Source organism: Carcharhinus amblyrhynchos, chromosome 18, assembly GCF_965287045.1.
Source record: "Carcharhinus amblyrhynchos chromosome 18, sCarAmb.v2.hapA, whole genome shotgun sequence".
In the NCBI taxonomy this organism is placed as follows: Eukaryota; Metazoa; Chordata; class Chondrichthyes; order Carcharhiniformes; family Carcharhinidae; genus Carcharhinus; species Carcharhinus amblyrhynchos.
In genome coordinates this window covers 43,061,789-43,188,524 of record NC_137341.1, presented here as the reverse complement: position 1 = coordinate 43,188,524, position 126,736 = coordinate 43,061,789, and the positions used below count along the sequence as shown (strand labels likewise).

Here is a 126,736-nt window from a genome sequence, read left to right as displayed (position 1 = left end):
GTAGTCGTATATCTGCAGACACACATATACACTGAATTATACACACACACAAACTCACTCATGTACATAACAGTATAGTAACACCAGGTCAAAGTCCAACAGGTTTATTTGGTGGTAAATGCCACTAGCTTTCAGGGCTCTACCCCTTCGTCAGATGAGTGGGAAGTTCTGATGGCAAACAGGGTATATAAAGGCGCGCACAGTTTACAGAATACTGATTCAAATGCCGGTCTTTGCAGCTAATCTATTCAAATGTTAAAGGTGCAGACAACGTAAGACTTGAATAGCAGATATTGTAATCAATATTCTGTAAACTGTGTGTGTCTCCATATGCACTGTTTGTGAGCAGAACTCTCCACTCACCTGATGAAAGCTAGTGGCGTTTACTACCAAATAAACCTGTTGGACTTTAACCTGGTTTAGCCCAGTCCAACGCTGGTATCTCCACATCACAATAATATATCCGTGATGTGGAGATGCTGGCGTTGGACTGGGGTGGGCACAGTAAGAAGTCTCACAACACTAGGTTAAAGTCCAACAGGTAGCGGCATTATAGCACAGCAGTTAGCACTGCTGCCTCATAGCTCTAGGGACCTGGGTTTGATTCCCGGTTTGCGTCACTGGTGGAGGGTGGAGTTTGCACATTCTCCTCGTGTCTGTGTGGGTTTCCTCCAGGTGCTCCAGTTTCCTCCCACGATCCAAAGATGTGCGGGTTAGGTTGATTGGCTATGCTAAAAAAATTGCCCTTAGTGTCCTGAGACACGTAGGTTAGAGGGATTAATGGTAAATATATAGGGATATGGCGGTTAGGCCTGGCCCTGGTGTTGTTCCATGAATATTGGGCATCGCCCTGGGCTAGGGAAAACCTTGCAGGAACCCTAGAGGATAGTGGCATCCTCAACACTGAGCTCATTCTTCTTGGTCAAACTGTGTTTCATTTCATCCTCTGAACCCTCCATGTCATATATGTTTTAATTTCAACAGGACTGGGTCCTTTTGCATTCAGGCCTTGATTTGTCTTGTAGACATTGGCAAAGTGTCCAAAAAACTGAGGGTCATCGGGACCTCTTCCACAGCAGATAACAAAGTCAGGTTTATGGGCAGCGGCAGGTGACTCAGCGCATCGGCATTAGCTATCTAGGTCCCAGGTCGGTGCTCAAGGAGGTATTCATAAGCTGACAGTAACAATGCCCAACACTGCGTCCAAGCAGAAGCAGTGGGGGTGGGGGTGACAGTGGTATTGCCTTGTCTTCTTTAAAAGGTCCCAGCAATGGTTGTAAACATATTGATGGAATTTTTTTAATGCCTAAGACAACCCCTCTCTCTCGATCTGGGAGTACCTTTGTTCAGTGTCTGAGAGGGTCCTAGTTGCATATGCGATAGATTTCTCTCTTCCATCTCTCAGTTGCCAATTTGCTAGTACTGCCACAACCCCATAAGGGAAGGCATCGCATGGCTGTAAATCTCCTCTGTAACCTGTCTAATTCAACTGCATCCTTTCTGTAACAAGGTGACCAAAACTGATCTACCCTTGTTTCTTCTCATCTATTCCTGACCTCATCCCTCACCAATTCTGATGCAAGGTTCTGAAACATTAACTCTTGTTTCTTTCTTCAGAGACATTGTCAGACCTACTGAATATTTCCAGCATTTTTATATGCTGTTTATTGATCCAATCTGATGAACAACAAATTGTTCAGAAACAGCGATGTCAAGGATAGATGAATTTACTTGCTTGTAATGGCAGTCTTGTTTCCTGTGTTTTACCGGGTTACGCTGCGGTCAGTGACTGCAATCTGTTAGTTAAGTGTTAAGATTCATTATGAAGTATGTCCCCCTGTTAAATTAAATCTGGAGGGACTCAGTCCAATGTTTACATGAAAATATTCAGGGTGGCGATGGCTTAGTGGTATTATTGCTAGACCATTAATCCAGAAACTCAGCTAATGTTCTGTGGACCTGGGTTCGAATCCCACCACGGCAGATGGTGGAATTTGAATTCAATAAAATATATCTGGAATTAAGAATGACCACGGAACCATTGTCAATTGTTGGAAAAACCCATCTGGTTCACTAATGTCCTTGTGGAGAAGGAAATCTGCTGTCCTTCCCTGGTCTGGCCTACGTGTGACCCCAGAGCCACAGCAAAGTGGTTGACTCTCAACTGCCTCTGAAATGGCCTGGCAAGCCATTCAGTTCAAAGGCGACCAGGGGTGGGCAATAAATGTTGGCTGGCCAGCCATGTCTCATGAATGAATGAAAGAAATAAGAGGGCTTCGATGCAAAAGTACATTCTCATAACATTAACATGAGGAAAGGTACAAAAAAAACACAATTCTTTTTCAGAGCAAAGGTAAAGCATTTTTTGTAAAACCTAGTTCAGGTTCATATTCTAGTAATATCAAAAATCCATTGTTAAATACATGGTCAGTTTTTGCCTGTGCTACCCCTTCCCAAGCTCACAATTACATTGGAATATTCTATGTCATAGAAAGGAGTACATTTTACAGTGGTGATGATCACTTTCAAGATGTTAATACATCCAACAGCATCCACACTCCACACACAATTGTGGCACAGTGGATCGATTCCGAGGCAGCACGGCGGCACAACAGTTAGCACTGTTGCCTCACAGCGCTAGGGACCCAGGTTTGATTCCCGACCTCAGGTGACTATCTGTGTGGAGTTTGCATGTTCTCCCCATGTCTGCGCGGTGCTCCAGTTTCCTCCCAGTCCAAAGACGTGCTGGTTAGGTACATTGGCCATACTAAATTCTCCCTCAGTGTATCCGAACAGGCGCTGGAGTGTGGCAACTAGGGGATTTTCACAGTAACTTCATTGCACTGTTAATGTAAGCCTACTTGTGACTAATAAATAGACTTTTATCTGAACTTCCATTCCCCAGCAATTATGCCCTTTACCACAATAACTGCCAGTGATTAAAACAACCAGGAAATCTGTTATAAAGTTTATTTATTAATAAGAACATAAGAACCTAAGAAATAGGAGCAGGAGTAGGCCATCTAACCCTCGAGCCTGCCCCACCATTCAATAAGGTCATGGCTGATCTGTCGTGTCTCAGTTCCACATTCCCGCCCTCTCCCCATAACCCTTAATCCCCTTGCCTATCAAAAACCTATCAACCCACGTCTTAAAAATATTTAGCGAGGCAGCCTGCACCACTTCAACGGGCAGAGAATTCCAGAGATTCACCACCCTTTGAGTGAAGAAGTTCCTCCTCAACTCCGTTCTAAATCGCCCCCCCTTTATCTTGAGGCTGTGCCCCCTAGTCCTACTGTCCTTTCTGAGCGGGAAGAGTCTCTCCACCTCTATCCCATCCATCCCATTCATCATCTTATACGTCTCAATGAGATCTCCCCTCATTCTTCTAAACTCTAATGAGTACAAGCCTATTGGTCACAAATAGGCTTACATTAAGACTGCAATGAAGTTACCGTGAAAATCCGCTCGTCGCCACACTCCTGCACCTGTTCGGTTACACTGAGGGAGAATTTAGCATGGCCAATGAACCTAACCAGTACCTCTTTCGGAGTGTGGGAGGAAACCCATGCAGACACAAGGAGGACGTGCAAATTCCACACAGACAGTGATCCAAGACCGGAATCGAACCGGGGTCCCTGGTGTTGTGAGACAGCAGTGCTGACCACTTTGCCACCATGCCACCCATGGAAAGCTTGCTAAAAAGAGAAGCTGTATCGACAAGTGAATAACAGGACCTGTTATTACTTGATTTATTGTTTGGAGCCCATTATGGCATTTGCAGTTTATTGGTTGGTTAGCATTTGCCGTTGTTAACGGAGTCACTGATTTCACATAATTATATGTCAAATTCTGCATCAGGGCAAAAATGAAGAAGTCATTTACTGACAAACAATTTGTGCTGTTTGACCTCTGTAAGAAGGATCACTCCTTCATTGCAGCAAAAAAATGATTGACTTGCATAACTACTACATAATCATTTCTTCACAGTCCAAAAACAATACTTTTGGCCCAGCAATTTATATTGACATTTATGCTCTGTCCGAGCTTCATCTCAATCAATAATGTTAAGCAATGTTTCAACCTATTTTTTGGGGTTCAGCAGATTCTCAGCAAGACGTGAATTATATACTGGACAATTGATTTTGCTGAAAAATAATACTTAATCAGGCGTGAATGTGTTCAAAATATAAAATAACACTACTTTTCGTTCATTAAAGAAGTGAGCTTATGGTAATTTTGGACTTGAAAACATACGTGTTTTGTGACACATGTATCACAAGTAACATCAAGACTCATCAATTTCAGCAACTCCCTACTCAATGTTGACGCAGTGAACATTGTTTCACTTTAACACTGCGAGGTTCAATGTGATGTAATTTGTCACAGATATTCTGTTCTGTGGCCTGCATGAGGACATGATGTTTTCTATAGTTTTTGCCTCTATTCTCTGCATCCACTCCCCCCCACCACCACCCCCCCCCCCCCCCCCCCCCCCACACTCTGGCAACTATTTCCACCCTATACTCTTATATTTTAAGTCCACAGCGTCTTACTACCACTGACTGGGATTTTCTTCACTTTCCCCTCACTCCTGTTCCCATATTGCATGCACGGTGACACAGTGGTTAGCGCTGCTGTCTCACAGTAAGTGCCAGGGACCCGGGTTTAATTCCAGCCTTGAGAGATTCTCCCCACGTCTGCATGTGTTTCCTCCGAGTGCTCTGGTTTCCTCCCACAGTTCAAAGGTGTGCAGGTTAGGTGATGGTAAATGCAAAGCCATGGTAAATGCACAGAGCGACAGGGATGGGGATGATTGGGGTGATTGATTGAGGGATTGGGGGGGATTGGGTAAGTTGCTCATTTGGAGTGTCAGTGCAGATTCAATGGGCCCAAGTGCCACTTCTGAATTCTGTGACTTCTTCAATTACTACTGGCAGTGACCAACATCTGCCACTAGATGGCGCCTGGTCATCCAAAATTGAAAGTTATTCCCATTTATTAACAATTCTGTACATTTTTCTTTCATATCATGATTTATTTTGCTTTGCAATTTGTTTCAGCTAGGAATATACAATGCCGCACACGAATAGTATCAGAAAGAACCTAACTCCAGCTTTAACATTGATTCTTATGGGAACCCATGATTCACCTATAGTCGTTTCATTTTAAATCACAATTTTCAGGAGTGCAACTTCAACTTATATGTGGTGTCTTGAATAAGGCCCATGAACAAAACGGGAAAGCAATCGCCAGATGGAGACTGAACGCAGCTAAAGTCAGTAAAATAATGCATTTTTTCTGAAGTAATGTACTGTCCAATTTAAAAAAGTAACTTATTCATCTGATTAATAACACATACCCTTTGTTGGGAAACATGTCATCATCAGGCAAGGGAAGGGCTGATTCTGCAAAGATGCCCGCAATAATAATTCAACTGTCCATTGCCATTCACTCCTGGGACCCCATATTAAGAAAGGTCACTTTGGCTAATTACCAAAAACCTGCTGTAGCCTGTGGAATTGTCCTCCAAGGCAAAATGCAGTTCCATAACTGCAGTGGCACCTGTTTGTCCAAAAGCATGGTCTTTGGAAATAACAAAATATGACAAAAGGTGAAATCCAGGAAACCGCCCATCAGTCCTGGAACCAGCATCCTAAATCTAAAAAACAAAGGGAACTACAAGAGAAATGCAAAATACTGTGGCTGCTGGAATCTGTTCTGACGAAGGGTCATCCAGACTCGAAACATCGGCTCATAGAAACATTGAAGGAGCAGGAGGAGGCCTTCTGGCCCTTCAATTCATCATGATCATGTCTGATCATCCAACTCAATAGCCTAATCCTGCTTTCTCCCCATAACCTTTGATCCCATTCGCCCCAAGTGCTATATCCAGTTACCTCTTGAATACATTCAATGTTTTGGCATCAACTGCTTCCTGCGGGAATGAATTCCACAGGCTCACCACTCTTTGGGTGAAGAAATGTCTCCTTATCTCCATCCTAAATGGTCTACCCTGAATTCTCAGACTGTGACCTCTGGTTCTGGACACTCCCACCATCGAGAACTTCCTCCCTGTATCTACCCTGTTTATCCCCGCTAGAATTTTATAAATCTCCGAGAACCCCCTTATTCATCTGAACTCCAGCAAAAACAATCCTAACCTAGTCAATCTCTCCTCACATATCAGTGCTGCCAACCCCAGAATCCGCCTGATAAACCTTAGTTGCACTCCCTCGAAAGCAAGAACATCCTTCCTCAGAAAAGGAGACCAAAACCGCACACGATACTCTCCACAGATGCTGTCAGACCTGCTGAGATTTTTCAGCATTTTCTGTTTTTGTGTATGAAGGTATGAGGCTCAAGTTGGCTAGGACAAACGGTGGGCAGGGAAGGGGGAACTTTATTAAAAAGCATGGTGGTGACTAAACAATGGCTGATGTTTAAGGAACAAATGTATGTATTGCAACGGTTATGCATTCCTTTCTGGTGCAAAAAACACAAGAGGAACAGCCCAACCTACAAAAGAAATTAAGGACAGTATTAGAAGGAAAAAGTGAGTCAGATAAAGTTGCGAGAAAAAATGGCAAGCCTAAGGATTGGGAGAAGTTCAGGATTCAGCAAAGGTGGAGAAAGATTGATCAAGAGGGTAAAAATAGATGAGATCAAACATGCAAGTGACATAGAAGTGGACCATAAAAGCTTCCATGTACAAAAAAAACTGAAGACAAATATAGTTACAGTCCAAAATGGAAGAATTTATAATAGAGAGCATGGTAAATAACTATTTTAGTTCTGCCTTCAAATAAGGAAGATGCAAATAACTTCCCAGAAATTCTAAGGAATCAGGTGTTGAGTGAGAAGTACAAATTGAAGGGGAATTATGAAAAAAACTCACTGGAGAAATTAATGGGACTGAAAGCCAATAAATCCTCAGGGGCTGATGACCCATAACCATAGGTACTAAAGGAGGTGGCCATGGAAATAATGGATGTGTTGGTTATCATCTTCCAGAGTTGTGTAGATTTTGGAATAGCACTAGCAGATTGGAAAGTGGCAAACGTAACCCCACTATTTAAGTAACCCCGCTATTTAAAAAAGGATCGAAGAAGAAAACAGGGAATTACCGACCAGTTCGTCTAACATCATAGAACATAGAACATAGAACATTACAGCGCGGAACAGGCCCTTCGGCCCACAATGTTGCGCCGACCAGTCTTATTTTTAAAAAAAAACATTGACCCACTAATCTAAACCAATCCCTTTTCGTCCATCAGTAGTTGGGAAAACGTTAGAGTCCATTATAAAAGATGCTATAGCAGAACACTAAGAAAATATCAATAGGATTGGACAGTCAACATAATTTTATGAAAGGAATATCATGTTTGACAAACCTACTAGAGTTTTTTGAGGTTGGAAGTAGTAGAATAGATAAAGGTGAACCAGTGGATGTGGTGCATTTGGATTTTTGGAAGTGTCACGTAAGAGGTTAGTGTGCAAAATTAAAGTGCATTGGATAAAAGGTAATATTTTGGAATGGACCGAGAATTGGTAAGCAGATAGGGAACAGCAGGAATAAATGGGTCCTTTTCAAAGTGGCAGGCAGTGACTAGTGGGATCCTCCAAGGATCAGTGCTTTGGCCCAACTATTCACAATATACATCAGTGATTTAGATGAAGAAATCAAAAGTAATATTTCCAAATTTGTGATGACACAAAACTTGGTGGGAATGAGAGTGGTAAGGAGGATGCTAGAAGAGGCTTCAAGGTGATTCACACAAGTTGAGGAGTGGGCAAAAATGAAATTATCAACTTTGGATGGAGAAACAGAATGGTAGAGTATTATTTAAATGTTGGATTGGAAAATGTTGATGGACAAAGGGACCTTGGTGTCCAAGTGCAGCAGTCACTGAAAGCAAGAATGCAGCTACGGCAAGCAGTTAGGAAGGCAAATGGTATGTTGGCCTTCATTGCGAGAGGACTGGAGTACAGGAGCAAGGATATACAGGGCCTTGGTGGGGCCACATTTAGAGAAGTGTGCAGTTCTGGTCTCTTTATCTAAGAAAGTATATACTTGTCATGGAAGGGGTGCAGTGAAGGTTCACCAGACTGATTCCTGGGATGGCAGGAAATATCATATGAGAGATTGCGTTGATGGGGCCTGTATTCACTGGAATTTAGAGGTATGAGAGGTGATGTCATTAAAATGTATAAAATTCTGACAAACTGGACAGACTGGATGCAGAGATGTGTCTTCTGGCTGAGGTAGCAGAACAAGGGTCAAAGTTTCAATATGTAGGGTAAGCTATTTAAACTGAGATAAAGAGAAACTTCTTCACTCAGAGGGTGGTGAACCTGTGCAATTCTCTACACCAGAAGGAGGTGGGTGTCAAATCACTGATGATTCAGGCTCATCTGAACATAAAGAGTCAAACTATATAAAGCTATCCAGAATTAATGTAAAATTTAGTCTTAGGAAAATGTGAAAACACATTAAATGGGCCTTAATGTCCAAACTCTAAGGTGCCATATTGGAATGGGGGCCACCCTAAAGACGCACTCAGGAAGTCCCCTTCTTACGTTCAAAGATAAGGTTTGCTCAGAAGTACATTCTTCCTCTGGGCAATTACCCTGCATTGGAAACCAACCTCATGATGTTGGGTGACACGATGGCTAGCACTGCTGCCTCATAGCGCCAGGGACCCAGTTTTGATTCCTGGCTTGGGTCACTGTGTGGAGTTTGCATATCCTCTCCGTGTCTGCATGAGTCTCCTCCAGGTGCTCTGGTTTCCTCCCACAGTCCAAAGATGTGCAAGTTAGGTGGATTAGCTATGCTAAATTACCCTAGAGCTGGGGGACTAGCTAGGATAAATGCATGTAGTTATGGCCTGGGTGGGATTGTGGTCAGTGCAAACTCTGAGCTGAATGCCTTCAATGGCATTGTAGGATTCTAGGATTCTATGGTACTCTTTCCGGTCCACCCCTTCCAAACCTCCTAGGATTCCTTGGCTGGGGAATCTTTCCCTGCCCCCCCGACCCCCCATTCCACTGCATACCTTACCCCCAAAGGATTAGCCCCCCCCCATCCCCCCAAGACAGGAATACCTTAGCCCACCAACCCACCCCATTAGGAATGTTGCCACCCCTCCTCCCCCACAGCAGCGAGGCCTGACTCTCCCCATGCTCGACCCGTCAGTCTCACCCATTCTCTGAAGCAGTCTAACAAGCCTCTGATTCAAAAAGGCCCATGTGCACTTTCTCAGGGAAAAGATCAGTGATGAATGCAAGGTTTGCTAGCAACATCCACATCCTGAGAATGAAAACGGAAAAGGGAAAAATCTTCAAATCCAGTGTTTTTCCCCCCTCAAATACTTAACTCAGTGGTTGAGCCAGCAAGCTATGGATGGGATGGATGAACAGAAAATGTGTTCTGCTGCAATTACTATATGCCAAACATAAATGTAAACCTGACATTTTTGCTTTCTTTAAAATGAAGTCAGTCAATGGCCCGTCATCAATCCTTTCTGCAACTTCTCCATAGCACTACAAATATTTTTCTTCCATGTAGCAGGGCAAAGAAGTTTCATATGTATTTTGGGATGGGAAATGCACACAAGACAAATGGTTAATTTCCAACAGCAGAATGATCAAGATCATGATCTGCACAGATACAGAAGGTTCAGCATACACAGAAGTCACTTTATTTTTTTTCTTTATTGTCCAAGTACCTTTTAAAAGATAATTGTACAAGTCAGCACACTGAAAGATGACTGAAACCAGGTAACTAAATCTTTTGACGTGCTGCTACTTGAAGACATCATCTTTAGAAAATGTACATATTTACAATGGAAACCCTTAGAAAAAAGGGAAATGCAAAACCCGTGAATGCAGGGCCACATAAAAATCCCGCTGGACACCAAATGCAGGAGGAGAAACCATACTGCAGATCCCTGGATGAGGAGAGCTAGTCCTCAGTCATGGGGGTCACATAGCGTCGGACAGGTAACAGCATTGAATATAAAAGGCACTCTGTGATGTACTTTTATTTACACAATACCTTTCAGAAACGTATGTTTTAGGCTGTTCCTTGGACTGCCGGATTTGGGGAAAATTTGTAACTAATTATCCTTTGTGTAACAGACTGAAGACCCGTTATTTAGTTTTAAACCCAGCTTCTACACATTTAGGCAGCCGAATGGCAGTAAACAAAACTGTGGGGAGGAACAATGCCTTCAGAACAGAGGTCGGATGGGTGGTGATGGGGCAGCGACATGATAGTTCGTTTACATTAATAAACTGGCAGAGTGATGAAAGCCCAGCTTGCAGTGTGAAGTTTTACAACTCAAATCAATGCCCTTTTGACATCAGGGACACCTATTATAAATAAACCAGCACACAATGAAATTTGACAGATAAAAACATCTGCCAATTTCCAGTCTCAATACCTTGATTAAAATCATATCAACAGTAACTTTTACTGTATAGGCCTTTTCACCCCCATGAGAAAGTTTGTCGTAGGAAGTGAATTTATTGATGCAGTTTTTACTTACGCACCATTAAAATTGAAGTGGACTACCAATAATTGTAGCAGATTGATTTATAAAAAAATGCTTGAATACAAAATGTAATAAAATGACAGTGAATACTAAGCATTTACGAGGAGTAGTTTGGGCAGCAGAGGATTTGTTAACGTTACCAAGAGCAGTTAAATTTTGGCTGAATGCAGTTTCAGTCCTGCAACAGTGGAACACCAGTTTAGTCTGACAGAATGCACAATTTTAAAGATGTTGCTAGTCCAAAGACTGCAAAGATGTTCTCAACACGGTTATTTATGATTCATTAAACTAGTTGTGAAATGTGTACCCCAAGAATGAACTGGAGGGCAAATGTGACTGAAAAGGTTTTTTGGTCTCCTTGTTAGACCTGCAGCAAATTTAGAAAAATATTCTAATTTATGATCACTCCTAAACTAATTAGGGGCCATTAAACTGAAGTAAACCTGGACAAAACTTCAGTTTGCAGGAAAATGGATAAGGATTTGTGTCTAATACAGGTCAACTTTAACGCTGCATGCACCAATATATTAGTTTGACAATGGTAACAGAAGGGCCGCGTATCACTCACGTTGTAAGTTATACTCAGTGGATTTTGTTTCCAAAAAATCAAGTGTTGTTGGCTGCCATGCGGTGATATCAGCTTTAAGCTAGACACAATGCTTGGAAATCAAGTGTAAAATATTGTAACCTATTTGATTTTGAATCAGATTGTGTGATGTTGACCGACAAAACTGTTACGCAAGCTTTGGGAGTAGGTAGAGTTAGCAAGCTGCTTCAACAGTAGCAGCACAGTATAGACCACTGTAAAATGGCAATATAACTCATCTAAGTTTTTCAATGGTTTGGGATTAATCAGCTAGGATTCATCAGTTTTGGTTTTCAAACTGGAGCTGTGTGCCGTGCAGAATGTGCAGGAATTGGAAAGCAGCATATTAAGTGCTAGGTACCAACAAAACATTGGTAGGAGTTGGGGAATTGAGACCAGTCAATCACTCCTCAACACACGCATTCCTATGAAATTGGATCTTGTGAAACTGTGCAACTTTTTCATACGAAAAGGCCTATACAGCAGTATTTGCAAGGGTGGCCTATGTAAACTTTCTTGGTAGACATTTTGTCCTGATAAGACAATGGAATCTGTCATAATTATCCATTCTACAAGTGGAAAAACAACTATCAATGGTTTGAAATAGGGACCAAATAGTTATTATTACAGATGGCTGTACACATTTGGTGAGCTCAAGTACCTGTATGTATGTTTAAAATAACATAAGAGCACTGTTACATTAAAAATGCTATTTTCCTCAGATTACATTATATCAAAAATATGCAGCTTTAGTAAACAGTTTCATATTACAATTTCTAATACAATTTTACAATGCTACATTACACTTAGTGTTTGAAATATACTGATAAAGAGAAGATAATGCTGCAAACATTCCCATCAAAGGACTGCAATGGCAGACCTTGGTGTTGAAAGCACCATTTTTTCTGCTGTAACGAGCAGTTGTAAAATATCCCTGTGGAGAGTTGGAAGCCTTAATATGTCAGCATGATGCATTTTCCACAGTTAACTACCGTGACCCCCAGTATTGTCATCCGAAGTACGCCAAGCAGCTCAAACTTCTCTTGTACCATTACATACTCCTCTTCATGGCCGTCTTGCATTTAGTCAATTTTTTCTACTTTTCCAATAATTTTCTCCTCAAAAATTGGCAGAATTGCTTCCTCATCACGCACCTCTTCAAAAACCACCCCACAGTCAAACTCATCACTTACTTTCTTGAAATAATACCTGCAAAACAAAAAAGATAAGTTTTCACAGTATATCATTAACTGTCATTGCTAGCTAGCTAATTTCTATGCCAACAATTTTAAAATCAAAACCTTTTACACAAATTAGTAACGAAAAGATAGTGTTTTATTCAGAGGGTTCAATAATGTTTTGGAATTATTCCTTTAATTCATGTGTTTATGTTCCGTGCATTATATCCAGATAGAAAACGGGTAAATAGCACGCCTGTGCGATTACCTAATAGTAAAGCGGATCAGGAGCACATTGTTTGGAAATTGCGGACACTGTAAAAGTTCTTACTTCCCTCATCCAGTTTGTTAAAACTCTGGAACAGACTTCCCATTTCTAACAAATTGAGTCAAATTAGATCAACCAACCGATGCAAGCCAAGCTTCAGACTGATTCATGCACCACTTCATAGCTGATTTAATCCATCCTGTGAGTTGTACCTATGTACACTACAGTTTATCTTAGTGAAATCTTTGAATGCTGAAGCCAATTAAGTGATTACCATTTTTGGGGATTCGCTCTTATGCATCGCAAACTTTTATACTTCTTTTGATGTTACAAAATTATTACAGTTTAGCACCCACAAGAACACTAAGGTTTACAAATTCAAATCTGCGGCAATTAATTATGAGTATAGAACATACTGGGTATTTTGTTAATGCAGCGATACCAATTATCTTACACTGTAATAATATTAATAAATCAGGAATAGCTAAACGTTTTGTCTTCCAAGACCACTTTGGCCATTGCACAGCCTAATGGACAGATTCAAAGTAATGCTATCATTGCTATAAATGAACACATTTTTGATTTTTTATTCAAAGTTTATCTATGAATAAGGTGTTAAAATCAACCTTTTCAAAATATCTGGTGCATGAAATGCAAACACTATATACCAGCAAGAAAGAAATACAGGGACAAATAGAACAGAGCTGCGCAGACTTTAAAGGCTGAATGACCATGACTCCTGAGCTGCACCTGACCCTTACATTTGGGAAGTCCAGCATTAAATTGTAACTTTGGTATCATTTCAATTGAATAAAAAGACCTATAACATATGGATCATTCTGAAGAATGTTCAAAACAACCAAGCTTTTTTTAGGCTGAATTTTATGCAGCCCATCACAGTGGAAACCACAGTGGCCGAGCTCATTTAATTGTGGGAGATTCCTTTTACAGTCTCCCAGGCATAGGAAAACCTCCCCAGTTAAATCAAACGGCATACAGGACTGATACAGTATTCCCGGTTGGCAACGGTGACAAGATAACAATTATGCTCATTAGTGAGCCAATTGAAATCCATTATGACCTGGCCTACCGTAGTTTATCAGGTCAGGGATTAACTGGAATGGTCTCCTAGAAAAGGTGTCCCTTGCTATTGAGGCACTCAGGATCAGGCAGAGGGTGGGTGCTGAAAGCCAAGGCCCATCCCTTGTCTGACCCCTCTCACCATCTTTCTCCCTCAATGTCTGCTCTGCAACCCTCACCCCACTTTTACTCATCTGTGACTTGTCCATTATTCCTTAGTCCATTATTCCTGCTGACAGCAATGACTAGCCCTGGCCTGATTGTCTAGTACCTTTCAGCAGGCAAGGCTACTACCATCAGGAGCCTCAATCAGAATGGGAGGCCTGCCGCTGCTCAATTAAGCACTGAAGGGCACTTGATACCTCCAGACCCCTCCTTGCAATCCCTGAAGTTTTATTTTTATTATTGATCTTCACCACAGCAGAAATCTTAAGTTTGGATATGCATACCTGTAATTCCCTTTCTTAGTCAACAGCTCCTTGAACTGTCCCAATGTGACGACACGCCCTTTAACAGATGTTCTGTATGGAATTGGCTCCCCACAGAAGTAGTAGGCCACCACAATATTATCACCAGGTTGAGAGACACCATTTGCTGACTTCTTTTGAGGTTTATGCCTATAATGGAAAGGAGATTATGATGAGCTTCCTTTTACTAAATCATATGACTAAATATTGGTAAAATGCCTGCAGAAAAAAGGCTGAATTGAGGAAATGAATCATCTTTTGTTTGTTTGTTTTTGCTAAAGAAACAAAAAAAGTGTAAATAAAGCCAATTCATAAGGATATAGCTGGGATTTTCTGTCTTTGCCACGGAGAGCTTCCCTGCGGTTGATGCACAGCCATTCAAATTTCCGCTGACGTTTGCAGGATCAGAGATCCCGCTGCTGGGAGGGGCTGTAAAATCCTGTACAATGACTGACACTCAAACAATGTTAACAAAAATCACTGATTCTATCAAAATACCTGGTTTCTAACACCTCTCAAATTCAGTTTCTTTTGGATTTTTTAAACAAATGGAACTTTTCACAAGTGTACATCATCCTTTCACAGGGGCCATGATAATCTTCTCTGTAGCTTTCCAATTTTAGTATACATGCCGCCAAACCAGTTTTTTTTGGATTCAAGAATTAAGTAACTAAAGTTGATAAAGACAATCTCACTCACGGGAGTATTTTAACTCAATCACGTCATACGTTATTACATTTAGTTTCAAAATTTGAATTGCTACAAAATGATTTTGGGCAGCAAAATAACCAGTTTGTGAATACCAGGATGTATTTTCACAATTAAACCAGCACATGCCATCAATAAGTAAACTGTTTTATGAAAACATCATATATTAAAGGTGGCAATTTGAATTTCTCAACCAATAATGAAAGGACAGAGGTATTACTATAAAGTTTAAATAATCAACATCCCTTTTTAAAGCAGGTTAATCGCCACTAAAAACTTACTTCACTGCAACAGGCCCGAAGAACCAAAACATTCTCCTTCGGTGCTATAAGATTCTATGATTTAATAAGGTCCTCGAGCATTAATCCTCACATAAATTGTCAGATTAAGGATCTTAATCTTACTTTAGTAAACATAATCATAGTGCTTAGTGTACTGTCATCTCTCATTTTTGTTCATCAACATTAAACCTTTCGTTCAATGTTGATGAACATCCTCTTCCATCATGACTCTTTCAACAGCCAAGCTGCACTTGGCTGCTCCACCACTCCCTAAATACAGCAACTTGGCATTCAGAAAATATCTGCTATTCCAAACTGCACACCAATCAAATGCACTGTACACCTGCAAACGTTTTATCAGTTATTGGTGACTGAGTTAATGAAAACTATTAAATCTTCATTAACGACATTTCAATTCCACTTGTTCTGAACTGTAACCATTATTTCCAAATGGTAGCTAAATTTTATTAAACTCAATAGTAACCAGCAGCACAAAAGCATAAAAGTAAGAGGAAAAAATATTTTTCCTCTCAGCAGCAAAGGTCCTGTGAGGGAAAAAAAATTATTTTGTCTTACTAAGCATCCCTCGTGAACTGATGTTCAGCAGTTTTAAAGTGGGTACAGAAGATGAAAGCAAAGTTTAAATGGTCAAATTAAAATATCTGAAATTACTAAAATACCTACATAAACCATTTTAATGATACAAGACTTTTGTGAACATTCAAAAACATTATTATATTTTTAACATAAGATTGAAACTTCTGTTATTAGATCTGAGGGATTAATCAAGAAACTGAAAGCATTAAGTAAAATTTGTGGAAAGTAAGGGCTTAAAATGACAAGTTTAAATGATTTTTAATTTAAAATGTGGATAAAAAATGCCTACATCACAAGGAAGCTCTTGACAACAACCATATAACTGTATGACCATCTGACATTAAGATATTGCACAAGTGTTTGCTACTACTTCCAGTAAACAGCTGATGTAATAGTTGTGCATAATATTTAATGCTACGCATCTTAAAACCTTATTTAAAAAGCCCAGACACTGCCAGCAAATGAAAATATCACGTATCAGTGACCAAAAAAAACTATGAATATAGTTTGCTCCATGCTTCTAAAATATTTATGAAAATTAGTGTTTGCAAGAGATGGAATTTCCAGCATAGGAAATACCTCACATACTTACCTTCTTTGATCTTATTTAGCTCTTTTTTAGTTGCTCTCAAGCTCTAGTTCAAAATCCTGCTTTTCCTTTAATCATTATCATTAAATTTAATATGCCAGTACCTTCCCACTGCCTTAGCAAACTTAGTTCACTGGTTAAGGTGTGATACTAATCTGTTTTGATAAGATGAGAATACAAACAAAACAGGTTGCGTAAACTGCACTGCAGAGGGAAACTACACCCAAGACAAATCTCATTCAATTCCCTCAAAGCAGCTGGAAGATCCAGGGATAATAGCTCCTGATGGCATTTTACAGCAATAAATCCAATGTCAGTCCAATGCACATGGAGTTAGTACAAAATGTGTTAAAACAAATTGCAATAAAATCAAGAACAAAAATTAAGTGTTAATATGAAAAATATATTTATATTTAACTAAAATTCAGTGCAATTAATACATAAGGCCTATGTACAAACTAATATCTAAACCTAGGATGACAGAGAATGCATCAACTGCAGCGGGACGTACTCTGACTCAGAGAGATCCATGTCGGAGACGGCTGGTACCACATTCAGCACTGGAATACATGCAGGCCTGATAGAAGTGCGACCCCGTTGGATAACCTCTTGCACATACCTGCAGTGTCATGGAGAATAATCCTCGGAATTAGAATGCTCCACTCCAGCTACCTGACTGCTATCTTCTCTCTCAAAAACAGCCAATCATGGTGCATACATTGCCCATCTGCAACCTTACTCAGAGGAGCACTCGTTTAATTTTAAGTTATGAACTATCTTCTTGTCTATATTATACTACTTTTTGGCTGTGTAGATTCCAAAATTTCTACTTAGAGTCATCAGACTGGATACTTGGAGGTCTAAGAGAACAGCAAGGGCCAACTCATTAATCATTTCCATGGATTGTTAACCTTGTGCAAGGAACCATCATTAGACATCCCCAATTTCTGTAGATCAATAAAAAATCATTACACTTATACAAAGCAATCATAAATTAGAACTGAAAAGTTAAAAACTTAATAACCTAATGGAAATACGATATTTAATGAACACGGTCACTAATATTTAAAATTAAATATTTTTTGGGTCATTAAATTTGGTGCGATAGTAGGTATTAACTTACAAAGAATATATTTTACTGAACTGAAATTTCTAAATTCTGCCATAAACCCCCCCCCAACTTCATTTGGTACCTGATCAAAATGACAGGAATTATACAAATTTAAATATTTATCTAAAAATGAAACAAGTACAAAAACAATTAGAATTGAAATAACTTTGAATTAGCAATTAATTTTTCTTTTTTAAAGAATGGCTTTGATGAATCAAGAGGTTTGTGCCAGTGATATTTCATCACATGGTGGGTTTTAAATTTCAGTGATGCCATCAAGGGGAAGCTGACTGTTTTGAGGATTAGGCTGCTTACACAATTCAATTGAATATTGCTATGTTTGTGCATCTTTAAGAATTTTTTAAAATCACGTTCTCTGCAGTCGTAAGCAGCCTTTTGGGTTCATTGTTGTTGAGTTGTCTGCTGGAAGTCTTTTTACTGCTGCTTCAATAACTTAAATGGAGTTTTGTTTATTTTTACTCAGGATCTCAGGTATTTTCTGGGATTTTGTTTTAGGACCCTGCATTGTGAGGGGGAGGATTGACTGACAAGTCAAAGTCGGGTGGTTCCTCCCCAGAAGAATCCAAAGATTCATTTACAGTTTTAGTTTAGAGTCAGAGGCTGTTCTAGTTGTCAAGTGGCTGGCATGTTTTCTCTCCCTGAATTGTAAATTCTGCTGGCTAGCTTGAAGCAAGTCTCCTGGCCTTTTGGTGGCGGTAGTTTGCTTATTAGTTCTTAGAGTTCCCCCCTATCTCCCTGGTGCTTTGGGAAGCTGTTTTAACTTCAAGCTTGTCTGTATGTGGTATCAAGAGAACTCCAGCATTCAACCAAAGGACTAAGTGACCATTTGTACTTTTTGTGCTAGACATGTGGTAAAGATTTTGTTTATGGGATTGTTTGGTTGGAATGGAATGTAGCTGTTAAGGTTTATACAATATCATGGTTGTTTTTTTTTCTTGTTTGTAATTGGTAAAAGCTATTGCTGTTTTCTTTCTATACACATTAACTGTATAGAACACATTAACTAAACATTGTTTGATAAAAGATCCCTAGTGGTCAGCTGAATCATACCAGAAGTGAAACATCTATGCTTACCCTAGCCAAATTTAAGCATTTTATCTGATATAATGGAGAATATAATTGAAACACATTATGACTGAAGCTAGGCACAATAGTGCACGGCCCAAAACAAATAAAAATGGCAAATTTTGGTAATCGCGTTATGAAGGTGTTGCAAAATTCACTTTGTAGTTTGCAGCATATTAGAAGTTTCAGTTTTCTGGATTCTCTTCCATTGGCAAAGAATCAATGGTAGAACAGAGTGTTGAGAGTTCACAAACTCAATCACCTAAGAAATTTTCAGTACAAACCTTATCCTAACTTAGATTATGGAGTTTTAGGAAGAATATTTTCTAGAAGGCAACTCATGAATTTCCCAGCAAAACCCAGAAGGAAACAATATTTGGACTTCATGAGTTGAGTCAACATGAACTACTCATGTGACTGTGCTGGAAACAATGGACCCACAATTTTAAGAGGAAATCGAGTTGTCTTATTTAATAAAAATGCTGTTTCCTGAATGTAACTAACAATGCTTTTCAGCATTCAAGTCTAAACGAGTCATTAGATCAAACGTGTACTATGTTTTAACACTGTAGTATTTGTAAATATAGAGAAAATAACCTGTTTTTTTAATGGATGCAAGTAATGTCTAGGTCATCTGTAAACTGCCAACTTTTACACCATTGTGAAGCTTACGTATATTAAACATATAATTGATAAAGATTGAATTTTAGATGTTCTTTCAATTTTTCAAATGCACCATCACTGACAAATCAAAAGTGGAATAGTTAATTCTTCTCACCTTTGCTTGGACTGTAGTTTGCCACTCTTCTTTTCCTCTTCTTCGAGCCGTCTGCGTGCCTCTTCCAATTGAGTCAGAGGGTTGGGTGCTGGGTTGGGTGGCATGGTTGGATCCTGAATGAATGGGTGCGACGGTTGGACAGGATTTCGCAGCTGTGCACTGACCCATGGATGAACAGCTCCTGGCCTCTCAATTGAGCTTGGCCTAGAAGTATCGTGACTAGGTTGTTTCTTAGTCCCCATCAAACTGTTACAATAAGGAATGTGTATAATTAGTAAATCTTCGCAAAAAATTTTTATTGACACAATCAGAAACTGGACATTACATACTTAGGAGAATATAATGATCATTAATAGTGGCTTTGCTGATTTACCAACAGATTGTGGATTCATTTTTGTGACGTTTGAGCGCCTATTGATTGGTGTGGGCTTAAGGATAAGGCCTTCTTAAAAAGTAAAAATGTTTAAATCGTGATGAGTCCAAAATGCTAGTCAGTTTTGTTCTTCTGGGGTGGGCTCATGTTTGAGGTGTGGCTTACACATGTAAATTAAATATTCTTCTATAGAATGACAAGCATGTGTCTATCAATAAGTTATTTTATAATAATAAATAATAAAAGCAAAATACAGCAGATGCTGGAAATCTGAAACAAAAGCAGGAAATGCAGGAAAAACTCAACCAATCTGGTAGCATCTCTGGACAGAGAAACAGAGAGTTAACATTTCAACTCTATATGACATCTTCAGAGCTCTGATCATGTAGATCTGACAAGCTAACTGTTTCTCTCTCCACAGATGCTGCTAGACCTGTTGTGTTTTTCCAGAATTTCCTATTTTATAATATCTGGGTGTTTTAGACATGAAATAGTGCTACACATTTATAAATCAAGTTATCATAATTGTTACTTTTGTTACAATGTGGGGAAAAAAACTTATTTATGTTCCTTTGGAGGTCTCTTCTTCTATGGAAACTTTGAAAGGACGTTGGGGAAATTGCAAATTTTGACATATTATATTGACATATAATAAACTGCAACACAATATTAGGCAATCAATAATATTACGATTTCAAATATAAATTATAAAACAGCATACATAGGTGCAACAATTCAAATCAAAATAGGTTATCTTACTTGTGTGGAGCCTTTTTGTGTCTGTGAATCTCCTTCTCCCCTTCAATTATCCATTGCATAATCTTCTGATTCCGCTCCATGTCTTCTGGAGGAGCAGGGCTTTCATAGCTCCCAGCATCTGCTTTTCCCTGCTCATTCTTCTTAGTATTTCGTTTTGACAGTGTGTTGACTTTACCACTGCACCATAATATTCAAATCAGTCAGTATTCTAAAAGCTTCTATGATATCACAACTATTGAACACTAGAAAATTCAAGTTCAGATATCAGGTGATTCTCTACTCAAAAGGTTGTTGCAGCTATTTTATGCCATTTTGACAGATTTCAGTTGACCAATTTCAATTTTTTGATTTCCAGCATACATTTATCATCAACGATATCTTCAAAATAGTGTTAATTATACTAAGTAATTCAGTGGTTCAGACATTAGTTGTGTTTCGCTCTGCCTGGGCCCACCTTGATTAAATGCAAGGAACGAATATGAGACAACTTGGAATAGTTTCAATCTAGCAACACAAAACTGTCCCTAATTTAGTGCTAATTGGCAATTTCAGAGAGTCCAATGTGTGAGATACAAGAACTGTAAAATGTGTCACACTGGTGCAGTAGTGGGTATTCTATAGGTTGGTTCTGAAGGACTTTCACTGTGCTTCAACTGGCTAGAGTGTGCATATGACCAATGTAACTACTAAATAGGCAGAGTTTTATTTCTTTAATACTCATCAGGCATTTTGTTACCCAATGTCAAATATCAACGAATTAGAGCACTCAAGTACAATTCTTACATATTTTAATAAACAATTGGCCTGGAGATATAGGGGAACTCAAGTTTAAAGCTTATTTATTATTGTCACGAATAGGCTTACATTAATACTGCAATGAGATTAGTGTGAAAGTCCCCTAGTCGCCACATTCTGGTGCCTGTTCGGGTACGCTGAGGGAGAATTTAGCATGGCCAATGCACTGAACCAGCAGGTCTTTCAGACTGTGGGATGAAACCCACAGACATGAGGAAAATGTGCAGACTCTGCACAGACAGTGACTCAAGCCAGGAATGGAGCCTGGGTCCCTGGTGCTGTGAGGCTACAGTGCTAATTACCACACCGCCGTGTTGACAAGTCTGATGGATTTCCCACTTTTAGTTGGCCACAGATGGGTACTTTCTCCTTGAACTGTTTCAGTTGTCTCTCTTCTTCAGTATTGTTCCACACGTTTTCAAAACTATCATCATTCTCTCCTGAAAAAAACATTTCCAGCCCCAGAGCCCTCTTAGCTACTGCCCTAGCCAAGTCTCCTTCAGAGTCCTTGAACTTGTCGGTGATTGTTTTTTCTTTACCAGATACATAAATTCTTTAAGGGCTTCCCAAGAATTTATGTATCTGGTGAAGTATTTCTACTCTGACAAAATCATGCCGCCACGTTTGCTAGAAATCTTAGTGGCATTTCATTACTTTCCATTAGCTGGATTTGACTTTAATTGTTAACTCCCATTGTTTTCCTAACAAGGTCATTAACACAGCTTAGACCAAGCATCAAACCCAGGTCATCTACACAGCTTCTGATCCATCAGGAAAAAGATACAAAGATCTGAGGACAAGTATCAACCAACTCAAGAACAGCTTTTTCCCTGCTGCCATCAGACTTTTGAAGGGACCTAACTCATTAAGTTGATCTTTCTCTACACCCTAGCTATGACTAACATTACATTCTATCCTTTCCTTCTTTATGAATGATATGCTTTGTCTGTATTGTGCGCAAGAAACAATATTTTTCACTGTATACTAATACATGTGATAATACTAGATCAAATCAAATCACACTGCATAATGCAATAATTTACTGAATCATTAGACAAGCTTTCATTGCTTTTCCTGTGGGTAGTGGCATTTTGTCACTAATATTACACTAAAAATCTGTTCATGATACCCACTTACCCATAATTCAAAGACTCCACTGGATTAGGTGCCATACCCATGCTTTCAGCATAATTCCGTGACTTTGTTGCATAGTGGTGTGAATCAGCATTCCAGAAGTTACTCTGGACCCTCTGTGTGGCTTCTGCCTCAATTTGTTCTTTTGGTTTCATCCCATTGTGATGATGGATATGGTGATAAACATGTTTATGATGGTACATGTTGGGAGCTTCCACTTTCACACCTGTCTTGGACATATGTTTATGCCCTGAAGGCAGCACTGCCCCCATTAAACCTGTTGCCTTCCCACTAGATAAGCCATCAGGAGAGCGGGACTTTGGAGAGTGCCTTCCAGGTCCAGGAGACTGGCAACCAGGAGTCTTCATCACACGCTGTACATGCTCATCAAGGATAGATTCTGGATTCTCCTCGTGAGCATCACGCACTTGTAATCCACCACAGCCTATCTCTGAATAACGAGAGTTGAAGTGGTGCATAGCCTGGGCCGGGGGCATTTTGTGACTAACTACAGAAGGACCTGATGAAACATCCGCATCCTCACCTTCTTCCTCCTGTAAGAGAAATACAAGGAATAGTTTAAATAATTTGCAAGTCCATGCTCATTAGCATTAAATGGCTGCTCCAACAGTTGGGTCCATCTATTGCAGTTGCCTCCCAGCAGAAATCTAGTATTTCCCAATAATACAATTCTTTTGATCGGTCTTGAAAATCTAAGTTTGATGATTCCAAACTACCATAGAAAATGTGCAATTCAAAGTGAAGTGCTCAATACAACAACTGCTTTGCTAACTCTGAGCAACAAGAAAGTTTAAAAGATTTGCATATTATATAAAGTTTCCAAAATGTGGATTGTGGATAAACGCTAAACCCTACATGTGCATAAAATTTCAAATTCATCATTCCTACTCACTGCATTTACATCAGAATCCTGATACAAATACAAAAATGTTTCCAAAATCTAATTGCGGAACTTGCACTCCAATTTTGAATTAGCTTGATTTCTTAGAGTATTTATTATTTTGTGCTCAGTTGTCATTTTTTACAGTTTTTTTTAAAACTAGTATTGGACTTCATTACTACCTGAACACTCCAAATTGTAGAAAATTAAATTTTATTTTAAAAGATTAAGATCATGAAACAATTAGTTAAAATGTTGAAGAACTAAAAGTGCTACGTTTTTAGTTGGAATAGGGGATTGTTATTTTAACTGCTGTAAATCATAGTGGCTTTGTAGACTTCTGTTTTTTCTTCTTTTCAAATTTACCTCCTTAGTTTCATCTTTGTGATTTCTTTGACAACCATCCTGACTTGGAAATATATCACTGTCGCAAGGTCAAAATCTTGGAATCCCACCCAAACAGCATTGTGGATGTGCCTCCACCACATGGCCTGCAGCAGGTTCAAAGAGGAAGATCACCACCACTTTCTCAAGGACAATTAGGGATGGATAATGAATGCTGGTCTTGCCAGTGAAGCCCACATCCCACAAACGAATAACACGCTGAGTAATTCATTACTAAAAGTTAAAGTGGTAACATTACTATAGTCTACTTTGGAAGTATAAAACAACCATGCACAAAATAACCTATGATTTATTTGAATGTAATGATCTAAATAATGTCTTAGTTTCAACAAAACCATTTTCCCCATGTTGATTTTAACTGAATTTTCTTGCAACATTGGGTACAGATGTGTAATCTACTGTCCACCTCTATTTTAAACATTTAAATACTGCAACAGTGTTGCCCCATTTGACATCTGAAGTCTTTCTTAAAATAAAATTTACTCAGTTAAATGAATAATAAACAATCTATCTGGTTGAGTAAGTTGAACTAAATTGTTATTGGCCTGCAGGTGGCACTATTGAATCAGTTTACAATTAACATGCTTTAGCATCTTTTAGCAAAAAAATGCAACGAATGAGAAAAAGAGGGCGAACAATACAGCCTAATTAATGACGACATCTGTTGCTATTTTGTAAATAAGTTATAAAATATATGCATGTGAACAATCTTGTACTTCTCCAGCTAAAAAATTAAAATCAATTATAGATTACTATCGCAGGATATATCTAAATAATTACAGTAAATGTTATGATATCCGACACGTGAATTTCTGTTGGGTCCATTTTTGACTGGGAGTGTCTCTCAACCTTCAGAAGCTGGCTGTAACATCTTGTTCCCCATCAGTCGCACACTCATACAATTACTAAAAATTGTCACACTCATGGGTAGTTGTTATTGGCGGCCTGCCCTCAGTCTGGTATCAGTCTCCCATTCTTCTGCAATATCACTCCTTTGGTGTCACCCACTAGATTTGCTTACTCCCTCACCTCTTGCGCGAGCGCAACACCTGCATCACTTAGGAGCTTTTGATTAGTTGAAAATGCAGAACTGAGATAACCAGTATTTTTGACTAACCAGCACCACTCATTTCTTGTATGCGCTGATAATAGGAATTTTATTTATTTCTCAAATGTGTTGTGCACTAGACAAAACTGTGCAGCCACAAATGGCTTTAAAAATGTTAGTGAAGAATTGCCATAAGGCATTTTTGCTTCACATCTTCCTCCTTCTACTCACTGACTGACAATTAATGCCTAATCCATAATACAGACGGTGTTATCATCGATAGCTTCTTGCTTTATTATTAGAAACATTATGCATTTGGTTCAAGCAACATTTTTTCTTTAAAGAATATTTCTTTGTATGTTAAAATGAGGTTATATTAGACTGGAAGAGATAAAGCACCTGCAGACTACCAAATAAAAGTTTTAAAAACACAGTAATTTGAAAATGGGCACAGCAAGGGTTAGTGATATCACTAGGCTTGCACTTGAGGAACATAGCTTGGCTGCCAGGAACACTCAACTTGTGCCAGTAATTTTAGACCAGTTGTTCAAGAGACAATCTCTTGATCAGAAGACAAAACACAACGAGCTTGCTTTCTTTTCAGAGGTATGTACATATCTATCAGGATAGAATGATATGTGGTGTACAGAGCAACTTACAGGTTAATCTGCCCATTCTACAGCCTTCACTAAAGGAAGCCAACTACAAAAAGGGCATGAACTGAATAAGGCAGAAAAAACATCAAATAGACACAGTAAAGCAACTTACTACAGTATAAAAATCATAGAATCCCAAAGTGCAGGAGGCCATTCAGCCCATCGAGTCTGCACCGACCACAATCCCAGCCAGGCCCTATCCCCATAAGCCCATGCGTTTACCGTAGTTAGTCCCCCTGATATTAAGGGGCAATTCAGCAAGGCCAATCCACCTAGCCTGACATCTTTGGCGAAAATGCAGAGGTTAGTGGTAGTTATAATTTCATAACACAAACATAAAACTGAAAATTGGATTCTGTAAACTTAAGATTGAATGCATAGAATCTTAAAATAGATCCACACATTCAAGAGCTGGCTGTTGAACTTCCCTGAGAAGCCAATGTTATGCATTGAAAAAGATGCTAAAGCTACTTCAACTGCTGAAATAGCAGCGTGCAAGGCTACTTCAAGCAGGGTCTCTTGGTTGTACCACTCTTGGTTATTTTTGGTTTTGAACTGCCTTTGTTGCCACTTTTCAGAAGAAAAAAATGCAACAAATGAGAGGGGGAGGGAAAGCAATTCACAGTTAAAAGGTAAATAATTTAGGATGTATTCACGATCTACATTATCACATGTAACTTACCGCTCTCACACGTTTAAGCCTTTCTTCCAACTTCTCTTCTGCCTCTCGTTCCCGCAGCACACTCTCGAGCCGACTAATAAGTTCTGCAGCAAACTTTTCTGGTTCAACATGGATATCCTTTGGCATCCGATACGTGCGCTAGGTGGATCAAGAGATTACATGTCAAAAAAGTACAATCTGTGTCAATGTCAATACAGATTTCTAAAGTAATTGCTTTCTGTTCTCTCAACAAATCACCATAATATTAAAGTAATCCGATACTACTTCAAACACAATTTTGGAAAAGCATGAATCACAAAAGTTATAAAAGCACCAGTTTTTCTTTATCTATCATCAAAAAATATTTTATCATTTGGAAGTTTCAAGCAATAGTGAGCAATGGGAATCTCAGACTGAAGTGGTATCAAGCCAGGAGGATCATCTGGAAGATGTAAATTAGAAATTACAGAATAAATTAAGACACAAAAAAGATAGATTGAATTTAATATAGAACAAATGTTAAGTATTGCACATAAAGAAAAAAACATGACAAGAAAAGCCAGGAGCTCCACAACTACTGGATAATGAAGATTGTAGGAACATGTCAACAAAATCGATAGAATGCTAATATAGTAAAAGGAATAGAATATAAATCAAAAGAAAATTGTAATAAAACTGCTGTCAAATGGTCAGATTGTACTTGGGTGCTGCATCCAACTTTAATTATCAAGAGGTACGGAAGACAATCAAATGCGGCAGACAGCATAAAAAAATTGATATCTGGTGTCAGAGATACACAAAAAGACTGGCAAAACTTTACAGAAACCGCAGCAGCAATTTACCTAGTGCCAATCCCCTGCCTTCGTCCAGCAGCATTGCTTATTCTCCCATTTCACATTATTCCCTCTTGAATACCTCAATTAAACCTGCCTCCACCACACTCAGGCACCATATTCCAGATTTTAACCACTCCCTGCTCGAAAATGTCCCTCATATTGTCATTGCCTCTTCTGCCTATTACTTTAAATGTGTGCTCTCCTGTTCTTGATCCTTCTACCAATGGCAACAGTTTTCCCCCATCTGCTCTGTCTAGACCCTGCTATACAAGTTGAAAACAACTTCCTTGCTTCTATACTCTACGCCCTATTAATAATGTCTGAGATGTTGCATGCTTCATTAACTGCTCTCTCAATGTGTCTTGTCAGCTTCAATGATTTACGTACCTATACATCTATGTTCTTATACTCCTGCATTCCCTTTAGAATGTACCCTTCATTTTATATCATCTCTTTGTACATTCCTCCTACCAAAATGAATCACTTCACATTTCTCTGCACAGAATTACATCAGCCACATGTCTGTCCAGTCCGCTGAAGTGCCTATATCTTTTTAAAGTTCGACACTATCCTCCTTTCAGTTCACAATACTTCCAAGTTTTCTATCATCTGAAATTGTGCCTTGTACACCAAGATCTAGATTAAGGAAGAGCAGAAACCTCAACATAGACCCTTGGGGAACTCCAGTACAAGCGTTCCTCCAGTCCGAAAGTTTCTTGTCACACAGCCAATTTCTATCCATGCTGCCACTGTCCCTTTAATTCCGTAAACTTAATGACTCAACTCATGTTTGAGACTTGATCTTGTTTGGTTTCTATGATTGCAAAAGCAATGGAGTAGATTAGCCTCAACTTTACTTAAAATTATGTAGCTAGCGGGACAGAAATATAGATTTAAACTAGTAAATTTAGGACCAGCAAAAAAAATGAAATGGAGCGGTCTGCAGATCTAGGGGGGGATGAATTAATATGGATTTCCTCATTTGTAATTATCTTGTAATCTGTGAATGTTGAACCGCATAGTGGCACAGCGGTCAGCACTGCTACCTTACAGTGCCAGGGACCTGGGTTCAATTCAGGCCTCAGGTCACTGTCTCGGTGGAGTTTGCATGTTCTGCCCGTTGCCAAGGGACAGGGCCATTGGGCTGCATGGCCATGTCCCTCCCCGCTAAGTACCATATTTACCTTTGTGTCCCCTGGGGGGAATGCCCATGCCTGGTTGAACTTGTTGTAAACTGTGTCCACATGACATAACATTGGTGTGGTTTAAAAAATATGGAGACGACAGTATCAATATCTGGGGAGGGGTTATGTTAATATTAAAATGTATATAAATCAGACTCATGCTTGTCATGAGCATAAGCCGGATGATGATGTTGGAGAGGGGTGGGGAAGATCCAAAATCGCAATCTCACTGGCGAGATCTAAGACTGATGTGGGTATGCCGGCGTTGGACTGGCGTAAACTAGTGAGCTAGTAAACTAGTAAGTATATTATCAAATAAATAGGTTGGACTAAAACCTGGTGTTGTCAGACTTTTTACCGAGATCTAAGACTTCCAGATTTTGAATCCCTGCAGGCAATGGGAGTAGCCTCATGATCACCCCACCTGGAAACAATACTGTTTAATAGTATTATGAAATTAAATTTTGGTCCTTTCAAAGACTAAAAAAATTCTTCAAATATTTTCAACTGTTAAATAACTTAAGACATTGTGGAAAAGTCTTAAAATGTGCCATTTTTCAGACTTCACTCTTTTAATCTAACACTTGCATTTGAACTTTCCAACTGTAATGCCGTGAACCATCATAGAATCTCCGGTGCAGAAGGCGGCCATTTGGCCCATCAAGGCTGCACTGACCACAGTCCCATCCAGGCCCTACTCCCATGACCCCTCATACTTATCCTGCTAATCACCCTGACACTAGGGTTAATTTAGCATGGCCAGTCAACCTAACCCACACATCTTTGGACTGTGGGAGGAAACCCATACAGACATGGGGAGAATGTGCAAACTTCACACAGACAGTGACCCAAGGCCAGAATTGAACCCGGGTTCCAGGCACTGTGAGGCAGGAGTGATATGTGCCACCGTGTAATTTGCGTTTTCAAACATAAACTATCTTTGTAACTAGATTGGACTAGACTAAATTAGAGCAGTGCGGTGGCACAGTGATTAGCACTGCTGCATCACAGCACCAGGGACCCGGATTCGATTCCCAGGTTGGATCATTGTGCAGACTCCGCAAAGACATTCTCCCTGTGCGGGTTTCCTCTGGGTGCTTCGATTTCCTCCTACATTCCAAGGCTGTGCCAGTTAGGTGGATTGGCCATGCTAAATTATTGCTTAATGTCAGAGGGAATGCTAGGGTAAATATATGGGAACGTGGGGATTGGGGCTGGATGGGATTGATTTGGTGCAGACACGATGGGCTGAATGGCCTCCTCCTGCACTGTAGGATTGTATGATTCCAGATTTGTGCCATGCTCAAAATGGTCAGAGGGATTTTCATTTATGTTCTAAATAAAAGCTAAAGGAATCAAGGAGTATGGAGAGAAAGTAGGAGTGGGATACTGAAGGTGCATGATCAGCCATGATCACATTGAATGATGGTGCAGGCTTCAAGGGTTGAATGGCTTAGTCTTGCACTTATTTTCTATGTAACTCAAAACAACATTAAAAATAATATAATTTCAACTCTGCAGCGAAATGCCTGATCTACCATGAATGTATTTTAACTATGTGCATTTTTATAACTACTAATTTAATTATACCTGCCATAAATCCAGTAACAAGGTGATTAAGCATGAAAATATAGTCAAACCAATTTCAAAGCTATGCCCAAGAATCTGATTTGTTTTGTAACTGCACTATGTGGCTGCTAAATTTTAAACATGCTTTCACAAAGAATAGGCGTGCATTAATTTGTGTGAATTGTAACACCAGCCTTTTAGATAAAGCTCTTTGCTGTAGGATGACATCAGTTGAATTACAAGATTTAAAGTTAACAGATGAGACTCCAGATGTAGCTTTGAATGAAAAAAAATTAATCCACTCAGGAAGACTAGTTAAAAACACGCCGGGAGAACTACATAAATATTTTTGGAAAATTCAGCTGCATTAAAATGGAGAAGATTGCTGCAGCAACTTTGAGATCTGTTGTGGACTCATTCAATAAAATCTGTGCACTGGTTAGCAGCTGCATCTGAGGCAAATTGAACTGGGCAGCAGAATTCCTTTTTTTCCAAACATATTAATGTTAATTTTAACAATCCCATCCAGCAGGAAAATGATAGAATGACTGGCATTGAATTAAGTGAACTCAAAGATCCACTGCCTGAAGTCAAGGCAAAGTGAGATTAGATGGGCATAAAGCAAGCTTCCGATCCAGTCCAGTCAGTTTCCTGGAGGATGGGTTAGATTAAACTCGCGCACATTACTACCTAAATTCTTATACATGCACTTTCAAATCAGAGAATGACAATAATTGCCGCTGAAGATGATTTTCTGAGCATTATGTAAAAAAATCATAATGCCATATTTTATAAATTCCATTCCCCCACCCCCCTCAACCATTTTACTTTGATGCTGAAAGCTTTTTTCATTGTTAGGTGTTTATTCTTCACTTACATTGACCTACACTATTTGAAAGGGAGAACTTAATTGCAAGGATAAAAGCCAGGAATTTAATACTATGCTGTGTCCTTCTTTTCAAAACTGGCATTTATTTTTTCTTTCTCCAAGTTCACATTGCTACACTTAAAATACTAACAGATTTGCATCTCAAATGATTCATCCTTTGAAGTTAGATTAAGAGCATCACTGATTTGGTATAAATTGCAATATTTTATTGTAAAACTGTAAAAGACAAGCTAAGGTAACTGACTCAGATACAACTTATATTCCACATCTAACTTGTGGCAAAGCCAACCAAATTTCCCCTATTCAGTTTCATCTTTTTAGAAGTGATGAATGAAACAGAATCACATCCGGATAAGGCTCATCAGTCAAGGCTTCTCTACAGCAACCACGCGGTGAAAACAGCAATGTGAATGAACAGAGTGCTGCGCAGCTGGGAATAGCCTCTGTCCAATCGTTCAGCTATTCACAACCAAATGATCAAAGCTAAAGACTAGGTCTTCTGCAGCTTAAGGATGAAAATAATCTAATTTAAAGCCGAAGCCAACTGAACTCCCTTAATAAGATTAGTTTGATGGTGGATTTGCTTTTGCCATATTGAATGTGAACAAACAGAATGGAGACTGTGAGAATCCAAGCTGTTCTGGTGAAGAATCTCTAACTGTACTGACGGAATTAAACCCAATCTGATTACCCTGATGCAAGGCTATTCTAAGTCAGAACAGTTAGAAACCAGGTCTCTATTATGCCATTAGCAGAGATTTCTTATTTTGGCAAAGAACTGGTGCAGTGACACTTGACATATTTAAGAGCACAAGAAACAAGTTTTTGGTTATCTCTACACATTATTGCAAATAGTGTCACATGCTACTCAATTTGTCTTAACAGCTGAGCCACAAAGTTGCATACATTAAATTAAAAGGTGAACCAACAGCACCAACAATGCAGTACAACCATAAATACATTTTTTCCCACTTTGATGACAAATACACAATAGAATAGAAATAGTTCATGGTTTAGTACATTTGCAGCAGACAGCAACAATTTGCATATCATGGGATCTGCTCCGAACTTAGCTCCAGAACTGGAACTTCACATTGTAACATAAATGGGAAATGCAAATTGTTTTTTTTTGCAGCTTCTGCAAAACAAAGGCTCAGTGGATTGGCAATGTCGAACTGTTCAGGATAAACTAAAATGTGGCATGTCTAAACTTTCAATTGAATTTTTCGCAGGAATGTTGTAGAAATGAGTAGAACTTGCCAGTAAATCACTTGCTCATAACTGAAAAGTTGTACCATCCGTGTAAACTGATAATGATTACTAGTACCATTATTTCCGCAAGTTTCCCTGTTTTTAATTACAGCACATGGCTCAAATATGGAGATGATGTGGTAGTGTTAGATATGAAATCACATAAAATATTGAACTGATTGCTAAACTAAAGAAAATAAAATATTGAGGGGGCAGGATATTGTAATTATTTGAGTCATAGTTTAAATACAGTGAGTTTAATATCTGCTCTGAATTGTCTCTTTGCCTCAGCATAAATAAAAGTTATATGACTCTGCTTTGAGCTTAAAGGCACAAACAACTTTGATCTGAAAGAGATGACCTCACTGTGGTTCATATTGATTACCAATCTACAAAGCAAATAATGGGAATGACTTTCATTAATTGGTAAATAACGCATGCCAGAATTATTTCAAAAGTATTTCTTTGAATTCTCCTTGCTTTGTGCATTAAATATTTTAATAAACATGTTATTTTCTGGTAAAAGACCCTTTCCAGTATCTTGCACAAGTTAAATCATTTTAATCTGAGTGGAACATTCTTAGTTGAAAATATAAATGAGAACATTTACAATACAAGTTTGAGTATTCAGTGTCTCATTTATAAAGCTGACATGCAGCTAATATTATGCACATGCATAAACACCACGTTTGGTGTTAATTTTTCACATTACTGGGGCTTATTGTAAGCTAGTTGCAATTATATCACAGTATAAGGTTCATTTTTTTCACAGCAAGTGCATGTTCAAACAATTTTCCCAGCTGCATAATTGGACATCACCCTCTACTTTTGAACTTCTCTTGATTAAATTTCCCAAGTTTAAACATAGTCTGCTATTTAAGGGCCAAGTAACATACATTTTTAGAAGGCTCATCAGCATTTTAATTCTGGTAGTTAGTTGAGAAACACCAACTATATCAATATTTTCCCCCATCTCAGTCCTTTATTTTTTTTCACACACCTAATAGCTCCATGAAAAAGCATTCGCTCCTGTTCCAGGAATGAAAAAGAATTTGGGGAGTGTTATTCCAACCTTCCTTGCACTGAAATTGGTTTACATCCTAGCTAAAGGACTAAAGCATTTGAAGAGATTCATTGCAACACTAATTTAAGGGCATATAAGAACTGAGTTAAATCAAGTTGGCAAAAAACAGGTTAAAGGAATACTTTGGAATAAGCCCTGACCAAAAAACATTTAATATTTCTGCAAAGTGTATATCATTGTATTTAATTAACTTTGTTTTAGGTTGGATGTTACATTTACCAAACATTATTGGCAGCATTTAGCAACAGCATACTACTCTTATTGCTATGTTAAAATCAATAAGAGACTCAAGGCTTAAGATAAAAGTTTCAGTGGTCGACTCTTCAATGGCAAAAAGATGGCTCAAATCAGAAGAATCACCACAGCATGCAGTTTTCTTTTTGCTTTACTGAATTTGGGGAGGGGGGGGTGGCATTGTCTATAAATACTGCAAATGCAAGGCATCATCCTCACGTTATCATTCAATTTAACAAACTTTTGTCAGAACAGGAAGATACATCCAATAGAAACACAATTTACAACAGCAGAAAGCTCAATAACTAATGTGTAACAAGGGATAATATGCAAGGAATTTTATAGCAACATAACCCTGAAGCAAAACAGTTTGACAAATGGTTCCACCAAATATATCTTGATTCTTTTTATTGATGCTACCTAACTCGATGAGTGTTTTAGCACTGGTTTCATATTTTCAACATCTGCAGGTTTTCTTTTGCTTTTTTACAAACAAAACCGTTTTACTGAATTGCACAGTGCACTGGAGATGTGTATATAAAAAAGTGTAATCTATATATTTGAATGCATTTCACAATGTTAGCTGATGCTCCAAGTCAGCCACCATCTGAACAGTTTTAAAAGATTTTGATAATACCAAGACAACAGAAGAAATGACAAAGAACAAAGAAATGCATAAGGCTTAGCGAAAATCCACTTATCTGTTAAAGGTTTTAAAATGTCACTATAGAAACTGTCTTTTGCTCATCTGTAGAAAGTAAATTTGTAAAAGTAATACTTACAGGAATGTGAGGTAGTGGCACTCGTCCATTCGCTTTGGCACTTTCATGCATCTCCCGCCGATGTTGCTTTCGAAATCTGTAAGGTGGAATTCCATCTCTGTCCAGAAAATGAGGCAGTTTCAATAAATTATAGCGGAATATAGCATTACTAGGCCCAATTATTGTGCCATTTTGTCAACTACATCACTGAGCAAAGCAATATTTTACCCAAATGTGCAGCTTAAATAGAAATGAATATACGCTGCATGAAGGCAAACGTGGTAAAACTATAGGAGAAAATTTACGTAGATGAATGTTTAATCAATCTACATTGTGTTATCGCACTTCTCATAATATTCAACTTAAAGCAAGGTAGAAAGTAAAGGAAAAAACAGAAAACTTAAAAATCTAAATGTGGCTCATGCAACAAATGGTTACAGCTCCCAGAAGCAAACACTGGGGATCTTTTTTTCCCAGTGCATAGACATATAAACTGCAGCAAAACTAATGACACTTGTGGAAATAGAATGAAGATCACACAATTGTCTCTAATTTTTCCAAGCTGCTATGAACATTCATCGGCACAATATAGAACTTGCACTACAAAAGCTGTTCATTTAAATCACTGGGCCTCACAGTAACACATCACACCAGAAACAGCTGCCTAGAAGTAAATTTGTAACAACCACCCTTAAAAATGGTGATTATGTGAATAATAGAAACAATCCAATTAATAAATTCACGGCTGCCTAAAACACACAAGTTAAATGGCTGACACTATTCATACTTATTTTCCGTAAATCTCTCCAAACTAGATCATATTCTCTATATGGCATTGCCCAAATATTGCGAAAAGAACAGGTGGTTGAAGTTAAATCTGGAAGAAACTACAACATTTTGAATACATATGAACTTGGATGTTTATTCATTGGCATTACCTAGCTGAAAACATTTGCCACTTTTTCATCTATTGAAGCTTAGTAGGGTATCAAAACTGTGGCACGTTTATGTTTTCTTTATCCCATTTTAGAAGGCAATCACTGCAAAAGGAAGGTTCATATTTTAAATGTGGTCTTTATTAATGTGCACTGTCTGGCTACACAGTAAAAAGGGAAGGCAGATTTTTAAAAAAATCCTGCAGGGAGTTGACCCACAGAAATGACCAACTTTGACAGAGGGCAAAAAAAAATAAACTGTGATATTTTGGCAATATTTATCTTGTGGACAGTCACAAATATTCCACAAGCATAGATATTTATTTTACAGACTCTTCGAAATTCTGTGTTTGTACAATATACTCAATCAACAATTAGGTATAAACTTCAAACACTGGATCAAGCTAAAAAGTGTTTTTAGGTCATTGGAAACTTGCCTTATACTTCAAAAAAATGATCAAAGTCATTTAAAAAGGAAATTAGACTTAGGAATTTGGTAGTAATTTTTAATACTCCCTCAGAATTTGTGTCATTGGAAAGAGTACCTAATTATACAGGTATTGTTAGTTCAGTGATAAGGTAAGTCATTGGCAGCAGAACGTTGATTCATATTACCCATAGGTATATAGAGTTCCGGTTCCCAGATAGGGTGCTGGGAAGTAGCTTTTTCACATTTCACTAACCCCATCCTGAAGGAGAGAACACGCATTTGCTCACTACATCGTGGCAAACAACTGATAATGGCCTCTAATCTATCCAGTTTCAAACACATGTTCTATCCTGCTGTGCTGGCTTTGATGTTCTCTTGGCTTGATTCCCTCATGCCACCTCTGAACTTGAAAGGTTTGACTGTTTTAACACTATTTGCCAACTCATCCATTAGCAGCAGGTTCAAACAAAGCCACATTCTGATTCATTAATTTTATCTTGCCCCTCCTCCTTCAACAAAGAACACCACAATGGATGCGAACATTTCAGTCTTAAAGACTCAGGGTCGCACCTATGCTTGGTGAAAGAAGTGTCATGTGCGGACATTTCTTTCAAAATGCATATACATACTAATTTTTGTGGTAACAAAATTATGGGGTTCAAAACTATTGTGTAATCATTTTTTAAAATACATTTACCAATTCCCCTTCAGCAAAATAATTGTTTTCTAAGCAATTTTAGAACTACTGCAGCCAAAAGATCAATTGACAAAGCAAAAATGTACTAAAATACACACCAATATACATAGCATTGCGTGCATATTCCAAAAAACTGGAGAATTGTGTTCTTTAACATGACTGCAGCAACTTTAAATAATTAATCCCCTCAATATGTTTTGAAGCAGTAAAACAAATTTAAAATATTCTGAAAACAGAACACAGTTAACACAATTAAATGATTCCTTTACAGGATGCAAGCCTTGCAGAATGGCTGAAATTAATAGTGTCACTGTGTTGTACTGCCGTCTTGCTTGCATTACACATTTATCAGGAGGCAATTACTGATTTAGTTTACAGTTTAAATCTAAAAATGGGAAATTTTATCAACACAAAAATAACTCTTTAGTGACAGATTTCATACTAGATTGCCTAAATTATTGATGAAATGAAATTGCAGTACGTGTATTCAGCTTGAGGCACAGTACAGCAAGATGGTGATGCTATTTCAGTGTACATTACTTCCACCACACCTGCATTTGCTTTGGCCATTATTCTGGTACTGGTTAATAAAAGTATTAATAAAAATCCAAGATTCCCCAAGTCATGTTAACTGATCTAGGTGGGGAGGGAGAGGAGGAGATGCTCAAAATAGTTTTCATTCCTGCTCTTCGATCAGTGACTGCTGCTTGAGATTGCTTGCCTTTAGCAGTTTTATTTGAGGAGAGAGAACTGATTTTTTGACGTTTGGGAAGGCAGGGCAGGGTTTGTGTGTGGTGGTTGCGGCGGGGGGGGGAAAGGAGGGTTAAAAATCACTCCAAAATCCTTTTAGGACGAGTCACTGGAATCACTGAACACAGCACTGCTGGTGGTAGTGTTTTGGCATTCTGGGAAATTAGTCTATAGCCACCAGGAGGAGCTGCTGTAAAAGGCTGGGAGAAAGATAAGCTGTGATATCTGTATATTAAAGATTTATCAAAAGGTTCACATTTAGTTGGGAGAAAGTGTAAGAAAGCTTGTGGAAGATTAAAAAAAGGAAAGTCATCAATATTAAAATTGCAACTGAAAAGTTAACAAAGCAAAGTATCCTCAGAGAAAGCAGCCGTTTGGGGGAAAATTATGACAAGCATTTTTAAAATGGCTGGACAGGAACAGCAATTAGCTTATAAATTGTTAAATTTTCTTTTTAGGTATAGATATTAGAAATTTTAGTTATAGTATATAATGGCATCAGAAAGAAAATTATATGTTGTTGATAAAATTTGAAAATAAGTCATGTTCAGAGATTATAATTCAGAAAATCAAACTGGCTTTTCAAGTTACATTCAAGGTCAGGCATCTCTACATGACAGACTTCTAATTAAATAATTTATTAGTCCAAAATTCACTGAGAATTTACAATTTTTCACATCGAGTTCCTGCAAACTTCTATCTCATTTTCCCACAATGATCGAGTCTTGCACTAACATTTACTGTACTATTGCGAGTTCGAGAAAACATATACATCAGCCTTTTAAATAATCATGGTGTAAAACGCTGACTTGGCAAAATGTAATTTTTAGATGAAATATTACAAGTACAACATTCACTGCATCAAATGAAGAGCAGGTGTCCTCCCAGTGTTCCAACCAACATTCCTCCTCTATTTGATTTGATTGTCACATTTATTAGTTTATAGTGAAAAGTATTATCTCTTGTGTGCTGTACAGGCAAAGGATACCACACATAGAGAAGGCAAGGAAAGAGTGCAGAATGTAGTGTTACAGTTATAGCTCGGTATAGAGAACATAAACTTAATGCGAGGTAGGCCCATTCCAAAGTCTGATGGCAGCAGGGAAGAAGCTGTTCTTGAGTGGGTTGGTACGTGCCCTCAGACTTTTGTATCTTGTTCTGGAAGGAAGAAGGTGGAAAATGGTATCTCAGGGATGTGTGAGGTCCTTATTATGCTGGCTGTTTTTCCGAGGTGCAGACGGTGTCAACGGGTGGGAGGCTGGTTTGAGCAATGGACTGGGCTTTGTTCATGACCCTTTGTAATTTCTTGCGGTCTTGGATAGAGCAGGAGCCATACCAAGTAAAGAATGCTTTCTATGGTGCATCTGTAAAGTTGGAGAGAGTCACAGTGGACATGTCAAATTTTCTTAGTCTTCTGAGAAAGCAGATGCTCTGGTAGGTTTTCTTAAGTATCGCATCGGCATGGAGGGACCAGGACAGATTGTTGGTGATCTGGACACCTAAAAACTTGGAGCTCTCGATGATTTCTACTTCGGTCCCATTGATGTAGACGTGGCTATACCCTCCACTATACTTCCTGAAGTCGATAACTATCTCCTTCATTCTGTTGACATTGGGGGAGAGATTGTCATCGCACCAATCCACCAGGTTCTCTATCTGTTTCGTGTACTCTGTCTCATTATTGTTTGAGATCTGAGCCACTATGGTGTTGCCGTCAGCAAACTTGAAAATCAAGCTGGAAGGGAATTTGGTCACACAGTCAAAAGTGTATAAGGACTATAGTAAGGGGCTGAGGACACAGCCTTGTGGGACACTGGTGTTGAGGACGATAATCAAAGCCAAAGACAATTAGATTGGTCAATGATCTCAATAGCTGTTTGTGGGACGTTGACTTGCACACAGTCGCCACCATGTTTGCCCACATAACAGTGATTGCACTTTGAAGTCATTAGGTATGCAACATTTTGAGACCCTGATGATGTAACAAGATGCTATAAATACACATCTGTACACTCTTCGTTCAAACTATTACAGCCAATCCCGCAAGACCAAGATGGTTTGAAAGGCCTCGTCAGAGATTTTAAACTACTTTCCTCTTATACATGCTGATCAACTGGCTGTGCATTTCCAGCATTTTCCATATTTATTTCAGATAGCAACCATTAGCATTGCTTCTTTTTCCCACTGGCAGATGGAAAAAAAGGGAAAATTACTATTCAGAGGATTTCATAAAGAGGGAATGGAAGACATACGATCAGTGCTGTAATGGCTGTCTTTATTCAGTCTGCATGATTTTCAGGTTCAGTGTCCCCCAAATCCAAATAATTACAACTCAATGCACTTCAGAATTTGCATGCTTTTATGTAACTGTTCTTAAATTTTTTAAAAACACCTTCCTATTTGGGTTTAAACAACGACAGAAAATCCTTTGTAAACAAAGATTCTCCAAGAAAAAAACCAAGAATATACTGATTCAGCGACATTTAGATTTGTATCATTTCCATTAGAGAATGGACCGCATGATGGAATTCGCTCTTGCCACTGGGGAGATGTGAAAATATCAGAATTTTAATTCACCTCTCCTGTACTAAATTATCAAAATATGTTTTCCCACAAAACTAGTTCTGGAGATCTCTTTGGACAATATATTTAAGAACCCAATGGACATCACAGCTTCAAACACAAACTGCATATCAATTTTTAATTTACTGCAATAGGATTTTAAGGAAGACTACTTCTTTACTAGTAGCAGTTTTTGATTCTGAAGATTTTAGTGCACTTACTTTTGCTGAAATGATCATACGAATGGGTTTGCTGTAGTCATATACCCTGGCACCGAAATCACTTTCATGTCACTCAATGCCTTGCCAGCCAGCCAGCAGCTCTCCCAGGAAACCCTCGAACTACAGATAAGCTTCTTCAAAGTGTTTTACAGTTCACTGAATGAGCACAACGAAGAAACATCAAAATTCCTTTTTTTGGGTGTAAACCTCTACCCAGAATGCTAAGAGCCATGAGTAATGAATCTCTTTCCATCTCTTGCTTTTATCTGCTCATTACATAGGCCCTGCTCCCCTTAATCTCCATATAAAAAAGAACCAAAGCTCCCCGCAGATCCAGACATGCTGAGCCCTGGTCTGTGAAGAATCCAAATCTAATTTTATGCTGAGTTCTGCTTGTAACGTTAACCCTACACTGTCAATAGCAAAAATGGTTGTATCTTGAAATGTGTCAAAAATTAACTGAATAATAAAATTCAAAAATATGATTTAGAAATTCAAAATTTTTTGTACATTTACAATTTATACTCGTATTAACATAGTAATACCAGATGTTTAATATATAGAAGTAGCAGGTTTCCTGTAGCATTGTCAACGATAAATCTTTTTAAAGGTCTGAAATTTTTCAGTAAGATGATGAAGCTATCACCATTATGATGATGCAAAGCTGACAGCAATAAGAGGTGCTGTTGAGTTAGACTGTTCCTCCACAATGTTGCTTTTATACTATCACTTCAAGAAACTCAGTAATCAAATACATGCAAGTGTGTGAATTTGTGGTACTGGCACATGAAACATGCATTCAAAAGTGATTGTTTAAAACAATGCGATAAGTCTTAATTACTGCTAAACAAACTCTCTGGCACTGAAAATTAGCTTGTGTGTGGTATCTCATTTCTTCAGCTTTAATTTGTGATTTAAGAAATGATTTGAAAAAGTACTTTTCTCTCTTTTATATTTCTCAACTGGATCCATCTTGCTTTCCATTTCTATTTCACTTTCTGCACATGATTTTATATTGAACATTTAGACACTGGCTAAACTTTCAATTGTCAGCAGGAATAAGTTTGGATGTGAGCAGGCCCAGAAAACAATGCACTCAGAGGGTGTCACTGGTTCCCAAAACTTCAGTGACCCACTTAGATTTTTGAAGGGAGGGGGAGCTGATAATGTCCACATTTCTAATTAATCACGTGTTGTAATCGTTGTAGAGCTGGTTAGGGATATGGAAGCAATGCATAGACATTTTTAAACAGTCAGCATAGGGAAATATGGAGTGTCGGGAAACTCATCTGAGTACAGCTGTTTGAACACAGCAGAGAACCAATAGTGCTCAAGACTGCAGTGTGAAAATGTTATGCAAAAGGGGACAGGAAAGTTGCTCTTTTCGTGGCACAGAGCTGCTAGCAATGAAGCTGAGAGGCTTGGCTTTGTGGAGTGTTTGGACTCTTAACAGGAGAAAATGAGGCTGCTTGGATCTCCGTGACAGCCTTTACCATGCTTTCTTGGTCCAGTAGCTCTTTCTCCAAATGATAGAATACAGCACTTTTGACCACATGGTCTCAGAGTTTCAAGGGAGATATCAGAAAAACGTGGGACCACCCAGGATATCTGTTTTAAACACTGCTGGCCACCTGCTCACCCATTTGCAAAGGTAACAGTAAGACCAATTATGGCTTTCATTTAACTTTTAAATTATTCTTCCCTCCATGCTTACCTCACGACTCCTACCTACACTCAACACTCCTGATTGGGTGCCAAACTTACCTCCAGGACAACTCCTGGCTGCAGCTTTAAATATTGCATTATGTCATTGCCATTGAACGTTCCATGCATTGGATTTCTGATCTCGGGATGGAAATTCACCTGCACTTACTGCACGAAAGATTATTTAATCTGATTAGTCACACAAGCCCCATATTCTCTATAGAGGGCAGTGCACTGCATCAGACACACAAAACGGAATCTTTCCAAAAATATTCGAAGTGTCATAAAAGTCTGAAAACAGAGACTAAGTACGGTGGGGAAGCCAGCTGCAGAGCACTGCTCTCCTACTGAATTGGGAGACCACTTCCCACCCCCACACCACATATACATAGGACGCCTCTTTCTGACATCATCAATGGCATTGTCACCCGCCCCCCCACCCCCACAAGTTGCCAGCATCAGAACCATCCCGAAAGGTTCCCTGGCAGACCCCCAACATGCCCACCCCGCATAATTCCCCCCTTGCATAAGCCCCTCCACCATCGTGCATATCCCTGCCCCACTCAGGCCCCACCCCCCTTTGCACTGTCGCAGCATAAGTATGATGCCCAACCAGGCACTGGCCAGCTTCTCCCCAACTACCTGGGGACTTCAATGACTTCCAATCTCCCCCACTGCTGCAGAGTAACACCGATTCTTGCCGGTGAAGAGGAAGATTCTGGGGAGGCCAAAAGAAGTCATGGAGGAGGTGGTTTTAACTCATCTCAGCATTATGTTATTTGCACCCTTTCTGGGCACGAAACCATTCTCACTGGAAAACAGGGCTGTGAGGACACAAAACCAATGCATCCCCGCATGAATCTTCACCCACAATCTTCCATGCCCCCAATAACTAAGCAGCTGTTCAAAAGTCCACTAGATATTTGCGGGCAATGTAAGCATAATGAACAGCGAGTAAGTTTTTTCACTACTGACTGCAAAATCCAGACTATTACATATTTAATGCACAAGCATTATTCTGCTACTATGGTGTAGCTTCATCTATGCTCACCTGTGCCTTCAAAGCTCAAAACATTAATTGCCAGAAACTTTAATTATTAAGTACACATAGTCTACGATTATGTAGTTTAACTGTTGCTTGACTGAATGTTGTCTTGGAATGTTGAGCCAGTTGCTTATGCTTATGGGTTTTCTGCTCCACATAAATCACATTAAGATTATTTTGCATTCTCAGTGAGATGTTTGTGCATACCTATATACTGTTATATTACAAATAGATCCTCCATGACAGCCTTTGTGCCAAATCAGTCGATGTGTGGTTTATGGGGTCAGGAACGTTTTTACCTATTGCAGTTGAAATATTGTTAGTGGAAAGCAAATGTGTACACACTAATTTTGAATTTTTCATATAGTGTTTATTTGTGTAGGGTATGTTTATATTATTACCAACTTCATCTTTCTGTGCAAAAGTTGCCATTTGCTTTAATCCATATATTTGGGCATTAAGATGTTTGTTAAATTGAAGGAGATGAAGAGTTTTCCAGCTGATAAATCCAAATAAATGCATATTCATCTCATGCAACATCTCCAATACAGCTATCCCTTGCGCCTTAATCCATCTCAATTCCCAAGGGCTTCCTCTTATTTCTCAGAACAGCAAAAGTTGTGACCCAGTCACTAGCTTCCAAATATCTGAAAGCACAGCTATTGCTTATCTGGATAGGTGGATGGACTGAAACCTTGAAGCTAACTCTTCATGACCAAACTTAATCTGGATACAAAACATTATACAACAAAATGATAACTTGTTTCAAAATATGCAGATAACGTAAATCCAGAATAAAAACATAACACTGCAAATGCAATAGTTGATTTTTTTTTAGATGTTATGTATCTTTAACATTTTCTGTTTTCATTGGAAAACATTATACCACATCCTGAATCTACATGAACCATGAAATTTTCAGTTGGTCCTTCCAAGGTTAGATATTCAAAATCCTTAATTTAGAATGGATCCCAATTTATTTAACTTTGAGACAATGAAACAAGAAAACAATCCTGAATTCAAAAGAAAGAACCCTTTGATTCTTTGCTTTGAATCCTGTAAAGATTATGGAAGTGTACAGAGTAACATTCCCTATCAATCAATATCTCTTAACTGGCTACCTGACATGCTGTAACACCTTGATGTCTAACAATAACTGACTATCAGCTGAAGGCACTTTTAGGATTAGCATGCTCTGAGAAATAATTTCTCAGGAGCAGCTGGAGGTAGTGGGAACTTTCAAGAAACAATAAGGCAACTTCAACACATTTCCAAACATGAAGTCTTTGATGGCTAAAATCAAATTGCATGGGATAGTCTTCACCATTTGAGAAAGTCAAGAGAAAAACTTCATACTCAGGTTCAACAAGACTAGGTTGAGAACATCCAGTCCGAGAAAATTAAATGTTTTCAATGACATCAAAATCATAAATTGCACTAAGTGATTCATTACATAATTCAACAGACCATCAGTGGACTAAAGAGAATTATCAGTTAATTGGCTTAAAGTCTTTACCATTACTCTGACCCAGACTTTTAACTCTGGTTGAATGTTTGATCGTGAGCCATTTGCCTACACCTTTGCATTTACTTTATAAGTGTTGGGTCCTTTGTAGCTGAGCGTCTGTTTCCCTTAAATAGTATAGAAGCTTTAGAAGGATGTTTAGAAGAATGAGGGTGGACTTAATTGAAACTTACATAATACTGAGACGCTTAGATAAAGTGGATGTGGAGAGGATGTTTCCACTAGTGGAAGAGACCAGAACTTGAGGGCACAACCTCAGAGTAAAGAGACACTCCTTTAAACCTGAGATAAGGAGGAATTTCTTCAGCAAGAGGATGGTGAATCTGTGGAACTCAATGCCACAGAGGGCGGGAGGCCAGGTCATTGAGTGTCTTTAAGGCAGAGAGATAGGTTCTTGATCAATAAGGGGATCAAAGATTATGGGTTATTTCAAAAGGTTATCTCTATAAAGGGGGACAAGTACTATTGAGGAAGCAGAGGAGCTGCAGAAGGACAGGTTAGGAGAATAAGAACATAAGAACATAAGAAATAGGAGCAGGAGTAGGCCATCTAGCCCTTCGAGCCTGCCCCGCCATTCAATAAGATCATGGCTGATCTGTCGTGGCTCAGTTCCACTTTCCCGCCCTCTCCCCATAACCCTTAATCCCTTCTCTTATCAAAAACCCATCAACCCGCTTCTTAAAAATATTTAGCGAGGCAGCCTCCACCACTTCAACGGGCAGAGAACTCCAGAGATTCACCACCCTTTGAGTGAAGAAGTTCCTCCTCAACTCCGTTCTAAACCGCCTCCCCTTTATCTTGAGGCTGTGCCCCCTAGTCCTACTGTCTTTTTTGAGCGGGAAGAGTCTCTCCACCTCTATCCTATCCATCCCATTCATCATCTTATACGTCTCAATGAGATCTCCCCTCATTCTTCTAAACTCTAACGAGTACAAGCCTAGTTTATTCAGCCTCTCCTCATAGCTCAATCCCCTCAACTCCGGTATCAGCCTAGTAAACCTCCTCTGCACTCCCTCCAGGGCCAAAATATCCTTGCGCAGGTGCGGCGCCCAAAACTGCACACAGTACTCCAATGGGCAAAGAAGTGGCAGATGGAATATAATTGTGGAAAAGTTTGAGGTTATGCACTTTGTCAGGAAGAATAGAGGCATAGACTATTCTCTAAATGGGAAAATGCACAGGAAATCAGAAACACAAAGGGACTTGGGAGTCATTGTTCAAGATTCTCTCAAGGTTAATGTGCAGGTTCAGTCAGCAGTTAGGAAGGCAAATGCAATGCGAGCATTTATGTCGCAGGGGCTGGAATACAAGAGTATGGATGTACTTCTGAGGCTGTATAAGGCTCTGGTTAGACCCCATTTGGAGTACTGTGAACATTTTTAGACCCCATATCTAAGGAAAGATGTGCTGGCCTTGGAAAGGGTCTAGAGAAGGTTCACAAAAATGATCCCTGGAATGAAGAGCTCGTCATATGAGGAATGATTGGGGACTCTGGATCTGCACTTGTTGGAATTTAGAAGGATGAGGGGGGATCTTATTGAAAATTACAGGACACTGCGAGGCCTGAATAGAGTGGATGTGGAGAGGATGTTTCCACTAGTAGGAAAAACTAGAACCAGAGGGGACAACCTCAGGCTAAAGGGACGATCCTTTAAAACAGTGATGAGGAGGGATTTCTTCAGCCAGAGGGTGATGAATCTGTGGAACTCTTTGCAGCAGAAGGCTGTGGAGGCCAGGCCATTGAGTATCGTTAAGACAGAGATAGATAGGTTCTTGATTAATAAGGGGGTCAGGGGTCATGGGGGAAAAAAGGTAGGAAAATGGGGATGAGAAACAAAAATCAGCCATGATTGAATGGTTCAGCAGATTGGATCAGCCGAGTGGCCTAATTCTGCTCCTACGTTTTATGGTCTAAGGTAAACAAATACAAAATTCAATCTATCTTTTAAAAACATTGGTAGAAAGAGCCATTGAAATGCAAATTAAACTACATGTTTTGTTGATTATACTAAAACATTTGATAAAATCAAAAACAATCATCTCATAAAAATGCTGGAAGACATCAACAGGACAGTAAAAGTTAGCAAGAGTATTTTTGAAGCGCCATAACAAGGAAGTGGGTAAATTCCACTTCTGGAATTCTGGCACCAATACAGTGGCATGACCATTTCCCAGAGGACCACAATGCACAATCCTCATATCCCTTTGAAAATATTATTTGAATAATCAGCTTTTGAAAACATGGAAATGAGTCTCAACTGTATTGGGTCCCTGCTTGGTTAGATGGAGCCTGCACCTGAAGATTTTTGCAAATTTCATTTCTGAAGATTTTATTTGTCAAGCTTTATACAAAAAACAGGCCTTGCAGCTGAAATAAAGTCAACAATTCCTGTAAAAATTCCACAGGTCAAGAAGCACTTGTGGAGAGAAACTGGGTTAATGTTTCAGGTCAACGATCTGTCATCAGACAGATCGGGTAAGTATTTCCAGTACTTTTTGTTTTTATTTCAGGTTTCAATACCTACAATATTTTGCTCTTGCAGTTGAGCTTGGAGCACAGGTTGTGTATAAAAGTTGAAAAATTAGGCTACATTGAGAATGAGTGAATGTTGGTCACTTGGAAGTATCCAGAATAAGATTTGCAAATCTTGAAAGCACGTATGGGCAATGAAAAGTGACATTTGTGTTATAACTGGCCAATTGAGAATGTAGAAACAAAACACATCAATTGGAACTCTAATGCTACTGCCTGCAAAGCTGAAATTTTCACCTACTTTTAAACAATTTAACTGTCAATAAAATTTTGCAAATAGAGGTGAACAAAGGGCCATGAGAATTATATGAATAAAATTGCAGCACAAAATAGACTCCTCCTGCGTTGTGCACAAAACAATAAACCACTGAGAAAAGGATGGCCTTTTTCAAAGCGAGTATGGTCTCTATTCACATTCTGGATGGGAAGCATCATCACAAAATACTGTTCAACAACATTTTTATAGTGTGAACAGTATGAAATCATAGCAAATATTCACAAACAAACGTAAGCTCAGACTAATAGCTTTCCTCCAGCAAGTCTCCTTAACATGCCCTTTCCAAAGTAACTGGCATAAAACCACAGAATTCCACCCCAAAATAGGATTTCTTGATTCTCAGGTAATTATAGAATAGAATTTAACTTATTTATTCATTTTAAACCAGTAACTTTGGTCATTTTGCATCCAAATCAAAAAGCGGACTTGAAATCTGCTGTCTGATCTTTTTACACAATCTGATCACTAGGTGGTGTCCCAGTGACTGAAGAATGGAGTCTTGATTTCCCTGTAGAAAAATCTCCCAATCAGTCTTTAAACAGTACTACATCAAGCAAAAATAATCTCCATTGACACAAGCAAATATGATAAAACTGATCCTTGAGTTTGTTACCTTCCCTTTGGAAGTCAAATCTTCAATTATTTCAGCTAAATGTCTATTTGCAAGTCACTCAAAAATGATAAGTTGAAATTAGAACTAGGCAAATGAAATTTCACATGGAACTACTTTAAATTTTTTTATTTTCAGAAATAGAATATCTTGCAAGAATATTTCTATATAAAGACTATTTCAACTAATTTTTCACTATGTTAAATATGTATTGTTCTTCATTACTTGGAGCCATATTGCATATCATCCCCCACTTGATTCCAACTCTTTGTAGGGAAAGGAAGAAAACACATTGCCCATGATTTAATCGACAATGTTACTTCTGGAGTCTCCCAAGGATACATTCTTGGCCTCAACTGTCCACCTGCCCCCTTCGTGACATCATCCAAAGATAGTGATCCAGCTTCCATAGGTACGCTGACTGCAGAAATTCTAACTGCCCACCATACCTCTCAACCCTTCACTGACTCTGCTGTCAGACCATTTGTCTGACACCCAGTCTTCTTAACACACTGAAAAGACTGAAGTGGTCATCTCCAGCTCTGCAACAAATATAGATATCATACTGCTGCCATGGATTCTATTCCTTTACCTGGCCACTGTACTTTGCTTCAGTCTTCACAAAGGAAGACTTGAATAATGTACCAGAAATTCAAAGAGAAACAAGTTTTAGTGAGGAGTTGAAGGAAATCAGCATTGGAGAAATATTTTGGGGAAATTGGTAGAACTGAAGGTAGACTATGAAGAGAGACTAAATAGACTGGGTCTGTACTCGTTGGAGTTTAGAAGGATGAGGGGAGAATCTTATAGAGACGTAGAAGATAATGAAGGGGATGGATAAGGTAGAGGTAGAGAGATTCTTCCTGCTCAGAAAGGACAGCAGGACTCGAGGGCACAGCCTCAAGATAAGGGGCGGGGGGGCAGTTTAGAACAGAGTTGAGGAGGAACTTCTTCGCTCAAAGGGTGGTGAATCTCTGGAATTCTCTGCCCGTTGAAGTGGTGGAGGCTACCTCGCTAAATATATTTAAGTCACTGGTAGATAGGTTTTCTGTAGGCAAGGGAATTAAGGGTTATGGGGAGAAAGCGGGAAAGTGGAACTGAGCCACTTCAGATCAGCCATGATCTTATTGAATGGCAGGGCAGGCTCGAAGGGCTAGATGGCCTACTCCTGCTCCTACTTCTTATGTTCTTGTAGATCTCCAGGTCCTGATAATCTTTATCCCAGTTACTTAGGAAGGGGCCCTGGAAATAGTAGATCCATTGGTGGTTATTTTCCAAAATTGTGTGGATTCAGGACTGGTTCTTACAGACTGGAGGATAGCTAATGTAAGCCCATTATTCAAAAATGGAGGTAAAGAGAAAATTGGAAAAAGAAAATGTTGTCGAGGAGAATACTGAGATACAGGCTATTAGACTAGATAGGATTGAGGTTCATAAGGGTGAGGTATTAGCAATTCTGGGAAGTATGAAAATAGATAAGCCTCCTGGGCCGAATGGAATTTATCTTTGGACTCTCTGGGAGGCTAGGCAGGAGATTGCAGAGCCTTTGGCTTTGATCTTTAGGTTGCCATTGTCTACAGGGATAGTGCCAGAAGACTGGAGGATAGCAAGTGTTGTCCCCTTGTTGAAGAAGGGGAGTAGAAACAACCCTAGTAATTATAGACCAGTGAGCCGTACATCTGTTGTGGGCAAAGTTTTGGAAAGGATTATAAATGCTATCTCTTATAATCATTTAGAAAGGAATAATTTGATTAGGGATAGTCAGCACGGTTTTGCTTAGGGTAGGTCGTGCCTCACAGACCATAGAGTTCTTTGAGAAGGTGATCAAAGAGATGGATGAGGGTAAAGCAGTTGATGTGGTATACATGGATTTCAGTAAAGCGTTTGATAAGGTTCCCCACGGTAAGTTATTGCAGATGATACGGACGCATGGGATTAAGGATGATTTAGCGGTTTGGATCAGAAATTGGCTAACTGCAAGAAGACAGAGGTGGTGGTTGATGGGAAACGTTCATCCTGGAGTTTAGTTACTAGTGGTGTACCGCAAGGATCTGTTTTTGGGGCTGTTCCTGTTTGTTGTTTTTATAAATGACCTGGACGAGGGCGTAGAAGGATGGTTAGTAAACTTGCGGATGATACTGAAGTCGGTGGAGCTGTGGACAGTGTGGAAGAATGTTGCAGGTTATGGAGGGACATAGATAAGCTGCAGAGCTGGGCTGAGAGGTGGCAAAGTAATGTGGAAAAGTAAGAAGTAATTCACTTTGGAAGGAGTAACAGGAATACAGAGTATTGGGCTAATGGTAAGTTACTTGGTAGTGTGATTGAGCAGAGATCTCGGTGTCCATGCGCAAAGATCCCCCAAAGTTGGCACCCAGGTTGATAGGGTTGTTAAGGTGGCATATGGTGTGTTAGCTTTTATTGATAGAGGGATTGCGTTTAGGAGCCATGAGGTCATATTGCAGCTGTACAAAATTCTGATGCGATCTCCTCCCTAGGATTGGAAAGGCTGCAGAGAAGATTTACCAGGATGTTGCCTGAAAGGTCTTATGAGGAAAGACTGAGGGACTTGAGCTGTTTTTGTTAGAAAGAAGATGATTGAGAGGTGACTTTAATAGAGGCATATAAAATGATAAGAGGACTAGATAGGGTGGACAGTGTGAACCTTTTTCCTCCGATGGAGATGGCTCGCATGAGGGGACACAGCTTTAAATTGAGGGGTGATAGATATAGGACAGATGTCAGAGGTAAGTTCTTTACTCAGAGAATAGTAAGGGCATGGAATGCCCTGCCTACAACAGTAGTGGAATCGCTAACATTAAGGGCATTTAAATGGTCATTGGATAAACATACGGATAATATTGTAATAGTATAGGTTAGATGGGCTTTAGATTGGTTTCACAGATGAGTGCAACAAGAGGACCGAAGGACCTGTACTGCGCTGTAATGTTCTATGTTCTATAGACTAGCGAAGCTAACATCAGGGACGGTGAAGTTGCTAGAGTCCATTTTCAAGAATTTTTCAACTCAGCATTTGGAAAGTAGTTGTGTAATCAGATAAAGTCAACATGGATTTACAAAAGGGAAATCATGCTTCATGAATCTATTGGAACTCTTTGAGGATGTAGCTTTGTAGAGTTGACCAAGGAGAACCAGTGGATGTGGTTTATTTAGACTTTCAAAAGGCTTTCGACAAGGTCTCACATAGTACACTACTACATAAAGTTAAAGTGCCTGCAATGGCAGGTAATGTCTTGAGCTGGACAGAAAGCTGCTTGATGGATAGGCGGCAAAGAGTTGGCATAAATGTGTCATTTTACGATTGGCAGGCATTGACTTGTGGGGTATCTAGTTCACATTATATATTAATGATTTGGAAGAAGGAGCTAAATGTATTATCTCCAAATTTACAAGTTATACAAAGTTGGGTGGGAGGGTAAGCTGAGAGGAGAATGCAAAGATGCTTCAGCATGATTTGTACAGGCTGAGTGTGTGGGTATATACATAGCAGATGCAGTACAAAGTGGATAAATGTGAGGTTATCTACTTTGACAGCACTGATAGGAAGGCGGATGATTATTTGAATGCATGTAAATTGGGAAGTGGATACTCAGCGAGATCTTAGTGTCCTCATGCATCAGTCACTGAAAGTAAGCGCACAGGTACAGCAGGCAGCAAAGAAGCCAAATTATATATTAACCTTCATAGTGAGAGGATTTGAGCATAGGAATACAGATGTTTTACTCGAATGGTTTAGGGCATTGGTGAGGTCACACCTGCAGCATTGTGTGCAGTTTTGACATCCTTATCTAAGGAAGGATATCCTTGCCATAGAAGGAGTATAGTGCAGGTTTACCAGACTGATTCTTGGGATGGCAGGTCTATCATGAGGAAAGACCAAGTCGGTTAGGATTATATATTGTAGGAGTTTAGAAGAGTTATAAAATTCTAATAAGGTTAGACAGGATAAATATGGAAAGAATGTTCCCACTGGTATGGGAGTCCTAAGCTGGAGGTCATAGTTTGAGGATATGCAGTAAAACTTTTACGACTGAGGTGGGTTGAAATCTTTTCACTCAGTGATGAATGTGTGAAATTCACTACCATAGAAAGTAGTTGAGGCCAAAACATTGTCCGATTTCAAGAAGAAATTAGATATTGCTTTAGAGACTAAAGGGATCAAGGGATATGGGGCACGAGGGGGAGGGAAATCAGAATGTTGAATTTGATGATCAGCCATGAGCATAATGAATGGCGGAGCAGGCTCAAAGGGCCGAATGGTCTACTCCTGCTTCTGATTTCAATGTTTCTATATCTCAAGTTATCTGAAAATGGCTCTTTATTTGATGCTCAACTGATTCCGACTCCACATTCTCTCAAAATCCATTTATTTCCAGTTCCGCTACAGCACCTACATGCTACTGAAATCTTTATCTCCAAATTGAACAATCCTAATATTCTCCCAAACAATTGTCAACAATTTTAGAACTTAACATTTTCTCTGCCAGTTCAAAAAGTATAAACCTGATTTTCAATAAGTACACAACCATACCTAAAATCACTAGAAAAAAATGCTCACAGAAGAACCCATCAAAACTCAACTGGGGGACAAATGAAACAAACTAATGTGGAACCTTAAATTCTAAAAGTTAATAGCTACCATGTAGAAAAATTAAAAGCCATGTGTTAAAGAGTAAAGATTACTTGGGCCAGTACACAACTCACATCTCAAAACTATTAATCATAGTCATCCACTTTAGTTGATTTACACATTAATTTGTCTTGGGCAATTTAGCTAGCAGTGTTCTTCAAGATAGACTTGCAATAACATTAATCAATTATGATATAATGTAATCTTTGTTCTTATGACCAGGGTTGTAAAGAGACACACACACACACAGAGGTCATTTCAGCATATTTCAAGAACCACTATATATTTTCAGTGCAAGTCTGCTATCCTCTATGATCACCTTCTGCAAGTATTCAGCAGATGGTCTCTTAAACCACCCCCTGCTATTAGAAGCTTTGTGCCCTACTTCAAAGAAAACCACAATGCCTTCAAGCTAAGTGGGATGCTGAAATGATTAAATTGTAAGAACGGGGCCCAACTAACTAAATTTGCCAGTGCATTAGAGTGTCACTGTACTTAACAGATGGGGTGCAATCTGCAGCTCTCTCAATGTGGCAATTCTGATGGCACACTGCCTAAACACATTCTATAATACTCTGCTGTTTCTTATCTACAGCAACTGAAAATACACCAGTATTCAAGGTTAACGCTTCAGCAGAGGAAAGGGGATTTCTACTAAAACCATAATTTTTGTTTTTTATTCCCACCACATTTCTGCTATTAACTCGAAATACGGAATCGTCTGTGAAGGAAGAATTTTCCACATACACTGATCTGAGAAAGAGTGAAATCCATTTATGCATCTCCCTAGTCTTTCATGCCGTCTACCATTTTTAAGACTCAGCTCTTGCTTGGTCCCCAAGAATAAATACCTTTTGAGTGCAACCTGTTTCTCCTCTCAAAGAGAAGAATTTGAAAACTCAGAGTGAAAGTGCAGCTGGGAATTATCCGTCTTTCATTATTCTGAGGTGCAGCACTTTTAAGCAAATGTCTCAAGATTGATTGTGCCAAGCTCACATCAGGACACAATTGAGAAAAATCAAAAACACATGACTAAAATCACAAACATCCAAATTATCAAGAATTGAGCTGAATTATACTGAGTCTAATAATCCATCTAAATTACAAAACTGCCCAAAGTGACAAAATAAATAAGACAACATGCATACCTCCGAAGACAGGGAGAACTGCCTGGCAAAACTGTTTTGATTCTGCCTCAAAAGATGAAGTGCAATTACAGGGCATCACTAGCTTTCCATCAGGGCTGCCACTTGGATTTTGGAAGCCAGGCAGGCCAACATTAAAGTCACAAATACAACTTTAGGGCAACTGTCTGCATGGTTCTTCTGATGTGGCTGTTCATCTCTGCAGCATTCATGAGGTAAATTTAGAACACAGAGCCACATATTGGGGGAAAATCAATTCCATCAGAAGCTTTAGTGCAATATCAACAAGGTGCAAGACTCTATTTAGCACTTCAGTTTCAGAGTCAATATCATCATGTGTTGAGGTTAACTGTGGCAGAATGGTATGAAGTGCAATTCAGAATTCATGCTAATGTTCAATTGCAGTTCTGACAAGCACTTGAGTATGATTTTCGCAATTCTTAAATTTCTCACTTTATTTTAGGTTCGCATTTGCTACTTTCATGCTTGCTTGATTATGACTTTTTTCTTTAATTCTCTCTCTTGCCTTTCAGTAATGTTGCATTCCTTCCTGTCTGCAAGTACCTGGCTTCCACTGGACAACTGCCTGCACAAGTATGAATGAAATTAGCTGTAAGCAGTTGCAAGTGCAGAGAAACAACCACTCCATGGTAGAGCACATCACTCCTATAATTTTGTGCATCCATACACCATGTTGCTAAACTCAGCCCATTAATTGTTAAAGTAGTCAAGAAAGAAACTGGTATATCAGTTACTTCATTACTGCATCTACAACTGTCCAGTCTGCCTTCCTTTTCTTTTATATTCTGGCATGCTGCACTGGTGCCAAGGCCAGGCACCTAGGTTTCATTATTTTGCAAGGTAAGTAGAATTCATTCAAATTTAGGATAAGCATCTATACACTCTTACAAATTTGACAATTAAATGCTCCTTAGGGCATGTCATAGCACCAGCAAGGATTACATTATTATTATATTGTACAGATTGGGGCACTTAAGGAAAGCACAATTAAATGTTTTATTTGCTCAATTAGAACTAACATGAGCATCTTAAATGTTCATATTAAGCAACAGCTTTATGGTGCCAGTAGAATTTTTTTTTTGAGTTAAGCAAAGGCAAACAGTTACTGCTCCAAGAAAGCGCATTGTCTAAAGACAGCATAACAGGACTAAGACTTCAAACTACATTTTGATTAAAAAAATCATGGCTAATTTCTTGAAGCCACACTTGACAGTGACTTTCAAACAAAAGGAGCTAATCTGACAGGATCAAAGAACCTTGTACCTCGTCATCACTACAGATACGTAAACAACCTCTGTGGGTTGCAGAGACCAATTTCAAAGGAATTATACAAAGGTCATCTACATTCCATAAGCCTGTCCACCGGAGTCTACTAGTCTGCCAGGACAAAGGATCCTGCAACCTCCTTTTCAAATTATTAAAGGTTGGAACATTAACAATCTCAGAAGCCCAGATAAATGAATACATACCCTCTGTCAAAGCTGTACAAGATGGGAGCAATGTAACATGACCCCTACTTGAGACAACCAGTTATATAGCCAGAAAAGGGATTGTGTCCAACTTTAAATGCCTGTCCCAGCTACAGTTTTTTTTGGACCTTCTGAACTTCTATACCATTGTGTAGAAACCCAATCATTTCCAGCTTGTCACTCTCATCATGGAAGAAATCTGTATGGGAAAAGTGAATTATCTCAGCACCAGTTTTCCACCTGCTGACTTGTGTGAATAAACACATCTTTAACTCTGGACTCACACGAAACAATATTTTCTGTGATTTTCACCCTGGAAATCTTTCTCTATCACCATCCTTTGATGTACAAGTGAAAAGGAGACTATATTGCGACCCTTCTCTCGCATTTGAGCGTATGCAAACAAATTAACCCTCAAAGATTACCCTATCTAGATTTTGCTGAGATTATTAATAGAAATTGGATCACACCAAAACTGATGGGTTGGGAAACATGCCACCATTTATAAACAGGAAATTAAAATCAAAGCATCCTTCTGTTTATAGTCGGGTGGAGAGGGGAAAACTCAAGGCTGTTTTAAATAAACTCCCTCCCGCCCATAACAAAAGGGACAACCTTGGTTAAAGAATGAAACCAGAAGCCTTCCATATCAAAGACTCAATTTATTTATAACCTCCAAAAGGCTTCCTTTCTAAGGAACATGTTCAATTTTAGTGTAAAAATAAATAATGTGTCCTAATAATTTTTACACCAAAATATCTAAATGCTCACTTCTATGCCGTGAAAGGTATACAAAGCTAAGTAACTCAATTAAATAAAGAAATAATAAGCAAAGCAGAATCCATAACACCATATATCAGGGTACAATAAAACCAAAATACAATTCCAGTTCTAAAGGGCTTCATGCCACATAATCTGATAAATGAACAACTGTAAGAGAGACTCTTCAAAGTCTTCAAAAGTCTAAAATTGTTATAATACTGCTACTTTTGCATCATAGGCTGCTACAATGTATGAATATACAGAATAGTATTTATACTTAGGTAACTTTAAATTATTCCTTATGAATAAGAGGGACATTGAACTATGCTTCTCCCCCGGATTAGTAGGATAATTGATCTTTATGATCTTGTAATAAGGCAGACAATCCCAATCACCTGACCTTAAACATGGATTTGTTTCTTCATAACTTATCATAGGAAATGGAGACATGAACCTTCAATCTTTAGTTTCTTGCCCAGTGATTAGTCAGAAGATTTATCAAAATCCTTCCTTCTGCCACTTGCTAATAGTGGATGTTTTGTAAACATCCCATGCTGCACTCTAATAAACAGGATTATTCCAACACTGATTGGAATTGTGAATCGAGATAGCTAATTATTGCCATCAATTGTTGTGAACAGTCTGGTTTTCAAAATTCCAGCAAATAGCTTTACAGGAATGTTTAAACTCGCTTTAAAATGCATGATCTAAATACAGTTCATTCAAAATCACTAGCACCTTCTCAAGGACAACTAGGAATGGGAAAAATGTTATTCTTGATAGTGACACCCATCAGGATACAAGAACAAAAAAGACCTGAGGGTGAGTTTAAGGGGGTGGGTATGATGGTGGTCTTTGAAGATCGCTGGATAATTTGAAAAGGCATGATGGATCCTTGACTTTATAAATAGAGGCACAGAGAGCCAAAGTGAGGGAGTTACAGTAAACAGGCCATACATGAAATAGTGGTCAATTCTAGACACCACATTTCAGGACTGACATTAAGGTGGCAGAGAAGTGCAGAGGAAATTTTTTATAATTATACCAAGAATGAGGGACTTCAGTTAATATGGAAAGACTGGATAAGCCAAGTTATTTTCCTTAAAGCAGAGAAGGTGATGGGAGATAGGTGTCCAAAACATTGAAGGTTGGTAACTTTTTTAAAAAAAATTCATTCTTAGGACAGGGATATCGCAGGGAGGCCAGCATTTATTGCCCATTCCTAGTTGCCTGAGGACTGTTGTTTTATTTGTTAATGTTTCTTTATTTATTACTCACAAGTAAGGCTTACTTTAACGCTGCAATGACGTTATTGTGAAATTCCCCTTATCCCTATATTCTGGCAGCACCTGTTCGGGTCAATTAACCTAACCAGCATGTCTTTCAGACAGAGGGAAACCGGACCACCCAGAGGAAATGCATGCAGACATGCGAGAACCTGCAACCTCCGCACAGTGACCCAAGACGGGTGCTGTGAGACAGCAATGCTGACCTCAACCACATTGCTGTGGCTCTGGAGTCACATGTAGGCCACACCATTAATGAAGTAGATGGATTTTGCCAACAATCGACAATGGTTTCATGGTCATTAGTAGATTCTTAATTCCTGATTTTTTAAAAAAAAAATCAGATTCAAATTTCATCATCTGCTGTGGCTGGATTTGAAATTGGGTCCCCAAAACATGAGCTGAGTTTCTGAATTAACAATTAAGTGATAATACCATTAGGCTATCGCCACCCCCATAACAGTAAGAAACTGTTTCCAGTGGCAGAAAGTTCAGTAACCAAAAGGGGCAGATTTAAGTAAATTGGCAAAGAATCACAGAATCCCTACATTGCAGAAGGTGGCCAAGTGACCCATCAAATCTGCATCAACTTGCCGACAGAACATCCCACCTCCTGCCCTATTCCAATAGCCCTACACATTTATCATGCTGATTGGCCTACCTAAACATCTTGGGGAAACTAAGGGGCAATTTAGCATGGCCAATCCACCTAACCTGCACATTTTTGGACTGTGGGAGGAAACCAGAGCACCCAAAGGAAACCATGCAAGAACATGCAAACTCCACACACTCACTCAAGGCTGGAATTCAACTCAGGTCCCTGGCGCAGTGAGGCAGTAGTGCTAATCACTGTACCCAGGAGCTACGTGAGAAAAAAAACTGGCCCAAAAGTTCTGATGATCTGGAGTGCACTGTCTGAAAGAGTGGTGGAAGCAGATTCATAATTACTTTCAATGGAGAATTGGATAAATACTTGAAAAGAGGAAAAACGATAGGTTAAGGAAAGAACAGAGGAGTGGGATTAATTGAAAAGTTTTTTCAAAGAGCTGGAACAATCATACGACCTCCTTCTGTGCTGCAAACTCTTTGTGAAACAAACCAAAATGAAACTGAGCATAATACTCATTTCTTTCTGAACAGCCCAAGCTGAAATGCAACCAGCTCAGTCTTAACTTTTAGTCTAGAACAAAGCAAGCATCTCAAAGCCAACTTTAACCAACTACAATTATTTGGGTCTTTTTTGAGACATTCATTTGGGATGGTAAATTGGCAGTTTGCTCTGATTCGGTGTCCAGAAATTGGTCTGTAGGGCTGCCACATCAAGAGCCATCGTACACCTACTAATGATTCCAACTGGACAGCCCTGTGCTGTGCACAAAACACGGTTCCTCCCACCACGCATGAATGTCTATTGAAAATGCTGAAATTAAAGCTGGATTAGTGCCTAGATTCCTCATTGAGACGCAATACAAGTTTAAAAGGAGTTGGAGACTTGGGAATTTTAGTACCTGGTTCTTCAATCTTTCTTCTACACATCCAACATCCATCTAAAAGAAATCAGGTGTAATCTATGTGCATGATACTAAATAGGGTGAAGTAAACTGAAACTGAGCTTTAAGTATCTATCATTGAGTCCAAACAACTTTTTCCTCTTGCTAGATGGATGTTCACTAAGTTAAAGAACTACATAAATTAAAGTCGTTGTTATTGTTGTTGAGAAGGATCTATGATATTCAATCCAAATCTTATACTGTAACTAGGAGCCAGTGTCACCAGAAGCATACAGGAACTAACTAGAGCCAATCAAAACAAAAGAACCCTCAGTGGTCCATTACAGAACACTATTGTGTAATAAAGGCAGCAACAAGCAAAGACAACAGCCCACTATAAATGACACTAATTTACAAATGGAGAAAACACCAATGAATAAAAACATTTATCTTAGTATGTTCAGGCCACAGATAAACTGTTGCCAATGACTGGACAAAAACATACTATGAATGTAATTTAGAAAGAGGCATTATGCAGAACTCAAAAACAAGCATAACAAAAGGACAATGCACTCTGCAAAATGTCTTGTGGAATTACTAATTCCAATTTGTACGTGGAAGGCGAATAAGAAGATCCGCTTTTAGCTACCACTCCCATGTTTCATTGAAACCTAAAGAATGACATGAAGCTAAAACAAATCATGCTTAAAGCAAAATAAGTTGAATAAATTACAATTTCATTAACTAGGTGAGCCTTCCACTGATGTTTGCAGTGTCGTTATATTGGACAATTTGGTTCAGAAGCAGCCCAGGCTGGACACCTTCGCATTATTCAATTTCATAGCTTGAAACAAAGGAGCTGATCTAAATAATTACTTCCAACAATTCAAGAGCCCTCATAATTCGCTGAGCAAAGCCACCTCAATTTTTTAAATACGCTCACTCCCTGCTTATGATTTGAAAATAGCAAGAAAGAAAAATCAGACCATAATTATTAAAACAAAAATTCCCCAAAGATACAAATAAGTTTTGTCATGTTATGTTTTACAAGTAGCTTACTTTGGCTATTTCACTGTTACGCAACATAAAAACTAATTGCTATAAAAAATTTTGCCACATGCAAATACTTACACACTACTGTCTGTCAATGACATAGTATCCGCGTCACTTGACATGCTCTGCTGCTCACTGTCGTTAGCGCTCGTTGCTGGTGCCAATGCATACCCTGTGTTGACATAGTAAGGATTGACAGGTTCCCGCCATGACCCATGTCTGGATAAAAGAATAAAAACACATTATGCAAAATCATATTAAAATCAGAAACAATTGCTTACTCATTTTGGAAAACTAAGTATCATTATTAACTGAGAAACTATCACTTATTGAATTCAATCAATCCACAAATGAATATATCAAAACATCTGGTTATTTTTTCCAATAGTAAAGAAATTATGACATTCACAAGTTCAAAAACACTGAGCAAACAAAATAAATTAACTTGATTAATCTCTTACAATAATTGAGTGTTGGATAACCATGATTTTATAACTATCAAGTGACTAGAACTAAACTAAACTGTCCCAGAGGCAAATACCGCAAATGCCCCACAACCATACTCAACTTGCAAAAAATCTAGGCTTTAACTACTTAATTCAAACATATTTTCAGTTTTTCTTATTGGACATTGAGACCAGAAGACATGTATACTGTGTCAAATTGTGTTGATAGAGATTCAGTAGTATTTGTTCTCACCAATCACAAAATCAGAAAGTACTACTGCAGGATCAATTTTAGTAGAACCAATGAGATCTTTTAAGAAATAGTGTAACAGCAAATTATATCTTTGAAATAACACATGTTACAAGCAAATAAAAAAAATTCATGCAATTGGGGCATTGCTTGGACTGCACAGATGTGATTAGTAAACCCTGCAACTGTGCTAGGAAAAGTACTGCGTGGAAGAAGCAAATTTTTGAGAGGTTGCTGCCTCAAAAGCAAAATCTCTAACTGTAAACCTTAACTTAAAAGCCTTAAGGTGTTATGAAATATGTATTTTCCATGTTAAATTACATTCTGGCCGACACACTTTAAAAGAAATGTGAAACCCCTTGAAAGTGCAGAGAAGTTTTACCAGCATATTACAAGGTTAGGGTGGAAAGGCTGTAGTTAACCTCCTTGGAGCAAAGGAAACTGAGGGAGGTCTGACAGAGGTATACAAAATTATGACAAGCTTAAATAAGGTACTGAAGAAAAAGCTTTTCATCAGCTGATGGCACAAGGACTAAGGGGCACAGATTTAAGATTTTGACAAAAGGTAAGGAAAAACCTTTTTATGCAGTGAGTGGTGATAACCTGGAACTTGCTGCCCATGAGGGTGGTGGAAATGGAAACAATCATTGATTTCAAACAGAAATTGAATGAGTACATGAAGGAAATAAATTTGCAGGGCTACAAGTATCACGCAGGGAATGTGACTGACTGTATTACTCATTGGGTAGCTAGCACACACTTTTTTTCCGATAAAAATGACTGACTAAAACATCATTGGAAATTTCAGTCAAGAAATTCTTTTGTATTGATTTATGTGATTTGAATCACTGACAAATCATAGAATCCCTACAGTGCAGAAGAAGCCATTCGGCCCATCGTGTCTGCACCAACTCTCCAAAAGAGGACCGTACCTGAGCCCAATAATCCACCCTAACCCTGTACATTGATGAGCCAATAATCCACCTTAACCCTGTACATTGATCATAGCCAATCCACTTAACCTACAAATCATGGCCATAAAGGGGCAATTTAGCATGGCCATAAAGGGGCAATTTAGCATGGCCAGTCTACTTAACCTGCATACCTTTGGATTGAGGGGGGAAACCAGAGCACCCGGGGGAAATCCACACTGACACAGAGAGAACGTCTGCATGAGTTTGCAGTCACCCAAGACTGGAATCGAACCTGGCTCCCTGGCATTGTGAGGCAGCAATAGAAACATAGAAACAAGCCATTTGGCCCTTCAAGCCTGCTCTGCCATTCATTTTGATCACGCTGATCATCAAATTCAATATCCTCATTTTCCCTTCCCCCTATTATCCCTTGATCCTTTTAGCCTCTTGAACTATATCTATTTCCTTCGTGAAATCAGACGACGTTTTGGCCTCAACCACATTCTGTGGTAGTGAATTCCACACACTCACCACTCTCTGGGTGAAGAAATTTCTCCTCACCTCAGTTTTAAAAGGTTTACCTCTTATCCTCAAATTATGACCCCTAATTCTGAACTTCCCCACCACTGGGAACGTTCTTCCTGAATCTAGCCTGTCTAACTTTTTATAAGTTTATAAGTTTTCACAAGATCCCCTCTCACTCCTCTAAACTCCTCCAAATATAATCCTAACCAATTTAGTCTCTCCTATATGACAGACCTGCCACCCCAGGAATCGGCCTCGTAAACCTGCGCTGTATTTCCACTATAGCAAGGGCATCCTTCCTCGGATAAAAACATAGAACATAGAACATAGAACATAGAACATTACAGCGCAGAACAGGCCCTTCGGCCCACGATGTTGCGCCGACCAGTTACAAAAACAATGACCCACTAGCCTATACCAATCCCTTTTCGTCCATAAACCTATCCAGAGATCTCTTAAACGCCCCCAAACTAGACGCATCTACAACTGCAGCAGGCAGGGCATTCCAAACCCTCACCACCCGCTGGGTAAAGAACCTACCCCTGACATCCGTCCTGTAGCTACCCCCCCTTAATTTAAAGTCATGCCCCCTCGTGCTAGCTTTCTCCATCCGAGGAAAAAGGCTATCACTATCCACCCTATCTAAACCCCTAATCATCTTATATGTTTCAATAAGATCCCCTCTTAGCCGCCTTCTTCCCAACGAAAACAACCCTAGATCCCTCAGTCTCTCCTCATAGGACCTCCCCACCATACCAGGCAACATCCTAGTAAACCTCCTCTGCACCCTCTCCAACGCCTCCACATCCTTCTTGTAATGCGGGGACCAGAACTGCACACAGTACTCCAAGTGCGGCCGCACTAGAGTAGTGTACAGTTGCAACATTACACTGCGACTCCTAAATTCAATCCCCCTACCAATAAACGCCAAGACACCGTACGCCTTCTTGACAACCTTATCTACTTGATTCCCAACTTTCAGGGATCTATGTACACACACACCTAGATCCCTCTGTTCATCCACACTATTCAAAGTCCTCCCGTTAGCCCTATACTCGACACATCTGTTGCTCCTACCAAAGTGAATTACCTCACACTTCTCCGCATTAAATTCCATCCGCCACCTCTCAGCCCAGCTCTGCAACCTATCTAAGTCTCCCTGCAGACTATGACACCCTTCCTCACAATCTACCACACCTCCAACTTTGGTGTCATCAGCAAATTTACTAATCCACCCAACTATACCCTCATCCAGATCATTAATAAAAATTACAAACAACAGTGGCCCCAAAACAGATCCCTGAGGCACACCACTCGTAACTGCACTCCATGATGAATATTTACCATCCACCACCACCCTCTGTCTCCTATCTGATAGCCAATTCCTGATCCAACTTCCTAGATTACCCACAATCCCATACATCTGCATTTTCTGCAGAAGCCTACCATGGTGAACCTTATCGAACGCCTTACTAAAATCCATGTATACCACGTCAACTGCCTTACCCCCATCCACCTCTTTGGTCACCTTCTCAAAAAACTCAATAAGGTTAGTAAGGCACGACCTACCTGCTACAAAACCATGCTGACTATTTCTAATCAATTCATTACACTCCAAATAACTATAAATCCTATCCCTAATAATTTTTTCTAAAACCTTGCCCACAACAGAAGTAAGACTCACCGGTCTATAATTCCCGGCAAAGTCTCTGTTCCCCTTCTTAAACAATGGGACAACATTCGCTATCCTCCAATCCTCCGGGACTACACCAGAGACCAATGACGACCTGAAGATCTGAGCCAGAGGCTCTGCAATCACCTCTCTAGCCTCCCAGAGAATCCTAGGGTAGATCCCATCCGGACCAGGGGACTTATCTAAGGACACCAAAACTGCACACAATACTCCAGGTGTATGCTAACCATCATTTCACCCCATGGTTCGCTAGCCTTTTATGACATCTACACTGACAAACTCCAAACGATTAATTTGAATGCACTTAATTGGAATACATTGATGCATCATGCAGTCAGCTAAAAGATTTTTTTATATCAGATTATGATCAAGGCTGATACACAAACATACATAAAAACATTTGGCCCTCTCAGCCTGCCTTGCCATTCATTCTGATCATGGCTGATCAAATTCAAAACCTTCTCCTCATACCCCTTGAGATCCATGAACTACATAGAATTCCTTCTTGAAATCACACATTGTTTTGGCCTCAACTACTTGCTGTGGTAATGAATTCCACAGATTCACCACACTCTGAGTGAAGAAATTTCTCCTCACTTCAATCCTAAAAGATTTATCTCTTATCCTCAAACTATGACTCCTAGCTCTGGACTGTCCTACCATTGGGAACATTCTTTTCTGAATCTATTCTGTCTAATCCAATTAGAATTTTATAAATTTCTGAGAAGCCCCCTTCTTCTAAACTCCAATGAATAGAATCCTAACTAACTTAGTCTTCCCTCATATGACAGACCTGCCATCCCAGGAATCAACCTGGTAAACCTTAAATAGATTTCCTCTATAGCAAGAGCATCCTTCCGTGGGTAAGGAAACCCAAACTGCACACAATACTGCAACTGTGGCCTCATTAACGCCCTAGACAACTGCAGAAAAACATCCCTATTACTATACTCAAATTCTCTCACTATGAAGGCCAACATACAATTTGCCTTCTTTACTGCCTGCTGCACTTACGTGCTTACTTTCAGCAACTGATGCATGAAGACACCAAGTCTCACTGAGTTTCCATCTCTCTCAATTTGCACCCAAATAATAGCCTGCCTTCCAATTTTTGGTTCCGAAGTGGATAACCTCACATTTATCCACATTCAACTGCACGTGACATGCACACACCCATTCACTCAGCCTGTCTAAATCACGCTGAAGCATCTCTGCATCCTTCTCTCAGCTCACCTTTCCACACAACTTTGTATCATCTGAAAATTGGGAGATAATACATTTAGTTCCCTTGTCAAAATCAGTGACAATGTAACTGTCAGGATCCTAGCACAGATTCCTGTGGTACCCCACTAGTCACTGCCTGCCAATTGGAAAAAGACCCATTTGTTCCAACTCTCTGCTTCCTGTCTGCTAACCAGTTTTTTTATCCATCTCAAGACACTACCTGCAATCCCATGTGCTTTGACTTTACATAGTAATCTGTTAGGTGATTACATATTGATTATATTTAATTACAGATACATTTCAGAGAATGTGTTACAGAAAGTGTGCAATGGCACAACTGCTTAATTTCATATCAAGAGGTCAATCACGATACTGCCTTTGTGCTCTATACCTCTTCATCTATCAGATCAAGGTGCAAGAGACATGCTAGAGCAGTGTGGTCAGCGCTTTGGTTTTGCCATCAACATATTGAATACTTGAGGCAAAAATTTCTGTGTATAGAAAAATGATTGAGTGTGTGAGTACATGAACGAAAAAGTGTACACTGTTTTGTGATTGACTTCTAATTGGACTTCTAATTCGCATGCTCTCACAGAACTGCAAGAAAATGCAAACATTCAAATTACTACCGACAAAGAATAAGAGAGCTTTCAAAATTCAATGGATTTGTTTATTTTAAACTAAAATTAATGATGACTAATGGTGATTTCAAAAAGCATGTTAAACTGAGACAGATGTGGCATTTTCTCATTTCGCTAGAGTTCATTTTTCCAAATAATTGAACTTGCAGGCAGGCATGTTCTAATTATCACTTCTGTATCTGTTTTATGGTCATAGTGAGAAAATTAAAACCCAAACTATAGATTGAAGACATGGAGTAATAACTGCAGGCAGGATCATAAACGATATATTAATGCTAACTAATTTAATTTCAAAAGCTGTTCTAGTTAATAATTATGGAAAATAGAATTTTTGACATGAGATGCTGAACACAGAAGCTCTAGAAATCTCTAACAATGCATCAAGGCTAGCTTGCTAATTGTAGTTTCTGGAGAATCTGCTCAGCATATAGATTGTTCAGATGTCAAAATGCTATTTGCATGCAACTAGCAGTCTAACTATAATCTCTTATAAAACTATAATCACTTCTTCCATGAAGGCTGCAACTTTAAAAACTAATGTAAATAAAGTTTACAGGGGCAGCACGATGACACAGCGGTTAGCACTGCTGTCTCACAGTGCCAGAGACCTGGATTCAATTCTGGCCTCGGGCCACTGTCTGTGTGGAGTTTGCACAATCTCCCAGTGTCAGCGTGGGTTTCCTCCGGATGCTCCACAGTTCAAAGATGTGTGGGTTAGGTTGATTGGCCATGCTAAATTAACTCCAGTCTCAGGGGGATTAGCAAAGTAAATATGAAGGGTTCTGGGACTAGGGCCTGGGTGGGGTTGTGGTAAGTGCAGACTCAATGGGCCAAACAGCCTCTTTCTACACTGTAGGTATTATAGCATTTATAGAATCCCTAACTTCCTCATATTTAAGAGGGCTGAGTTATTCATTTTCTTACAATATATTTTATAATCACAGAACCATATAGCACCAAAGAAGCCCTTCGGTCCAGAGTCTCCAATGACACATTAGAAACACGTGAACTCCCACCTAATCCCATCTGCCAGCACCTGGCCCATAGCCCTGACTGTTACGACGCGCCAAGTGTTCATCCAGCTACTTCTTAAAGGATATGAGGCAACCTGCCTCTTACCACCTTTCCAGGCGCCACAAGGCTGTGTTTTCAGCCCTCTATTATACTCCTTACACACTTTCGATTGTACGGTCAAACTTCCCTTCAATTCGATTTTCAAGTTTGCTGACGACACCACAGTAGTGAGTCGGATCTCAAACAATGACAAGACAGAGTACAGGAATGAGATAGAGAATCTGGTGAACTGGTGCAACGACAATAATCTCTCCCTCAATGTCAACAAAACAAAGGAGATTGTCATCGACTTCAGGAAGTGTATAGGAGAACATGCCCCTATCTACATCAATGAGGACAAAGTAGAAAGGGTCGAGAGCTTCAAGTTTTTTTTAAAAGGTATACAGATCACCAACAACTTGCCCTGGTCTGCCCATGTCAACACTATAGTTAAGAAAGTCCATCAAGCCTCTACTTTCTCAGAAGACTAAGGAAACTTGGCATGTCAGCAACGACTCTCACCAACTTTTACAGATGCACCATAGAAAGCATTCTTTCTGACTATATCACAGCTTAGTATGGTTCCTGCTCTGCCCAAGACTGCAAGGGACTACTAAAGATCCTGAATGTAGCCCAATCCATCACACAAACCAGCTTCCCATCCACTGACTCTGCCTATGCTTCCCACTACCTCGGCAAAGCAGCCAGCATAATTAAGGACCCTATGTACCCCAGACATTCTCTCTTCCACCTCCTTCTGTCAGGATAAGGATACAAAAATCTGAGGTCACGTACCAACCAACTCAAGAACAGCTTCTTCCCTGCTGCCGTCAGATTTTTGAATGGACTTACCTTGCATTAAGTTGATCCTTCTCTACACCCTAGCTATGACTGTAACCCTACATTTTGCACTGTCAGTTTCTTCTATATGAACAGTATGCTTTGTCTGTATAGCGCACGAGAAACAATAGTTTTTACTGTATATTAATATATGTGACAAAAATAAATCAAGTCAAAGGGCAGCGCATTCCAAACCGTCACCACCCACGGGTAAAAAAGCTTTTCCTTACATCCTCCCCCAAACCTCCTCCCCCTTACCTTGAACCTATCTCACCTTGTGACTGACCCTTCAAACTAAGGGGAACAGCTGCTACTTATCCACTTTGTCCACGTCTCTCAATCTTGTACACTTTGATCAGGTCGGCTCTCAGTCCTCTGTGCTCCAACGAAAACAAACCAAGCTTTCACAACCTCTCTTCATAACTTAAAATGTGCCATCCAAGGCAGCATCCTGGTGAATCTCCTCTGCACCCCCTCCAGTGCGATCACATCCTTCTGATAACGTGGCGACCAGAATTGCACACAGTACTCCAACTGTGGCCCCACCTAAGTTCTATACAACTTCAACATGACTTCTGTTTTTTGTAATCTATGCCCTGATTGATAAAGACAAATGCCCTTTTCACCATGCTATTAACATGCATTTTCGCCTTCAGAGATCTGTGGATAAGCATGCCAAGGTCCCTTTGTTCCACAGAACTTCCCAGTGTCCTACTACTCATCAAATACTTTCTTATCAAATAATAGTTTGGATTTATGAAGTGGAAATTGAGGGCTTTGTCAAATGTAATATTTTAAGTAATGTCAAATAAAATTTTGAATTTGCAATGTAGTATTTACAGAAAACCTCAGCTGCATGCATTTTTACTAACATGAGTAAAATACTATGTTCAGATTATGCATTCAGTGTTAACATGCTAAAGTATTAAATTACAAATCTAAAACTTTTCAAGGCTAAATACAAACACTTGAATACTCAAAAACAAACTTCAAAGTAAAGTGGATTTAAGTTTTGCATCATTGAAATATCAGCAAAAGTTTATATACTGCAAGATATTAAACTGAACTTGATTGGACTCAATCAAGAAAGTCTTTTTGACAAGTAAACTACAAGTTAAAATCTTATTCAGCGCGCACCATCTTTTTAAAGAGGATGGACCAGAATGATCAAAAGGCTCCACAGAAGAGAATGGTGCCAAAATTCTAAACAAAAGCAAAATTACTGACTATCACCCAGTGTCCAGTATGCATTTGTATGAATGCCCGTCTACTTTTGTTGGAGGGCAGGGGGGATAAATCTGTGGAATACCTTCATTAACTCAAATGTTAGGAAAAACTGAACATTCATATGATCAAGTTTGCTCTACAAAGACACATCCGGATTAAAAGGAATAAATCTCAGTATCAAGTTCTGGAATTCAAAGTTTTTGCTACATTCTAATTCAAGAATATGCTGGTCAGATAGATTAATTTGCAGTTTATTGAAGTATTTTGTCCAGAGTTATGTAGTAAATACAGAACTAATGCAATAAGGTTTCAAATCAAACCTTTGCAGTGCAGAGATTTTGTTTCCACTGTGCAAGAACCTGTGTATGCAGTCACCAAGCATTGAGTACTTCAAACTAGTCTCATTCACTAAAAACACAAAAATTAAAAGATTTCAGGAATGTTATAACTTTGCTAGAGGTCAATAACTTTTTCTAAAAGTACAAGAAATCCCAATTATTGATAAAAGAATTAAGCCACAAAATTCCATGGTTCAAAACAGAAGAATTATTATTACACAAGAGTCAAAAAATAAACAATCCCATATACTCTAAAACCCAAAGTCAATATTAAACATAAATTAACAGGTTGTATTCAATTACAAATCTAAAACTTTCAAGGCTAAATACAAACACTTGAATACTCAAATACAAACATCATAGGAAAGTGGAGTTAAGTTTTGCATCATTGAAATATCAGCAAAAGTTTATATACTGCAAGATGTGGTTGATTATAAACTATAAATTACACATTAAACGGCAGATGTAACCAAGATGGATGTTACGAATTAGCTCAGCAGTCCACAATCATTACTCATTAAAAACGGTACCTTCCTTACAAATAATTTCAGCTCCTCTCCTACTGGAAGCCAGTCTGATCCCCAACCAACAGTAACGCACAACCAACTTGAGTCCCACAGACAACGGTCTTCACCAAAAATGTACATGTCTGCAGAACTTCCTCTACTTTGTCTTAAGTGACATAAATCCACTATTATTGTCTTTGAATAACAGAAACAACTTTAGCAACTGTAAGTTTGCTTCTCAGCTTCTGGATCTGGCCTCTCTTTTGCAGGTTGCCTGCACGGCACCAGAGGACTCATCCACTGCTACTAATTTTTGATTTGATTTGATTTATTATCACATGTATTAGTATACAGTGAAAAGTATTGTTTCTTGCACACTATATAAAGCACTTTGTACAGAGGGAAGGAAAGGAGAGAGAGTGTAGAACGTAGTGTTGCAGCCATAGTTAGGGTGTAGAGATAGATCAACTTGATGCAAAGTAGGTCCATTGAAAAGTCTGATAGCAACAGGGAAGAAGCTGTTCTTGAATTGGTCGATACGTGAGCTCAAACTTTTGCATCTTTTTCCAAACGGAAGAAAGTGAAAGAGAGAATGTCCGGGGTGCATGGAGTCCTTGATTATGCTGGGTACTTTTCCGAGGCAGCAGGAAGTGTAGACAGTGTCAGTGGATGGGAGGCTGGTTTAAGTGATGGATTGTGCTTCATTCATGACCCTCTGCAGTTTCTTGCAGTCTTGGACAGAGCAGGAACCATACCAAGCTGCGATACAACCGGAAAGAATGCTTGCATGGTGCATCTATGGAAGTTGTAGTGGACATTTCAAATTTCCTTAGACACCTGAAAAAGTAGAGGCGTTGGTGGGCTTTCTTAAGTATAGTGTCTGCATGGACGGACCAGGACTGGTTCTACATCCCCTTCGATAGCACCAACCAGTTTCACTTTGACCAGAAGTTTTGGTTTCCTTAAAAACTGGAAGGGTCAGTTTCCTTTCAGTTAGGGTTTGCCTCAAAAAAATAGAATCCATAATTTCAAAACTTCTATCACAAGAAGAATCCACCCAGAGAGGTATTGTTGAACTAAGAGTATTTAGTTGCACTTACAGAAGCTAGAACCTTCAGAAGAAAGCGTGATAATTCAAAAAACTAACATTGCATACACAATGCTATAGAATCGTTAATATTCACAGGTTGTGGGTAGTGGTGGGGAATGATAACATGATACTCATAAAATGTTAAAGATGTGAGAAATGTGCAGTTTCCAAGCAGTGTAGACACCGCATCTACAATATGGAATACTTTCACAGGTTGGGATATCCTGTAAAAGAAGATACAAAATCTGATTTTCCACAACTATGAACATTGAAGTATTTCAGTGAAACTAATTCACTCTGAACTTTCAACATATTTAATCCATGCTGAGAGATACTGTCAGTGCCAAAAAAAAAATCACATGAAGATTAGACTTCTACAAGCTGGTAATCATTTTTTTCTATTTTAGCCACATCCTCGGATGCTTGTATTTTGCTAGGTGGAATAGCACAGTGGACATGATACCCTGGAATCATAGGATGCATTTTCATTTCCTCCCGTTTGCTATGGTCCTGAACATAGCCATATTGTACTTGGTGCCCCTCCATAACAAGTTAGGCAGTTCTTGACTGGAGGGAAGCACTTGAAAATATGGTATTCATAGATTACATTTTCAAATCATTTGGAGCAGGCATATCCAACCCCATGGAGTTGGGAACTAGCTGCATTTAAAAAAAACAGTAAACTGGCTGCAAACGATTACACAGTTATGCAAATCCCTATAAAAGCAAGATCCTAAAAGGCCCTTTACCATCCTTTTCCACTGTCCTTTGTCCTCCATATCTCCGCTTCTTTGAAGCGCAGCTCCATTCTTTTTTTCTGCAACTGACACTTTTCCCTCTCTATCAAATTTTGGTCATGATATATTGTTAAAGAGTCCATTATTTTTAAGAATTTAATCCCTGCTTCAAAAGAAATTTGCTCTGTGAACATGAACAGCAGGAGAGATCTGGCTGGGTCCACTAGCAGTATGGTGTGAAAGATAGAATGCTTCAGCTGTTAAAACTTGCCATTCCTGGTGACTGAAAAAGACTGCTCCCTGATGGGTGACTAGAGAACAACCTTTTCCAATCCTTCAGTCCCAGGAGCTTTACACAGCTTGAATGTACTGAATTTGCTTTGTGCACAGAAAGAAGAGAACTGACAGGAGATTTGCAGGCTGCAAAGAAGCTTGAAGGCTACATATAGCCTATAGGCCACATCTTGAACATCACTGTAGTCAAGGCATCAGAGCAAATTTCATACTGATGCATAAGCAGAGAAAAGCAAAACAAATAAGAACAAAATATTATAAAAAATATTCATTAGTGATAATGGAAATAGTTATGCAGATCATCTCCAAATTTTTATTCAAGAGATGACAGGCACCAAAATCCATCATGAAGTGACCATTGTACTTTTTCTGGCAATACTTCTAAAGTATTCATTTTTGGAGCACGGTTAAATCTTATATAAAGAGAAACTTAATTCCTGTAATTTTTTCTCTGTTATCATAATAAAGTGTACATATACCTCAACACTTTGGTTTGATTACTAGTTGAGCTTCAAATTATTTAACTTATTAGAAGCAATTAAGGTTAGCCATCAGCTGTTGAAATTTCATGTTTTGAAAACAGATGCATTATTTAAATATATTTATACATACTACATTTATAGCAATACCAATAAATTCTTTTACTTAAATTAAGAAAGTCACTCTCCTAATCATTTATTACATTTGCAAAAACCTTTACTACTAGAAATCCCCGAAATATGATTGAACTAAAGAGAGAGATGATTGATCCACTGAAATCTCCCAGCTGCCAAATATTGACACATATAGAGATGCAGAAATTCTATTATTTCACTGTGTAGCTTCTCTGGATATAATCAGATGTTTATATAGACTTTGTCTTTTTCTACTGCAATACTGTTTTTCTGCCTTGACAGGATTCCAGCCTGCAGTAAATTCACTTTTGCACTACAGTAATTACTCTTAAGCAGGAGAATCTCTCATTCTCTAATTTTAAAGCTACAATAACTCTTTCAACAGCAGCTTCAGTAAATAGCACAAACCATTTGCAATAACATTCCAACACACCTTAACTACCAATATGCCATTTTAGAGCAGCTCGCAGAATTGCAGTAAAATTGCAATGTGCATTACCACCAAGGCGACCACATTTACGAAGCTGCCAATTAGACACCAATTCAAAAGCAGATTTTAAAATCATTGCAGCCATGTTAATGGAAATTTGCAAGAAGGAAAGACAAAAGGCTGATACTGTTAAGGTTGAGTCTAGACAATTCTTCGACAGAGCTCTGATTAAGGGTCATCTAGACTCGAAACATTGGCTCTATTCTCTCCTCACAGATGCTGTCAGACCTGCTGAGATTTTCCAGCATTTTCTGTTTTTGTTTCAGATTCCAGCATCCACAGTATTTTGCTTTTATCTTAGGGTGATACTGTTGGCAACTGCTCTGCTATTTTAAAACCAGTAAAAAAATCTGACAACACCAGGTTTTAGTCCAACCTATTTATTTGATAATATACTCACAAGCTTTCGGGGTTAGCCCCTTCGTCAGGTGAATGGAGAGTTCTGGCCTCAGACAGAGCATATAAAGCACAGACAGTTTAGAGATTACTGATTAGAATGCGAATCCTTACACCTAACCTGCTGAGCAAGACCTGAAGTGGCTGATAATGTGAGTGGAAGGAGCACTGATCACAGTTTAGAGATGTGTATTGTCTCCAGACAGTACAGTAAGTGAGGTTTTGCAAACCTTTTAAAACATTTTAAAACCACTCAGTTCACCCATTTAAATACAAGTGCAAATATAAATGAACAAAGGTGTATTTATATAGCACCTTTCATATCCTCTAGTCATCCCCAAGTACTTCAAAGCCACTCAATTAGAGAAATGTATGCATTAAACTAAATTTAAAAAATCCACATCAAGATCAATGATCTGGATAATAATGTGGTAAATTGGATCAGCAAATTTGCTGATGGTACAAAGATTAGAAGTGCAGTGGACAGTGAGGAAGGTTTTCAAAGCTTGCAGAGGGATTTGGACCAACTAGAAAAATGGCAAATGGAATTTAACGCAGACAAATATGAGGAATTACACTTTGGAAGGACAAACCAAAGTAGAACGTACAGGATAAATGGTAGGACTCTGAAGAGTGCAGATGAATAGAGGGATCTGGGAATACAGGTACAGAATTCCCTAAAAGTGACATCACAGGTGGATAGGGTCATAAAGAGTGCTTTTGGTACATTGGCCTTTATAAATTGGAGTACCGAGTATAAAAGTTGGAGTGTTATGGTAAGGTTATATAAGGCACTGGTGAGGCCAAATTTAGAGTACTGTGTACAGTTTTGGTCACCTAGTTAGAGGAAGGATGTAAATAAGGTTGAAAGAGTGCAGAAAAGGTTCACGAGAATGTTGCCGGGACTTGAGAAGCTGAGTTAGAGAGAGATTGAACAGGTTAGGACTTTATCAAATCTCCCCTCATTTTTCTATGCTCCAGGGAATAGAGGTGTATAAGATTTTGATGGGTATAGATAGAATGAATGCAAGCAGGCTTTTTCCACTGAGGCTAGGGGAGGAAAAAACCAGAGGACATGGGTTAAGGGTGAAAGGAGAAAAGTTTAAAGAGAATATTGCCAGGGGCTTCTTCACGCAGAGAGCGGTGGGAGTGTAGAATAAGCTGCTGGATAAAGTGGTAAATGCGGGATCACTTCTAACATTTAAGAAAAACTTGGACAGATACATGGATGAGAGGGGTGTGGAGGGATATGATCCAAGTGCAGATCAGTGGGACTAGGCAAAAAATGGTTCGGCACAGACATGAAGGGCCAAAAGGCCTGTTTCTGAGCTGTAAATTTTCCACGGTTCTAAGAAAGTACCAGCATAATTCATTCCAAAAGTGGAGCACTTAAGAGTATTCAACATTCGTATCCTATTCTACCCAGACAAAATTACATTTAAATAGTCAAATATGAGCGCAGATATTTAATTACATCTGTCTAAAATATGCCAGGAGTACATTTGTGTCACACCATTACTTCCCAATCTTTCAATCCAAGATGTCACAACTTTTCACTTCTTTCACAGCCTCTGAAAAAAAACATTTAATTGGTCTCCCTTGACCATGTGACCAATTGCCTCCTCGGATCACCAATCATCTCCAATTCCATCCTAACCTGAAAATATCATCTGCATTTAAATATTTCCAAAATTAGGTTTTAATTAAAGCAAAAGCATTACAAAATCTATACTTCAAAGCATGGTCAACTCTGCCCTTAAATTGTTTTGAAATATCTAAATGAAAATATTTACTCTTCAAGGCCTTGGCCTTTACAAAGTCTCCGTTATGACAGTTATTTTCACAATGGTTGTAAGGATTTAGAACAACAGTGTATGCTGAGCATATGCAATCCGCAGACATTAGGTTTCTAAGTTGAGCCAAAAAGATGTATCCCCACATCCTATTAAACAGCAAATTTGTTTTTTTCCTCAAAAACTACAAGAAACAGTGTAGATTAACCCTACAAAACTTTATTTCTGCTACTTTAAGTTTCACACAAAATGTTTCTTGATCCTTTTTTTTAAGCTGCTCAAGTTTTAACCAAATGTAATATCTATGATTGACAAAAACATTATGTTTATAATTAAAATATAAACAATATTTGCTTTGAAGGTTAGATGTATTTTTCTCCTTGGTGGGAAAGTTAAAAGGGTTTCAGTTTACATATATAAGTGATTTAAATCTACCTGGCATTTGCAACATTTTATTTACCTTGACTGGTTGCTACCCATCCAAGGCCTGAACTCTTGGCATTAGACTTTTTTAAAATTTTCTGAGAAAGACAGCAAATAATCTCCTGTCTAAAAGGAGAACTTTTTTGTACAACAAACTTACTAGCAGTTAAATTTACTCTGGAGCATGCCAGGAAACAACTCTGATTTGTAGAAGTTTGTTTATTTATATGATTAGGCAAACATACCAACAGTGCATAGGTGCATTACAGTAGAAAGCAGTCGATGATAGTCAATAGTGCCCAATTTGCTCCACACGTGGCCAAGGGCAATTTGGGATATGTTCTCCAGGGCCTCCCTCTCATTCAACGTTATCAGACTGCCTCCTAATACTGCCAGACCCCAAATGCCACAAGACCTTGTCTTTCCCATTGCACGCAAACCGTCCTTCCAAATTCCAGAAACCCTTGATCCACCATAGCCCAAACCCCACAAACATCTTTTGCTCTCAGATACTCCAGTGTTTGACCCAAAATCTCCATTGTATTACTGTCAAATTATGCACCTCTTTACCAGAGACCTCAAATCCAAGGGTTTCCCTCAGAATTGATGCCTTTGTCCTTGCTAATATTAATTGTTAATATTATGACCTCGTGAGACACCATTAACTTTTAAGAGGAGCTTTATGCTCCCAGCTAATTGAAAGAATCACGCCACAAGATTAAATGTTTTAAATAAAATCTTTTACTGTACAAAAACTAAACAAGGCACATACCAACACCACCATATTCCATAAACCCTTATTAATTAAAACCAAAATTCTCAACAGACCACTTCCTATTCTGTTTTTAATTCCACTCAAGAGCTCCCCTATTCATTTTTGAATCGAGGGTTCATCTACTTCTGCTAAGGCCAAAGCAAAGTGGCCATCTATTTTAGCACTTCGCTTTAACTCTCCTCAATTTCCCAGTCCAAGTACTTAAGTTTTCGGGAGCTGGTACATTTTCTGCAACAATTCCATTGCCAATCTCGTTCACCAGCTTTACCAACTTTAATTCCTCACGAATTTGGACTTTTCATTCCAGACATGGGCCCACTTGCAATTCCTCTTCCGTGACTCCAAATCAGAAATACTCCTGCCTCTTCTTGGTCTTCTAAGCTAACTAATTGTTTCTGTGAAAAAAACCACATGAATAAATCCAAAAAAGACTGCCTTCCCTGTAATCTATCTCGATTGCAATTTGGCACACTGCGATATCCCAGTAATTCAAACTACCTGCCATTCCCAGGCCTGTCTTTTGGTCTGAAAAGTACATTGATACTTCAGAAATTTCCTTGTTTACCAGTTCTTTTCCCACCTTCTTAATCTGGAAATTACATAAATTATTTATGCCCTATATAAAGGCAACCATTGACATCTTATCAAAGCTCAGAAAGAATTCATCCATGGGTCAGTATTTTCCCAATTCCACTCTGACCTTGTTAAATAAACACATGCTGCCTTTGAACCACTTCATGTCTGTTCACTAACCTCTCAACCTTTTCCCCATTTATCTTGCCTTTTAACATTTCAAATCCCAATCTAAAAGCTTAATTCTGAAAACATAGGAATCGTAGAGTAACATACTCCTATCAGCTCTTTATTAAAAAGATTCTAAATACACTGTGAGCAAAGCCACAGGAAATAGTTATATGCTCAATATTGTGAGGTTGTTCATGTTTTGTATACCCCCAATTGGTTCGCATAGAACGACTTATGTCACTAAATATTAAAAAACTATATATAGTTGGCACTGTAATCTTTGATACACTCGACAATGTCTGTAATAAGTGGATAAATTACTGGAATGCAATCACTCAGAATTATGGATTATCACTTTGCAGGGAATAATTAGCAAGTCTTTTCTTCCTTCAATTGATATTATATACAACCAATGAAAATGGTAACAGTCATAATTTGCTGATAATACAACTCTGGACAGGTACTATTATCTTTATTACACAGAAGGTAAAGAGATGGCAGACCTGCTACTACAATATTAAATTACATTCAAGTTGAGATGTAATATTACTTAAATAGAGAGAGACTGAAGAGCCCTGAGGTACAGGAGGACTTGGGTGACCTGGTACAGGAATCACAAAGAAGTTAGTACGCAAAAATAGCAAGTGATTAAGGCAGCAAATGGAATGCTGGCCTTTATTGCAATGGGAATGAAATATAAAAATAAGGATGCTTTGTTACAGTTGTACAGGGCCTTAGTGAGATTGCATCTGGAATTGTGGTCTCCTTACTTGGGGGATAGAATGGCATTTCAAGCAGCTGAGAGAAGGTTTATATGGCTGCTTCTTGGGGTTACCTTAGGAGGAAAGGTTGAAGATGTTAGGCAGCTTCGAAGAATGAGAGGTGATCCTATTTAAATGTAAGGGGCCTTGGCAAGGTAGATGCAGGGAGGAAATTTCCCTTTGAGAGAGAGTCCTAAAGAAGGGGCACAGTTTAAAAATAAGGAGTCACCTATTTAAGATGAAGTTGAGGAGGTATACAAGACCATCGTAATTAATAAAAACAGAATCTTTACAAAACTTACATGAATGATTTTGGAAGATGCAGCAAGAATATACGTTAAGAAACTAATTAAGAAACCGAAGTGCTCCAATGGCAAATTCATAACCTATCATGGCTTCGCAGTTGACGTTTAAATGTGCCATCTGAGTGCCAAGTAATATAACAAGACAAAATGCACATACATCAGTTGTATCTCATGAGCATGAGCAGGACTCTTCTTTAAACATAAGCAATTTTTATGGCACTCATTTTTAAACAAATATGGTATTTGAGGTGGTTGTACAAATGCTGGGTAGAATTTAAATTAAGATATTTATAAACAAATGATGTATGTAATTTGCTACTCCTCTTTAGTAGTCTAAGATCAGTTTTATTTTGGAGTGGCAGGAGAATCAAAGAGGGGGAAAAGTGGCCAGAAGTTTCGAATTCTTCAAGAGTTTGAATCCTACTGCCAACATATTTTTGCAGCTACAATTCATGGTTCATCATGCTCTCAGTAAATCCCTAGATTTTGTGAGACAATATCATATGTTTCTTGCAACTTGGTGCATTATTATAAAGTGGATAGGCTATCTTCACCGCCAAAGAAAATATTGACCCGAGGGTAAACAGACACACTGATCCTCTAAAAACAAACCATCCATCATCTGTGAGGGCTTCCTTGTCAGTATTTCCTGAGTTAAAAAAAACTCTTGGGTCAAATTTTGATTACTTGCTCACTTCCACCAAAAAAGTGTTGCAACTTAAACATTCTAGATGTTGGCATCTACTACTCCCTCTGGCAGCTCGTTCCAGGCATTCATCACCCTCTGAAAAAAATTGGCTCTCTGGATCCTTCTGTATCTCTCGCCTCTCACCTTGAACCTATGGCATTCTAGTGGCATGGTTATTAAGTTTGCAGATGACATCAAGACTAGTGGCATAGTGGACAGTGAAGAAGTTATCTAGGATATCAATGGGATCTTGATCAATTGGGCCAGCAGGCTGATGAAGTCAGACGGAGTTTAATTTAGATAAATGCGAGGTGATGCATTTTGGTAGATCAAACCAGGGCAGGACTTACTCAGTTAATGGTAAGGCAATGGGGAGAGTTACAGAATAAAGACGTCTAGGCAAACAGGTTCAAAACTCCTTGAAAGTGGAGTCACAGGTGGACAGGGTGGTGAAGGTGCCATTTGGCATGCTTGGTTTCATTGGTCAGAACATTGAATACAGGATAAAAGCATAAAATTGAATTTAGGAGTTTGGACGTTATGTTAAAATTGTACAAGGCCACACTTGGAATGCTGTGTACAGTTCTGGTCACATTATAGAAAGAATATTAAATCAAAAAAAGTGCAGAAAAGATTTCCTAGGATGCTACTGGGACTTGATGGTTTGAGTTATAAGGAGAGACTGGATAGACTGGGACTTTTTCCCTGGGAGCATAGGAGGCTTAGGAGTGATCTTATAGAGGTCTATAAGATAATGAGGGGCACAGATAAGGGAGATAGTCAACATCTCTTCCCAAAGGTAGGGGAGTCTAAAACTAGAGGACATAGGTTTAAGGTGAGAGGGGAGAGATACAGAAGGGTCCAATGGGGCACATTTTTCCAGAGGGTGGTGATGAATGTCTGGAACAAGCTACTAGGGATAGTAGTAGAGGTGAGTGCAATTTTGTCTTTTAAAAGGCATTTAGATAGTTACATGAGTAAGACAGGTATAGTGGGATATTGGCCAAACACAGGCAACTGGGACTAGCTCACTGGTTAAAAAAAAAACAAAGGCAGTACAGACAAGTTGAGTTGAATGGCCTGTTTCCATGCTGTAAACCCCACGCTAATTCAAGATTTAATATGCCAAAGTATCATTTTATTGATCTCTTACTGTCCCAGGCAAACCAAGCCCATTTAGTGAATTGCTTTACGATCCAAAATTTTGATTGGGAATATTTTTCATCTCATTTCATAAGATTTTGTCTGGTTACATCTGTTCAGAGATGTATCTTTCTACCTTGGACTCTAGGCATGGGACTTGGTTAGTAGACAAGACTGTACACATATTCTGGTATCTGCTTAACAATTGCTTATTAATACTACATTTAAACAGTTTACAAAGTAAGCACACCTTGCTCCTAGGCATGATTCCATCCTCTCGCTCCAGAGTCTAGCACCTAACTGTCAGTAGTATGTCATCATCTGCAGCATTTAATAGCATATCCCATCTGTTAACCCCATATATTACACCCTCATAGCAGATTTTTGCATATCATTAATTTGGCTCTGCTAAATACATTGAGCATCAATAAAGGAAACAGTCAAGAAGGCCAAGAAGATGGGGCTGACTATAACATCTTCAATACGTGACCAGGAGAAAGACTATATCACTGGGATGAAGTGAAAAGCACTACTTTACAATGGACCATTATGTACAGATGCAAAGACACAGCGCCACAACCCCATCCCCCTCCCCTGCCGTGTCACCATTTGTGCTACTCTCATTGGCCAGGGCATGTGTTTACTAATCAATAGCATGAAACACAGCTGTCATATTAAAACTTGTTTTAAACATCAGCCTCAGGAAACAGTCAAATATGAATTTTACAAGTATAGAAATAGGCTTATTTTCCCTGGGTTTGAGAGCTGAGCTGAGGCAGGGGGATTGGGTTTGCAGGAAAGAACTCAGAGGAACTCAGCCATGTTTTCTTTAAAATTTCATTTATTAGTGTCACAAGTAGGCTTATATTAACACAGCACTGAAGTTACTATGAAAATCTTTCGGACTGTGGGAGGAAACTGGAGCACTCAGAGGAAACCCACACAGACAGAGGGAGAACATGCAGATTCTACACAGATAGTGACGCAAGCTGGAAACTGAATCTGGGTCCCTGGCGCTGTGAGGAAGCAGTGCTCACCACAGTGCCACCCACATTAGGGCATTACATTGAAGGAACAAATCATGTAATTTCCATCAGTTAGTCATTCTGTGGCCATGGGCCAAGAACACAAAAAAAAGGCGCAAAATAGTAGACCAAATCGCTCAAGTCTGCTCTGCCATTCTGTACAATCATGGCTGATCTTGGGCTTCAGGTCCACTTATCTGCCAACCCTCCAATTGATTTCCTGCAAGACTAAAGGTGCCTCTTTCCATCTTGAATGTATTAAAGATAGCACATCTACATCTGGTATAGAAAAGTCCAAAAGTTCTCAACTGTTTAAGTGAAGTAATTTCTTCTCACCTTAGTCCTAAATGATTGGCCCCTCATTCTGAGACTGTGCCTCTGTGCTTTAGATCCCTCAACCAGTGGAAATAATGTGTTTATCATGCCCCTTCAGTGAGATCACCTCTCATTCTTCTGAAGTTTAGAGAATATTCGTTCCATTTACTCAAGTCTCTGATCATGGAACAACCCTGTCATCCCAGGAACCAATCTAGTGAACCTGTGCTGTATTGCCTTTAGTGCAAGTACAGTAGTGCTTATTTTAATTTATCTTGTTACAAGTCATTTTGCTTTGTGTTGAACAGTTAGCTGAACCCATATCCCTGCATATCATCCTCCTGTTCATTATCTGCCCAACCCATGAGCCCATCGCTTATGGTGAGGATTTGGAAGGGGCAGTACTAGTGAGCTCAATCAATGCCTAAGAGATCAGGAAGCTGGTCAGGCAGTGAGCCTGATGGTCAGGGAGCATGAGTGACAAGAAGCTGGAAAGGCAGTAAGCCAGAGGCAAGTAGAAAGGGTTAGTATGTTTCTTTTATATCTTGATGCAAAGTATTTCAACTTGCAGGGTATGATTTTTTTTCCTGATGGAAACTAGCTGCAACTTTTACATAGGTTATAATGAGAAATCTTATTTGCTTAAAGTTTAAAGTTACAATTTTCAGGAACAACTACAATATTAAGCAAAGTGTTACAGTATAACTAACCTTGAATATGGAACCAAAACTGCATAAAATATTCCAGATGTGATCTCAAAGCCTTTCACAATTGTATCAAGACTTCATTATTCCAATACTCCAAACCTCTTGCAATAACGGCCAAAATGTCATTTGCCGCTCTAACTGCTTGCTGTATCTGCATGCTAGCTTTTTGTATTTGTTGTATGAGCATATCCAAGTGTCTCTAACATCAACATTTACAAGTTTCATGCCTTTCAAAAAAAAATAATTCTGTTCAAACAGAGGAGACAGCATCAACCTGACACTAGACAGGCAACACAACTTTTGAAGGTCTGGGTCGCTGCTGCAGAAAACAGCATTTATCACCCTGACTAGACTATTCCTATCACTACCATAGTCTTTTTTGTTCCTTCCACTTCAGTGGCGTCCTGCACAACGATGCCATGGTCAGCTTGCTCATCCACATAGTCAATAAGCATCCCTTGTGCCTGCTGGTCAAGCATCTGGGACTCCTCCATCATTAGCTGCTGGTTTTCCATTTATGCCTGATGCAGAGTCACACCCTCCTATCCTGACATTGAACAGCAAAGTTCTGCCTAATCTAAAAAGGACTGCCTCCTGAAAAAAAATGCCACCTCCATGGTGCCCTGTAATGTTTAGGTTCCAGCTCAGCAATTCTCCACCGTCGTTGCTCAAGCTGCAGACACTTAGTGCATATATGGTTATCCAGGATTGCAGTGCATGCCGCAGATTCTCACATGTTGCAGATATGGCATGCCACCATCCTTGCCATGTCTGTCTAACTTGTTGATTAGTTATTAGTTTGCACGACTAAAGTAATGGAAAGTTACAGCTTCCTAGCTTGCAGACAAAAGAAGATTGGAGGCTGAAAATGAGCAAATCTTATTCCCTCTGCACCAAATTCTCAAGTGTACAAAATTCCTGACTTAGCACTTGGTCTGGGTAATATTGGAGCATCATCTCCACTCCATATGTCCCCTTGTTTTGTGTGGTTTGCAAATCTGTATGCTGTCTTAGAATACTGATGACAACCACCCAAGTTAAATGTTAGCTCAGTTTCCTACTTCAGTAGTTAACACCTTTAAGTCATTAAGTCTCAGGAGTATCTACGGACACTATATTTTCCATCTCTTGGGCCATCTAGATATAGTATGCAAGAGTGGCAGATCACCAGGTAGGATGGGCTCGTCTTATGAATGGTTGTTTTAGTAGGCTCTCAAGAATGCTTCTAGGGATGACAGTTGTATTTTTCAGTTTTTGTTAGGAAATGAACCAATTTTAAAATGTAGTAAAGACTTGAAGGAAAAGTAATGGCAAGTGAAAGATTTTTCATTTTGAAAGCATAATTTTTTTTTACTATTTTGTCAATAAGCTGTGGTCAATGTTTGGCACTGACTTCACCATATAACATTTTTAAATTCCAACATTATTTAGAACAGGCCTAGTTTGATTGCCTAAAGATAGACATTTCTTCTGATTAATGCTTCATCTCTGTAAATGTGACATCTTATTGTTCAACTCAAACTGATAAGTTCTTATCTGGTCATTTATTTTCTGATATACAACTAGTTCATTTAATGCTGGAATCAAAATGTTGTACACAAGTGATCGCATTCCAACCTTAAGGTAAAAAAACTGTTTGAGATTGTTAGAGTAAAAACAATTTTACTGCTTCCGTTGTACCTGGTTGTTCTCAACATTTGTTAATTTGTGTTTCTCTTCCCCCCCACCCCCGCCCGCCCGCATAATGTGACTGAGCCCATTTTTAACATGTGATTTTTGCAGAACTTCCATTGGCAGAAAAATTCTTCAGAGCAGTCCTCTCCATTTTGTTTCCACTCATCAGCTCGATCGATTTTTTGCTGCTGCTTTTACCTACATTTTCTCAGTTTGCATGCAAATTATACTCTCAATCTCTAATTCTTTCATTCTAAAAACTGAATCACTACATTTTGATCACTGCATTTTCCTCCATCATACTGATTTTTGAAAACCTTGTTTCCCATTCTTCAAAAGATCATATTTTTATCTTTCAGAAATGAACAGATGCTACAGTCTTCATGCATTGACATTCTTGGCCTCACTCTCTAATTTCAATAGAATCCACGCCTGCTTTCTGATTTCAATAGAATCCACGTCTATTTTATTGTTAAAACTACTTTCAAGAACCTCAATTTCATCTTACATATCAAACATTTTTCCACTGAACAGTTTCAACCTTTTTAAATTGAAGACCTTCCAAGGCTTGAATATTATTCCCATAAATGGGGAGTCTTCTCTTGCACCCAGATTGCATTCCTGTACAAGATACAAAGTGAAGCAAATGTTTGTTTGATAGCTGCTTTGTTTGATTTTCCCCAGTATATCTTTACGGTTTTTAATTTGATCATGCAGTAGCCAGGGTTCCTTTTTAACATTTTGTTTATTGTTTCAAACTTTGAAAATATGCTTTCCATCTTCATACTACCTACACTGTATCAAAGTAGATTTATTGTATGGTGTTTTACTGTTGATAATTTCATTGCAGGATCACAAAGGTTCCAAACTCCTTACTCATCATCCCAAATCTTTCCTTCATTTTATAAAATTCTAATATCCCCAAACATCCCATTGACTAATCACCACTATTTGATTTACTATTCTCTTTTGGTCCTTTTTGGCCTGTTTGTCAAGTAAGGCAAAATTGAAGGCTTAGTCTTTGAATTTCATATTTACCATAGTGCTTTAATAAAGCAAAACAGACTTCAGAGCTTACTGTTACTATAAAATGTTATCTTTCTACTGGCAATTCACCACTAGTTTAAACGCAATAGCAGTGCAAACCATTTAAGTTGGTACTGTTCTAATACTTGTATGTTTGCTGGTGAAAGTATTTCTAAACTGACAGAAGCTCAAAAAAGTTTGTGAAGGAACTTTCTGATTTTAAGTATCTTTCAAATTGATATATTTCCACTTGAATTTTGAAATCTTGGGCATTTCTTTTTTCTTGAGATATTTACATGTTAAACTCTTTTCATGGCTAATATATTGGGAATAGCAAGAATGACTTTTCCTTACTCAAGGAAGATAGCACTATTCTCATTTTAAACAGCTACCATAAAACAATGAAATGTCTCTGTTCTGCTACCTCTTAAAAATGAATGTATTCAAGCTAGGATCATTGGACAGCACGGTGGCACAGTGGTTAGCACTGCTGCCTCCGTGCCAGGGACCCAGGTTCGATTCCCAGCTTGGGTCAGCGTGCGTGTGCGGTTTGCACATTCTCCATGTCTGTGAGAGTTTCCTCCAGGAGGTGGATTGGCCAAGCTAAATTGCCCCTTAGTGTCAGAGAGACTAGCTAGAATAAATGCATGGGGTTTTGAAGATAAGGCCTGCGTGGGATTATGGATGGTGCAGACTCAATGGGCCGAATAGTCTCCTTCCGCACTGTAGGACTCTATGATTCATTTGTCTTTTACTTAACTAGGCTTTCCTTTCACTTGGATAAGCTTTTGACAAAAAAAAATCGATCAAAACTTAGGCTTGTGAAATGTTCATACGGTAGGGTTCTTCATTTTGGAAAAATATCCAATATAACAGCAGGAATATATACATGCACAATGTAGTCTCCCTTCACATTAGTGTCTGGCTGCAGTTTGCTACACCAGATTCCCATTACGACCTGCGGGCCACACGGTCAATCTAGGTGACTGTCAAGTGAGACTCTAAGGAGATTATTTAAATGAGGCTCTGATTTTACAACTGGTAGGGCTTCCACACCCCCTGCTTTGCCAGATTCGTTACCTACAGGGCAGCACAGTGATAGAGTGGCTAGCATTGCTGCCTCATAGGACCAGGACCCAGGTTCGAGTCACTGTCTATGCAGAATCTGCACACATTCTCCCTGTGGCTGTGTAGGTTTCCTCCAGATGCTCTGGTTTTCTCCCACAGTCTGAAAGATGTGCTGGTTAGGTGTATCGGCCATGGTAAATTCTCCCTTAGTGCCCAACAGGAGCCGGAGTGTGGCCACTTTTAAGATCAAACCAAATAAACAAACTCAAATTAAATTAGGACAAAGTAAAAGGGGCAGCTCTCCAAAAGAAAGGGGAACAGCCTGAACAAAAACAAACTACAAAAGAAATTTAAAAACGTCAAATTAAAATGTGATTATTAGGGTCAATAATGCACGCCAGCCCTTACGGTGCCCAATGGGCACGGAAGGCGTCAACTGCGCCCGTGCACACCGCATGCTCCATCTCCAGGGACGCCTGGCCGCAAACAAAGCCGCGGTAGAGGGGACTAAGTGGTTTTCACAGTAATTTCATTCCAGTCTTTATGCAACCCTTTCTTCGACACTAATAAATTATAAACTAAAATTTCTGCATTACAAGTGCTTTCTTAAGAGACATACCTCTAACTATCTTTTGGATGGTGACCTTGGGGAAACATTCATTGATTAATTTAAAATAGGCACATTTGCTTACTAAACAAGCTCTGGCAGCATGTAATTGTAAACTTCAGCAACAGCATACGTAGGAACTCTTTATTCCTACTGCTATGCTATTGGTGCCCTACAGTGCCAATTTATTGTAAATATTCAAAGAAAGCTCTCTTGGTTGATAGATTTCTGTCAGCTTCCCCTGAAACGTTGAACTATCATTGTGATATATATGCATATATGCACAGTAATTCTCGTTTAAATGGCAAAGAAAATGATCATTTGGCCTATCGCATCCATGCCGGCTCCCTGCAGAGCAGTCCAGTCAGTCTCCACAGCCTTGCAAGTTTGTTTCAAGTGCCCACCTAATTTCCTTTTAAAATCATTGATTGTTTCTACCCCACCAACCTCATGGGCAGTGAGTTCCAGATCATTACCACTTGTGTTCTTTCTCACAAGATCAATAGCAAGGGTTTACACAAGGCACCCAAGATGGAGGCCAGCATGGAGGCTCCACAAGTGTAACACAGTTAAGATCATTCTTAGGGATAATTAATTACTATGGCAAATTTGTTTCTTATTTAGCAACCCTACTTAAAACTGTTGTATAATTTGCTGTGAGCAAAACAAGCATGGCAATGGACACCAGAGTGGGAAAATCTGCATCAGTTAAAGAAATCTGGAAGTCAGAATGTTGGTGCATTTCAATCCAAAGTTACCACTACAACTTGCCTGTGGTGTTTCACTGTATGGAGTTAAGTGGCTGTGTCACAAATACTACCATCATTGAGCAGCACAGTGTTAGTGGTTAGCACTGTTGCTTCACAGTGTCAGGGACTGGGTTCAATTCCAGCCTTGGGTAACTGGGATTAGAGTTGGCACATTCTCCCCGTGACTGTATTGGTTTTCTCTGGATGTTCTAGTTTCTTCTCGTGGTCCAAGGGTGTGCAGGTTAGGTGACTTGGCCATGCTAAATTGTCCCTCAGTGTCTAAAATGTAGGTTAAGTGAATTAGCCATGGTAAATATGCAGAATTACAGGGATAGGATGGAGGAGAGGGCTTGGGTGGGATGCTCTTTCAGAGAACTGGTGCAAACTCATGGGCCAGATGGCTCTCTCTACAATGTAGGGATTCTATGAATCAGCTCCCATCTCTTGCCCAAAATCATATGCCATTGTCCCTTAGCTAATGGGATTTTTTTGTCTACCTTATGTAAGCCTGTCTGTATCTTGTATAGCTCTTATCAAATATCATCCCCCAATCTCCTTTACTCTAAGGAGAACAATCCCAGGCTTTCCAATCTAATTTTGTAACTAAAAACCTCCATCCCTGGAACCATTTTGGTCAAAGTCCTTTGAATCTTCTTAAAGACCTTCACATCTTCCCTAAAGTGTGCTGAGCAGATGTGGATGCAATATTCAAGTTGAGGACTAACCAGGGCTTTGAATGCACAGAAACATAGAATATTACAACAAAAATTGATTTTTTTTTAAGATGGGGGAATGACAGCAAAATGTATTGATGACACAGCAGTAGGGGAAAATGGAGAGCTCTGACGAAATCAATAAATAAAGGAACACCGACTAATAAGGCCTGTGGTTCACCGTGAAGAAATGTAAAATAGTACATTCTAAACGCAAGAATAAGGGAATTAAATACATTTAAAATAAGATTTTAACATTATGTTGAGCAATGGAGGAATATAATGTGAAAATTCACTGGTCAGCAAAAGTGACATTGCATTTAGATATGATGAGATTTTGCAGATATGAAACTATACATTTTAATGAAACTGCTGAAATTTTTCAGACATACAACACAAAGCTACTTCAGTATTATTCTTCTAAAGCCATCTAGTTTAACTAACCACTCCTGCTTTTTTCTCAGCCAATTATTCTGATTCTTTTGGAAACATTTATTGACCAATTAACGACACAGAAGTTCATTCTAATAATTGTGTATTTTTTTCTTTTAATCTTCACTTTAATTCTTCAACTTGTATTCTCACATTAGCATCATGTCCACGAACAGAATCAATTTATCATTCCCTAACTATATCATAAATCAGTCACATTTTAAGATGACTATCCAGTTATGTTTCAATAATAAGCATAAGTGACAGACAAAAAGTTCAACTCATCAAGTCACTCATCCCTGGCAACATTCTGGGTAAGCTATGCTGCATCATTTTCATTATTATGTATTGTTCCTACAGCATAATTCCCACAACTGTGTATCTTACTGCAACCTACAGTCAAAGGTTTACAGCATGGAAACAGGCCCTTCTGCCCAACTTATCCATGCTGTCCCCTTTTTAACCCCTAAGCTAGACCCAATTGCCCAGATTTGGCCCATATCCCTCTATACCCACCTTATCCATGTAACTGTCTAAATGCTTTTAAAAGACAAAATTACATCATCTCTATTACTACCTCTGGCAGCTTGTTCCAGACACTCACCACTCTGAGAAAAAATTGCCCCTTTTGTATCTTTCCCCACTTACCTTAAACCTATGCCCTCCAGTTTTAGACTCCCTTACCTTTGGGAAAAGATATTGGTAATCTAGTTGATTTGTGCCCGCATTATTTTATAGACCTCTAAGATCACCCCTCAGCCTTCTACGCTCCAGAGAAAAAAGTCCCAGTTTATCCAGCCTCTCCTTACAAATCAAACCATCAAGCCCTGGTAGCATCCTAGTAATTTTTTTCTGCATTCTTTCTAGTTTAATAACATCTTTTCTATAATAAGGGGACCAAAACTGTACACAGTATTCCAAGTGTGTTAACCTAATTAAGGTTTCGCATAAATTCAATGTCATCTCCTTGCTTCTGCATTTTGTACTTATAGATGCAGAACCATTCCATTTTCCCTCATACCTAGATGCAATTTACCTTTGCTGACTAGCGAATTTCCACATTCCTCCAGTGCTTAGCATAAATGGTAAAAGCTCATAACTTAAAATGTACTCTATAGAATCCTATAGTGCAGGAGGCCATTCAGCCCATTGAGTATGCACCAGCCACAATCCCATGAAGGCTCTATCCCTCCCCATAGTCCCATGTATTTACTCGACTAGTCCCCTGACACTAATGGATAAATTAGCATGGCCAATCCACCTAACCCGCATATTTTTGGACTGTGGGAGGAAACCAAAGCACTTGGATGAAACCCACGCAGACATGGAGAGAATGTGCAAACTCCACATAGTCAATGACCCAAGCCAGGAATTGAACCCACATCCTGGCTCTGAGAGGCAAAAGTGCTAACTATTGTGCCAGCTGTGCTATTTCACATTTCTTTAGAGTGGACAATAGGCCTTTTAGCCAGTGCTCCTTTATTGGCCTTGTCAAAGCTTGTTATTTTCCCCTACTTCTGAGTCATCAATACATTTTACTGCAGTTCCCCCAACTAAAAAATCCAGATTCATTCACAATAACAAAGAGCAACCTTACATAAACACAGTGCAAAATCAACAGAATTATAAAGGATTAATCCAGGAGACCTCCTTTTTTTATTCTAAGTTTAGATGGTTGCTCAGTGATCTAATCAACGGTAAAGGAATTGATGGGTAGGAAAAAGAAACAATTTCTTCTGGTAGAAGAACCCAGATCAAGAAGACATAAATTTTCAATTTAGGGGTATGTCATTTAGGAGTGAAATTCACAAATTGTGTAGATGAGATTGTGAAACACTCTCCTCAAAAAGCAATGGCTGCTGGCTTAATTAAAATTTTCAAGACAAACATGAATAGATGTTTGTTAGGCAGGATATCAAGGAATATTGAACAAAGATAGGTAAAATAAAGCTGAGGTAGAGCTAGCCACTGTCTAAATTTAATCCTAGAATAGGTTTAAAGTGAATGTCTACCCCAATTCCCATGTTCCTACAGCATCTTCCTTTTATTCTCACTCTTGATTTTCCAATCATTCCTAACCATGTGGTCGCACTCTCCTTTAATTTGGTAAACCCTTATCCTTGCCTTATGATAATTCAAATTATTTTTGGAGATTTCTTTGAGCCATGTCCATTGGATTATTCAAACATCTACCCTTACTCTTACTCGTATGAAAAATTCTAGAAATGAAGAATTTCACAATATTCCAATGGAGCTAAGATACTGGCATCTACCTGGCAGTATGGAAAATTTGTCCAGGTGCGCCCATCCACAAAAACCAAGACAAATCCAAATCTCTCAACCGAATCTGCTGAGTGATGGAAAGGGTCATCAACGGTGCAATCAATTGGCATTTACACAAAAGAATCTATTCATTCTGCTCAGTTTGGATTGTGCTAGGGCCACTCAGTTCCTGAGCTCTTTATATGTCTAAACATAAACAAAAGAGATGATTGCAAGAGGTGAGACAAGATTGACTGCCCTTGGCATCAGGCCAGCATCTGACCTAATGTCAAAGAGCCCTAACAAAACTGAACTCAGTGGCAATCCGGGGGAAAGTCTGTCCACTGGTTGGGGTTATACCTAACACAACAGAAGATGGATGTGGTTAATGGAGGACAATCATCTCAGTCCCAGGTCATTACTGTGGAACTCTCTCAGGGCAATGTCCTAGGCCTAACCATCTTCAAATGCTTCATCAATGCCTCTCCATTTATCACAAAGTCAGAAGTGGGGATGTTTGTTGATGATTACACAATGATCAGTATTATTTGTGACCACGCAAACACTGAAGCAATCCATTCACAAATGCAACAAGAGCTGGACACATCATAGAATGGCCATCTCCAACAGGAGAGAATCCAACCATTTTGGATTATTTTGGAGTATTGTGTGCAGTTCTGGTCCCCACATTATAGGAAGGATGTGGAGGCTTTGGAGAGGGTGCAGAGGAGGTTTACCAGGATGTTGCCTGGTATGGAGGGGAGGTCCTATGAGGAGAGACTGAGGGGTTTGAGGTTGTTTTCATTAGAAAGAAGGTGGCTACGAGGGGACCTTATTGAAACATATAAGATGATTAGAGGTTTAGATAGGGTGGACAGTGATAACCTTTTTCCTCAGATGGAGAAAGCTAGCACGAGGGGGCATAGCTTTAAATTAAGGGGTGGTAGTTATAGGACGGATGTCAGGGGTAGGTTCTTTACCCAGGGGGTGGTGAGGGATTGGAATGCCCTGCCTGCTGCAGTTGTAAATGCGCCTAGTTTGGGGGCGTTTAAGAGATCCGTGGATAGGTTTATGGATGGTAAGGGTTTGGTTTAGGTTAGAGGGTCATTGCTTTTTAACTGGTCGGCGCAACATCGTGGGCCGAAGGGCCTGTTCTGCGCTGTAATGTTCTATGTTCTATCTCTTTTGGCATTCTTTGGTATCACCAATGTTGAATCCCCCAATATCACCCACCATGCTAGTGGTTACCATTGACCAGAAACTGAACTGGACCAGCCATACAAATACTGTGTCTGCGAGACCAGGTTAAAGGCTGAGATTTGCTACCAGGGCAGCACAGTAGTTAGCACTGCTACTTCACAGCTCCAGGGCTCGGGGTTCGATTCCCGGCTTGGGTCACTGTCTGTGTGGAGTTTGCACATTCTCCTTGTGTCTGCATGGGTTGCCTCCGGGTGCTCCAGTTTCCTCCCACAATCTAAGGATGTGCGGGTTAGGTTGATTGGCCATGCTAAACTTGCTCCTTAATGACCTGCGATGCTTAGGTTAGAGGGATTAGTGGGTAAAATATGTAGGGATATGGCGGTAGGGCCTGGGTGGGATTGTGGTCGGTGCAGACTCAATGGGCCGAATGGCCTCTTTCTGTACTGTTGGGTTTCTATGATTCTGTTTCTACGATTCTAATTCTGTAACTCAGCTTCTGTGCTGCAAAAGCTTGTCCACCATCTACACTCCTGACTTGTGCTTTTGTAATCAAATACTCTTCACTTGCCTGGATGAGTGCAGCTTCAATAACTCCCAAGTACATCACCATCATCATCCGGGACAAAGCGGCCTGCATAACTGACACCCCATCCACCACCTTAAAACATTTGCTGTCTCCACCACTGATGCAAAGTGGCAGCACTGAGTACCATTTACAGGATGCATTCCAGCAACTTACCAAAGCACCTCTGACACTGCATTCCAAACCCATAACTTCTACCGCCTCGAAGACAAGGGCTGCATATGCATGGGATCACTACTATTTGCAAGCTCACCTTCAAGCCGCACAACATTCAGAATTGGAATCATATTATAGTTCTTCGCTGTCACTGGGTCAAAACCTTGAAATTTCCTTCCGACAACACTGTGGGTTTCCTACATCTCATGGGTTGCAGTAGTTCCAGAAGCCAGCTCACCATCAACTTCAACAGCAATTAGGGATGGGCAATAAATGTTGGCCTAGCCAGCAACACCCATACCCCATGAATGAATATGCAAGAAAGTTGCTCAAGTACAATCTGTCCTTTAGTGATGTCCTCGACTGATGAACAGTATTCCTCCAAATGATTAGTTTAATTCCATTTTTCTAATCCAGCAACTTAAGAACTGAAAACTGGATGTTTAAAATTTCCTGCTTGATCCCAGGCTCCCATTAAAGACAGTCATTACATCATCAGCGCAGACTTGCTGGGCCAAAGGCCCTGCTCCTGTGTTGTATTGTTCTCTTTGTATTATATTTGTTAGCATCCAGTCCTCCTCTACAATTTTCTACCTCTCCGTTCCAGAGAAAATTACAATCAGAGCTACTCTTATGCCTTCCCACAGGATTCTCAGATTTATATCAAGTCCTTGTTTTAAGTTGTTTGGTTTTAAAGTCATTTTACTCTTAGATCCGTTCCCTCAGATTTAAGTCCTGATTTCCACTTTGGAGTTGGTTTGCATCATTGCCTTCATGGTTTGGTTTGCATCATTACCATCACATGAAGTTCCATTTTCATTGCTCATATACGATCACACATCATTGATGTGTGCATCATCACTGCGCTACAAGCGTCAATAAGTCTCGGATTCCTTCATCTGAAAGTTAAGGAGGCAGTTTCTCCTGTATTCAAGACAACATTGATTTTTTTTAAAAAACCCTGAGGCATCCAAAGCCAGAGCTGGTTTTTCAAACGAAAAGTTTGATTTAGATTTGATTTAATATTTTGGACTTTAAGAGTGCCTGTTGAGTGAGACATTTAAATCACTTTTAAACATGAGCCATAATCACTCAGCATTGGCAGCATGTCTGCTGCTGCGAAGAAAGCAAGGAAAACCATCAGCATAGGAGTGAAATTGGATGTTTTAAAACATTTTGAGGCTAGCAAGTGTTATCCAATTTGAATTTCTACAGAATGTTATATTTAATTATTTATTTTATTTTGCAAGTTATTTCAGTTAGGAATGCACAGTGCTGCTCACGTACAATGCAGTTTTTCAACACATAATTTTTTTCCAATGAGAAATGTCTGATGGAACTTCAGCTTTAACATTGTGAACCATGTGAAACGTTCCCAACGTTTAAGTTTTTCACTTAAAAGACATGATTTCCCAGAATGCAACCACAACTTAAAAGTAGAACTTACTTTATATCATCAAATGCAAATGATTGTTTACCCATTTACAGTGATTCAAAATACACTTCAGTTTCCAGGACATACTGCCAGCTTAATATGGTAAAACATAGCAGACCAAATCTCTTTTCTTAGGCTTTATACAGTGATTTAGCAGTGTTTATTACATGTTTTGGATTAAATTTATGTGTATGGGTGGCTAGCACTGCCGCCTCACAGTGCCAGGGACCCAGGTTCGATTCCCGACTTGGGCCATTGTCTACGTGCGGGGAGTCTACATGTTCTGTGTCCGCACGGGTTTCCTTTGGGTGTTCTGGTTTCCTCCCACAGTCCAAAAGATGTGCACTGGGCATACTAAATTCTCCCTCAGTGTACGTGAACAGGCGCCGGATGTGGCAACTAAGGGATTTTCACAGTAACTTCGTTGCAGTGTTAATGTAAGCCTACTTGTGACACTAACAGCTACTTTAAAAACTTATTCAGCACAAACTTCACTTGAAAGACAATTTGATGTTGTGAATAAGAAAAAAGGTTTGTAAGTATTCCATGGGGATGAGGGAAGAAAAAACAAGTTACTAGTCCAGCGTGAATGTCCATTTGAATGTCATAACTTTTCCATATCTATTAAGGTCAAACATCTGTCAAGAGAAGATCAACACTAAACTTTTGGGATCAAATTACAGATATTTTAGTTTACTTAGTTTGCACTTGATGGTCTATGATCTGTCTCTATAGAATCCTGATCAGTGGGAAGTCACTGAACTGAGTACAATTATTATCCTTTCTAATGAAAAGCCTTATTCTCTAAACATTGTATTTCAAGGACAAGTATAATTGTACGTTTGTATTACATCACTATGAGCAGAAAGTCAATGTAGCGACAGCAATAATGAACTGCAAGTTTCTGGGATGAACTGCTACTATAGAATTTGTCAGGACTGCCCATTTCCTTGGTGACCCATTTAAATAAATTCACTGTACATGTCAGCTTGTGTTAAAAAAAACAGACAACTGTCAATGAAATATGTGACATTTGAGTGATGTTTATTTTCATTACATGACTTTTTCGGAAGGTCTGCACTGTGTTAAAATGATTCACAACTGGGAAAATGATAACATTTGGGAAAAACCTCATCAATACATTCATTTTAAATATTACATTTCTAAACATTTCCCAATTTACATACACTTAAAGCATCTCTCTCTTGTAAATACAGGGATAGCAAAATAGTTTCTCTTACAGATATAACTCATCAACATTATATTATTTCCGTACTTGCATGTTTTGATGTTAATGTGTCTACAGGGAATACAGATAGATTTCACAGCCAATGTCAGGTCATGACCTTAGTTCTGAAGCTAATGGTGGTGAAGCAGAAATGTGCATAGCAGTGTAAAATATAGCTCCTCCCTCTTAATACTTCAAAGACTCTAGTTTCTGCAAGCATCAGGCGAGAATCTAGATGCAGTTCACTGTTGTCTCCATTGAATTACTCCTAAATGCTACACTGAGACACCAGAAGGGAAAAGAGCATTTCTACCTGCCCTGCCAAAGGAAAACTATGCAACAGCATGTGAAGAGTCCCATCATCAAACCAGCAACTATAACAGTTATAACAGGTCCAAAAACTAGGAAGGTGGGTAATTATTATCCAGACAAAAATACTTTGGAGGGTGCGGTGAAAAACACAAGTTCCAATTTTATATTTTAAGTTTGGTTGATAGTACTTACTATCTCAAATATATTCTCAGGCTTTACAAGCCATTTCATCTGTGGGATGTCAAATGCTTTCATTTCCATGCTTATTTTTGTATGAGGGAAATCAGCATTTTGAATATATTTCTGATACAAGATTAAATCACAATGAAGTATGAACTATTAAACACAAACACACACATGCGTATGCACATGTACACATTCATTGCTGGTAAACATCATTGAATAGTCATTAATGACAATGCAATAGCTTCACTGTCACTATTACCTTTATATGTTGAGGTTTGCTTAAAAATTCAAATTTTCACACCTTTTTTGCAAACTCATACTCTCTTGGTTATTAGTCCAGGCTCAGTGACATGACAATAATAATGTACCAGCTGTGCTTGCTTCCACTATTATATATCACAGCCAAAGCATCTCCAGCACTGGCTTCTCTTTCCGAACTTGCATCATAAAGAGAAAAAAAATGACAAAAATGAATGTAGGCCCCTTACAGTCTGAAAAGGGAGCATTCATAACAGGGAATTAGATAAATGAGAGGACTTAAATTCGTACTTCATTTCAGTCTTCACAAAGGAAGACATGAATAATGTACCAGAAATTCTGAGAGAAACAAGTTTTAGTGCTGAAGGAAATCAGCATTAGCAGAGAAATGGTTTAGGGGAAATTGATGGGATTGAAGGTGGATAAATCTCCAGGTCCTGATAAACTTCATCCCAGAGTACTGAAAGGAAGTGGCCCTGGAAATAGTAGATCTATTGGTGGTTATTTTCCAAACTTCCTTGGACTGGTTCCTACAGATTGGAGGGTAGCTAATGTAAGCCCACGATTCAAAAAGGGAGGTCGAGAGAAACAGGAAACCATAGAGCAATGAACCTAACGTCACTACTGGGGAAGTTGCTAGAGTCCATTAACAAGGATTTCATAACTTGGCATTTGGAAGACAGTGGTACAAAGTCAGTGTGGATTTACAAAAGGGAAATCATGCTTGACGAATCTATTGGAATTCTTTGAGGATTTAACTAGTTGAGTTGACTGAGGAGAACCAGTGGATGTGGTTTATTTAGGCTTTCAACAAGGTCTCACATAACAGACTACCATGTAAAGTTAAAGCATATGAGATAGCGGGTAATGTCTCAAGATGGACAGAAAGCTGGTTTGCAGATAGGAAGCAAGGAGTTGGCATAAATGGTTTGTGCTAGGACCCCAACTGTTCACATTATGTGTTAATGATTTGGAAGAGGGAACTGAATGTATTATCTCTAAATTTGCAGATGATATAAAGTTGGGTGGGAGGGTGAGCTGTGAGGAGGATGCAGAGATCTTCAGCATGATTTGGAGAGGCTGAAATTAGAAGAGTGAGGGGATTTCATATAAATTTATAAAATTCTAACAGGATGGGGGTGGGTAGAAATCAAGATATTGAATTGATGATCAACCACGATCAAATGAATGGCAGGGCAGGCTCAAAGGGCCAAATAACATACTTCTGTTTCTAGTTTCTATGTTTCTCTCAACTCCTTCATGATCTCCAAATTGTTAGACTGCTTATCAGACATCGAGCCTTGGACGAACCACAAGTTTATTCAGCCAAACACTAGAAGAGCCAAAAGTTCCAACTATATCCTATTTGACCCCAAGCTAAATTCATACCTTTAATTTTCCATCATAAATATGGCCTCCTTCCACTTCTACTTTAGTCTATCCCATGCTAAATCTCTCACCCACGCATTTGCCATTTACATGCATTCCCACTCTGCAATCTTCATCTAATGTAAAACTCAGTGGTGTGTCCCTTACCTAACACTAAAAACATAAGAAATAGGAGGAGTAGGCCATCTAGCCCCTCGAGCCTGCCCCGCCATTCAATAAGATCATGGCTGATCTGTCATGGCTCAGTTCCATATTCCCGCCCTCTCCCCATAACCCTTAATCCCCTTGCCTATCAAAAACCTATCAACCCGCGTCTTAAATACATTTAGCGAGGCAGCCTCCACCACTTCAACGGGCAGAGAATTCCAGAGATTCACCACCCTTTGAGTGAAGAAGTTCCTCCTCAACTCTGTTCTAAACCACGCCCCCCCCCCCCCCCCCTTTATCTTGAGGCTGTGCCCTCTAGTCCTACTGTCCTTTCTGAGCAGGAAGAGCCTCTCCACCTCTATCCATCCCATTCATCATCTTATATGTCTCAATGAGATCTCCCCTCATTCTTCTAAACTCTAACGAGTACAAGCCTAGTTTATTCAGCCTCTCCTCATAGTTCAACCTCCTCAACTCCGGTATCAGCCTAGTAAACCTCCTCTGCACTCCCTCCAAGGCCAAAATATCCTTGTGTAAGTGCGGTGACCAAAACTGCACACACTACTCCAGCTGCGGCCTCACCAGTGCCCTGTACAGTTGCAGCAAGACCTCCCTACTTTTATATTCAATCCCCCTCGCTATAAAGGCCAGCATCCCATTTGCCTTCTAAACTCCAAAGAGTACAGGCCCAATCTACTCAATCTCTCCTCATAAGCCAACCCCGTCATCTCCGGTACCAACCTGGTGAACCTTCTCTGTTCTTCCTCCAAGGCCGATATATCCTTTCGCAAATAAGGGGACCAAAATTGCAAACAAGATGCAACCTGGAATGAACTTCCTGAAAAAAGGAGTGGAAGCAGATTTTAAACTATAATAACTTTCAAAAGGGAACTGGACAAATGCTTAAGTGGAAAGATTTGAAGAGGAGACAAGTGGGACAAATTGGATAGCTCAAAGCACCTGCACAGACAGGATGGTCAAAATGTTTCCTATTGTGCTGTACCAATCGGAGAATCCATAAATCTCTCCCAAATTCCTTCTGCATCTCCACCTCAAAAAAACCTTACCTCTTTGACCTAACTCATTTGATTCTGAAGACTGAAATTAGTCATCTTCAAATATATATAAAATTTGAAATACGTCATCTGAAAAGGCAACAAAATCAGATTTCAAAAGGAACTTTCAAAAGTCAAACAAACATGCTTGAAGAAGTCTATATGGGGGAAAATGCTGAGATATGACATTAAATCCTGTAAGTCTTTCTAAAAGTTGACAAAAGCTGAAAGGGTTTCTGATGTGCTGCACGATTGTACTGAAATCTGTTTTCCATTGAACCTTTTAAGAGAAATTACTTCTTTAATGTTAACAAGAAACTCTAGTAAGAGTACCATTTAATTGTAATGAGTAATTTTCAGGCACTTCCTAGTGGAAAATATAGAAAGCTTTTATATAATGTGGAGTGTACAGCTGCCAAACACCTTGCTTGAAGAAATTTCTCATTTCCCCTTTAGTTGTTTTGCCAATTATTTGAATTCTATGATCCCCTGGTTACTGATACACTTTCAAGAAGAAACAGTTTCTCCTCATTTGTTTTGTGAAAATCTCTCATTTTTGAACACCTCAGTTTAATCTTCCCTCAGCCTTTTCTCCTCTAAGGAGAAAAATCCAGACTTCTCCAATCTCTTCACATAACTGAAGTCCCATTTCATTAGTTTCATCCTGATAAACCACCTGCATATCCTCCCAAGGACTTTGCACGCTTTCTAAAATGTGTTGTCCAGCAAACAGCACACAATACTTTGGCTAAGGCTGAACCAGAGATTGTAAATGTCCAGCATGACTTACTTGTGCATTTAATGCCCCATTTAGAAAACCAAGCATCCCATACGCTTTCCTAACCACCTCGTCCACTTACTCCTTCAAAAACTTGGTAAGTATGCAACCACAGGTTGATGGGCTTTTGCACAGTCTCAAAAATGGTGCCGTTTACATTACGGTACCTCTTCTTGCTGTTCCTTTGAAAGTGCATCACTTCACACAATTATTCACAAGTTACAACATAGTGGCAATAGTGCCATCACTAAAAAGTTCACTTTTAATTATCTGATCATTCAAAATTGATGCACTTTCCACTTTGCTGAAAATTCAAGTTATTTCCTTCAAAATGCTAAATAATTCAAAAAATTATAGGATAAACTCAAGTTCAGGGAAGTACAGTGCCATTGAAAACACGTTAGTTAGCACCTAGGTAACTTACAAAGCAACTGAAGAGTACTTTATTAAAAATGGCCTTGTAAGTGGCAAGTCACGCAGTTGATCAAGAATCTATCCTGCCTAACCAACTCCGTGACTACTTTTTTGAGGGAATTACATACCAAACTGATGCCGGAAAGCTACATGATGTGATGTATCTGGTCCGTCAAAGAAATTTCAACAACGTTCCATTTGAAGCACTGCTTCAAAACATTAAGATGGTGGATATCACCGGCAAAATATGGAAGTGGGCGACAATTTGTTTGGGAGAGATAAAACAGATGCCCCAAGTGGGGTGCCATAAGAAATCAATGGTGGGGTTATCATTTCTAAACTAAATGAAGAACCTGCATTCAGAAATTCAATGCAAGTCCATTAGTTCACTGTTGATGGTAAACAAAAGGGAAGAAAACCTGACGAAGCAGGCGATGAATTACCGAAGGATTCACCCAACAACAAAATTTGCAAGGAGACCGAACTGTTGCAGGTAATGGTGGGGGAGGAGGGGTGGCAAATAGATGATGCTGAATTGCATTTGCAATTCAATTTGCAAGTGTTTGCTTTTACTATCATTTTATTTCTTACTCAAAGTCACATTGGGTCTCTAATATTTAGTTTCCTCAGACTGAATGCTTTCTTGGTCATTCATTGGAAGAGGTCAGTAAAATAGATTGCATTGTTAAGGGTATATGAATGTTTGTTCGGAGAGTTTATAATACGCAAGTCCTCTCAAGTTCCAAAACTTCCATCAAATCAAAATCAGCATTGAAGAAAGTATGCCAGGATTTATACAACAGATGTTATTTTCTGACTTTGTGCAATATCGACAAGCCAGAGCTTACACTGTAGATTCCAACTTACATTATGCAAACTGTTTGGCCAATTAAAAAACAAAAATCAGTAAAAGACGTGCAATGCTGAAATTTCCTATGAATTTACTGGAGAAGTACTGGGGCTTTGAAAATCTTTCAAATGGATCAGCAATGAGTCAGTATTAGCTCCTCGGCAAGAAAGAAAAGAGTTTAAAAATTAATACAATATTTTCCTGCTTTGATGCAATCACAAGTTATCATAATACTACAGAAACCAGCAGAGCAGTATAAAGAAAACCACTACCTTAACAAAGAACATACTTAATCTGCAAGTTCTGGAATTCCCTCCCTAAATCTTGCCACCTCTCTTTCCTCCTTTAAGAGGCATCTTAAAATCTATTTCGACTGCCCTAACATCGCTTCACATAGACCCATGTCAAACTTTGCTGTTAATAATTGTCCTGTGAAGCACAAGATGTTTTTATCATAAATCTGCGATAAAAATTGAAATTACTGTTTAATACGTTTACTCAAGGATTTGGAGAAAATATACATGCTGCAATGCCAGAAACTGCACTAAAAGATCATGCATGCAAATTGACAAAAACAACCATCAGCCATTAACAATGTCATTTTATATTTTACTGAAGTTAATTCTAGGGAACGTGTCCTATAAAGTTATCCTACAACTATGTATTTTATAATCTCATCAAATTTATTCTGTTCATCAACTCTCAGAGCCTTTGGTCTAACCAGTTGGTAAGATCTTCACCACCACCAAAAAAATGAGTTGCAAAACAGATTTTATGCAAGCTAGATTCTTGGATAATCAGTGATGTAATTTCAATGCTAATCATTTGTTACATAATATGTTTGATCTCTATTATGGGTCAGAATTTGGTGAAAATACTGGTGAACTTAAAGACATTATTTGTGTGCAAATGCTACAGCAACTTTAGGCAATAGCAAATGTGCAGTTAAGTATAGATAACGAAAAAAGAATTGCTGCCCAAGATGTGCAGCTTCAGCATCAGATTTATGAAAACCATATTTTATTGCCTGCCTCATCACTGAAATGCATTTAATATTATTTTCAGTTCAAGTATCCTTTACCAACATATTGGGCGGTTATTAACACTAATCAACATTTCTGATATTGATAATTAACTATTACAATTGTGAAGTCTTGCTCCTTCAGATTTTAACTGATGTCAGCAATTTTTAAAAAAACTTAGTTGCACTTTCTTACTCCAATCGTTATGTCACTCTCCATTTCTCTCTGTACTTGACTGGACATTAAATTCACTAGATTTACATTTCCTTCTTGTAATGTCAATTTCACAATCCACCCATCTGATTGGTTAAGTGGAAACACAGTCGCTTGCCCTATTCACTTAGGTCTGACGTGCATAGATTCCCACATTGTTGTTAGCAGTTCATAAGAACATAAGAAATAGGAGCAGGAGTAGGCCATCCAGCCCTTCGAGCCTGCCCCGCCATTCAATAAGATCATGGCTGATCTGTCGCTGCTCAGTTCCACTTTCCCGCCCTCTCCCCATAACCCTTAATCCCCTCTCCTATCAAAAACCCATCAACTCGCGTCTTAAAAATATTTAGCGAGGCAGCCTCCACCACTTCAACGGGCAGAGAATTCCAGAGATTCACCACCCTTTGAGTGAAGAAGTTCCTCCTCAACTCCGTTCTAAACCGCCTCCCCTTTATCTTGAGGCTGTGCCCCCTAGTCCTACTGTCTTTTTTGAGCGGGAAGAGTCTTTCCACTTCTATCCTATCCATCCCATTCATCATCTTATACGTCTCAATGAGATCTCCCCTCATTCTTCTAAACTCTATCGAGTACAAGCCCAGTTTATTCAGCCTCTCCTCATAGCTCAACCCCCTCAACTCCGGTATCAGCCTAGTAAACCTCCTCTGCACTCCCTCCAAGGCCAAAATATCTTTGCGCAGGTGCGGCACCCAAAACTGCACACAGTACTCCAGCTGCGGCCTCACCAATGCCCTATATAGCCGCAGCAAGACCTCCCTACTTTTATATTCAATCCCCCTCGCTATGAAGGCCAGCATCCCATTCGCCTTCCTGACCACCTGCTGCACCTGCAAGCTGGGTTTTTGCGACTCATGCACAAGGACCCCGAGGTCCCTCTGCACCGTCGCCTGCTGCAGTTTTTCGCCACGTAAGTAATAGTCCTTCCTACCATTCTTCCTACCAAAGTGGACCACCTCGCACTTGCCAACATTAAATTCCATTTGCCATTTCCTGGCCCATTCGCCCAGCCTATCTAGATCCTTCTGCAGACTCTCCACACCCTCCGCACAATTTGCCGTTCCCCCAATCTTGGTGTCATCAGCAAATTTCGACACTCTACACTCGGTTCCCTCCTCCAGATCATCTATATAAATGGTAAAAAGCTGAGGCCCCAGCACCGACCCCTGGGGCACTCCACTAGTCACCATCCGCCAATCTGAATAGCACCCGTTGACCCCCACTCTCTGCCTCCTATTTGACAACCAATCCTCTATCCACGCTAACACCCTACCCCCAGCTCCATGACACTCGACCTTCTGCAATAACCTCTTGTGAGGCACTTTGTCAAACGCCTTCTGAAAATCTAGAAAGACCACATCCACCGGCTCTCCTCTATCCACCGCCCTAGACACATCCTCATAGAACTCCAGTAAATTTGTCAGACATGACTTCCCTTTAATGAAACCGTGCTGCGTCTGCTCTATCAAGCAATTCCCTTCAAGATGACTCGCAATTTCCTCCTTAATGACAGATTCTAACATTTTACCTACCACAGACGTTAAACTAACCGGCCTATAATTCCCCGCCTTTTGCCTGGCACCCTTAAACAACGGCGTAACATTAGCCGTTTTCCAATCATCCGCACTTCCCCGGAATCCAGCGACGTCTGGAAAATAACCACCAGGGCATCCACTATCACACTTTTAGCAACTGCCACACAAAAACTGTTCATATTAATTGTGAGAATGAATAGGCATTACATAAAGCTATGTATTTAACTATGCCATGACAGCCTTCTGTCTCTTAAAACAATGCTTTTTGCTATAGTGGCCAACTTTGCATTAAGCATCACCAGATGCAGCTCAGCAGCATTGCAGAGAAAGACAGTGTGCTCAGAAGATGCACAATTCATTATCCTCTGTTCTCACTTGGCCCCTCTTCTTAGCCAACTGAACTTTTAATTTTTGTTCACTTCTTCCAATGTCCTTCCAGACAATTTTAAATATGCAGGGTGTACAAAAGATAAAATAGATATAAGTAATAATTAATAAAATAAGAATGACTTGAGTATGAAATAGAAAAGTAGTGGTGTATTTTTAGTTTTTTTTATTCGTGTATGGATGTGGTCGTTGCTCCGTAGACCACATTTATTACCCATCCCTAATTGTCCTTGAAAAGGTGGTGCGCTACCTTCCAGGATTTTGACCCAGTAGTGTAGGACCAGCATTTCAGCTCCAATTTAAGATGTGAATGGCTTAGAGCGGAACATCCAGGTGGTGGCGTTCCCATGTATATGCTGCCCTTCTAGATGATAGTGGTCATGGTCACGATATAGCACACACTAATAAGACTACAAGTAACATTCAGTAGATTTATCAATGTAATCTTAAGGTGTATTTAAATGTCACAAATGTGAGCTCAAAGCTATTTTTAGAAGTGGCAGGCCCAGGAAGACTGGAATTTCCGTAGACCTTCTTGCAGGGTTAATGTTGCTAAACCATACAAAACAAGCATCATAAACACACAAGAATCATGCTGCCAATCTAAACATACAACTGAATTCCTGAAGCATTCTGTTTAATAACTCTTCAAAGTTACAACAACCAAGATTTTGAAATCCCACAAGACCACCAGACACCCAATTAGAGGTTTTCACAGGCTGTTTAAAAAGGTACACATTTATCTTAACAATACAAACTCAGTGCAAATAATACAATTGAAAGCAGCCTTTCAAGGTCCTCTGATGTGAACCTTGGCAGAAGCGTACCTGAAGCTGTGTGGTTACAGGCATGTCTACAGAAAGCCCTACAGATTAAGCTCAAATTTCACCGAACTACACGAGGAGAAAGATCAATGCTTTCACATACATCCATCTATCAGAAGGTAGTTGCTGCAGGTTACTTTGTGAGATGACTTCCAAATCATAGAGATCTCCTGTGTTGTTGCTCACCACAAAATTTGTGAAAACATTTGGGTTTTAAAAAAAAAAATATTGTTCTTGGGATCTGAGCACCACTGCCAATATTAACATTTATTGTTCATCCTTGATTGCCCTAGAAAAAGCATGGCAATCCACTTTCTTGAACTGCTCAATCCATGTGGTGAGGGTACGTCGACTGTTTAGAGAGTTCAGGATTTTGATGATCAAGGAACAACAACATAATCTGGACTAAGAATGGTATGGCTTGAGAAGGAACTTGTAGGTTGCACTGGTCCAACGAAATGTTATCCTTGAACTTTGAGGCTACAGAGGTCACCAGTTTTGAGGTCAGTGCCGAAGGTTCCTTAGCAAGTTACTGCAGTGCACCTTGTAGATGACACACTGCTGTCGCTGAGCACAGGGTAGATCGGCCGCCGAGCAAGAGGTCTCCTTTGTCTTGGACGTTGAACTTCGGAGTATTGTTGGAGCTGCATTCATCTGATCACGTGGAGATTATTCCATTACACACGTGACTTGTCTTGTAAATGGTGGACAGGCTTTGGGGAATCAGGAGGTGAATTACTCACTGCAGTCTCTGACCTGCTCCAGTTGACACAAGATGTATACGGCTGATCCAGTTAAATTTCTGGTCAATAGGTGGGGATTCAGCAATGGTCTAGTTAGGTTCTCTTTTTTTGGGACATGGTCATTGCCTGGCATTGAATGCCAATGTGTGCCCCAATGTGCTTGGTGAGAGAGAGAGCGCACACATATGCGTGGTGAGAGAGCACGCAGGGGGCCCCTGGGGGTGGGGGTCAGCATCTTCACAATAGTTACCAAGTTAAAAGAGATTCTAATTCTAACTTTTTCTGAGTAACTATTGATGTACCCCTTTAGGGACCATCTGAAGTTTGCAATTTAAAATCACATTTTTGGATGCTTCGCAGAGCAGGTCAATTGCCCAGAGGAAGCTTGCATTTCTGGACAATTAGCATGCAAGTGCTTTACCTGTGGAATTCTGAGGGGCTTCCAAAGCACATCTTTGGGGTATCTCCCCAATGAAATGCTGAGGAGCTTGAGAGTTATGGCCCACTGCAGTGACAACAACAAATTTAGTCACTTAGCTAATGATTGAGAATGGAGTAATTGGGCAGTCATTTGTCAGATTGGACTTATTCTTTTTGTGGATAGGGGATACCTAGGAAATTTTCAGCATTAGAGGATTAATGCCTAGATTTTCACCGTCATATCCCTGGCAAGCATTGTGTATTTATCCACCAGTTCAAAATCATAGCTACTACATGTCTTTCAAGTCTTTTGGTGCGCTAATACACTTCCACATCACAAGAGAAAAACAGACTTCATTTTATCCTCAAATCATTAGTGTTGGGCAACCTACGGTCTGGAGTGCACAAGGCCCATCTGGGTTCCAATTGTGGCTCAAGATATTTCGTTGACTACTGTCCGCACACAAGGTTGCCACGTCCCACTGATTTCCACCCCCATAGATTATTTTCAATCCGTATGACTGAAGTGATACGTAAAGCAAGGGCAAGTGAAATAAGATGCATGCTGACTGCAAGAGCCAGGCACACTCTTTGTATCCAGAATTTAAATATTTCAGGTTTTTACCATTTGCAGTTGATGACAGTTCTGTTAACATATAATTGATTAAGCATTTTCTGTAACTCATTAGGAAACATTTGGCATGCATTAAATCTTATTCCTGGAGTCACGGTTAGTAAACAGGCCTGATTTCAATTTTGCGACCCACTGAGGTGAAGGAGGGCAACTAACGTGGCCCACTCACTAACCTAGATTGCCCAGAGTGTTAGTGTAATGATAGATGATAGAACATAGAACATTACAGCACAGTACGTACCCTTTGGGTACCTGTACTGCAAGCTCGTGCTTGCTATGCAACATAGGTTGCATAACTCTAATGAAAGGGATTCGTGGCAATGGACCCGCTATCTTGTGATTCCCTTATGGTTCTCTTAGAAAATCTCACTTGTGAGAACAAGGCTCATCAGGAACTAAAAAGGAATGTGTGAAGGCAGAACCGGAAGCAAAAGCAGCTATAAAGAAAAAGTTAAATAGGCAAGTTATAGGGAGGTCTGTGCACCTTCATCAAGAGCACGGTAGGGTGCACATTCAGCAACAAGACTATAAATGGAAGGGGGAAAGCAACCTAGAGCTGTTAAGAGGTTGCAGCAAAACGTTTCACGTTAGGAGGAAATGATGAATTGAGAATGCAAATCTGGTATAAAGAGGTACAAGCTCAACAGCCAAGTTACAAACAAAGCTGTAGAAAAGATGAATGAGTAGAAATGAGAGGGTATATTTTGGGAAATGAACGCTGGGGAATGTTATAAGGATGTTTTCAAAACCTGCAAACATAACATGCCTTTGATTGAGGCAAATTTTGAAAATAATAAAAAAATTGCAATCTAGCTGGGCAACCACCGGTGGTGAGAGCACTGGTTAATACCGCTTAGTAAAATAATAAAAACAAAGTTTGCTTAGGGATTACCCATAGCCATTAATATATATTACTAAATCATGAAAACAAGAAATGGATATCACAGAAGGGAAAATCAATTTTAATACATCTGGTAAAACTCTATTGTAACAGTATGCTTTGTCTGTATAGTGCACAAGAAACAATACTTTTCACTATGTTAATACATGTGACAGTAATAAATAAAATAAAATCTATTGAATAGAGTACCAGAAGCTGAAGAAAAATAACCCCTCAGTGGAGTTTACTGAACACAATCAATCTACACAATGCAAATTCAGCAAACAAGTCTACCATTTCTGGGCAAAAATAGTAATGCAAGCCCAGATATTTGGAAGAGGCAGCAGTATTCAAGCAAGAACTTTAATGAAGGCATTAAGTAGCAATTCGTTGGATACGTTTGACTATTTTGAAAAGCGTGCAATATTTAAACCATTATTTTAAACATTGGAAATATTAGTTGCCAAGAAAGAAAAATGTGAAATTAAAAAATTCTCAAAGCATTTTATAGAAAACCAGTGATTCTCACTATAAAATAGTGATTATTCTGTATCACACATGACAGTGTGCAATGAAAATGCCCTTCAGTGCCATCTACAGGAATAACAGGTACTTACAGATTTTAACAAAACAAGAGCACATGTACCAAATTAATACACAATTGATAAATATCCAAATTCCGAATTTACTGTAGCAGTGAATTAGAAAAGCATTGTATTTATATAACATCTTGTATTGCTTGAAAATGCTCCAAACCTTCACACATGTAACTGGCTAGAAAAGTAATAAGTAATACGGACAAATATAACATGCATTTTACTCACAGCAAGGTCCCAAAAACACGAATAACCAGTTAATCTATTTTGTTGGCATGTTGTTAGTTGAAGGAGAAATACCATTCATGGGCCAGAGAGACCTTTCTGCTCTCTCTAGATAGTGACCCAAAATCTTTACAAAATCTACCTATACTCCATCTCAGCTAAACACAACTTTGACAAATCAGCAATCTTTCAGTACTGCAAGTGATAGACCAGATTGTGTGCTTAAGTTTGGAGTTGATCTTAAATATGTAGACTTCAAGTCAAAGGCAAAAGGCTGTTATCTAAGCCAAACTGACATGCTATGCATGATTGGATCTACCACTCATCCAAAAAGTGTGTGCTTTATGTTTAATCAAAGTTATGTTTTTAGATACTGGTAATGTCTGACTAGCCTTTTTTGTGTTAATCAATTTTGTGCCTTGGAAATAGTGGACAATTTTCAAAATTTTAGTAACCACATACCAATTGAGATCACAATCTACAGGACAATGTCACTGAGTTTTGAAAGGATTATTAAACACGTTTTCCAATTTACTATGAAGACAACCTTTGTTAAGCAGTTTTAATAAGCCAATTTAAAAAAAATTCCCTTCAGAAGTAACCCCCTCATCCTGTACTTAAGTGGTCTCCAAATAGTCAATTAAAATTGACAAGATGAGCCCGAACTCTCAAAAGTCAACTGTCATTAGCTGCAGAACCACTGCTGAAACACGCAGAACTCAAACTTCTCATGACGATGAGCAAATCAGTTCATTGGTTGTCGAACCATGCCAAAAACGCATGCAACTTCAGCTTCTCATGATAATAAGTGAATCAGCTTTGACTGCCAAATCGCAGGCACCAATATGTGGACTAAGCTATGTGAAGAAAAAAACAATGAGCAAGGAGCACAGGCACCTCCAAGAGGGCAAAAAGGCTACCATTCCCACCAAGAATGAGAAAATGAATTTCTTTTTATTAACATCAAAGGCAAGGCCATTTGTCAACAGAGGGAGGGGGATAATTTGGAACATCATTACAAAACAATACATGAAGAATTTCAAAAAAAAAATTCCCTTTAAATGGTGCCATTTGGACAAAGAAAGATGGGGAGTTTTAAAGGCAATGTTGCAAGCTCAAGTCACTTTTCAAAACCAGTGGCTAAAGACAAGGCTAGCAGAAAGACTTTTTTCATATTAGCCATCTGCTGGCAAAACAAACTGTTCACTGATTGTGAAGTTATCAAGGAGGCTACGATGGTTGCTGCCAACACACGACTTTAAAAACAAAGTTGAAATTACAACAGCCATCAAGAGCATGCTGTTTGGTGCTTTAACAGCAGCCAGAAGAGTGGAATTTTTGTCCGAGGATATGTCTCAGCAAATACACAGCCACGATAAGGCCATGTTTCTCACTGCAGTTTGATGAGTCAGTAGACATGATGGATATAAATGTGAAGTGGTTAAGTTGAGGAAAAGTCCTCAGGGATTTTTAGATCTGCTCCTTGAAATGGTCAAGAAATGAGGTGTGCACTGAGATGTCTGATAATGCATGGTTGCTAGACTTGGTGTTCCTTATGGACACAACTTCAAAATTGAATGAATCGAACCATAAACTACAGGAGGGGACAGAGGCTTGTCGCACATGATCAATGCAGTGAATATATTCAATTTGAAACTAGGTCTGTGGTCCTCCTAGTTATTTACTGAGCACTTCCCAAATCTGAAGAAAATCCAATAACGGGTTAAACAGAAAGGGATCCATCCAAACAAATTCTGATATCACCTGAACAAATTGAAAAAGGAAATCAACAGATGATTTCAAGAGTTAGACAAGATGGAACAAATTATGTTTGTCTCAAATCCTTTCTTTCAAGTTGATATTGGAGAACTGATAGCAAAGTTTCAGCAGATGTTTGAACAAAGCAGTGGACTCAAGGTAGAAATAATCACCTTGCAAAATGACATTCAGCTGAAAGCTAGGTCAAGGGACAAAAAACAAGAGAGAAGTCCCTCTTGTGACATTGTATGCACTCATAGTGAAGGACTACTTTAGTTCCATGTATCTCAGAGGTGGCTTTTTTGCAGATGAAAACCATCAAGTCCAAGTATCGCACTCATCTCACAGATGGCTATCTGATGGTCTGTATGAGACTGGCCATCTCAAACTATGACCCAGACTTCACAGCACTCACAGATGATGTCAAACTAAGAATAGGTGAATGTTAAGCACAAGTACATTTTGGGGGAGGTTTAGTAAAGTTGAATTTTAAAGAGTAAATCTTGAGCTGCATTTTGATGCTAAAAATGATCACTATTCAAATTGTTGGAGACCACTGCTGTAGTTCTTGTGACAGAATAGTTCTCAAGTTGTCTTTTGTCCTATACCCATAGATTTTAAAAATAATTATGATCAACATTCACTAAGTTTGAAGAAACATTATACTGGATCAGTTTTCTGAATTGTGAATGGCATTTGTGGCTGTGACATTTACTTTTGTTCTTTAAATAACGTCTCTACAAGCAGCAGGCAATATTATCCTCTGAAGGAATATTAATGTATGTAATGCAATGTATAGCTGAATACTGACTTAACAAAACACAAGGATTATTTAGCTAAAGAAGAAATATAACACGAAAACAAGAAAATTTCACTGTACGGCAATGATTTGACTGTCCTGGACCTAACCAAAATGTCATAAAATAACTTTTTAAGCACCTGAACAACTGCCTTTTCAGATCATAAAGCAGCCTAACCTTCACATTCAAATACATTCAACACAAAACTGCTAAAATGGGCAAAGCATGCCCAAGATGTTTGCCACATTGATTAGATATTTTGGTTTGTCATTTTCTTTCCTCAGTCCTGCCAGACAAAAGGGAATTTTTGTCCTCATTGCAAGCCAAAAAAAAAACTTAGTTCTGCTCGATGTTAACGATCAGACCAATTCACCTTTTCAATACTGCATTGTAATTAGCTTACCAAGTGAGACTGTTAATGGCATCAGTACCTTCATCTCTTGGTGCAGATTTACAAGGTATTAACCATTGAATTAACATTTGAAATGGCAAATGCTTAAAACATTCAATGACCCTACATTTCCTTCAGTGCTGCATTGAACAATTTCAACAATTTTCAGATTTTCTATTTCCAATATCCCATCTGGAAGGTCATTCATTCAATGATCATTCTTTAGATGGAAATCTTCCTGACTTACCTTTCACCAGTTTGAATCTATGTTCCCTTATTCTATGTCAGCAATTTAAAGTTCACTTTTACCACCTTCCAACACCTCCATTCCTGTTTGAAAGGCCCAAATTCCATCAATCTTAGCTCATAGCTCAGACATTTTACATTAGGGCAGAATATGCTGGATTATCTCAATAGGTCTGGCAGCATCTGTGGAGAGAGAGACACAGTTAATATTTTGGGCCCATTGACCTTTTTTTCTGGAAAAGGTCAATAAAATTTCAACTGTGTTTCTCTCTCCTCAGATGCTACCAGGCTTGCTGAATTAATCCAGCATTTTCTATTTTTTATTTCAGATTTCTACCATCCGCAGTATTTTACATTAGGGATCAGCTTCATGCTGCTATTTTGAACGGCTTAGATTTTTTTTCAGAAAGATCACAGGTTCAAACCCACTTCAGAGGTTATAAGTCATAATCTAGTTTAACACTCCATGGCACTGCGGAGGGAGTGTTGCAATGTCAGATGGTATTTTTACTTAATTTGATACAACACTGCAAAACAATATCGTGAGCTTGTTGAATAAGATCAAGCGTAGTATCAACATGCTGTACTTGATTGAAGTCACTGGGTTACATTTCAGCTTCATTTGAAGCAATTTTTAAAAAGCGGCATCTTGGCCTTGTGGCTAAGATGTAAATGAGCTCAAGCCTTGGAGGAGCTAAGCCTGCTCCAATCAGCTTGGATCATGTAGATCAAGCCCAGGACAGGAGGTGAGAGCCCTGTCTTGTCAGCTTGGATCGGGAATGTCTCAATTTGTTGAGATTCTGAAATGGACTTGATTGGATTGGATTGAATTGGAATAAAAACAAAAAAAAACTTTATATAAAAAAAAGGGACAGTCACAACTGGACAGGAATTGGCAGGGGTAGTAGTTAATGGAGTTTTTCAGACTGAAGGAAGGCTTGTAGTCGAGTTCCCTAGAGGTCAGTGTTGAGACCTTTGTTTTTCCTGATATACCTTAATTACATAGATCTTGGCACATAAGGTACAATTTCAAAGTTTGTGGATGGTATAAAATTGGAAGCATTATAAACTGTAAGGAGGTAATGTGCAACTTCAAAATGGCAGACAAGTCAGTGGACTAGGTGGCAGATGATGATCAATGGAGAGAAATGTGAAGTGATTTATTTTGGTAGAAAGAACATGGAAGAAACAGTATAAAATAGTGGGTACAACTCTGAAAGAGGTGCAGGAGCAGACGGACCTGGGTGTTTACGTGCCCAAGTTATTGAATGTGGCAAGACGTGTTGAGTGGCTTATAAAGCATACAGTATCCAGAGTTTTATTAATTTGGGGAAGGGTACAAGAACATGTAGGTTACAGTACGTTCAACCTGTATATACACTAGCTTGGCCTTAGCTGTAGTACTGCATCTAGGTTCTGGGTGCCACATTTTAAGAACATGAAAACATTAGAGACTACAAAAAATGATTTAGAAGAATGAGTCCTGGGATGAGGAATTTAGAAGATAGGACTGCTTTCTTTAGAGAAAAGGACATCAACACAAGATTTGATAGAGGTAAATCATGATGAGGTCTGGACAAAGTAAATAAGGAGAAACTGTTCCCACTCATGCAAGGATCAAGAATGAGAGGTCATAGATTGAACAAAATTAAAGAAGCAATAGTGATGAGGAAAAGCGTTTTTGAAACAGTGAGTGGTTAGGGTTTGGAATGCTCTGCCTGGGAGTGTGGTAGTTCAATTGAACCATTCAAAAGTGAATTAGATACATCTGAAAGGAAGATTGTGCAGGGTCACAGGGAGAAGACAGGAGAATGGAGCTAGGTAAATTGCTCACTTGGAGAGACATTCCAGAGACAGTGGGCTAAATGGTCTCTTCCTGGGCTATATTGATTCAGTAATGAGAACTGGATGCAGTTCTTAGAACACTCTAACCAGATTATCCTGATATATTTCAGCTATATAGTTTAACTTTTTAATTGCAATATCAAGCATTTGTTTGAAGAGCCAAACTGAGTTTAGAACACAAAGATGTATTTTAATTTCTCCTTAATTACATCAAAATAATTTATTTACATTATCCATATGTCCTTCCCATGCAAATACTTTGCATGTCTTTATTAAACTGCATCTATTTCCTGCCCAAACATATTTTTCCAGTCCATTCGATATGCATATTATTTGCTTCCACTATCCATTGCAAACCTAACATGCACAGGCATCCTGACAGCTTACCCCATAAGAAAATTAGCAGGCCATAGCTTTCAATGCCTCTGGAATCTGCAGGTGCATTGACTTTCAGGCAGTGTGTGGGGTGTGCGTGCGGTGTGGTGGTGGCGGGGGTGGGGTGGAAGAACATCCAAACTGGTGTCTTTCTGCCATTTCCTTAATAATGTTACAGCTAAAGTTGGGATGGGCTCCATTAGCAACAATGGAATAAACGCAGCATCAATTTCTCAAGCAGCGCAATAGAAAACATTCTATGATAAATCTAGGAATCATGCATTTTTTTCCTCTCAAAGTAAGGAAAGTGCATTTGAAGCAAATAGTCTTAATATAACAATTATATTGGTCTCCAGTTTATTCATGAAACCGTATGCCATTTTCCCCTGTTTGTGTGTGGAAGCACACATGATCTTGCCTCTACAAGGTAAAACTGAGACAACTTAACGCAACAAGTTCAGATAGTGGATACATTAATGTGAAGAACAACAAAATTTAAGTGGGGGCCAGTGATCTGGACGCAACTTACAGTAAGCAACGTGCATAAAGCAAAATACCAGGACAGCAGTAAATGGTTTAAACATACTGCTTTAACTGTAGATTATGGTGCATTTCATGTCAGCTGTACATTGCCTAGGCCAGCACTAGTGGATATCAGCCCAGGCAGGGGCACACACAATGGTCAGCACAGAATTCCAATTTAGTACCTCAGCTCCACACTAACAATCTAGATAGCATATGGTTGGTTAACAGTTGTTACCACATGTCTGAAAGGAGCACTGTTTGTCACAGCTATGTCGAAAGTCAATGGATTTGATTTTTCACTGCTTTATTCAGATACGTCTTAAGGAAGCACTGCTTTCGTTGCTGTTCGTTCTGAAGGTTAATTGGTTTGTGCCAATACTCAAGTACTTCAGTGCTTTTGATAGAGCGTGATCACTCAGAATAATAAGCTATTTAATTCATTATTCATTGTTTGGAAAAAAAATTAAAAATCTAACTTTAGCAGCATCTATAACATAATGTTGAAGAAAGAATGTGACTTCACATGTATTCTGCTATTTATCTAGCTCCAATTACTTTTGCCAATGGCCCAAGATAAGAAGGAAAAGATTATATTTTATCCAGGCATCTGATACGCAGCAGGAGGGTAGATAAAAGAGCTTTTTTTATTATTTAAAATAGTTCCTATTGGGAGAAATGTTGCTACAGATATTTATACTTTCTCTATTCTAAAAGGTGGGTAGTCTTTCTTTTTAGCACCATAGTCTGTAACTAGCAAATTATTTTTCAATACAGGGAACCACAATGTCAAAACACCTGCCCAAGCCCCAGTAATTGAACACAATGGCAAAATGTTTTATTTGTTGTCAGAAATTAAACAGATGATTGATCAGCAATATATATAAAAACAATTTATTCATTTGTCTAGGATTTACAGTATGTTATCTTAAAAATATTTTATTTCAAGTTAATGTTAAGCCTATCTAATCCTGACTGCTCTTTCATTTAGACGGTGTACGTTTCAAAACATTTTGGCAGGTTTGGGGGTAGCTAGATTTTTATCCATTTGTTGAATTAATTTCACATCTACTTGTAAAACAGTAATTTTGAGATATCTAAAACTGTCTCACACATATCTCAATGTTCCTGCATTTCAACTAAATTTTAGGACTCCTAATTAGTGAACTGATTTACACTGAGTACATTAAAACTGTGTTCGTCTTTGCTTTAAGATTGTACATGTTACTGAAAAACTGTGCAGTGATGTTTGTTTCAGTTGAAAGTTGAAAATGTTTAATGGCTGGCAAGTGCTGATGACAGATCAAGGAAATCCTGCCCCTTCATTCTGAGGTCATTGTTAGAAACAATTACATAATTCTGCAAATGTTGATTGGAAATTCTTTAAAACTTCAAAAATGAAGTGAGGATGCATTTTAAAAGGCAAGAAAACCTCTAAGTCTCAAGATCTCCTTAACTCCAAATTTACAGAGATGCCCCAAATACAAACAGTCTGGTTTTTCTTGCAAGATTGTGCATTGATTGGAAACCATCACAAAGGGAGTTTACCCTTTCTAGTTTAGGGGGAAATCCTTTCTTAGTGAGGATTGAACTTAGTTCAGTGCTATTTTTTCTAAACAAACCAAAGTACAAGGATGAGAAAAGAGTATTCAGCCTGTCTCAATATAAGCCATTCCAAACTGACCTAACCATCTTTATTTCCATAAAGATAATGTCCAATGCCTGTGCTAATTACAAATTAGATTGCATCGAATTGTGCTTTGATTGAGAGCTACTGGAACTGATCAGAACAGTAATTATGGCAACATGTACAAAAGTGAAAACGTAACAAATTACAAATATTAATTGATCATTCACTGTGACTGATCTATTCAAAGCAAAAAAATTACCAATTTTCATACCTGGATTGCCAAAGCAAAGAATTATCAAATTTTGTATCTGGATCATTCTGTCCACATATGAACCATTAAATACAGGCTTTATGCGCTATACATGCTTTGACTAATATATAATGAAACCATTATCAGCAACAGCACTGTAGTGTCAGTTAAAAGTGACTTGCATCAAAATAAAACAATTATAGTAAACTGTGCAACATTTCAGCAAATACAAAGCATTTTTCATCAAAAACTCTTACCAAAATTGCAGTCTATATTTAATAGCAGGCAGAGCTTTTCCGAAGTAACAGTTGTGACACCACAAAATGTTTTATCGTGTACATGGCTCATGCAATACAGTCACTAATGTTCAAACAATAGTGGCAAGTGTAACATGGGGAATGTTCTACTCTGTGCACTGAAGACCTAAAATTATTGTGTTTCAGTAAATCAGGATGGTGAGCCATACTACGTTAATTTGAATTGCGCAACAGCATTAGGCTGCTGAATTTATCCTTTGAATCTTGGGTTCTATCAAGAGAGACAGACTATTTTAAGATGTGGTGATAGTAACATTTGGATCAGAGTCAATGAATTAAAATCATAAATGCTTTAGCACAATTGGAACTTTCCGACAAAATGTATTCTGACCAACACACTGAAAAAGGATTTTAACATTATGAACATTGAGATTTTGATCTTAATACCACTAAACCTTTTACCTGTACTCCCGGCCTTCATCGAATCTCCTGGTTGGACCAGCACGTTGTGGTGCTGTTTCCATAAGCAGTTTCTGTGTAAGCCGGTTTACAGTAGCCAAATCTCTCCCTTTTTGTTCATCTGTGTCTTGATCACATTTCCATTCCTCATCCTCATTCAAAGTAGGTAAATATCCTAATAATGCCTTCCCTGTCCCAGACCCTGAGCTCTGATCACTGTACAACTTTGGACTTTCTCCACCTGTCCTTGTATATTCCAAATAAATATCAGATTTCAGGAATACAGGATAGGTGTTCTCCTCCATCATTGTCTGAATTTCAGTTTGGGCCTGGTCAAACATGGCAGGGTCTATTTGTTGCTTCATAACACAATCCTTTATGAAGCTTTTAGTGGCTGGTTTGATCTGCCTGGACACAATACCATTATTATCCAGAATGTATTTCTTATATATGGCTTTTGCCAATTTAAGCCTCTTTTCTTCATTAGAATCATTAGGTTCCAGTTTTCTAAATCCACTGCACGCAAACCAAAAATCCAACAGGTCCGCACAGTCTTCTTGTTTTAAGAAAGTCCTGAATAAATTGATTCCATCCTGATCATCCAGTAAGGAGTGTAAGGATTCTGCCCATCTCAAATATGGGGGTGTTGGTGAAGCACTACCCTCGGGTTCATAACCCAAATCCAAATCTGGCCGCCGTGGGGTTGCTGTGGATGCCTCATTTTTAAGCCCTTCGGATTTTATAGGGTAGAAACTGTGATTCAATTGCCTACTGTCCGTAGATGCCAGCTCACCTTCCTCACCTGGGACCGGTGGCCTTGGTGCATCTTCAGTAAAGCTTCCCCCTGGGTCCATCAAGTATGTCTTTCCTCTCGCAGTCATTTTTGTAGTAACCACATGCACAGCACCAAATCCAGTACAGTCCCAATTCCTCCTATGGTCAAGTTTTCAAGCAGAGACCAAGCGTTGCTGGAATTGTATTCTTCCTGTAATTAAGAAAAAAGTTAACAATTCCTTGACTTATAAAATCACAAACTGCAAGCATCAAGTCATCACAACATTTTTTGTCAATATTCTCCTAAATCCAAAACATGCTGTACAAAAACCAAAATACTCAACCTAATTTATAACATGCATAACCTATAATCCTATCACAAACAAGGAGAGCAACTTAATTTACAAACGTGAAACACCAAACTTGCCACTCTACAAATGAAGGTAGAGAAATCAGGGTCAATTCAATGCAAGACTTACTTGACTTTCACTTAACACTTTCTCCCAAAGGGACTGGGCTTTCTTAAATACTTCAAACCAAGCCCATTAAGATATTGGCCATAGTTCATAAACTAACATGAACAAACAGACTAGATGTCTTGATTGTCTTTTATTAGAACTTATTGTATTGAAATTCTAAAGATGCTGGTAGTTACATTTGATAAGCTGCATCCAGCTAAAAAGTAATCTAGTGTTGATTTCTAATGTTCATGGTAGATCAGATCACATATTACACACAAGGATAAAGTATTCAGTGAATACATCTGGGTAGGTCACCATGTGCTACAATCAATGATCCCAATATGTTGTCAGTTTTTTTTTGAGAGTGGGACAGGGAGAAAAATGACAGGGACCTGCACTAGTAAATAATTCTGAGATTACCAGCAGTAACCCAATTCTACAGTTATTGGTCCAAAATTTATTCACTTAACAAAACACGAGGACCAAGATTTATATTTGGAAATCAACTAACTGCAGTTGATAAAACAGCAATAAATTTTATGCTGTGTTCATTACTTTGTGACAGTAGAATTATCACCCAAGTTAGAAAATTGCTGCAGAATTCCAGATAAATCAAATAATCAGGATTAAACTTTCAATAAGATGCAGAGGAAGTGTTGCATTAACAAAGATGTAATTAAAACATGGCCCCATCTGCCCTCCCAAATGGTTATGTAAGATCCCACAATACTAAGACCAAGGGAGTTGCTCTGGTGAGCTGGCAGCATTTGCCTCTTAATCAAGATCACAACAACAGATTATCTGACCATTTATTTCATTGCTGTTCATCAGACCCTATTCATTTCAAACTGGCTGATGACTACACTTCAAAAGTAATGAACTGGCACTGAAGTAGTTTGGGATCATCTTAGGTTGCTCATTTTGCTTACTTTTTTCCCCCCAATGAAAGACAATGCTGAGACAGCTTTCTGAAATCTATGGTATGCCAAGGTCCTCCAATCACATAATTAAAAATGCCAGTGTACAACAATACTGAAGTGATTAATAAAATGAAAATATTTCCATAGAGATTGCTCTATCTAACCTTTTCTAAGTGTCTTGTCACCTATCAAAATTCACTCCATTTATTAATTTGCATTGAACAATTTACATTACTATATTTCATCTTCTCATACTAGGCTTTACATCAAATCGCAAAAGACTAACTCCAGATAACACTAGTTTTAGTAACTAAAAATCTTATTTTTAATAAGATATCTAAAATGTCCACCAGACTTCTACCCAAAATTTCAACCATTTCTAGCTTTGAACAAAATATTTTGATTTTCAATTTTCCACGTTATAATCCGATATTGTTGTGTTACATCAGGAAAAGAAAACAAATCCAAGATGCCCAACTCTTCACACCAATTCAGGCTACTTTTGACAGTACATATAGTTGTGTCACTTTTGCAAATATACAATGCCTTTCATGGAGCTCAACTTCATTTGTTTACGCTGTGTTAAACTAAATTTTAAGAATAGCATTTCAACTCCAATATTAAATTATTAGATGATTAGAAATGAGGTACAACCTATCACTTTATATTTCTAATGAGCTTGTCATACAATGGCATTTCAACATAACCAAACCACAGCCGTATCTAGTGTTAGAAGTATCATACCATCGTGCCCCAAGTTAGATTGCTGACCAAAGTCAGATTTGCTTCCTTTCTGGGGGAAGCATGAAGATTTAAAAAATATGCTTCAAACACACACGTATCACACAACAGAATGTAGAACATTAATGAAAACCCTCCGATGTACAACACTTGTAAAGTTTATCTGAGACATACTAAAGGGACAGAAAAGAGCATCAAATTTAAAAAAGGATGTACTGGAGGATGAATCAACCCCTGCCATACTGTCTCTCCAGCTGATTAAGAGCAACATAGATGAAAGCCCCAACCATTTTGCTAAAGGAAGTATTAACTGGATTTCTATTTAAAGACTAAAGATTGATTGACATACCCACTACAATATATGCAGTCTACAAGAGTTAACTGGTAATTTAAAGTAATTTTTTAATGTCAATCCAATGGTACAAGACGACATCACGGATGTTGAATATATTAGAGGTGTGGTGTCAACCACAATAATCTCTCAAGTTATAACCATGTGTACAATCGTAAGTTATCGTGGATTTCCAACAAGGTTAAAATCACTTGTATTTTTAAAAAAACAGACTGGCAAGAAATTCTAACTTGCATTTTAAGTAAAATCCATTTCAATGATTTTGAAACATAATAATTAGGGCGAACTGAGTAACAATGTTTTAACAATCTATTTGCTGGATCTAGAATGGCCTAGTTTCCAATGATCCACTCCATAGGGGAAGCCATCTACTGAAATGCATTAAAAAAACTGCTTGAAAATCTATCTGGTATTTGGTCGTACAGTATAAAAGCTTGAACAAATGTAATAGCTATGAGAATTTCAACATACTGAGCAAATAATATTTCAAATTAAATCTAAGAGCAATTAAAATCAATTAGACACCTTTTCAAATCCATTCCAATGGCATCTACTGAATATAAAAAAAAATCAAACGGCACTACTGTACTCACACACATCGACCTGCGTTTAAAAGCAGCCTGTTCGTTTGATATTGTAAAACCACCTACAATCGCTGTTTAATCTGCTGCAGTGCACAAGCTATTATCCAAATACTTTTCCTTTTGAATCCTTTGCTGAGGGGTAATTTTTAATCGTCATCTCCAGACTATGGGTAAATAGATATATCTAAACAGCCTAGTTACAGAGAACGGCAGATCGAGTTGGTGGTGAATCGCTGTATGTTACACTTGCGAGATGTTTGTGCATCAGTCCCCTTGATCTGACTGATGCATCTGCAGCCCGCATCGCATTCATTTCTTGGCCTCTCCGGCACAGTGGGGGATGGGAAAGAGCAAGCGAGACCCTTTTTAGCTACTTGCAGTTCTCGTTTTGTTTCTAATAAAAACGGGCCAGGCCCCTTGTTTTTTTTAAACACCGCAGCTTGTACAACTTTCTAACATCAAATGTCATAACAGTAAATCAAATTAATTAAAGATTCAATTGAAAACGAATCTCATGTAAACTTGATCTACAAATGATTGGCATACAACCCCAGCACGATTCAAACCCCCTAATGCACATTTTCAGGAACCTCTCTCTCTCTGCACCCCCCCCCCCATGCAATTAAACCCGCTCCTAGCTTTACGACCTACCTGTAAAAATCTACGTTCTGCTTCCGCGTACATCTGAGATCTTTAAAGCCCAAACACCACAAAGGATATTAACAACAGGAAAATACTTAAACACTTTCTTTGTTATTTTCAATCTCTCGCACACACTCAGGCAACCATACACATTCCCTGGTCCTTCTTGAAAGAGCTAAACAGCGCCCCCTGTCTTAGTACTTGCACTGCAAGGAGTTGATCTACACATCATAGAAACCGAAAATCCTTTGGCCTACACTCTTTCTCTAATTCTACCCAAGAATAAAATGACTTGTAAATTTATAAAATTCAGAAAATCAATATTACTTTTGCTAATCGTGATTTCTGTTAAGCGCGTTACACGGTGTCTCAGGATGTCCCTATATGTATTTTTTTCTATTATAATGCCTTTGTATATTTCACACAATGTCATTCTCACAATCAAACACATTCGTGCGAACGTCTAACTCCATTAGGCAATGATCGGATACTAGACAATAACAAAACATGACAACGTTAAATCATGTTTACACTGCTGCAAACCTTCATGAACTATTGCTACTCTATGGACCATTTTATATTGCCACATTAAAAATCACATTGTATAAATTGCATCCACGTTATCGAGGCCAATTTCACAAAATGTAACTTAACTTTCAGGTCAATAATATTCATACACCGGAGGCGACCATTTGAGAAAAGTACATGTGTTCACATGGTGCAATTATTTTTTATTTTGGTACAGGTCACATAATATAGTTTACACAAGGGCTTACAAGAACAAACATATCACTCGACTCTAGAATGAAAACACACAAATGCAAAATATTTAATTATATCTGGCCAGAAATGCCTAATCGCGTTACAATCTCTTGTTTAACCACCAAGTTATAACACTGACAATGGAAAATAGTTGCTCGGACACTACGAGCTGCGCCTTAGATTTTACATCAAGTTAATTTCACTGGATCATGTTTTATCCTCGTACCTAATTCATTATTCTCTGGAACCAATCAAATGTACACCAGATGAATTATCTTTATTCAAGAATAAAAAGTGCAACACACACGCAAAATATACTAAATAGTTTTTATTCAATTAACCCGATACTCTCAGGCATTCTTAGCATTCAAGGTAACCACAATCTCTCAAATTGTGCGTGCTCCCCCTCAATTCAATTATGTACTAAAACCACTACTCCGAATCTGACAAACAATTCTAGATATTTTGATTTTCCTGTCTCGTAAACTCATTCAGCCCAATCTTTCATGCAAATCGGACTTTAAAATAATTCGATTTTTTTAAATCGAAAGAAACTTATGGTTGACTACATCACATTAACTTGATCTGATTTTAGTTTGACTTCTAGATAGATGTGTGTGAAGCAAAGAAATAAGCTATATTCGAAGTTCAGAGGTCAGCCAAGGTCAAACTTCTCACCAATGCTTTCATCATTAATAGTTCAAACCGCAAATTCTACCTTTCTCATAAGGGCCGGGTTGTCAGTAACTCTTAAGCACCCAAAAGGGTCCATTGGATTACTATTGTCTCGACCCACTATGATTGTGATTATTTTCCATTTCGCATGTTTTCTAATTTATTGATTATGCCTTCCAAGATCATTAACTATCGCCAATCCACCACATGGCCTAAAAACCAGATGAAAAGTTAACGTCGCGCACTTCCGAACACTTATACAAAGTGCAGCTTAAAATTAGATTTTCTTTCTAAACCGGAGTATAAACACAGTACTGTGGGTAAAGCAGACACTACCATGCTGCAAGAGTGCGATCAGAGCAAAACAGAAATAAGGCGGAAAACACCTGTCAAAAGAAAAAAGTGTTGCTGAATAGCCGAAAAATACAGGTCAATGCTTTTATGTTTAGGTGACAAAAGTAACAATGAAGGCCAAAGTATGTCTTCGGTGTCCAGCTATATTTTTTGTGAAATGCAGTGCAACAGCCAATTCTGCTCAGGAACGCGAACAGATGTCACTACAATTTGGACCAACAACTGTGAAGTTGGGCAAAGTTTCCAGTTATTAAATGGCTGGATTCTTTGCAGTTCTCGCCTTCCAAGAGGTAATGTTTCCTCTTGCAGAGGAATTACAGCTTCCCCTTTCTCACTGTGCTAAAAGCGAGAGCGCTGGGGGCAGAAACACAACAGTGTGAGGGTGGACATTGGTAACCATGCGAGAAGGGGAAAGAGGGAGGAAGAAAGTAATGAGAGAAACAGCGCAGGTATTATTAAATAAACATTTGATGGGTTCCCACCAAGAATCAATCGCGATTGTGCAGGGGGAAAAAAAGCTGCATTTCAAATCAGATCTGCAGATTCGTGCAAGTTTTACACGCAGCGTCCCACTCCCACCGCACCCCCCCCGTTCCTTCTTTTCGGGGGAAGGAAAGATGTAATGCCAGATGATTGGAGAGGGATAGGGATGGAAGTCTGTGGATGTACAGATGAGGAGGAGGGGGGGGAAGAGAAGTCTGTGGATTTGCAGATCAAGAAGAGAAACGCGTGCATTTGCAGATGAAGGGGGGGATGTATGGATTTGCAGATGAAGGGGGGAATGTATGGATTGCAGATGAAGAAGGAATGTGTGAATTACAGACGAAGGGGAGGGAATGTGTGGATGTGCAGATGAGGGGGAAATGTGAGGATGTGGATTTGCTGATAAAGTGGGGGGGGGGGAATGTGTGGATTGCAGATAAAGGGGGAGGGAATGCGTGAATTTGCTGATAAGGGGGGGAATGTGTGAATTTGCAGATGGGGAGGAAAACGTCTGTGGATCTGTTGAGGGGGGGAGAAAATTTGTGGATTTACAGATGAAGGAGAGGAGGGAAAGAAAGTCTGTGGATTTATCAGAATGGGGGGGGGGGGGAGGAAGGAGAGAAAAATCTGTGGATTGCAGCCACAACCTTTCCTTCCCCCACCTCTTTTCCTACGTGCAATTCCTTTGAAGAGAAAAAATTAAAAACCCACTGCCACTCTTCGCTCAAAGAACTGATAAGACACACATATACACAAAATACATTTGCAAACAACACGCGGAAAACATAGGCAGAGACGAGTAGAGAGGATTGATCATTTACCTGGAAAACACACACACAAACACTCACAAACTTTCCCCCCAACGTCCTCTACACAACATGCACCGTGGCGGGTAACTCCTTTCCCCAGGCGAATCTGAGAGAAAGTTTCTTCCATGAGGATGATCCGCGGTGACGGCCGGCGAGAAACAGCGGCGACGACGGCCGCCTCCGCCCGGGCTCTTCCATGATTCGGAATATATAGATATAAAAAATATATGTTTTGTGCGGAGAGGAGGGGAATAATAACAGCCCTCTCCTGGATGGATGCAGAGAGAAAAAAATAATAAATGTAGTCCGGATTTTGAAATATTAAAAAAAGCCAAAAAAAAAACACCCTCCCCGGGAAGCGGCGAGTTCTTTTTTTTAAAAAAAATTCCTCAGGAGAAGAAATAAACGAGCTGGTTAGGTTGTGGAGAAATCACGACGCCCTGTTTTTCTTCCTTCCTTTCCCCCCTCTCTGGCTGTGTCTGGGCTCGGCCGTTAGTCTCGCTCTCGCCGCTCGCTCCGCTGGCTCGCGCGGACTGCACCGCCTCTCAGGCTGAACTCACAGCCCCTGCTGCACCGCCGGCCCCGACATCAAAGCGCAGCGGCCGCCCGCCCGCCAAGCCAGCCAGCACCAGGTCCTGCCAGCTCACCGCAAAACAAACTCCCATCTCACTCACTTTTTCCACACAGAGAGAGAGGCGGGGGAGAAAAAAAAGAAAACAGAAACCTCCGGATCGATCAAAAAGAAAAAGGAGGGCCTCAAATGTTTTTTTTCCTCCCTCCCCCCCACCACTCCAAATCCGCCTCTATTCAGCAGGTAGGACCTCATCAAAGCCTTTCCCCTCCCCCCCCGCCCCGCTCCTCTCCTTTGAGGGAAAAGCAAAGCGCTCGGTGATCCATTACCTCATCGACGCCCCTGCCGTTCCCAGGTTATTGATTGGTCGAGCGCGGCTGCCGAAAGGGCTGCCGGGGGCTGTGGTCCAGGTCGATTGGTTTAATCACGGCGAGAGGGGAGGGACTACAACTCCCAGAGGGCACCGCGCGACTAGGTGTGAGCGCAGGCGCGGATGGAAGCACACTGACATGCTGCTTCTGGGAGCTTAGGCAGCAATGTTGGGTTTTGTGTGTGTGTGTGTTTTGAACAAATAAGTCCCCCATCATCTTACAATGGAACATACTTCCTGTTTTATTGGCATTCTTGTATGTTTCTTAAAAAAACACAGATTTAAGGTCTAATTTTATTAGACGTGTAATAGGGGCGGCACGATAGCACAGTGGTTAGCACTGCTGCTTCACAGCTCCACGGACCTGGGTTTGATTCCTGGTTTGGGTCACTGTCTGTGTGGAGTCTGTACGTTCTCCCTGTGTCTGCGTGGGTTTCCTCTGGGTGATCCAGTTTCCTCCCACAGTCTAAAGATGTGCAGGTTAGGTGGATTGGCCATGCTAAATTGCCCCTTAGCATCTGAGATGTGCAGGTTAGGGGGATTAGTATGAATGTGTATTGTTATCGGGGTAGATCGAGGGTGGGATTGTGGTTGATGCAGACTTGTTGGGCTGAATGACCGCTTTCTGTACTGTAGGGTTTCTATGATTTTATGTATTGTCTACTGTCAAAGGTTACAAAAATAAATAGAAATTGTGCCCATTGAGCAATCCAGGCCAAATTATATGTTAAAGTTTATTTATTGTCACAGGTAGGCTTACATTAACACTGCAATGAAGCTGTTGTGAAAATCGCCCAGTCACCACACTCCAGTGCCTGTTTGGGTACAACTGAGGGAGAATTTTAGCACAGCCAATGCACCTAACCAGCGTGTCATTCGGACTGTGTACAGACAGTGACCTAAGGCCAGAATTGAACCCAGGTCCCTTGCGTTGTGAGACAGTAGTGCTAACTATTGTGAAACTATGCTGCTCTTAAACATCAAGAAAGAGGATAATGTTTTGGTATTACGTTTGGCATTAGCAACTGGATGAATATAGGAAGAAGTGGAAATGGTTGAGTGCTTCAAGTTTCTATGTGTTCAGGTCTCAGTCTTGGTCATGCTGTGCCGATGCTATAGTTAAGAAAGCCCACCAATGCCTCTACTTTCTCAAAAGGCTAAGACAATTTGGCATGTCCGCTATGACTCACTGATTTTTACAGATGCACCATAGATAGCATCCTTTCTAGATGTATCTCAGCTTGGTATGGCTACTGCTGTGACCATGACCACAAGAAGCTACAGACATTTGTGAACATAGCCCAGTACATCATGCAAACCAATCTCCCATCCATTGACTCCGTCTACATTTCCCACTCCCTCGGAAACACAACCAGCATAATCAAGGATCCCGTGCACCATGGACGTATTCTCTTTCACCTTCTTCCGCCGGGAAGAAGATACAAAAGTCTGATAACACATACCAACCAACTCATAAGAACATAAAAACTAGGAGCAGGAGTAGGCCATCTGGCCGCTGGAGCCTGTTCTTCCATTCAATAAAATCGTGGCTGATCTTTTTGTGGACTTAGTTCCACTTACCTGCCTGCTCACCATAACCTTTAATTCCTTTACTGTTCAAAAATTTATCCATTCTTGCCTTAAAAACATTCAGTGAGGTAGCCTCAACTGCTTCACTGGGCAAGGAATTCCACAGATTCACAACCCTTTGAAGAAGTTCCTCTTCAACTCAGTCCTAATTCTGCTTCCCCTTATTTCAAAAACTCAAGAACATTTTCTTCCATGCTGCCATCAAACTTTTGAATGGACCATCCACATATTGAGCTGATCTTTCTCTTCACCATATCTGTAACTGTAACACTACGTTTTGCACCCTCTCCTTTCCTCCTCCCCTACGTACTCTATGAATGGTATGTTTTTGTATGTATAGGTTGCAAGAGACAATATTTTTCACTGTATCCCAATACATGTAATGATAATAAAATCAAATCAATTGTTTCTCTTGGTATATCTTAGGTATTAGCAACTGGATGAATATGGGAAGAAGTGGCCAATTCAGCTCCTGCAGGCTAATTTCCCCATTCAGCTAGATCATGGCACTTTGTTTCTATAATTCCTTCCTTGATACCCTAACAATGCAAAATAATCTATCAATCTAGGGCTTAAATTTCAAATGGTACAATACCTATAGCATTTTGGGGGACAGAATGCTAGATTTCCACAACACTTCCTATGCAAAAATAGCATTCTGATTTTTATTTTTGTTGATTTCAATATTGTTACCTTTGTTCTGGAATCTATCATTGGAGGAAACAGTCTCCCTGTATCTACCCTATTAAATCCTTTTATCGTTCTCAATTCCTTAATTAGATCACAATGCAACCTTCTAAACCCAAAGGAATAAAAGCTAAATTAATGCAATCTCATAATTTAACCATATAAGATCTGAATCATTGCATTACTAAACTGCTCCAGCATTTAACTTTAACATTTGATTTAGCAAAAATAAGTTTGGAAGCCATGCTAAGTTAATTAAAACGTCTAAATTGAGAACTGAATTGTTTGAGGAACTTTGGAATGCACATGCCTGTTTCACTAATTTACAGCATTACTCTCACACTTTGATTAAAATACTTAATAATCACTTGGTCTGCTTGCAAGGATCAATATGTTTATCCAATGAATTAGTGACTAATGCAAATTAACATTTTGGGAACGGTAAACCAGAAAATTACTTCACACCA

At 39.2% G+C, this 126,736-nt stretch overlaps 1 protein-coding gene and 1 pseudogene across 3 annotated transcripts; both read right to left on the bottom strand.

Annotated features, from left to right (window-relative positions):
- Positions 1-9,695: 9,695 nt before the first annotated feature.
- On the bottom strand, positions 9,696-123,565 carry axin1 (axin 1). Of its 3 annotated transcripts, none has more exons than XM_080206909.1 (11): positions 123,064-123,565; positions 115,498-116,479; positions 59,067-59,207; positions 33,847-33,943; positions 26,039-26,176; positions 22,350-22,900; positions 20,418-20,594; positions 19,286-19,531; positions 16,822-16,929; positions 14,118-14,285; positions 9,696-12,351 (listed from the first exon to the last, which is right to left on the bottom strand). In XM_080206909.1, the coding sequence occupies exons 2-11, from the start codon at positions 116,373-116,375 to the stop codon at positions 12,225-12,227; spliced, it is 2,631 nt and encodes an 876-aa protein (XP_080063035.1). In that variant the 5' UTR covers positions 116,376-116,479; positions 123,064-123,565; the 3' UTR covers positions 9,696-12,224. The 3 variants fall into 3 exon arrangements, with proteins under 3 accessions (XP_080063035.1, XP_080063037.1, XP_080063038.1); XM_080206911.1 differs by lacking the exon at positions 123,064-123,565 and adding an exon at positions 119,978-120,110; XM_080206912.1 differs by lacking the exon at positions 16,822-16,929.
- Positions 14,678-14,778, bottom strand: LOC145355213 (U6 spliceosomal RNA; annotated as a pseudogene).
- Positions 123,566-126,736: the final 3,171 nt, after the last annotated feature.

What these genes read in the sequence shown, in the direction of transcription:
- axin1 (XM_080206909.1), bottom strand. Translation starts at nt 116,375, where the DNA reads ATGACTGCGAGAGGAAAGACATACTTGATGGACCCAGGGGGAAGCTTT. An exon ending in TCATTGACAGACAGTAGTGT is followed by an intron (nt 33,944 to 59,066) that starts GTAAGTATTTGC and finishes TTTTCTGGACAG; the next exon opens with AGATGGAATTCCACCTTACA. An exon ending in ATGGATCTCTCTGAGTCAGA is followed by an intron (nt 14,286 to 16,821) that starts GTACGTCCCGCT and finishes TTTCCATTATAG; the next exon opens with GCATAAACCTCAAAAGAAGT.